Source organism: Thunnus maccoyii, chromosome 17, assembly GCF_910596095.1.
Source record: "Thunnus maccoyii chromosome 17, fThuMac1.1, whole genome shotgun sequence".
Lineage (NCBI taxonomy): Eukaryota > Metazoa > Chordata > Actinopteri > Scombriformes > Scombridae > Thunnus > Thunnus maccoyii.
The window spans coordinates 14,522,163-14,666,341 of record NC_056549.1 but is presented as its reverse complement, the minus strand read 5'-3'; the positions used below and the strand labels follow the sequence as shown (position 1 = coordinate 14,666,341).

The 144,179-nt window shown below is 39.1% G+C and overlaps 9 protein-coding genes and 3 long non-coding RNA genes across 17 annotated transcripts in view; 4 read left to right on the top strand and 8 right to left on the bottom strand.

Moving 5' to 3' along the window:
- LOC121882283 (cAMP-specific 3',5'-cyclic phosphodiesterase 7B-like) overlaps window positions 1-10,254 on the bottom strand; it is a 22,651-nt gene extending 12,397 nt beyond the window's left edge. Inside the window, exons 1-3 of one of the 6 annotated variants that reach the window (XM_042390411.1) lie at window positions 9,932-10,232; window positions 9,454-9,500; window positions 6,807-6,867 (exon numbers count right to left, since the gene is read on the bottom strand). In XM_042390411.1, the coding sequence (XP_042246345.1) occupies window positions 6,807-6,867; window positions 9,454-9,500; window positions 9,932-10,022 (199 nt within the window). In that variant the 5' untranslated portion in view covers window positions 10,023-10,232. Of the gene's footprint in view, window positions 1-1,579; window positions 2,356-6,806; window positions 6,868-7,213; window positions 8,247-9,453; window positions 9,501-9,931 lie in introns of those variants that run through there. The other 5 variants (XM_042390413.1, XM_042390412.1, XM_042390414.1 and 2 more) reach the window with 5 other exon arrangements.
- A 12,731-nt stretch (window positions 10,255-22,985) lies between these two features.
- LOC121882635 (transcription factor 7-like 1-B) lies at window positions 22,986-35,056 on the bottom strand. Its single transcript, XM_042391005.1, has 7 exons — window positions 35,000-35,056; window positions 34,507-34,568; window positions 34,300-34,371; window positions 33,870-34,002; window positions 24,075-24,182; window positions 23,904-23,952; window positions 22,986-23,242 (listed from the first exon to the last, which is right to left on the bottom strand). The coding sequence occupies exons 1-7, from the start codon at window positions 35,042-35,044 to the stop codon at window positions 23,073-23,075; spliced, it is 639 nt and encodes a 212-aa protein (XP_042246939.1). The 5' UTR covers window positions 35,045-35,056; the 3' UTR covers window positions 22,986-23,072.
- A 6,039-nt stretch (window positions 35,057-41,095) lies between these two features.
- On the bottom strand, window positions 41,096-43,331 carry LOC121882744 (lymphoid enhancer-binding factor 1-like). The gene is made up of 6 exons (XM_042391188.1): window positions 43,286-43,331; window positions 43,091-43,162; window positions 42,661-42,793; window positions 42,183-42,290; window positions 42,012-42,060; window positions 41,096-41,352 (listed from the first exon to the last, which is right to left on the bottom strand). The coding sequence occupies exons 1-6, from the start codon at window positions 43,288-43,290 to the stop codon at window positions 41,183-41,185; spliced, it is 537 nt and encodes a 178-aa protein (XP_042247122.1). The 5' UTR covers window positions 43,291-43,331; the 3' UTR covers window positions 41,096-41,182.
- Window positions 43,332-43,666: 335 nt separating this feature from the next.
- LOC121882709 lies at window positions 43,667-46,507 on the bottom strand. Its single transcript, XR_006092152.1, has 3 exons — window positions 46,370-46,507; window positions 44,684-45,132; window positions 43,667-43,867 (listed from the first exon to the last, which is right to left on the bottom strand). It is a non-coding gene; the product is annotated as an uncharacterized LOC121882709 (long non-coding RNA).
- Window positions 46,508-48,220: 1,713 nt separating this feature from the next.
- Window positions 48,221-52,684, bottom strand: mtfr2 (mitochondrial fission regulator 2). The gene is made up of 8 exons (XM_042390766.1): window positions 52,511-52,684; window positions 51,714-51,895; window positions 51,374-51,478; window positions 50,919-51,043; window positions 50,422-50,630; window positions 49,987-50,317; window positions 49,612-49,792; window positions 48,221-49,259 (listed from the first exon to the last, which is right to left on the bottom strand). Exons 2-8 carry the CDS (start codon window positions 51,783-51,785, stop codon window positions 49,215-49,217), a joined length of 1,068 nt encoding a protein of 355 aa, XP_042246700.1. The 5' UTR covers window positions 51,786-51,895; window positions 52,511-52,684; the 3' UTR covers window positions 48,221-49,214.
- Window positions 52,685-52,732: 48 nt separating this feature from the next.
- armc1l (armadillo repeat containing 1, like) lies at window positions 52,733-57,025 on the top strand. Its single transcript, XM_042390769.1, has 7 exons — window positions 52,733-52,836; window positions 54,046-54,224; window positions 55,332-55,423; window positions 55,697-55,880; window positions 55,996-56,112; window positions 56,235-56,309; window positions 56,437-57,025. Exons 2-7 carry the CDS (start codon window positions 54,072-54,074, stop codon window positions 56,629-56,631), a joined length of 816 nt encoding a protein of 271 aa, XP_042246703.1. The 5' UTR covers window positions 52,733-52,836; window positions 54,046-54,071; the 3' UTR covers window positions 56,632-57,025.
- Window positions 57,026-57,188: 163 nt separating this feature from the next.
- map7b (microtubule-associated protein 7b) lies at window positions 57,189-79,860 on the bottom strand. Its single transcript, XM_042390770.1, has 20 exons — window positions 79,021-79,860; window positions 70,848-71,018; window positions 70,601-70,678; window positions 69,791-69,954; window positions 68,196-68,313; window positions 67,604-67,705; window positions 67,029-67,139; window positions 66,349-66,444; window positions 64,868-64,987; window positions 63,343-63,515; window positions 62,159-62,298; window positions 61,581-61,825; window positions 61,325-61,475; window positions 61,046-61,205; window positions 60,844-60,948; window positions 60,706-60,756; window positions 60,574-60,607; window positions 60,306-60,426; window positions 59,875-60,083; window positions 57,189-59,319 (listed from the first exon to the last, which is right to left on the bottom strand). The coding sequence occupies exons 1-20, from the start codon at window positions 79,187-79,189 to the stop codon at window positions 59,309-59,311; spliced, it is 2,529 nt and encodes an 842-aa protein (XP_042246704.1). The 5' UTR covers window positions 79,190-79,860; the 3' UTR covers window positions 57,189-59,308.
- Window positions 79,861-85,472: 5,612 nt separating this feature from the next.
- On the top strand, window positions 85,473-94,266 carry LOC121882485. Its single transcript, XR_006092093.1, has 3 exons — window positions 85,473-86,245; window positions 88,885-88,984; window positions 89,204-94,266. It is a non-coding gene; the product is annotated as an uncharacterized LOC121882485 (long non-coding RNA).
- Window positions 94,267-96,062: 1,796 nt separating this feature from the next.
- Window positions 96,063-122,364, bottom strand: ppp1r14c (protein phosphatase 1, regulatory (inhibitor) subunit 14C). The gene is made up of 4 exons (XM_042390768.1): window positions 121,981-122,364; window positions 102,111-102,194; window positions 101,414-101,446; window positions 96,063-98,571 (listed from the first exon to the last, which is right to left on the bottom strand). The coding sequence occupies exons 1-4, from the start codon at window positions 122,212-122,214 to the stop codon at window positions 98,497-98,499; spliced, it is 426 nt and encodes a 141-aa protein (XP_042246702.1). The 5' UTR covers window positions 122,215-122,364; the 3' UTR covers window positions 96,063-98,496.
- Window positions 122,365-123,527: 1,163 nt separating this feature from the next.
- Window positions 123,528-127,606, top strand: iyd (iodotyrosine deiodinase). Its single transcript, XM_042390767.1, has 5 exons — window positions 123,528-123,875; window positions 125,104-125,304; window positions 125,707-125,866; window positions 126,055-126,211; window positions 126,406-127,606. The coding sequence occupies exons 1-5, from the start codon at window positions 123,683-123,685 to the stop codon at window positions 126,586-126,588; spliced, it is 894 nt and encodes a 297-aa protein (XP_042246701.1). The 5' UTR covers window positions 123,528-123,682; the 3' UTR covers window positions 126,589-127,606.
- On the bottom strand, window positions 123,826-130,658 carry LOC121882486. The gene is made up of 3 exons (XR_006092094.1): window positions 130,210-130,658; window positions 125,167-125,312; window positions 123,826-123,911 (listed from the first exon to the last, which is right to left on the bottom strand). It is a non-coding gene; the product is annotated as an uncharacterized LOC121882486 (long non-coding RNA).
- sec63 (SEC63 homolog, protein translocation regulator) lies at window positions 129,772-143,425 on the top strand. The gene is made up of 20 exons (XM_042390765.1): window positions 129,772-130,107; window positions 131,050-131,149; window positions 132,614-132,728; window positions 132,855-132,967; window positions 133,079-133,140; window positions 134,111-134,169; window positions 134,287-134,337; window positions 134,475-134,583; window positions 134,794-134,888; window positions 135,035-135,167; window positions 136,053-136,145; window positions 137,055-137,200; window positions 137,325-137,472; window positions 137,753-137,835; window positions 138,009-138,077; window positions 138,233-138,388; window positions 138,501-138,677; window positions 140,064-140,264; window positions 141,396-141,500; window positions 142,805-143,425. The coding sequence occupies exons 1-20, from the start codon at window positions 129,984-129,986 to the stop codon at window positions 142,940-142,942; spliced, it is 2,277 nt and encodes a 758-aa protein (XP_042246699.1). The 5' UTR covers window positions 129,772-129,983; the 3' UTR covers window positions 142,943-143,425.
- The last annotated feature ends 754 nt before the right edge of the window (window positions 143,426-144,179 follow it).

Sequence of the window (144,179 nt, the reverse complement as noted above, 5' to 3'; positions counted from 1 at the left end):
TTTAACATGCTGTATTTTACATGTTTGTTGTTGATCCAGAGAGCTCCACTACTCCACTGTTATATGACAAATGTCCAAATGTCAAGAAGGGGGACTGTGACATGCATACAAAAGATCAGAATTTGACAGTTTGATTTTAAGTGTAGATTTCTAGGTAAAATAACTACCTCTGAAACACTGTCAGTTGTACAATATCTAACTGAATCCATCTAAACCAATGAACCCTATAAAAAAATTTTGGTCTTCAGCCTTTCCAACTGCAAATGTCAGAATGACTCACTATCAACACAGACAAGTCATCTAACAGTGTCTCAACACTTTGTATACTGTGAAATCAAATATTGCGCAGATAGCCTTTCACCATCTGTAGAAAGTCATTAAATGAATGAGGTCATCACGATTCAAAAGGAAAGTCACAGGCGATGTGCAGCATACGTTCGTCCATTTCCACCTTGTGAGTCAGTACTTGCGCACAGGTAATTCCCCACAGCCTGAATCATCACTTCATCACAAGCAAGATTTACGTGTACATACTTCAATTTTTGTTATTACATGTTTACTGATTAATATGTTTTTCTGTAAAGAGGACAATATAAACTTTCTTTTTTTCTTAATCTTTATTCATGTATTATTTATCAATTTTGTCCATATGCTAATAGAGTCAAAGTCACAAAAGTTGCATTACTATGAAATCATAATCAAATTAAAACACTGTTAACATTTGACAGCTACAGTTCGTCTGTTACTTTGACTTTACCAACAAAATAATATTATATTAACATTATATCAGGTCAAAAACACCTCCCAGTGCAAATAATAAACAGGGTCATCATCCTATTCAATATCATTGTCATGTCACTGCTGTTCTAATTTCAAGTCAGCCTTTATCTTTTAAAGTAATTCACCCCAAACTGTCAACAAACAAGGTTACTTTGCGTCATCGCTGTTACGCTCCAGACAGACGGCCACAAGGTCAATTGATGGCATCACATCAGTGTCATCAGTACAGCTGCAGCTCAGCAGATGGTAACAAATCTTTCTTTAATGGACACTCTGGCTTTACAGCCCAAATCCCTCATTTCACTGTCTACTCTGTCTGGCTGTCTGCTCTGAACCTCGCCTCGACCCACGTCACTTACGAGCACAGACATACGGCCACAGGCGCGCTTGTCAAAGATAATCTGTCATTACACAAGCAACCACACACCCCCACTAACAGTTGTCAAAAATGGAAGCGCGCATCCAGGCGAGGAATCTAAATTCTCACATTAAAATGCCAAAATGGATCCAACAAGGTCAGACACCCTTATGTATAAAGTTGACCTGCCAGAAAACATGACTGCTAACATCATTACAAAGATAAATGCACAACAAATTATACACAGACCATTACACAGGTTAAATGTGAAGGAATGTACCCAATTTCCAAAACAAACAAAGTTCTAAAGTTTCATGAATAAATCATGGATGTGTTTTAATGATGCGCACACAAACAACATACATATGAAACATTAAAAATTCATCAGAAATCTGAATCCCACAAGCTTTATCATTCGTGTAACCATGTAATTTGTGTTACCTTCCAGATGTGCGCTCCTGTCCTCTGTGTCCTGCTTCACCTCCTCTACCTCCTCCTTCTCTGCTTCCACCCAAGCACTGGCCTGACTTCTCTCAGGCCCTTGGGGGCCTCCCCTGCGCGCCCTCCAGGCCGCCCTGAGCTGCCTAATGAGAGCCGGAAGCTCCAGGGCCAGCGACAGGCCACCACAGGTAACCGGCGGGGTCCTGAGTGGCCCCCAGACTGACGAGCTGGGAGCCTCATCTGGACAGACCCCAACGTCGACCCCAACACCAAGACCGGAATCCCGCAGCCTAAGATCTGGGCCCCAGAGCCCCTCCAGCACTGGCATTGTAACGCCACACAAAAACGGACTGATGACGGACAGGTGTAAGGAAAGGAAAGCTCAAAGTAAAGAGGGGGTAGAAATTAAGGAGGGGGAGAGAAAGAAGGATGATGATGGTGACAAAGAGCCCAGGAGATGAAAAGAGACAGCGACAGAAAGAGATAGTAACAAGTCTGGATGTAGGACAGAGGAATAAAGACTGCAGGGACAGACAGAATCAGCAGCAGGACAGAGAGGTTGAAAGCATACGGGTGCAGAATAATAAAACAGACAAAGCAAAAAATGAGGATGTGAAGCGGGGGAATGCCAGAAAAAAAAGAGGAGAGAATCTGTCTGTATCCCTCTCTCCCAGACTTGGCCACTCACAGTCTGCTCCCTCCTTCTGCCGCATTCTCTCTCCCACTACAGTCTTACTCGCGCCAACGTTGTTGTGGAGTCTTAAAGCCCCTCCTCTCCCCGCTCTCAGCTCGCTTACACACTCTCTCACCCTGCCTATATGCTGCTCACACGAACGAGAGACCAATAGGATTTGTGTGAACCACTGTGGAGCTCTGGGTTCACGGCCACGTCCTCTGTCTCATGGTCAGGTCAGTGGGGACAGGGACACAAACACAGGGTTACACTTTACCCGCAGGAATATCTACAACAAATAGTATTAATATTTGTGTCCATCAATAAGTCTAGCTGCATTTTTTATCTTCTTTCATTTGTTTACTTTAATTTAATCTGTCCATTATTTTTTAATTATTCAATTAATCGTTTCATGTCCAACAAAGAGTTCAAAACCCAAAGACGTCCCAGAAAAGCAGAAACCAGCAACTATTTGGCATTTTTAACAAGAAGTAATCAAATATCAAAATAGTGTCCAATCATTTTCTGGTGAATCAACTAATCACTTAATGGACTAATTGCTTCAGCACTAATTCTGCACACTATTTATTTCACCATTGAGCATACCGACTCTTTTACACAAACCCCTTGTTTCAAAATACACTGAAAATAACATAAGGTCTCCAACAAAACAGGACAATAAACTTATTCAGCTTGAAGGTAAAACGAAGTACATGAGTCACCCTTCATTAAGGCTTCACTGGCATAGAACCACTTCAGCAGGTTTATTCGATTTATTTGAATTCTCCTGTCCAGGCGACTAACCGGCCTTGGGTTTATGCACAAGTAGGATTTCTGATAAAGGCAAAAGAACAGGATTTGTTCAAAATGTTAAAGTGATGGAAGATGTTCAAAGTAATGTCAAAGGAAAACAGAGAATCATTAAACTCATAATGAGTAACTTTGTCCAGGACTCATCTAGATTAACCAGATTCATGCTTTCTGTCAATTCCATTTTACACTTCAAAGTCTGAATTTATCCTTTTCTTGTCTTTGTGTTCTGCATCTGAGTCTTGTAAGATGATTAACAGCCTGAACTGATCAATTTTAACTCCAATGAACTAAACAGGACTGCACATTCTTTTGGGACTGAAACCACTGTCTTCCTGTCATCATCCCTTGTAACATACACCCAAAGGCTGTTGGAAACGACACATTAACATGAATATAATGAAGTGAATGAACATTAATAAAACCTTTGTGTTCCCCTTTATATGCATGTAATCATGCAGGATGCAGCACTATAACCATTACATTTTTCCACTGAAATGTTCCTTTTAGAAACAGTCACATGCAGACAGAAGGACTGACACACACACACACACACACACACACACACACACACACACAGACAGGCACATAGCCTTGAACGTCTCATATCAGACGCAAGAAGCTGATTGCAAGAAATCATGAGACAAAGAGCGTTAAGATAGCAGAGTGATTCAGTGAAAATGCAACGTGGCTATGTACCCAATGTAATGCTGTGTTTTTTGTAGCTGTGACTGGCCACTGGTATTGTAGTGTAAAGTCTTGTGTGTTGATAAAATGTAGCATATCCCCTTCTTGGTACTCAACACAAAAAGTCTAAAATCCAGCACCAAGAATTTGATTTATTCAAATTTTTCCATAGTTCCTAAATCTATCAGCCATGAGAATGAGTGTGTCAGTGATAATGTCAAGGAAGCTATCATTTCTCATGTTGCCACTGGCCAAAAATCGAAACCCCCCGTGTTTCCTCAATTTAATGGTTTTAATGTGTAGCAGCAGCAGTAGGAAATGTTCTGTTTGCATATAGCTGGTGATTTTTCTTAATGTCAACAAATCTAATGTGCAGAGCCAAACCAAAAATGAACTCATCCTACTTATAAGTATTGTGTGTGTATCCAAAGATATAGCTTATTCCTCTGTGCCATAGATCTCTGTTGTTGTCCAAAAACTATTAAAAACATGTCAGTGAGTCACAACGCTGCACTGGGTGACAGGTTCCTTTTCTCCAAAGAGTTTGGGCTCAATAGTTTATTTAAAAACTGCTCAGTCTCCACAGAGTAGTTCCTTTTAAAGGCAGACACCACTGCACATGCATAGGAATGCAATTACGTTTATCAGGGCTTCGCTAGCTTTTTATGCTATAGATCACAACAAAAACAACACAAAGGTATTACATTGTACATCTCAGCACAACACTGGGGCTCATTGATATGTTTTTAATAGAATTTGGATAACAAAGGAGGTCTGTGGCACATAGGAATAAGATATATCAGACTTTGGATGCACACACAAGATGCACACACAGTACTTGCAAGTAAGAACAATTCATGTTGGTTTGGCTCTGCATATGAGATTTGTTGATAATAAGAAATATATAGAAAATCACCAACCTTTAATATACAGCTCTGATACAGTGTTAGGAAACTGTACAGTGAACAGTATGTCTGATATCAATGAGATATATTTACAAACTTACATAACACTGGCATGCATAGTTTCCTGTAAATCCCTTCTGCATAGTTAAGGCAATTTGAATCCAGCATGGGAATGGAGGCCCCTGCCACTAACAATGACTACTACTATGCTACTATATAGAGAACCAATTACTGAATGTAAATACATTAGACTTTTTTTTTTTTTTTTTTAAACTATTGCTGAAAAAACCAACCACAAACATTTCAAAAACAGGGTCTGATTTCATGAAAATCTTGAGGATTTTAACTTTAATAGATAGACAAGCTACATAAGAATAACTGGAAACAAAAAGAGCTCAGATATCTGTGTGGGAATGTGTGAAAAGAGGATATGTGACAGAAAGTAAGAAGCAGTGATAGTAGCACAGAATGAGAGAGAGAAAGATAGCAGAGAGATGGCGAGGTCAGTGGGAGTCTTGAAAAGTAAACACTTGGGAGTTGGGAGTCAGCCAGTGGACTGCTGGCTCCAAAAGATCCCCACTCTTCCTCTCACACACACACACACACACACACACACTCACTGAGATTTTTTTTTTTGCTCTGGTAATTTACACTCCGTCATACCTTTAAAAAAAAAAAAAAAAAAAAAAAAAAAAAATCATATGTTTAAGTTTGCTTCATACTTGTATTCAACTAAGCACTGTTTCAGGAAGCTTTTAAAGGGGACCTATTATGCTCATTTCCAGTTCTATATATTTAATCTGGGACTCCACTAGAGTAGCTTTGCATGATTCACAGCTCAAAAATCTCCTTATTTATATTATACTGGCCCTTTATGCAGCCCCTCAGTGCAGCCTCTGTCTCTTAACAGGCAGTCTTAGCTCCTGTCTCTTTAAGACCCCCCCTCCTGATGAGCCCACTCTGTTCTGACTGACCAGCTTTCTGAAAGTCTGCCAAGGGACAGCCGTATCAGAGTTACTGCTGATGCAAATCCAACATTTCCTGCTTTACTGCTTCATATACATTAAAAGCCTTTACATGACTAAATAATGGAGACTTATTATTGTGAAGAATTTACAGGAAGTGAAATGTGTTCCTCCACTGAATTAGCAGAGCTTCATTAGCAGTGCTAAAAACCGGTCGACACAAGAAGATATGGACATATCAGTTAGAAATAATGCAGGGCGGAATAGTACAAGCAGAAACAGCCACAGTGATGATAAGGTCTGATGAAGAGCTGCGGATGACCAGCACACCTCCAACAGGTAAACATCTCATTTTATTTTGCCCTGCTGTGTAATGGAAAAAACACTCACAGCATGCCAGCTTGACTTGAGTCATGACTACCCCCAAAACAATAGAACAACACCATAATGTTAGTCAAGTAGAGCAGTGAATTCGTGCACTGTGTAGAGCAGATGACCATATAAAGAAATCTGTCACAAGCTGACATCAGCTTGGGCTGAAAGTAGAAGAAAACGTTGGAAACCGAGCATTCAGGGCAATCTGAAGCCAGTGCTTTTTGCTCACAGGGATTACTTCTACATACGTTTACCTCATTATTTTACACTTTGGCCACCTTTAATATGAACATCTGACATTGTCACATGACTGAAAATAAGGAAAAACATAATAGATCCCCTTTAAACGACTTTGACATAAATATGGAAAAAAAAAACTGCCTGGGCTACATTTCAAAGTCTGAAACTTCAAGGTCTGAGACTGTAGTTATGAAAAACAGCTACATTTTACTGTCTCCAGTCCAAACGCTAAAAAAAAAAAAAGAAAAAAAGACTGGAGTTAAAGTTTATATTGTTAGAATTCAACATTCCCAGGCTTTTCTTTGAGAACTTGAGAGTCAGTTTGACTCCTGACTTCTGAGTTATGAAAGCTATTGAACACCACTGTCATTCAACTGACCGATGCAGAGTTTAAACAGAGATAGTAGAAACTTGCTTCTGTGTTTGACATAGATGTTACAGTAGGCCAAAGGTTAGTGATACACTGACGCACTCTAATCAAATATTAGGAAACTTTCTGCACCACCAATTTGCAGTTGACTACAAATATTAACCTTTTTCACTGAAGTATTCAGGTCAGTTAGCATTCTTACCCAGCATGCGAACTTGTGTGGCATTCTGCTCCGACCTTTTAAATGCAACTGCTCCACACCTCTGTGAGAGAAAGAGGGAGAGAGAGAGGCTAAGATTATTATTACAAACACCCAAAAATACACTATCAAAGAGCATCAATGAACATTGCTAATAAATAGAAACTGATCTGCTTCAATACTATAAATCTAAAGCTTTAACTTACATAAATTCAATATTTAAGTCAGAGTAATTCATTGCTTCATCTGCCAATTTAATATTTATTGTTTTACAGATGGAGCTTTTAGTTATTTCCTCAACTGTACAGTCTATAGCATTTGACAAATAATCATCCATCCATATATATATCATACTATATGTGTAAACAAAGCCTTGCATTTATTCCACTGCATGGAATAAATCCACTCACCAGTTAAAGTGATTTTTCATGACTTAAGTTTGCTCATCTCATCCTGTTCTGTTTGGTTCCACATCAAAAACTGAATCATGATTTTGGAATTGGATTAAACAGCATCTGTTTAAAGACTATTCATCATCTGAGTGAGTGACAGAGTGTAGGTGCATTAAGCGACAGTGGCATCTGCTGTTCCAGTAGCAACATGTCTGCGTGTTGGCCAACATCACTGAGAAAGTGGGTCAGACAGCACACTGGCATTAACTGGCAATGATTTGCACCATAATCACATGCTTCCACATGGTTGGTACCCATGGTCAGGAGTTGTAAGGCATCTTTTTTTAGCCATTTTCTCTCAAAGGTGTGTTTGTATGAAGTTAAGTAACATGTTTTTTTTCTTTTTTGCGGGTGGTTTTAATCAAATACTGGTAACAAACATAATAGACAAAATTCACTGATTTGTAGATTAAGTCAATATTATTTTAATGGTAAATCATCACTAAAAGCTAGTGAAACCAGTTAAGGACCATAGTAACTGTGAATTAATATCAAGCCTCAATTTATGAATCAGTGTGTTGGCTCCAAAGCAACTGTAAAGTAATGACAGTCAAACACTTTCCATCAACAGCTCAGTCATTTTTGGATCAACATCAACAATGCCTCATACCTCTTTTTTCATTTTATGTTAGCATTAGTTTTCAGATCACTCCAATCTTTTCCTGATAAATTTGGTTTACGGTAATCCAGTGATGTTCCCTGACCTCAGATCAGTTCCTGAGCCTAATTACAACCCAGTGCCCTGTGTTGCAATTCAGACAGACTCAGCTCTGTACATTTCCTAAATGAGGTCAGCTATTTATAATAGCTAGTAATGGCTAAAACAGTTATAATGGGTCAACATCTGCGGGCATAGTAGAGAAGCGTGAGAGTGGACTAAGTGCACTAAGTAGCGCTGGTTTAGAGGAACATGAAGGCAAAGACACACACATACACGTTTGAAAGAAACCAGGTATCCTAGCTGACCTAATAGATGTAAAGCAAACCATCTGTTATCTGTTACTGTTCAATGTTACCCCTCTGGAGAAAGATAGTCATAAAAGAGTACCTTGTCTAGGGGGATTTACATCTAAATCATCACACTGTTTACTGGCAGGCAGGAAACGGGTGGATGGAGACAAACCAGAGGCAATGACTGTTCACTCATCCAGCCCACAAGGTTATGGCATGTGTACAGGATGCTCTCTGTCAAATTTTTTCCTATGCTAACGTCATAATTCACCTCAACTGGACAGCTCTCTACTCAAAGTCTCTCTGTCTCTCTCACTTTGCGCTAGCTGCAGTCAAATTGTTAAGATATGAGCTGGGCAACAGATAGATTTGGAAATGGTTTTAAAAGTTTGTGATTTACAATATTTTTTACATATAAAATGCTGCTGTGCAGACATTGATGAATGCAGTGAGTAAATTTAATCAGAACAGCTGAAGGAAATGTGTGTGTAGCCAAAACAAGCGCAATGTTTGTATGGTCAACTTCTGCTGAATATAGTACATATAGTACACTGCAGCTGCACATTCTTGATGTGATACATACTGTATGTTCTGTGCAATAATATTTATTTATTTGCACACAAAAATACAAGAAATGTGCTAAGGAGAAGCGGGATGTTGGAGGGACTGTAAAAAGTCCCCTTTACCAAAGAAAAGATTAACAAATAAGACACAGAATAGCTTTTAGAGGGCAAAACAGCCTAAGGTGTGAAGAAAAACATGGCAGAATATCGTTTGTCAAGTAACAAGTCAGTGCTTATTTAAAATATTGATAGTAGACAATTAAGAGCAAGTACTGCGAACAGTAGACAATAAGCAAGTGATGAGGACTGAGTATCTCCATGGCAACTGCGCAAACTCTATCCACTGCGGAAAACCATGAGATGTGTTTGAGAGCTCCGAAAAAGCAAATCTTGTGTTAATAATTTTTTGTTCTGTCTACTGTTTCGGAAGTCAATAACTAACTTCAACATTCAAATGTTGATGTCAAAATTTGTTTTACACAGGACAGTTTATCTACACTTAATTTATCTACAAATAATAACAATAACAAACTGTTCAACCAAGTTTTTGAACAACACTTTACATTGAAATCCTGTGGAGACAGTACATATCAATATATCTGCATTCATCTCAACACATACTGTATACTACAGCATTTAGCCAAACACAAACTGTGATGTATCATATCTTCCTCCACTGCACACCTGCCTCCTATCGTCATGTGCCTCATCTAGGCTGCAGTTTGACTTTTCTGTAAAACATCATTGAATAGGTGTGACACAATGCAAGAATACATAAGGCCTGCTGTAGCCTATCAGCTTATAGAATGAATTAGTCGTCTTCACTAAAAAAAAACTGTTCACTTTGCATAAATATCTAAGGTCTAACTTACTACTTACAGACAAAATATTTTTAAAACCCCTGTAAGAATAGCCTACAATATCAAAAATATAGGAATTCATCACCGTCACATAGCACACCCAAGGTAGACTACGACACAATGATTATAAACTGACTTTTAAGCACCAAATACACTGTAAGTTCTGACAGAAACATTATATTCAAAGTTATTTTTCATTAGAGCCACCAGGCCTTAACAAAAACAACTGTGTGTGTACGAGCCTGTGTGTCTGTTCGGGAAGCTGCCGGCAGGTAAAGCTGTAAAAGTCACGGTCTACATACCTCGACCATTAAACAGGACATTTAACCATCGTGGCAGCTCGAGGACAACAAGTGAATGCGACGGAAGCAGGCGCGTGCGGAGTGTTTTCATATCACGGGAAGCGCGCGACTGAACCGCATACAGCAGGACGAAAAGGTGACTGCGCCCAGGCTGACACCTGTTCAAAAAAAAACCTAACTCTCAACCTAACTCTCTCTTTCTATTTCATCCTTCTCCCGCGACTGTGTCTGACCTTAGTCGCCCTATGAGGACAGTGTCAGCTTTTTAAAGGGCAAGGTGAAGTTGCCGTTTCCCACTCTCCGCGCCTGTCCGCGTGCCGGATGTGAGCAGCTGAGAGCGGAGAGGGGAGGGGCTGATTGTAGCATCACAGAGGCGGGAGTTGTAAAGAGTGGACCAATCAGGACCCGGATAGGATCTGCGATTTGACTATGTTGAGTACAATTGTTGATCCTCAATTAAAATCGAGATTAAATGTTAAATGATTTTTAAACCCTTTTAGATGACATCCCCAGTCATATTGTGCACCTGTTTAACAATATATGCCAAAAAAAAAAAAAAAAAAATCCATTTCTTTGTATTCTTATATCAAAAGCCAATCATGTTTTCTTCCTGTAAAACAACATATGATGTGTATTTATGTAGACTTGAACCAACCAATTTCAACCAATATCATCTTCAACTTTTAGGCACAGAGCTAAGATTCATTATGACACCCACTTTTCAAATCAAATTCCTCCCAACGTTATGTCCCGCCAGTCTATCCTGTTTCACTCGGAGATATGTCACGATACGCAGGTTACATACTCTTGTAATGTTTCATCTAGACATCAAACACACAGTATGCAATGCTGCAATCCATTGTACTTGGGGGGAAAACGGCCTCTGACACAGAGAAGTGCAAGGAAACAGTCATTCAAGTCAGAATTCCAAGTCTGAAACTCAGGCAAGATCCATCTAGCCCGAGTTCTTCGATAGACACACCCTTGGTGTCACAGCAATATGGCGGCACACACAGTGAGCAGTAATTAGAATTACCTTTCCATCATTTTTTACTTTATGTAGTGTTTGAGTTGTGAAACGTGCTGTAGCAACTTTGTAGTTGCCATTGCCATTCAGTTGATTTGTACTTGATAGAAGTCTTTTTGAGCATGCAGTACCAGCCTACTCTTCGTTTGCTCCATGTTTTCCCCAGTAGATGCACTGGGAGGCATTTTTTTGGGAATACCAACTTCAAACTTGCAATGGATTGCAACATACTTTCTGCCACTAGTGTGGGATCATGGGATTTGTTGTCTTCATTGTTAAACAACCACCATTGCCAATGAAAATTGATCTGATGTGACTCATACAGAAGAAGAAAAGAAGAGAGGTGAAATCATGTTCACATAAGAGGTAATGTATCATTTCATTCTAATGAAATATCCGCAAGTAACGTTAGCTAACGTTCGCTTTACGGGAACAGCTTCAGTGACAGAACGTGCAGCAAACAGCAATGAATAATTGTGCTCTATCATGAGTGAGCAATACAAACAATAGTAAAAAAAATTGAGTGGGTAGTGAGCTAGTTCGTCGAGTTCCTTCCTCACTCTCTGATTCATCATCTGGTCTTTCCCGTGTTTCCCTCAAAGTTATAGCAAGTAGAGGGGGTAAAGGGGATATGACACCAGTGACATGAGGCGACCAAATGAAACGGACCGTTACCTTGATTAAAATTATAGATTTCTCTGGGTTTGAACATTGTTGGACATATTTTGGATAATGTAAATACACAATTCAATAAAATATACAACGTAGATCTAGTCATTTTTAGACATTTTAATGGGCCCACTACTTATGTATAAAGTCATCTGTAACTGGTGGCAACATGGGACAGATTGGTTAGGGCTAGTGAAATCCCTCAGTTGGCATATCTGGACTTCATATACATACATAAGTAGTAGAAGTCCAGATATGTTAACTGAGTGATTTCGGTGTGTGTCACACCTTGCATATTAGGGGAGTCAGATTTTGGTAGATATAAAAACTAACACAACAAAATATGACTCCCCCTCAGTCTCTCCCCTGTTGCTACTAGTGACAAATAGGATCCAAATACGTCAGCAAAGAGATTTTGCTTGTGAGTGGACTTGAATTTTGTGTAGCGAAACTTGTGAAATGAAACTGAGTGAAACTCGCTCAACCACCACTACTCTCTCTCTCTCTCTCTCTCTCTCTTTCTCTGGTCTTTTTTAAAATGAGTCAGGACTTTACTTTTAACGTCATCAAAAGAAGGGAGATGTCCTCCCCTCTTCCTTGTCATTTTGTCCTCCCACATGGCAGGGTTTTACAGCTCTTATCAGTCTGATCACCAGCTGTGATTGGTCACCCTCGCAGCCTAAATGCACTAACTCATTTCAAATGAATGGGAGGTGTGTGCAGAGTTGGGTGATAACAGTTTGTAGAGTCTGCAGTCAATTAAATAAACACAAATTATGCTAACCTGGAAACACTTTGTAGTGTTGTTGTGATGAGGGAGACATAAAAATAATAAAAAGAAGACAGAGATACATTCTGGGTCCTCAAAACTCTGTGTATATGTGTATTATGAACATGATTGATAAGTGCACAAAGTTTGGTAACTCCTATCCACTTTATTATTCTGAATAGTTAATAGTTAAGTAACAATAAGTATAGTCTACATAACATAAGAAAGAAAAAAACTCTTAGGTTCTGAACAGGTTGTACTATAGCAGAATTACTGCGTAAAAATGGATGGACAAATTTAATTCAAATCATGCTCTGTTTCATTCCCACTGTTTAGACAATATCAGATTGCAGTATGAAAATCTGAATCCTTCAAGAAGCAGAAAACCTAATGAGTGAAATTGTTTCCTCACAGAGTTACTGTTGTAGTATCACTAAGTATCCCTGAAAAGAATCACATGAAATTGAGCAAATAAATGACTTATAAACGCTTTTCAAGACTTTACAGATCTTACAAAGTTAATGTCATTCAGAAACCTCATGACAACAGGCTGATAGTATTGCTGTGTGTGTTAGTGTGCATTTTTTGTGCAAAAAAAGTAAATTTTACCATAACTTGTATTTGGAGGATTTACAGTAATATTCTAATCTTTGGGTTATCTGCAAGTATGAGGTGTCATTTATCGTAAATGTGAATGTCCTACAATATGAATGTCCTTTATATTTTGACTGCTCAGAGTAAAACATTGCAGCAGGATGTGGCTGACAGCAAGCTGCAAACTTGCTTTTTATGTTGCTTTATACATCCTGTTATATGTTTACTGAAGGACAAACTGTGAGGTTTGTAGTCCTGATAAGGGCGAGGTGTCTGCACATACCAGAGAGTTAACTTTTATACTTTACACAAACTTTTAAATCTATAATATACACCTAACCTGACCTCTGCAGTCCTAACCATCTGCACTTTCATGCACTGTTACACACAGAATTTGTTTGTCATCAGCAGGAAATTCTCTAATGTGATAACCTAATAGGGCTAAGATATAAAATTATTACATTTACTCATAAGTTGATTTAATCCATTTTCCATTATTTAATCAGATAAGTCTTATTGAGATGAGATTAAAATCTCCTTTTAAAGAGACCTGGCTTTAGAAGTTGACTTTTTTTTTCTGATAGACAGGTTTAAAAAAACCTCACCTTGTGTAACACACCACAAATACAGGCTTGGAGTTCATTTTATAGAAACTTATTGCAACTTAAATGGACAATAGAACAGTCACATAGATTGTTTTGGAAGGTACAAACAATTGACCTCTTGTATGCATGATTGCAGGATATATGGTTGACTGCAGCTCACACGTATTTAGGCGGTTTCCTCTGAGAACTGAAACAGACCAACGTACTACGCTGTCACATACAAAGGGGAAAATACCAAACTCAAAAGATTTCATTTCTTCGCCACAGCCAAAGAGTTACCATCTTATTGGGCTGTGAAACAATCTTAGTATGATTCAGACAGACATCTCCAGTAGACATTTAGTAGACAAGACATTTCTAATCCAATCAGTGAGGATGGACTTTACTTCTCTCATTTGAGATCGTAATCCAACGCTGATGAACAGAGGGAAAGTAATCCACAAGTTTGTCAAGAAAAGAGGTATGTTTTTTTAAGGTTTTGAGGGTCATGAAGAAAAGGGTCAAGAAGAATTTTTTTGTACTTCATTTAGGAACACATGTTGAATCAGGTGTCATCAGCGTATAAGGAATATGTAGTTGGACACATGCTTTAAAGTTAGTTGTTCTTGTGGTTTTTAGGGAGAGAGATTTTAATTTATAGTGTGTGTAATGTAAGAAATTTTTTTTTGATACATCTGTGATGACCAATGATAAATTTCAAATTTGTTTATAAGAGAAATTAATCAGAAATTCTTGCCCTCTGTGATAAAAACAAAAAAAGTCTGACAAACAAAAAAAACTGTTATTAGAAATGACGTAACCTGAGCAAAGGGTTTCAGGTTATTATTTTGCACCATTGTAGTACATTAATTAATACAATATTACATATGATACGTAAAACACTCGTGGTCTGACGTAACCACGTTTTTGAGAAAAAAAAATGGCGTCTCTCATTGATGACAAAGAAACTCGTGTAAGTTTAACAATTAAGAGTGAAATGAGCAAACTTGTACAGGTGTTTGTGTAGTATGTTGGAGTACTGCAGTTTTTGGAAGTTATTGTTTATATATTAGTGTGAATTGAATTGAGTTGAGCATGCTTGTTTGATGTGAACATTAGCATTGTTAGCATGTAGATTAATGTAAGCACACCGTGGTTAGTATTGTATTAGAATAGGCATTATATGATACATTTCAGTTCCCTAACACATTTTTTATAATATTGCAGATTTCCATAGAGTGTGTTGATGATCGTGATGGAAGAAACAGTGTTGTCGTCTATGACGATAAAACATTCCCCATTTCTCTCCGACAGGTGAGGTTTCAACCAGCTAGTTCAAAGTGCACATTCAAAATAAAACTAAGAATCTGGTCTCATACAACGGATACATTTTCATGTAGTTTGTATTGTGTGTTTTTGTTCCTTGCTTGACCAGGATGCCATACAGGGAACTGCTTCTGGAGATGGGCGAGGCCCTCAAAGGTTAATGTTAGTTTATGGTCATTTGCACTACGCTTTGCATTTGTAATATTTGAGTGTGTTACTTTATTGACTGTCTGGTCATCTGTTAATGCTACAAATTTACCTGATTTGTCTTTATGTTTAAATGCTGTACTAGTTCTGTGAGAGTTTTCCAACGTCCCCATTATGAAGTTGTGGACACTAACATACAGCAGGGTCCTCCAGAGACATCTGGGGATTCACATGCCAGGTAAAAACTTTAATTCAAATTTTGTTGATAGACATGATTCACAAATGTTTTTTCCTTAAAAGTAGGGCAAAGGAGTCGGTGCCGCTGTTTGTCTTCTGAATGCTGTTTTTAAAATCTTTCCATTCATGAATGTATTTGTTTATTTGATATTATAACCTTTATTTAATCAGAAAAGCATCAGTGGAATGTATTTAAGTTGGTGAGATATGTTGATTAGATTTTTATTGTTGGTGTTGTAAACATTTGCATGTATTTGTTATTGTGTTATTTATCTGCTGTGTTTATGTTTTCATAAGGCTATATTCAACTGTTTGTACAGTATTGGTTAGGTGTTAGATAAGTAATTCTATACTTTTCTATTACATTTCTTACAGTCTTGAGGAGCAGGTGGATGAAGAGGAATAACTGAAAACAACTATAGCAGTCAAGAATCAACATTCATTCACATAACACTAAAGGAAAACATGTATTAATTGGTGCTTGACAACTAAGTACTAAACTACAATTATTCGAATACTCAAGGCTAAGTACACGCAATATAAAAAATGAGATGCCTGCAAGCTAGTTCACGTAGCCCAATAATATTTTTAAAATGAGTTAAGAGCTGTCTTTTCTAATTTGAATAAAACACTATCAAACCTCATTCAAAGTCTCCTTCAGTGGTGTTACAAGTACACACATTTCAGATATGCAGAGTGTTAGTTTTGCAGCATAATTCCCCCTGGGTGTTGCTTTGTTTTGGGGGATAATTTTTTACATCAATTAGATCTAAAGCCACACTCTTTGCCAAACTAAGCTCATACATGTATTGTTAGTCATCTCTCTTGCTTCAATAATGATTGAAGCATGTCTTCTCCAACCTTTGAATTTGGGATTATATTATTTACTGTATAGCGTTGTGCTGAGTTTAGATTCTTCCATCTTATTTCATTAGATAGCATTTCCCCTCATGGTCAAAGGTGCTTAGCAGAGGAATGGCCACACAGTGTCTGGTGCCTAGGCCCACACATAGCATATTTTTCCTATTGGCTGGTGCTGGGCTCTGAATGTATATCTTAGTAATAGTTATTATCATCGCTTCCCACTCCCTGCTGTGTGAGATCAATGTTTCCTTATGGGGAGTGACAAGGTCAGAGTCTAGACACCAAACACAAATGCTGTACATATTTTACATTGAAATAATAATCTACACCACGTGAGTTGGCTGACTGTACTTAATTTGTTATTAATTAATGTGCAATGAGTCACTTTAGTCTTTAATATGTTAATGTTATATGTGTTATATGTGAGCCTCATATATTTGTGGTATTTTTTTTAATTTTGAGGCACATATTCTTATGTACCTCACCTGTAACTCCACTGACTACACTGTGACGTGGTGGTTTGGAAAGAAATTTTACACATTTTGCAAAACCCCAGAGAATGTCTCTCACATTAAAGAGTATTTCTGAGGAAACCTTGTAATGTTTCTTTCATCTTTTCTTCCTGCTGTGCCTGTGTTTGACAAAACTCTTCCACTTGACATTTTAATATATTAATTTACATATATTTTTTTATTTTACTTCTAATTAAGTTCAGATGAAGTCATTTTCCATGAGATGTTTGACAGATTTTGACTACACTCTCATCATATTGTTTCATCTTTTACATATTTATTTGATCTACTGATTTGTGCTTATGGAGAGGAGGGCAGCTAAGGCTCTGCGATGCAGGGAAGGGGCTCAAGCTGCTCCATCATCAGTTACACCAGTTCTGCAATAATGAAAATATGGTTGAACTCCATTGTCTGTTAGACTAGTGTTGTGGACTCTGTGTTTGGAGGCGGCTGCATCAGGACTGTCTGTGTAAGAGGAACCTCTATCAAATCTGTCCGTAATGGGCTCCATCTTCACTGTCTACACTGGAGTGACGTCTTCAGGTTTAGATGCAGATGCTGCAAGACAAAGGAAAGAAAAAATTAAAAAAAAAAACCTAATCAGTCCACTAAGACTTTATAAAAGAAGATGATTCGCCTTAAACCTACACGGAACAATACTTTTGATACTAACTTTGACAGGTTCTGATCTCTGTTGTAAAAGCACACAATTCAGTCTTTAGTGGAGGATAACATCTTCTGAGTTGAGGAGTATTTTCTTGATTAATTGCTTAATCTTTTCTGTTATAAAATATGATAAACAAGAAAAAAAATGCCATTTAAATTTCCCAAAAGAGCACATATTGTTGTGAAACTGTGAGAAAAAGAAGTATTTAGAATAAAGTTTATTTAGAATAGCTATGTAAGCAGAATAATGCATCCTTGTCTGTGCTGTGTTGTACATTAAAACTAATCAAAAGACACTGATTATAATAATATTCATGCTGGCATCTTGGTAGAGACATACACATAACAGACACCTGCAATTAAAATACATCTGGTGACCTCTGCCACAGATCAAAACCGGCCAGAGCTCATCCAGAGACATTTGATAATAGAAAGAGTGTGTTTGAAAATACTAACAGAAGCTCAATAGCTGTGTGCTCTTGTGTGTGTTTATGTTTATGTGTGTGTCACCTACAGCATGCCAACAGGACACAGGCTCTGGCCTACAGGGAGCTTCACCACTGGCACATTGTTATACTAGAAACAAACACACACAGGACAGATTATTAGTTTATTATTAGAGTTGTTTATTTTCCTAACAAATTCACACATCTAAGCTTCAAGACTACACTGCTTAACGTTTTATTTAAATAGTTTCAAAATGTGTCATCTTTCTTTTGTAGTTTTGTACTGGAACTGCAGGATAAAAATAAATGTTTGTTCTGTACAGTTGTTCCAGCATTGATATTCTCCCACAGCAAGGTTAATAAACCTGCTGTCTTCTTCATCGTGTCTACAACCAAACAGTGAGGATGATTCTGAGTGTTTGTGGTTAACCAGGTTCTTACTGGGTGTGCAGGAGCAACAGGGTAACGTATGGGTGCGGCTGCCACTGGGGCATCATGCACAGGACATTGATTTGGCAGGTACTGTAAAGACAGAGGGAGGGTTACCCAAACATATAGACGGTTGACAAATTAAAGGAAAAACTGGTAAAGGTCTGAATGCTTGACCCCTACAGTGAGGGGATCTGGTGGCTCTGTTATGCTGTGGGGGGCATTTTGCTGGCATGGTTTGGGTCCACTTGTCTCCTTGAAGGGAAGAGTTACTGCAAATCAACACAAAATTGTTTTGAGTGATCACCTATGATGAAACATTTCTATCCTAATGGAAGTGGTCTCTTCCAGGATGACAATGCTCCAATTCACAGGGCACAAGGGGTCACTGAATGGTTTGATGAGTATGAAAATGTTGTGAATCATATGCTATGACCTTCAGTCATCAGATCTCAACCCAACTGAACATCTATGAGAGATTTTGGACTGATGTGTTCGACAGCGCTCTCCACCACCATCATCAAAACAACAAATGAGGGAATATGTTTTTGAAGAATGGGGATCTCTCAATGGCCAGTATGAATACGAGGAATGATTACAGCGAGAAAAAACTATTTCAGTGTTCATTTAGGCACCTTTTTGGGATTATTGTTTTAAGACAGACTTGAAAAATTTGGACCTATCCTTTAAGTAAAGGATTTGAATACCTCTTCCTTCTTGAGTTGAAGAATTATGTTGTATTGACATCTAACAGACAAGCAAGTATCTCAATTAGCCTTAATGTTGAGTGATTGAACTGTTATATTAACTGCATTTGAAAGCATCACATTCTAACCAAAAAGCTATTTGAGTACTTACCTACTGACAGTTCAGTCAGCAAATTATCTTTGTATTCTGCATTCTTTCAACTCGCCAGCAGTCTCTTTTGATTTATTACCTCAGTAAACACTTTCCTAATGAGTTTATGGTCTCAATCACTAGTTTCAAGTCTTCTTCAATACAACATGATGTTCATTTTGTAAATTATGGCCCCATTTAGAGAAAAATAGATGATAAAGCAGGATATGCTTTAGGGGGTGGCTACCTTGTGATTGACAAGTTGCACACAGGGGTGCGTGAGGTGCTGTGGTTGGACCCTGGGGAGCTCCTCCCCAGCTCCATGCTCTCATCCAAAAATGGTCATTTCTCATCACTTCTGGCTCCAAAAAACCAAGATGGTGACGGTCAAAATGCCAAAGTCAAGGCTTTAAAACAGGAGTCTATAAACCAATGGGTGATGTCATGTTGGCTCCTATCCACTTTATTATTCTGAATAGTTAATAGCTTGTGGGAGTCAATGTGCAAAACTCATTCACATCTTTCTTGTCCAGGTGCTGAGTCCAAAACACTGTAAATGTGATTTCTGCCTCCCAAGGACTTGTAACACTGTTGATCACTCCCTTTAAGATTTCTGTTTTATTACATTAGAAAAAAAACACAGAATAGAAAAATAGAACAGAATAGAATACAGTAAAGATAACACTACTGGAGAACACTGAAGCTTTCACTGCAGTTTTAATATGGATTATGAACAGCACACCATTATTACTTTATTTCTTTTGCTTTCTCTGTCTATTACTTTCTCAAGTCACATTTATCATTTTCCACAGTCTGGAAAATAAACCATATATGCTTCTATGCACATATTAAAACCCACAAATTTAAGTGTGAAGAACAAAAGCCAACCAGTCTGCATTACAGAGAAAAAAACAGAAAACGTCTTTGTCTTTTGAAATTCTTTTTAAAGAATTTGTAAAATAGGCTTATTAAAAATAGTTCAGATGAAACAATATGAAAACAGTGTGTTGTGTGGCAATGCTGACACATGATGGCATAGAAGTTCAAGGTACTGTAAGTATGTATCACATGAATAGTATTCCATTTTCTTGAATGAGAGCTTTTTTCTAAATGCTGTACCTGCTTTTGTTTTTTTCTGTTTACATGTGTTTTTTAATGTTACTTATTTTTCAATTCTTTACAGATCTTACAAAATTAACGTCATTCAGAAACCTCATGACAACTGGCTGTGTGTGTTATTGTGCATTATTTGTGCACAAAAACTAAATTTTACCCTAACTTGTATTTCAAGGATTTACAGTAATATTCAAACCTTTGGTTTATCTGCAAGTATGACTTGTCATTTTGTGTGCATGTGAATGTCCTTTATATTTTGAGTGCTGAGTATAAATAGTTAGCAGGATGTGGGTGACATAAGTGTTGACTTTGTCAGAAGCCCCTCAAGAGTGCTCCGTCCCCTCTGCTGAGAGTCTAGCTCCGCCCGGGGGGGTGGGGGGGGGGTGGTTATAAAAGTCAGAACTATAAGTCAAGTTCATTTCTTCTTGGGCTGTGAAAAGACATTTTTAATCCAACCAATGAGGATGGACGTTACTTCTCTCAGTTAAGATGGTAATCTCAAAACTGATGAACAGAGGGAAAGTAATCCACAAGGATCTCAAGAAAAGAGGTATGTTTTTTTTTTTAGTTTTTTTATGTTTTGTTTTGGTGTTTTTTAGGGTTTTGAGGGTAATGAAGAACAATTTGTACTTCATTTGGGAACACACGTTGGGTCAGGTGTCATCAGCATATATGGAGTATGTAGTTGGACACTATATAACGTTGGTTATTCTGGTGATTTTTAAGAGAGAGATTTTAATTTGTAGTGGGTGTAATTTTAAAAATATTTTAATAAATCAATGATGATCAGTGATAAATTTAGATTTTGTTTATAAGAGAAATTAATTAGAAATTCTTGCCTTCTGTGATAAAAACAAAAAAGTCTGACAAACAAAAAACTTATGAGAAACGATGTAGGCTGAGCAAAGGCTTTCAAGTTATTATATATTTTTTGTTATATTTTCGTATTTTGCATATGATACTATAACACGTAACCATGCTTGTGTGACATATGCGTAAGAAGGAAACAAAATGGCTGACATTGCGTTGCATGTAAGTTTAAACATCATGGTTAGTAGGATATTGGAATAAGCATTATATGATACATTTCAATTCACTAATACATTTTTGATAATATTGCAGATTTCCATAGAGTGTGTTGATGATCGTGATGGAAGAAACGGTGTTGTTGTCTATGACGATAAAACATTCCCCATTTCTCTCCAACAAGTGAGATTTTCAACCAATTTAAGAGTGAAATGAGCAAACTTGTACAGGTGTTTGTGTAGTATGTTGGAGTACTGCAGTTTTTGGAAGTTATTGTTTATATATTAATGTGAATTGAATTGAGTTGAGCATGCTTGTTTGATGTTAACATTAGCATTGTTAGCATGTAGATTAATGTAAGCACACCGTGGTTAGTATTGTGTTAGAATAGGCATTATATGATACATTTCAGTTCCCTAACACATTTTTGATAATATTGCAGATTTCCATAGAGTGTGTTGATGATCGTGATGGAAGAAACGATGTTGTTGTCTATGACGATAAAACATTCCCCATTTCTCTCCAACAAGTGAGGTTTCAACCAGCTAGCTTAAAGTGCACATTCAAAATAAAACTAAGAATCTGGTCTCATACAACGGATACATTTTCATGTAGTTTGTATTGTGTGTTTTTGTTCCTTGCTTGACCAGGATGCCACACAGGGAACTGCTTCTGGAGATGGACGAGGCCCTCAAAGGTTAATATTATCTTATGGTCATTTGCACTATGCTTTGCATGTGTAATATTTGAATGTGTTACTTTATTGACTGTCTGGTCATCTGTTAATGCTACAAATTTACCTGATTTGTCTTTATGTTTAAATGCTGTACTAGTTCTGTGAGAGTTTTCCAACGTCCCCGTTATGAAGTTGAGGACACTAACATGGAGCCGGGTCCTCCAGAGACTGCTGAAGAATCACACGCCAGGTAGAAAAAATAATTTAAATTTTGTTGATAGACATAATTCACAAAAGTTTTTTTTCCTTAAAAGGAGGACAAAGGAGTTGGTGCCACTGTTTCTGTCTTCTGAATGCTGTGTGTAAAATCTTTCCACAAACCAAGCCAGAAAAAGTCAGCCTACTATGACCTAAAGAATATATATCAAGAATTAAAGAATTTATGTCTCAGCAGGATTTGGAAAAACTTGTCCATGCATTTATCTTCAGTAGACTTGACTACTGTAATGTCCTCACAGGTCTCCCTAAAAAATCGATCAGACAACTGCAGCTGATTCAGAATGCTACTGCTCGAGTCCTCACCAAGACCAAAGTGGATCACATCACTCCAGTTCTCACATCTTTACACTGGCTTACTGTCTGTCAAAGAATTGATGGTTTATAAAGCACTGAATGGTTTATAAAGCACTGAATGGTTTAGGGCCAAAATACATTTCTGATCTGCTGCTACGTTATGAACCATCCATTCTGTCATATGTAAGCGTCTTATATTTGTGATGTTGTTTTCTAATTTTGACACATATTCTTTTGTACATCACCTGTGACCCCACTGACTAAAGACTCTTACACAGACTCAAATGGTTTGAATGGAAATTTTACATTTTTTGATAAACCCCTGAGAATGTTACTCACATTAAAGAGTATTTCTGAGGAAACCTTGTAATGTTTCTTTCGTTTTCTTTCTTCATGCTGTGCCTGTGTTTGACAAAACTGTTCCACTTGACTTTTTAAAAATAATTTGAATAATTTACATATATTTTTATTGTGCTTCTAATTAATTCCAGATGAAGTCGTTTTCCATGAGATAGATAGACAGATTTCGACTACACTCTCAGCATATTGTTTCATTTTTTACATATTTATTTGATGTACTGATGTGTGTTCATGGAGAGGAGGGCAGCTGAGGCTCTGCAGTGCAGTGCAAGCTGCTCCATCATCAGTGACACCAGTTCTGCGATTTTGTGCTTGGAGGCAGCTGCATCAGGACGGTGTAAGAGGAGCCTCTATTAAATCTGTCTGTGATGGTCTCCATCTTCACTGTCTGCACTGGAGTCACACATAACTTCCTTGCTTGGTGAGTGACGTCTTCAGGTTTAGACGCAGACGCTATAAAAGAAGATGATTCCACTTAAACCTGCACTGAATAATACTTGTGATAACACACAATTCAGTCTTACGTTGAGTTTAACATTTTCTGAGTTGATGATTATTTTCTGGATTAATTGATTAATTTTTTCTGTCATAAAATGTCATTAAAAAAGCAAAAAATCCTGTTAGAATTTCCCCAAACCTAAGTTAACATATTCAAAAGTGTTGTTTTATTCAACTAAAAGTCCAAAATCCCAAAATATTAAGTTTAGTTTCATGACAAACACTTTTGTTCTGACAAAAAAAAATCATTTTTACTGGAAAAATTACTGAAATGATTATTCAATTGCTGATTTATTTCCTGATGAACGACTAATCAATTGTTTCAACTCTAGTTTACATTGTGGTTACATTCTTTGATCATTTGTGATGACCATGACTTTATGTTAAAAGTCTAAGTGATCTACTTTTCCCTCCATTGTCTGATGCATTATTGTAAACGTTAATAGAATTCAAACGTGTTTACTTTGACTAGAGTCTTTAAAGATAATGTGTGAAATCTTTGTATTTTGACTATCTGTGATCTAACCTGGTCAAATATGACCATGTGTCACATGTCATCTAGTTTCATCACATTTCCCCTGAAAACACACTGTGATCCACAGAAATATTGCCTTACCTTCAGTCCTGATGGGAGCTTTGCTCCTCTTCCTCTTTCTCTTTTTGCCCTACACAAAAACAAACACATCAGACTTTTCACTGAAGTCAGCTTCTGAAAACAAGAATCTTTGACTGTGTTTCATCAGCTCTGGTGCAGTGATGTAAACATACGTGAGAAGAGGTTACATACATAGTTGTCATTTGATGACCAGTAGGGGTATTTCTGGGCATGGAGCTGCCGCTCTTTGTTGGCTTGATGGAAATACTTGGCCTTTTCCTTCTCTGACAGTGACTTCCACTGTGGACAGACGACAAAACACTGTCAGCACACACACTTTCACACAACTACAGTATGGCTAGTGTACAAGCACAAACAAAGACATAAAACATGTTAACAGATGCATTAATATGCACACAGATTCAGAATGTAAACTCCACAGTGTATTTGTGTCATTAAATGAAGAAAACTCTCTATTTGAAATGATTATTTCATTTGTTCTCTGGTTATGTGACAATGAAATGGAAATAATTAGCTTTGAAGAAAAGAACAAAAAGTGTTTTCTTAGACTCTGCTCAATAAAGTATGACAACAGAAAACTACCTTTTACCAAACTGTGATGAAGTTTGTGTAACATGGAGTGTCTCAAACATACAGAGCACACACACTTACCCTCTTTCCCAGGATAATATTCACTTGTGCACTCTCTTTAATGTTCAACTCGGCCACAAAATTTGGCATCTGCTCCTTCATGTACAGCATGAAGGCATTTGGCGCCTTCTTTACATATGGTATTGTTGTGAAACTGTGAGAAAAAAAAAGTATTTAGAATGAAACAATGATGTAAGCAGAATAATGCATCCTTGTCTGTGCTGTATTGTATATTAAAACTAATTAAGACACTAATTATAATAATATTCATGCTGGCATCTTGGTAGACACATACAGTAACAGACACCTGCAATCAAAATATAGGTGATTGTGATTCAGTTAAGAGTCTGGTTTATTTATGGTCTTCCATCTGGTGACCTCTGCCACAGATCATGAGCCAGTCACAAATAAGAAAAGTACATTTTGACCAAAACTGGCCAGAGCTCACTTACTGTAACATGGAGCTGTTCAGTGCAGGAGGAGCGGAGTCAGATGGAGCAACCTCGTACACTGTCTCTCCATTCCTACATAGATAAAGAGACACAAAGATACATTTGATAATAGAAAGAGTGTGTTTGAAGATACTCACAGAAGCTCAATAGCTGTGTGCTCTTGTGTGTGTGTGTTTGTGTTTATGTGTGTGTCACTCACAGCATGCCAGCAGGACACAGGCTCTGGCCTACAGGGAGCCTCACCACTGGTGCATTACTAGAAACACAAACAAGACAGATTAGCTGCAATGGTGTGATTTGTCCACCAGGCGTCAGAGTTTTCAATCTCTTTTAGTTACAATAACTGCTTCAATAACCTGCAGTAACATCTGTGGAATGAAAACATCTGAAGAATCTATGACACACAGGTAGATAATCATAATACACCAGAGTCCGAGAATACAGCTTTGCTGGAACATAGTTGTTGTTTTTTTTTTAACAAATACATGTATCTAAGCTACATCCGCTGCTTCAAATTTTGTTTAAATAGTTTCAAAATGTGTCATTTTTCTATTGGAGTTTGAACTGGAACTGCAGGAGAAATAGATGTTTGTTCTGTACAGTTGTTCCAGCATTGATATCACTCTCCTACAGCAAGGTTAATAAACCTGCTGTCTTCTTCAACGTGTCTACAACCAAACAGTGAAGATGATTCAGAGTGTTTGTGGTTAATCAGGGTCTTACTGGGTGTGCAGAAGCAACAGGGTAACGTATGGGTGCGGCTACCATTGTGGCGTCATGCACAGGAAACTGATTTGGCAGGTACTGTAAGGACAGAGGGAGGGTTACTTAAACATAATACACACATTCAAAATGTCATTTCAAAGACCAACACTCATATTCCATGTATGTAAACACCCGATATTTACTTTAACCGACACACAACCCATTTTCAAGCATAATACCGTGTTTGTGATGTAGTAGACTGTCCAATACAAATCATAATGAGCGCCACAGGAACATATATAGTTTGGGGAGATTCTGCTTGCTTTCTAACATCCTCTTTCTTTATTCTAATCTCCAAATTCAAAAATTTCCGTTCTTTATTCAAATTCTCCAAATATTTGTGTGGTAATGAGGAGACTGTAATATTAAAATACATTAAAGCTGTACTTTGGGGCTTGATGGGAAAGTATGAAACATCAGCTATCCAAATAAGTCAAATCAAGTGAATATCTTTCAAAGTTTGGTGTCTTTTTGTTACTATCCTTCCACCCCGGCTCAACAGGGAAGCACAAAGTGGGAATTTTATTCTGAACAGGCAAACTTTTAAAGATATTCACTTGATTTAACTAATGTGCCTCATATTAGCTTCAGATAAACTTTTAAAGTCATTTTTTCACAAAATGAGAACAGTGGATTTTGTCTCCCATTAAATTGAAAGTGCATTATGAAGGGATCTTTAATGGCCAGTATGAACAGAGGGAATGATTACAACAAGAAAAAACTATTTCTGTGTTCACTTGGGCACCTTTTTGGGATTATTGTTTTAAGACAGACTTAAAAAGTTGTGAACCTGTCCTTCAAGTAAAGGATTTGAATACGTCAAGTGTACCTTGAGTGTTACTGTATTCAACCTTTACCTGAGCTTAGTTTCTTTTGAGTAGAAGTTGAAGACTGTGTTGTATTGACAACTAACAGACAACAGGGAGATATTTAACTAATGATAGCTGTGTGTTTAGAGTAATGTCAATTAGCCTTAATGTCGAGTGATTTAACTGTTATATTTAACTGCATTTGTACTTTATTTGTACAGCACCTTTCATGCAAAAAAGAAATGCAGCTCAAAGTACTTTACAGCAAAAGAAATTACATGCAACAAGTGCTTCACATAAAGAAAGACATAAATGGAATAAAATGAACATAAAACATGTAAATGTACATAAGAAAACTGGGAAGAATAAAATATTTTGATATGAGATAAAATAATGTGAAAATAAAACACATAATAAAATTTAATAAATAGAAGTAAAATAAAATGAAAACAAAGTTAAAACATACAATATATAGAATGTATAAAATCAATTAAAAGTCAACATTTTAAAAGAAGTGCAGTAGTGCATAAGTGCAAAGCAGAAGGAGACAAAAGCTATTTAAAGTCTAAGGTGAAGAGATAAGTTTTTAGCTCTCTTTTAAAAATCTGTAGTATGTTCCATAGTTTTGGGGCGTAATCGACAAAGGCTGCATCCCCAATTTTCTTTTGTCTGTTGCTGAGAATCTCAAATAAACCAGCAGCTGATGATTGCAGTGTTCTTGAAGGTAGATAGTTAACAAGGGAGTTTGCAATGTAGCTTGGTACTAGCCCATTAAGGGCTTTTTATGTAAGGAGGAGGACCTTAAAGTCCATTCTAAATGTTATAGGAGGCCAGTACAGAGCAGCTAAAACTGGACTAATGTGTTTTCTCATCCAGGTTCTGATTAATAGTCGAGCTGCAGAGTTTTGAAAGAGCTGAAGTCTCTCAGCGTTTTTTTTCCGGAAGGCCAGTAAAAAGTGCATTACAGTAATCAAGTCGGTTTAAGTGAAGGCATGAATCAGTTTTTCTGCATCTTTTTGATTTATGAATAGTCGTACTTTAGCTATGTTTCTAAGGTAGAAAAATGATGTTTTCATCACCTTGTTGATATGGGACCTGAAGCTTAGATCTGAATCTAAGATAACACCAAGATTTATAACCTCAAATTTAATACAAGGAGTTTATTTTCCCAGATTATTATACAGCATTTCTCTTTTTGTTTTGGGGTCAACTAGTAGGATTTCAGTTTTGCAGACTATCTTTGTGTTCTCTTTGTGGACTTTTCCAGTTTTCCTTGGTGATCACAAGTTGTTCACACGTTGTAGCTAGTAGTAAAAAATACAACTGGCTCTTCTGGTGAAATAAACTATGAAAGTACAGCGGAAACCGCTAATAGTGATCACAATTACAGTGATCAACTGCTTATATGGATCAAAAAGCCCGGGACAGAATCATTCCTATACAAATGCTGTTTAAATAATTTGTTTATAGTAATCAATAGTCCGCTTACAGTGTTCATTTGGGGTCTTTTCATATATGAAAACATACGGAAAAAACATTTTCCGGTAATGCTATTTTCTTTTCACCTTACTCCCACAGTACCCGTATGATGTGATTTTAGCGGCTGCGGCACCATTATCAGGCGTTGCAGCGCACCTCCATAGGGTTGTGTGGAGGTGCGGGGTGAGGGTGTTTATTTGTAACCACAGTGAAACAATCAGAAAATAAGGTTTTATTCCTCTCATTCACCGGCTTTCTCGCTACCACTGCTCGCTCTCCTCATCCAATTTCTAGCTCACTTGACCACTGCTTCTCTCTCTCTCTCTCTCTCTCTCTCTCTCGCCTTTTTGAAGAGTCAGGAAGCCGTCAGCAAAGCTTAACTTTACTTTTAACGTTATCAAACAAGGAGAAATGTCCTCCCCTCTTCCTAGTAATGTTGTTGTCCTCCCTCATGGCAGGGTTACACAGCGTTACAGGTTGCGTTTCTTTAAAAGTTGTTTCTGGTTCAACTTTCTCGCTGCGGCCCCCACCCCGCAGCACTAAACACACAACGCACAACTGCCAGCTGCTGCCAGCTGGTGACCTGAGGGTGATGACGCGTGCACATTGAAATCATGACGGGAAAAAGAAAAAAAGAAAGAAAAAAGAATTTTAAAAAAATTTCTTTTTCTTTCTCAAGTCACATGTTATATTTTCCACTGTGTGGGAAAAGAAACATACATGCTTATGTGCACATTTTAAAACCCACAAATGTAACCATAAAGAACAAAAACCAACCAGTCAGCATTTCAGAGAAAAAAACAAAAAACTTCTTTGCCTTTTGAAATTCCTTTTAAATAATTTCAATTCAATTTCAATTCAATTCAGATTTTATTAAGGACACAACTCATTGGGGGTCCATAGCAAAATAAAATACAAAGTGTAAAACAAAACAAAAAAGAATAAGTTAATTAACATTTTTTTGTAGAATAAGTTCATTGAAAATAGTTCAGATGAAACAATATGAAAACAGTTTGTTAATTGGCAATGCTGACACGTGATGGCATAGAAGTTCAAGTTACTGTAAGTATGTATCACATGAATAGTATTCCATTTTCTTGAATGAGAGCTTTTTTTCTAAATGCTGTACTTGTGCTGTCAAATTTGTGGCAATGTTTTTTTCATTTGCTTTTGTTTTTTCTGTTTACATGTGTTTTTAACATTACTTATTTTTCAAGACTTTACAGATCTTTCAAAGTTAACGTCATTCAGGTACCTCATGACAACTGGCTGATAGTATTGCTGTGTGTGTTATTGGGCATTATTTGTGCACAAAAACTAAATTTTACCCTCACTTGTATTTCGAGGAATTACAGTACAAGATTCAAATTCTTGGTTTATCTGTAAATATGACGTCATTTTGGGTGAATGTGAATGTCCTTTATATTTTGCGTGCACAGTGTAAAATGTAACAGCAGGAGGTGGGTGACGTATGTGTTACCTTGTTCATCAGTTGAAGGACAAACTGTGGGGCTTGTAGTCCTGATAAGGGCAAGGTGTCTGCACATACCAGAGAGTTAAATGTTATACTTGAATTTTATATATTATATCATTTAAAATAATAATAAAATCAATTTAAACATGACACACAGTCAAGTATGAAAGTATTAAGGTTAAGTAAGTTAAACTTGTGTGAAACTTGTGTGAAAACTCAAACTGAAAGTGTGACAGAGCCTAACTTGACCTTTGTGGTTCTGAACATCTGCACTGTCATGCACTGTTACATACAGAATTAGTTTGTCATCAGCAGGAAAGTCTATAGAATTACTACATTTATTCAGAGGTTAATTACATCCATTTTCAATTATTTAACCAGATAAGTCTTGTTGAGATTAAAATTTTTCAAGAGAGATCTGGCCATAGAAGTTGACTTTTTCCTGACAGACAGGTTTTGAAAAATCTGACCCTGTGTAATGCACCAAAAATACAGGCTTGGAGTTGCACCATTATGATTCACTTGTGCTAAGGGAGCATTCCACCACGTATGCTTGAAGATTTGTGGTTGGCTGCATCTCACTTACTGTATGTGTAGCGCATGTTTCCCATGAGAACTAAGACATACAAAGGGGAGAATCATAAGCAGACCGACTGTGGGGACAGAGGGGGTGGCCACCACAGGGCCCACACTCAGTGGGAGCCCCGCTAGTGAGCCTGCTGTTTTTATTTCACATTTGGAAATAGGCCTTGTAGTATTGTAGACTGCTGTGTCTGTTTTATGTTTGAGGTATTACTATGTTTTATGTTTAAGTTCATTTGTGTTTATGGATAGGAATAGATAGGATATATCAGCTATTTTACAGTTGTAAATTTTAAAATGACTTTATCAGAAGCCCCTGAAGAGTGCTCCGTCCCCTCTGTGCTGAGAGTCTAGCTCCCTGAGCAAAGGGTTCAGGTTATTATTTTGCACAGTTGTACATTAATTAATACAATATTGCGTATGATACGTAAAACACTGACGTAACCACGCTTGTGTGACGTATTATATGCAGGAGAAGGAAACAAAATGACTGACATAGTGTCACATGTAAGTTTAAACATCATGGTTTGTAGGATATTGGAATAGGCATTATATGATACATTTCAATTCGCTAATACATTTTTGATGATATGCAGATTTCCATTGATTGTTTTGACGATCGTGATGGAAGAAACGGTGTTGTTGTCTATGACGATAAAACATTCCCCATTTCTCTCCAACAAGTGAGGTTTCAACCAGCTAGTTTAAAGTGCACATTCAAAATAAAACTAAGAATCTGGTCTCATACCACGGATACATTTTCATGTAGTTTGTATTGTGTGTTTTTGCTCCTTGCTTGACCAGGATGCCATACAGGAGATTGCTTCTGGAGATGGACGAGGCCCTCAAAGGTTAATGTTATCTTATGGTCATTTGCACTACGCTTTGCATGTGTAATATTTGAATTTGTTACTTTATTGACTGTCTGGTCATCTGTTAATGCTACAAATTTACCTGATTTGTCTTTATGTTTAAATGCTGTACTAGTTCTGTGAGAGTTTTCCAATGTCCTTGTTATGAAGTTGAGGACACTAACATGGAGCCGGGTCCTCCAGAGACTGCTGAGGAATCACACGCCAGGCAAAAAAAATAATTTAAATTTTGTTGATAGACATAATTTACAAAAGTTTTTTTCCTTAAAAGGAGGACAAAGGAGTTGGTGCCACTGTTTCTGTCTTCTGAATGCTGTTTGTAAAATCTCTCCACAAACCAAGCCAGGAATCTTGGTTTAGTCATGGACTCAGACCTGGATTTCAACAGCCACATTGAGACAATTACAAAGTCAGCCTACTATCACCTAAAGATAGCTACTGCTATCTACTATCACCTAAAGAATATATCAAGAGTTAAAAGACTTATGTCTCAGCAGGATTTGGAAAAAAAACTTGTGCATGCATTTATCTTCAGTAGACTTGACCACTGCAATGGTGTCTTCACAGGTCTCCCTAAAAAAAACGATCAGACAGCTGCAGCTGATTCAGAATGCTACTGCTTGAGTCCTCACTAAGACAAAGAAAGTGGATCATATCACTCCAGTTCTCAGATCTTTACACAGGCTTCCTGTCTGTCAAAGAATTGATTTTAAAATACTGCCGTTGATTTATAAAGCACTGAATGTTTTAGGGTCAAAATACACTTCTGATCTGCTGTTACGTTATGAACCATCCAGATATTCTGTCCTGATGCCTTTGATGCTCTATGTAAAGCACTTTGAATTGCCTTGTTGTTGAAATTTGCTTTACAAATAAACTTGCCTTGCCTATCAATTGTGAATTAAGTCCTGTGGTGACTGGGCCAATTTCTTGCCTCATCTGGCACATGCTTTATGTTGCTTTCAGTGTTACAAGTACTCACATTTCAGATATGTAGAGAATTGGTTTTGCAGCATAATTCCCCTGGGTGTGGCTTTGTTTCGGGGGGTAATCTTTACATCAATCAGATCTAAAGCCACACTGTTTATCAATCTAAGCTCATGCATGTATTGTTAGTTATGTATCTTGCTTCAATAATGATTGAAGCATGTCTGCTCCGAGCTTTGAATTTGGGATTTTATTATTTACTGTATAGCTGAGTGTCTCAGCTGTTTGCTGCATGTCAGGTGGATTGCTGGGTTTAGATTCTTCCATCTTATTTCATTTGATGGCATATCCCCCTCATGATCTGAGGTGGTTAGCAGGGGAATGGTGCCTAGGCCCACACATAGCAGATTTTTCATAAAAGGCTGGGGCTGGGTTTTTTATCTGTTTTCATTTAACTATACCTTCCAGACTACGAAACTAAGTGTTTTAGCATCTTTCATTTACTTACATGAAACGGTTAGCACTAGCATTGCTATGCTACACTTTTGAGCTACTTATCCACTCCGTGATTAATGCAGATTTGGATGGTGTACCCAAGTCTGCTAGTTAGCTTAACACAGTAACTTTCAAACCATATCAGGCTAATTTGAATTCTCATTCTAGCTAAAAGCAAAGAAAGGTGCACTGCATGGTTTTCTCATGGGGGAGACAAGAGTAAGTATTATGAAGTCATCTTGGTCAGATAGCCAAATCAATTATCTTTCTCTTAAATATGATTGGGCAGGTATTTATTACGTAATAAATTCTCTAGTTTAGCCCCGCCTAACTGCAACCCAGTAACAAGGGAAGGGAGAGAGACTTTCTAAAGAATTACATAGGCTATGTCAAAGGCTATGTGCTCATAGTTTTTAGGTGTTTACCATTTGCACATTAGATCCCAAATTACATGATTAATAGCCAATCATGGATTTGCCTTTCCAAGGGCTTTAAGTTTATTTTCATGACAAACACTTTTGTCGACTAATCAATTGTTTCAACTCTAGTTTACATTGTGGTTACATTCTTTGATCATTTGTGATGACCATGACTTCATGTTAAAAGTCTAAGTGATCTACTTTTCCCTCCATTGTCTGATGCATTATTGTAAACGTTAATAGAATTCAAACGTGTTTACTTTGACAAGAGTCTTTTAAGATAATGTGTGAAATCTTTGTATTTTGACTATCTGTGATCTAACCTGGTCAAATATGACCATGTGTCACATGTCATCTAGTTTCATCACATTTCCCCTGAAAACACACTGTGATCCACAGAAATATTGCCTTACCTTCAGTCCTGATGGGAGCTTTGCTCCTCTTCCTCTTTCTCTTTTTGCCCTACACAAAAACAAACACATCAGACTTTTCACTGAAGTCAGCTTCTGAAAACAAGAATCTTTGACTGTGTTTCATCAGCTCTGGTGCAGTGATGTAAACATACGTGAGAAGAGGTTACATACATAGTTGTCATTTGATGACCAGTAGGGGTATTTCTGGGCATGGAGCAGCCGCTCTTTGTTGGCTTGATGGAAATACTTGGCCTTTTCCTTCTCTGACAGCGACTTCCACTGTGGACAGACGACAACACACTGTCAGCACACACACTTTCACACAACTATAGTGTGGCTAGTGTACAAGCACAAACAAAGACATAAAACATGTTAACAGATGCATTAATATGCACACAGATTCAGAATGTAAACTCAACAGTGTATTTGTGTCATTAAATGATGAAAACTCTATTTGAATTGATTATTTAATTTGTTCTCTGGTTATGTGACAATGAAATGGAAATAATTAGCTTTGAAGAAAAGAACAAAAAGTGTTTTCTTAGACTCTGCTCAATAAAGTATGACAACAGAAAACTACCTTTTACCAAACTGTGATGAAGTTTGTGTAACATGGAGTGTCTCAAACATACAGAGCACACACACTTACCCTCTTTCCCAGGATAATATTCACTTGTGCACTCTCTTTAATGTTCAACTCGGCCACAACATTTGGCCTCTGCTCCTTCATGTACAGCATGAAGGCATTTGGCGGCTTCTTTACATATGGTATTGTTGTGAATCTGTGAGAAAAAAAAGTATTTAGAATGAAACAATGATGTAAGCAGAATAATGCATCCTTGTCTGTGCTGTATTGTACATTAAAACTAATTAAGACACTGATTATAATAATATTCATGCTGGCATCTTGGTAGACACATACAGTAACAGACACCTGCAATCAAAATATAGGTGATTGTGATTCAGTTAAGAGTCTGGTTTATTTATGGTCTTCCATCTGATGACCTCTGCCACAGATCATGAGCCAGTCACAAATAAGAAAAGTACATTTTGACCAAAACTGGCCAGAGCTCACTTACTGTAACATGGAGCTGTTCAGTGCAGGAGGAGCGGAGTCAGATGGAGCAACCTCGTACACTGTCTCTCCATTCCTACATAGATAAAGAGACACAAAGATACATTTGATAATAGAAAGAGTGTGTTTGAAGATACTCACAGAAGCTCAATAGCTGTGTGCTCTTGTGTGTGTGTGTGTGTGTGTTTGTGTTTATGTGTGTGTCACTTACAGCATGCCAGCAGGACACAGGCTCTGGCTTACAGGGAGCTTCACCACTGGTGCGTTGTTATACTAACAAACACAGGGACAGATTAGCTGTAATGATGTGATTTGTCCACCAGGTGTCAGAGTTTTCAATCTCTTTCAGTTACAATAACTGCTTCAATAACCTGCAGTAACATCTGTGGAGAGAAAACATCTGGACAATCTATGACACACAGGTAGATAATCATAATACACCAGAGTCCGAAAATACAGCTTTGCTGGAACATAGTTTATTTTCCTAACAAATGCATGCATCTAAGTTGCAAGACTACACTGCTTCAACTTTTATTTAATTTTATTTGTAAGTGCAGGACAAATAGGTGGTTGTTCTGTACAGTTGTTCCAGCATTGATATCACTCTCCCACAGCAAGGTTAATAAACCTGCTGTCTTCTTCAACGTGTCTACAACCAAACAGTGAGGATGATTCAGAGTGTTTGTGGTTAATCAGGGTCTTACTGGGTGTGCAGGAGCAGCAGGGTAATGTACAGGTGCTGCTGCCATTGTGGCGTCATGCACAGGAAACTGATTTGGCAGGTACTGTAAGGACAGAGGGAGGGTTACTTAAACATAATACACACATTCAAAATGTCATTTCAAAGACCAACGCTCATATTCCATGTATGTAAACACCCGATATTTACTTTAACCGACACACAACCCATTTTCAAGCATAATGCCGTGTTTCTGATGTAGTAGACTGTCCAATACAAATCATAATGAGCGCCACAGGAACATATATAGTTTGGGGAGATTCTGCTTGCTTTCTAACATCCTCTTTCTTTATTCTAATCTCCAAATTGCAAAATTTCCGTTCTTTATTCAAATTCTCCAAATATTTGTGTGGTAATGAGGAGACTGTAATATTAAAATACATTAAAGCTGTACTTTGGGGATTGATGGGAAAGTATGAAACGTCAGCAATCCAAATTAGTCAAATCAAGTGGATATCTTTCAAAGGTCAAGTGTTTTTGGTGTCTTTTTGTTACTATCCTTCCACCCCGGCTCAACAGGGAAGCACAAAGTGGGAATTTTATACTAAACAGACAAACTTAGATATTCACTTGATTTAACTAATGTGCCTCATATTAGCTTCAGATAAACTTTTAATTCATTTTTTCACAAAACGAGGACAGTGGATTTTGTCTCCCATTAAATTGAAAGTGCATTATGAAGGGATCTTTAATGGCCAGTATGAACAGAGGGAATGATTACAACAAGAAAAAACTATTTCTGTGTTCACTTGGGCACCTTTTTGGGATTATTGTTTTAAGACAGACTTAAAAAGTTGTGAACCTGTCCTTCAAGTAAAGGATTTGAATACGTCGAGTGTACCTTGAGTGTTACTGTATTCAACCTTTACCTAAGCTTAGTTTCTTTTGAGTAGAAGTTGAAGACTGTGTTGTATTGACAACTAACAATAGACAATAGAGAGATATTTAACTAATGATAGCTGTGTGTTTAGAGTAATGTCAATTAGCCTTAATGTTGAGTGATTTAACTGTTATATTTAACTGCATTTGTACTTTATTTGTACAGCACCTTTCATGCAAAAAAGAAATGCAGCTCAAAGGACTTTACAGCAAAAGAAATTACATGCACCTAGTGCTTCACATAAAGAAAGACATAAATGGAATAAAATGAACATAAAACATGTAAATGTACATAAGAAAACTAGGAAGAATAAAATATTTTGATATGAGATAAAATAATGTGAAAATAAAACACATAATAAAATTTAATAAATAGAAGTAAAATAAAATGAAAACAAAGTTAAAACATACAATATATAGAATGTATAAAATCAATTAAAAGTCAACATTTTAAAAGAAGTGCAGTAGTGCATAAGTGCAAAGCAGAAGGAGACAAAAGCTATTTAAAGTCTAAGGTGAAGAGATAAGTTTTTAGCTCTCTTTTAAAAATCTGTAGTATGTTCCATAGTTTTGGGGCGTAATCGACAAAGGCTGCATCCCCAATTTTCTTTTGTCTGTTGCTGAGAATCTCAAATAAACCAGCAGCTGATAATTGCAGTGTTCTTGAAGGTAGATAGTTAACAAGGGAGTTTGCAATGTAGCTTGGTACTAGCCCATTAAGGGCTTTTTATGTAAGGAGGAGGACCTTAAAGTCCATTCTAAATGTTATAGGAGGCCAGTACAGAGCAGCTAAAACTGGACTAATGTGTTTTCTCATCCAGGTTCTGATTAATAGTCGAGCTGCAGAGTTTTGAAAGAGCTGAAGTCTCTCAGCGTTTTTTTGCCGGAAGGCCAGTAAAAAGTGCATTACAGTAATCAAGTCGGTTTAAGTGAAGGCATGAATCAGTTTTTCTGCATCTTTTTGATTTATGAATAGTCGTACTTTAGCTATGTTTCTAAGGTGGAAAAATTATGTTTTCATCACCTCGTTGATATGGGACCTGAAGCTTAGATCTGAATCTAAGATAACACCAAGATTTATATCCTCAAATTTAATACAAGGAGTTTATTTTCCCAGATTATTATACAGCATTTCTCTTTTTGTTTTGGGGTCAACTAGTAGGATTTCAGTTTTGCAGACTATCTTTGTGTTCTCTTTGTGGACTTTTCCAGTTTTCCTTGGTGATCACACGTTGTAGCTAGTAGTAAAAAATACAACTGTCTCTTCTGGTGAAATAAACTATGAAAATACAGTAGAAACCGTTAATAGTGATCACAATTACAGTGATCAACTGCTTATATGGATCAAAAAGCCCGGGACAGAATCATTCCTATACAAATACTGTTTAAATAATTTGTTTTTAGTAATCAATAGTCCGCTTACAGTGTTCATTTGGGGTCTTTTCATATATGAAAACATACGGAAAAAACATTTTCCGGTAATTCTATTTTCTTTTCACCTTACTCCCACAGTACCCGTATGATGTGATTTTAGCGGCTGCGGCACCATTATCAGGCGTTGCAGCGCACCTCCATAGGGTTGTGTGGAGGTGCGGGGTGAGGGTGTTTATTTGTAACCACAGTGAAACAATCAGAAAATAAGGTTTTATTCCTCTCATTCACCGGCTTTCTCGCTACCACTGCTCGCTCTCCTCATCCAATTTCTAGCTCACTTGACCACTGCTTCTCTCTCTCTCTCTCTCTCTCTCTCTCTCTCTCTCTCTCTCTCTCTCTCGCCTTTTTGAAGAGTCAGGAAGCCGTCAGCAAAGCTTAACTTTACTTTTAACGTTATCAAACGAGGAGAAATGTCCTCCCCTCTTTTCTAGTAATGTTGTTGTCTTCCCTCATGGCAGGGTTACACAGCGTTACAGGTTGCGTTTCTTTAAAAGTTGTTTCTGGTTCAACTTTCTCGCTGCGGCCCCCACCCCGCAGCACTAAACACACAACTGCCAGCTGCTGCCAGCTGGTGACCTGAGGGTGATGACGCGTGCACATTGAAATCATGACGGGAAAAAGAAAAAAAGAAAGAAAAAAGAATTTTAAAAAAATTTCTTTTTCTTTCTCAAGTCACATGTTATATTTTCCACTGTGTGGGAAAAAAAACATACATGCTTGTGTGCACATTTTAAAACCCACAAATGTAACCATAAAGAACAAAAACCAACCAGTCAGCATTTCAGAGAAAAAAACAAAAAACTTCTTTGCCTTTTGAAATTCCTTTTAAATAATTTCAATTCAATTTCAATTCAATTCAGATTTTATGAAGGACACAACTCATTGGGGGTCCATAGCAAAATAAAATACAAAGTGTAAAACAAAACAAAAAAGAATAAGTTAATTAACATTTTTTTGTAGAATAAGTTCATTGAAAATAGTTCAGATGAAACAATATGAAGGCACCTGTCTACTTTGTATTTGAATAGGCTTTGTAATGATGTAGCCTGCTGTTTTTATTTAACATTTGGAAATAGGCCTTGTAGTATTGTAGAATGCTGTGTCTATTTTATGTTGGAGGTATTACTGTGTTTTATGTTTAAGTTCATTTGTGTTTATGGATAGGAATAGATAGGATATGTCAGCTATTTTACAGTTGTAAATTTTAAAATGACTTTATCAGAAGCCCCTGAAGAGTGCTCCGTCCCCTCTGCTGAGAGTCTAGCTCCGCCCGGGGGGGGGGGGGTGGGGGGGGGGGGGGGGGGGTATAAAAGTCTGAACTATAAAAGTCAAGTTCATTTCTTCTTGGGCTGTGAAAAGACATTTCTAATCCAACCAATGAGGATGGACGTTACTTCTCTCAGTTAAGATGGTAATCTCAAAATTGATGAACAGAGGGAAAGTAATCCACAAGGATCTCAAGAAAAGAGGTATGTTTTTTTTTTAGTTTTTTATGTTTTGTTTTGGTGTTTTTTAGGGTTTTGAGGGTAATGAAGAACAATTTGTACTTCATTTGGGAACACACATTGAGTCAAGTGTCATCAGCGTATATGAAGTACGTAGTTGGACACTATATAACGTTGGTTATTCTGGTGATTTTGAAGAGAGAGATTTTAATTTGTAATGGGTGTAATTTTAAAAATATTTGAATAAATCAATGATGATCAGTGATAAATTTTGATTTTGTTTATAAGAGAAATTAATTAGATATTCTTGCCTTCTGTGATAAAAACAAAAAAAGTCTGACAAACAAAAAACTGTTATGAGAAACGATGTAGGCTGAGCAAAGGGTTTCAGGTTATTATTTTGCACAGTTGTACATTAATTAATACAATATTGCGTATGATACGTAAAACACTGACGTAACCACGCTTGTGTGACGTATTGTATGCGGGAGAAGGAAGCAAAATGACTCACATGGCGTCGCATGTAAGTTTAAACATCATGGTTTGTAGGATATTGGAATAGGCATTATGTGATACATTTCAATTCACTAATACATTTTTGATGATATGCAGATTTCCATAGAGTGTGTTGATGATCGTGATGGAAGAAACGGTGTTGTTGTCTATGACGATAAAACATTCCCCATTTCTCTCCGACAAGTGAGGTTTTCAACCAATTTAAGAGTGAAATGAGCAAACTTGTACAGGTGTTTGTGTAGTATGTTGGAGTACTGCAGTTTTTGGAAGTTATTGTTTATATATTAGTGTGAATTGAATTGAGTTGAGCATGCTTGTTTGATGTTAACATTAGCATTGTTAGCATGTAGATTAATGTAAGCACACCGTGGTTAGTATTATATTAGAATAGGCATTATATGATACATTTCAGTTCCCTAACACGTTTTTGATAATATTGCAGATTTCCATAGAGTGTGTTGATGATCGTGATGGAAGAAACGGTGTTGTCGTCTATGACGATAAAACATTCCCCATTTCTCTCCAACAAGTGAGGTTTCAACCAGCTAGTTTGAAGTGCACATTCAAAATAAAACTAAGAATCTGGTCTCATACCACGGATACATTTTCATGTAGTTTGTATTGTGTGTTTTTGTTCCTTGCTTGACCAGGATGCCACACAAGGAACTGCTTCTGGAGATGGACGAGGCCCTCAAAGGTTAATATTATCTTATGGTCATTTGCACTACGCTTTGCATGTGTAATATTTGAATGTGTTACTTTATTGACTGTCTGGTCATCTGTTAATGCTACAAATTTACCTGATTTGTCTTTATGTTTAAATGCTGTACTAGTTCTGTGAGAGTTTTCCAACGTCCCCGTTATGAAGTTGAGGACACTAACATGGAGCCGGGTCCTCCAGAGACTGCTGAAGAATCACACGCCAGGTAGAAAAAATAATTTAAATTTTGTTGATAGACATAATTCACAAAAGTTTTTTTTCCTTAAAAGGAGGACAAAGGAGTTGGTGCCACTGTTTCTGTCTTCTGAATGCTGTGTGTAAAATCTTTCCACAAACTAAACCAGAAAAAAGTCAGCCTACTATCACCTAAAGAATATATATCAAGAATTAAAGAATTTATGTCTCAGCAGGATTTGGAAAAACTTGTCCATGCATTTATCTTCAATAGACTTGACTACTGTAATGTCCTCACAGGTCTCCCTAAAAAATCAATCAGACAGCTGCAGCTGATTCAGAATGCTACTGCTCGAGTCCTCACCAAGACCAAAGTGGATCACATCACTCCAGTTCTCACATCTTTACACTGGCTTACTGTCTGTCAAAGAATTGATGGTTTATAAAGCACTGAATGGTTTAGGGCCAAAATACATTTCTGATCTGCTGTTACGTTATGAACCATCCATACTGTCATATGTAAGCGTCTTATATTTGTGATGTTGTTTTCTAATTTTGACACATATTCTTTTGTACATCACCTGTGACCCCACTGACTAAAGACTCTTACACAGACTCAAATGGTTTGAATGGAAATTTTACATTTTTTGATAAACCCCTGAGAATGTTACTCACATTAAAGAGTATTTCTGAGGAAACCTTGTAATGTTTCTTTCTTTTTCTTTCTTCATGCTGTGCCTGTGTTTGACAAAACTGTTCCACTTGACTTTTTAAAAATAATTTGAATAATTTACATATATTTTTATTGTGCTTCTAATTAATTCCAGATGAAGTCGTTTTCCATGAGATAGATAGACAGATTTCGACTACACTCTCAGCATATTGTTTCATTTTTTACATATTTATTTGATGTACTGATGTGTGTTCATGGAGAGGAGGGCAGCTGAGGCTCTGCAGTGCAGTGCAAGCTGCTCCATCATCAGTGACACCAGTTCTGCGATTTTGTGCTTGGAGGCAGCTGCATCAGGACGGTGTAAGAGGAGCCTCTATTAAATCTGTCTGTGATGGGCTCCATCTTCACTGTCTGCACTGGAGTCACACATAACTTCCTTGCTTGGTGAGTGACGTCTTCAGGTTTAGATGCAGACGCTATAAAAGAAGATGATTCCACTTAAACCTGCACTGAATAATACTTTTGATAACACACAATTCAGTCTTACGTTGAGGGTAACATTTTCTGAGTTGATGATTATTTTCTGGATTAATTGATTAATTTTTTCTGTCATAAAATGTCATTAAAAAAGCAAAAAATCCTGTTAGAATTTCCCAAAGCTAAGTTAACATATTCAAAAGTGTTGTTTTATTCAACTAAAAGTCCAAAATCCCAAAATATTAAGTTTAGTTTCATGACAAACACTTTTGTTCTGACAAAAAAAAATCATTTTTACTGGAAAAATTATTGAAATGATTATTCAATTGCTGATTTATTTCCTGATGAACGACTAATCAATTGTTTCAACTCTAGTTTACATTGTGGTTACATTCTTGATCATTTGTGATGACCATGACTTCATGTTAAAAGTCTAAGTGATCTACTTTTCCCTCCATTGTCTGATGCATTATTGTAAACGTTAATAGAATTCAAACGTGTTTACTTTGACAAGAGTCTTTAAAGATAATGTGTGAAATCTTTGTATTTTGACTATCTGTGATCTAACCTGGTCAAATATGACCATGTGTCACATGTCATCTAGTTTCATCACATTTCCCCTGAAAATACACTGTGATCCACAGAAATATTGCCTTACCTTCAGTCCTGATGGGAGCTTTGCTCCTCTTCCTCTTTCTCTTTTTGCCCTACACAAAAACAAACACATCAGACTTTTCACTGAAGTCAGCTTCTGAAAACAAGAATCTTTGACTGTGTTTCATCAGCTCTGGTGCAGTGATGTAAACATACGTGAGAAGAGGTTACATACATAGTTGTCATTTGATGACCAGTAGGGGTATTTCTGGGCATGGAGCAGCCGCTCTTTGTTGGCTTGATGGAAATACTTGGCCTTTTCCTTCTCTGACAGCGACTTCCACTGTGGACAGACGACAAAACACTGTCAGCACACACACTTTCACACAACTATAGTGTGGCTAGTGTACAAGCACAAACAAAGACATAAAACATGTTAACAGATGCATAAATATGCACACAGATTCAGAATGTAAACTCCACAGTGTATTTGTGTCATTAAATGATGAAAACTCTATTTTAATTGATTATTTCATTTGTTCTCTGGTTATGTGACAATGAAATGGAAATAATTAGCTTTGAAGAAAAGAACAAAAAGTGTTTTCTTAGACTCTGATCAATAACGTTTGACAACAGAAAACTACCTTTCACCAAACTGTGATGAAGTTTGTGTAACATGGAGTGTCTCAAACATACAGAGCACACACACTTACCCTCTTTCCCAGGATAATATTCACTTGTGCACTCTCTTTAATGTTCAACTCGGCCACAACATTTGGCCTCTGCTCCTTCATGTACAGCATGAAGGCATTTGGCGGCTTCTTTACATATGGTATTGTTGTGAAACTGTGAGAAAAAAAAGTATTTAGAATGAAACAATGATGTAAGCAGAATAATGCATCCTTGTCTGTGCTGTATTGTACATTAAAACTAATTAAGACACTGATTATAATAATATTCATGCTGGCATCTTGGTAGACACATACAGTAACAGACACCTGCAATCAAAATATAGGTGATTGTGATTCAGTTAAGAGTCTGTTATATTTATGGTCTTCCATCTGGTGACCTCTGCCACAGATCATGAGCCAGTCACAAATAAGAAAAGTACATTTTGACCAAAACTGGCCAGAGCTCACTTACTGTAACATGGAGCTGTTCAGTGTAGGAGGAGTGGAGTCAGATGGAGCAACCTCGTACACTGTCTCTCCATTCCTACATAGATAAAGAGACACAAAGATACATTTGATAATAGAAAGAGTGTGTTTGAAGATACTCACAGAAGCTCAATAGCTGTGTGCTCTTGTGTGTGTTTCTGTTTATGTGTGTGTCACTTACAGCATGCCAGCAGGACACAGGCTCTGGCCTACAGGGAGCTTCACCACTGGTGCGTTGTTATACTAGAAACACAAACATTCAGAGGACAGATTAGCTGTAATGGTGTCATTTCTTCACCAGGTGTCAGAGTTTTCAATCTCTTTTAGTTACAATAACTGCTTCAATAACCTGCAGTAACATCTGTGGAAAGAAAACATCTGGACAATCTATGACACACAGGTAGATAATCATAATACACCAGAGTCCAAAAATACAGCTTTGCTGGAACATAGTTTATTTTCCTAACAAATGCATGCATCTAAGTTGCAAGACTACACTGCTTCAACTTTTATTTAATTTTATTTGTAAGTGCAGGACAAATAGATGGTTGTTCTGTACAGTTGTTCCAGCATTGATATCACTCTCCCACAGCAAGGTTAATAAACCTGCTGTCTTCTTCAACGTGTCTACAACCAAACAGTGAGGATGATTCAGAGTGTTTGTGGTTAATCAGGGTCTTACTGGGTGTGCAGGAGCAGCAGGAAAATGTACAGGTGATGCTGCCATTGGGGTGTAATGCACAGGAAACTGATTTGGCAGGTACTGTAAGGACAGAGGGAGGGTTACCCAAATATAATACACATATTCAAAATATCATTTCAAAGACCAACACTTATACTCCATGTATGTAAACACCCAATCTTTTCTTTAACTGACACATAACCCATTTCTTTTCCCTTTGAAGAAGCCCCCTTCCTACTCAGAAATATTTAAAAATGTAAAAAAAAAAAAAAAAAAAAAATGTATGCCTCACCCAACCTTGTAGAATCCCCGTCCTAATCTCAACATAAGGTCCCAAATATGAATTAACAAACATGGAAAAGCATCAAAAACATAATTGACCTGTTCTCCTGTCCTGAGGAGACAGGTCAGTTAGTTGATTCATTGATCAGCTATTCAAGAGAAAATCAATTGGGTGCTCTGTTAAAAATGTGTGCCATTCCAGCCCCGTACTTGTAGGGATGTCCTGATGGACGGGAGGGTTTGTAAGTTACTGAATTTAGTAATGAATAGTTGCCATTCAGAAAAAAACAAATCTATTTTTCGAATTTAATGAAAAAAATGATATGCTCCAAGCTTTTGAGAAGTGGGAGACCCGAGAGATTTCAAACAAATTCTACAACATGCCTTAAGTGAACCTCAGTCACATAACAGCTTCACTGCACTGAATATTTTTGAATTATGACTAATTGGCAGTTATTAAGCTTATTGATCAGCAGAGCCTTACAGTACTGTCATATTACTCATTACATCCAACAGCACATAGGATAACAGAGTGGGTTTAGATTAAACTAAGCTTCTACCACCATTGATAAAATTCTTATGATAGAGATCCCTAACTTATGCTTAGTATCTTACCTGTTCCAGGTTATGCATGTTGTTTTGATTATACAGTGGTGGTTCTTGGTAAATGATGGGAGCAGGCTGTTTAACATTCAGTCCAGGAGCAGCCATCAATGGACTCGGTTGCTGATAGCTGAGTGGAGCTGCTCCCAGGGGGATGCACTCACGATATCCTGCTATAAGACTCTCCGCTGGTTGAAAGTGGGTATCAGATCTTTGCCCAGGAGGCCGGGGAGGAGGAGGAAGAGGAAGAGGAGGAGGAGGAAGAAGCAGTACAGAGTTGAATGTGTCCCTCAACGTATCAGTTATCATATCCTGGAGAGTGGAAATCAACTCTCCCCGCTGCATCCCCTCGACAGCACTGTCAAAATCTGCACTGTTCATCCCGTTTGCAGAAGTTTTGTGGGCTGTTTCCCAGAACTCACCCACAAGAAGAATGACTCTTCCTGAAGGTTGCTGGGCTTCTGTGACACACATTAATAGGAAGCTGGTTTTGAGACACTTTTATAGGGAGTAACATCAGAGATAAAAGCACCAGGCGCAAACTAGATTCCTTCACATTTCAGAGGGAAATACTGTACATTTTATTTTACTACATTTATCTTACTGCTATTACTTTGCAGATAAAGATTTTATGCAGTTTATTTAATGCATGATCAGCTTATGAAATATGATGTATTGTTAAAGATTAAACTACCCAACAACATATAAAGTAAATTTTTCTGATAATATTTCTGCTCTTTAAGTAAAATGTTGAATTTGCTTGTAGTACTTTTACATTGTTGTAGTGTTACTTATACTTATAGGATGGGTTCAAAAGTTTTCAAGTCTGTCTTAAAACAAGAGTCAGATGCCCAAATGAAAATTGAAAGAGATTTTGCTTGCTGTAATCATTCCTCCTGCTAACACTGCTTACTGGAAGATCCCCTCTAAATGTGCTTTCAGTGTAAATGATGGAGGACAAAATCAACAGTCCTCCCTCTGTGCAAGAATGTATATAAAGTTATTTAGAATTAGTTTAAAGTTTATTTGAAGCTCATATGAAGCTTCAGCCATCGAATTAGTCAAATCACGTGGATATCTTTCAACATTCAAGTGTTTTCAAGTGTCTTTTTGTTACTATCTTCTCACTCCCGCTCAACAGGGAAACACAAAGTGGGAATTTTATACTAAACAGACAAACTTAGATATTCACTTGATTTAATTCATTTGCCTGTTATTATTTCAGATAAACTTTGCACAAAACAAGGACAGTGGATTTCGTCTCCCATCACTTATATTATAAGTGCATTAGGAAGGGATCTCTTGATGGCCAGTATGAACAGGAGGAATGATTACAGCAAGAAAAAACTATTTCATTGTTCATTTGGGCACCTTTTTGGGATTATTGTTTTAAGACAGACTTAAAAGATTGTGAACCCGTCCTTCAAGTAAAGGATTTGAATACATCTTCCACCACTGTGCCAGGGGGCCTTGAGTGTTACTGTATTCAACCTCTAGCTGAACTGAGTTTCTTTTTGAGTTCAAATTGAAGAATTGTATTGTATTGACAACTAACAGACATTAAAGGAAATATTCATCCAATGATAGCTGTGTATTTAGAGTCATCTCAATTAACCATAATGTTGCGTGTCTTATATGTTATATTTAACTGGATTTGAAAACATCACATTCCTGCCAAAAAGCTATTTGAGTACTTACCTACTGACAGTTCAGTTAGCAAACTATCTTTGTATTCTCTTTGTGCACTTTTCCAGTTTCCCTTGAATGATTTGGTGATCACAATAAGTTGGTGAAAATACAACTACCTCTCCTGGTGAAATAGACCAACTGCTTAGAAATCACTCCTCTAGTGTCCCATTCTGTTAGAATGTCATGATGTACATTATGACTTCATGAATGAATTTCAATATTCTATTCCCTCTCCTATTTTGTCATATTATTGTCTATTTTCAATACATCTTCATCAATATGCAGTTTATACAGTTTATTTTTAACCATTACAATTATCAATGCCCTTATGCCTTCTCTGCCCACTGGAATACTCCTTATTTCAGTCCTATGCACTTGTAGAAGTGGCCCTCCCTGGTCAGAAAATGAAGAAAATTAGAGTGTTTACCCATATAGCAATGTAGAGTGTGTTAAAATGATGAAAAGTGACAATTATGATTTGTGCGGTTTTTCAAGGAAAAGGGAAAAACAAATACATTTTTAAATACATTTTTGCACAAAAGGGAGATTGTAGATTTTGTCCCCAATTGCTTACATTGAAAGTGCATTATAAAGGGATCTCTTAATGGCCAGAATGAACAGGAGGAATGATTACAGCAAGAAAACCATGTGTCAATGTTCATTTGGGCACCTGACTGTTGTTTTAGGACAAACTTAAAAAAAAAAAGTGAACTCATCCTTTAACATTACAGACATGAATTAACAAATTAATTAATTATTTTCATCCAGATCTACAGTAGATACAGATGAAAGAATTCTTAACATTTTCTATTATTCAGAAACACATGAAGAATTTTGTCAGGTTTGTGCTCTGAGTATTAACTATTTTTTCTGCATTTTAGTCTGGTCACTCAGACCTGTAAATGCATTTTTTTGTGTTGAGGAAAATCTATGTCCTATATTCAGTGCTGTTACACTGTAGAAATACACAGCTGAAAGTATTGACAAATACAGAAGCATACAGTGAAGTAAACTTTTATAGATATGTCAGACTCTAATGTGAGTAAATATAAAAAACACAGATGAAAACCACAAACACACAGATCGGTATTTTTGCTCAGTGCTATTGGGTGTGGATTGATTTATTGACACTAACCTTTTGTGAATAGTGAAAAATGTGCAGATGAAAAATATGCACAAACATGCTGTTATCATAGAGTTGTCAGAAAGAATATCAGACACAAAGACATCCATCACAATACATTCCCGTCAATAGCATTTAATTAACAGGTTAAGAGCAGACATGCAACAACGGCAAAGATGGCTACATAAACTGTTGATGAGAAGACAGTTTTCTTATAAAAATGTGACACCTCAAAGTATGGTCCAAAATTGATTCATAGACAACAAAAGACTCCTCACCAAACATGAAAACATGTGACTACATGTACTGTATGTTAAATTCACCTCACATGTAATACAGTATTAAAGTGTCTCATAGGGTGTGGATTAAAGCAGAAATCTGTAACTAATTTCTATTAAAATATAAGTCTTTTTCAACATCATGGTTGAACAATGTTGGAGACTAAAATGAACACATTTACTGTGGTTGTACATGCTTTCTATGACAACATGAATTGTCCAAATTGGAGCGCTCACATTTGTAGTTTCACACAACTGTAAAAAAAAAAAAAAAAAGAAGTGACCATTACCTACTATCTTGCTGGTCATTTATGTTTGTTTAATGTTGGTGTTGGTCATACCTGGATAGCCTAAATTCAAGAACCAATACTGTAACATTGTACTGCCTGTATAAGACGGCAATTTTCAAAAAAATTACAAACTGAAATTTTAAGAAACATGAAAACAAGGACAAGAAAAAATGATCAGTGCACTTTAATAAAATCAAACAACTTGAAGCAGCAGTTGCATAGAATAGAGCTACATGAATCTCAATCCCCCTGTTATTCATTTCACTTGGCCGAGGTAAGAATTAAGGCCTCACAAAGTGATTAGAGGTTTTAAGAAACATTAAGGCAGGTGTGTTACATGCTACAGTGCATTCACAAATTAGGTGAGCGCTCACACTTTTCTTTTTATTAAATGATTTGCAACAGTCCACTACACATGGACATACCGGGCTCTGCCTTCCTCAGCAGGAAAGTATATTGACCTCAACTCCACGCATCAATTATTTTGCATCATGTTGGAAGTCATGATTGTTTCAAATGACCCGTGCTGAAGATATTTGATAATTGAGGTCAATATAATCACTGATACCACAAACCTGGATTACACACAGTGCACTATTGGCAATCATTTAATAAAAATGTAAGATTTGTGAGTGTGTGCCTAATATGACAGGTCTTTTGCTCCTGGCTAGTGGCACCCACAAGGATTTCAAGAGATTGAATATAGAAGAAACGAGTAGAGCCAGTACCTGCCTTTGCTCTGCATAAGCTACAGTTCATACCTGCTTAAATATATTATCACATTATTTCCTTTAAAAAAAAGGAGCTCTGCACATAAAAATATCATTATCAATAACACTGAAAACAGTAAGACTCCACTGTACAAAAACAAAATGACTGTACCAAAACCCTTGGTTATATCAATCTCTGTAACAAAAATATACATTCAAAGCTCCCAACAAAGAAATGCATAACAGACACAAACACTTTGTTCATTGTGAGACAAACACTCGTACAAGAACCAAAGAACAGACAAACGATAATGGTGATGAAAAGTAAAAAAAGAAAGTCAGTAGCTGCAGCAGTAATCCGTTTGTGAGGCACATCTGTGGCAGCTGTGATTGGTGGATGGGATGTCCTGACTTTTGACCTTTTGGGGTCAGAAGTTACCATTTTACAGGATTTTACAGGTGGATGCGTCCCTGGCTGCGTCTGGTGTGCTGAGGAATCTGGAACAGAAGCGTCAAATTAGCAGCACTGCAGACAACTTCAATGTTGCAAGCTCTGTTTTTTCAACAAGATAAACAAGATACAGGAGTGGGAAAAAAAAACACCTTGCAATGTAGACAACTATCTGGTCCTATTGTTCATCTCTTAGCTGCCTTATTTCACCTTGAATACTCATTTGGATAAAAAAGTGACTGCAATTAATTTGTCTTTGTTTTCTGACCCTAAGTTCAAGTGTAAAGTCAACACTAACAGCTTTCTTCAGTTGCACCATCTGTACTTACACTATAACTTAAAATCCAACTGAAATCATATATATAGTAATGCCTTGTTGCAGTCAAAAATAATACATACCTTTGGCATTTCTGGACTGCCAAATGGTGAGAGATCTAGTGAATTCTCTTTGTCAGAGGAATTGTTGTGGCGATGATGGGCGAATTTTCTCTTTAGTGCTTCAGCAATAAGAGCTGCTGGGTCATTAAGCAATGCTGCACCTTTACTGCGTCTCCTCCTGACTGGTGTGCCCCCAGGTGATCTAGGAAGAAAGTGAAAGGAAATGCAGTATTATTAGTAAGTAACAGTTGTTGTGCAAAGGTAACAGCAGAAAATAACACAAATGTACAGAGAAAAGTTCTGAGCTCATATTTAAGAGAACATTCTGATGTCAAATATAATATAAAAATATATAAACGAAATTCAAACCCATATTCTGTCAATCCTAACGCCTACCTCTCCACAGAGCGCAATTTAACTTGATTTAAGTCCTTGAGAACATCCAGCATCGAGGGGATCCCTTTAACTCCCGAACCCCCACCGGAGCCTGAGCCCTGGGGCTTGAGCTGACCCTTGTCAAGGTCTTTCTCATTCCTCCTGCGCTGTTGGATCAGCTCTAATACAGATAAAGTCTCAGTGGTGGAGCTAGGGCAGGGAGGAGGAGGAGGAGGAGGAGGTGGGGGCGGTGGAGGTGGAGGAGCAGCACAGCGAGGCGTGGAGGTCAGAGCTGGCGATGCGGCAGGCGACATCAGTGGCGTTCCTGCAGCGTTCTGGGACTCTGTCAGACCTATAAAGTGTTGAAAGAGGAAAAAAATAGGATGTCACCTTTACTTGTTTTGTGAAAAGAAGTTGAGACAAAGTAAAAATAACGTGTCACGCTCATCCTTGTACCTGAGGCTGGACCGACAGTAACAATCATTGCTATCTGAGCTCGTAGTTTGAGCAGCTCGCTCTCCAGCGCTGTGATTTTCTTCAGGGCGTCTGGATTGGCTGATTGTCTTACAGACCTGTCTCCTCCCTGGGCTTGACGCAGTGCTGGTCCTGGGTATCTCACCACATCCCGATTTACAGTCCTTCGCTTCTCTGGAGGTAAATGGTTCCTACAGAGACCATACATTAGTTTTCTATGTATTTTACACTTTTGGACAAAAGTCCCAATTACTAGAGAAAAAGACCTACTGGTTAATGTGCATTGTGTTTTAATAGCATCACTAACATCTTGTATTTTCACACCTATACCAGCCAATACAAATATTTGTTTTTGTAGCTGTAGAATACGAATATTGGTGACCCAGCCAAGAAATAATCTGGCATGTTTATTTCATTGTAAACTTGTACTGGAAAAAAATGACTGATTATGTTTATATTATGTCCATTTGTATTCTTACCTGGTCTTGGCAAAGCTGTCCCCCTCATCCTCAAACACCCACAGAACATCAGCGAATGAGGGGATGGCAGGCGTATCCACAGTAATGTCGACGTATCCATGGGGCCTACAGGTGAGCAGAGGGATCTGACGACAGAACGTGGACATAAGGGCATACAAGTTATAAATAATAATAATGACATTAATCTCTGATAAGATAAAACTTAAATATCCTGGATGGAACATATTATTCCAAGCACCTAATGACATGATTAAATGTAATTAAATAAGGTTACATCCTTTCTTTAAGCTATTATAAGCAAGTGTTTACACAAGTTACACAAGAGTTGAATTTGGAAGACAAAAATAATGATGTCATGATGACAAACAAATCCAGCATATTCATTTATCTGTTTGCAGCTGCATGATTCTTACTGTTAATCTTCAGTCTGTTAGAAAACACTACTTGTAAAGTACCTGAAAGTGAACACGTGGTGTCGGTGTCAGTGGGAGATTTGTCCCAATCATCCGCACGATGCTGCGATACTGACCGCACAGCTGACTGTCCCACACTGGAACCAGCTGCAAGCAAGACCACACATAAAAAAAAACACAACTGAAGATGATGTCATAGACTAATACTCGTTTCCCACAACACCACAGCCCTCCATCTTTTGGAAACTGTCATCCTTACAAATTCACTCGGTCAGTGAAATTTTATAACAGTGACCTTATTGATGATTTCTCTTGGCACTCCTGGATATTCACGGATCTCAGTTTGTGAATCTGTGTAACAGATGTGTATTTGTGCACTCACCATGTCTGGAGGCACCCCGAAATACTCCAGCACGATGCGCAGCACATCCAGAACATCCTCTAGTAAAGACATTTGAAGGGCTTTACCGGGTACCAGCTGACAACCGCAAAGCTCGTCTTTCTGATGACTGACTTGGTGAGAGGCCAACACAGAAAGAATGCCCTAAGTCACCTACATTACACCTGGAAGAAACAAACAAAAACAGAGCATACAACATTTAAGCTATAAATAATATGATGATATGATAATATGATTGATATGATTTTACAGATTAAGTTCAGTTTATTCATCATGAGGAGTACTATTCAGGCAGTGAAAACAGTTTTATAATTTCCTCTTTGTCTCTGTAGGAGCTTTCTGAAGTTTGAAAAAAGTAACCCTGATGATGTCACCAGGTAGCACCCATTTCCCTGGGACATTTTCAGGGCTAAAAAGACAAATTCAAATAAAACTAAGCTGGATGTTATATTACAAAAGAAAATTCTACGAGCCTCTGGAGTTTGTCACTGATCCAACTCTTCAAGTGTCACCAGGAGGCATCACAAACTGAGGTAAGGTATGTTGTCTCCATCTGTACTGTTAGATTCTGACTCTGCTGCAAAATCGTATTGTTTCAGGATTACAGAGGATTTGTAGTGGTTTTGAACCTAAAAACCTGAGTATACCTCTGGTCATGGCAGTGCAGGAAGCCGCATTGGCACTGCAGTGTGTCTCTAAGCTGCATGGCTCATCAAAACTCAAATGAGCGTCGCCAGGAAACATATGGAGATAAAGTAGAAATATGTGTGTGCACTTACCTGGGACACGTTTTCTTGTTAAAACGTGAATAGGTAGCAATATTAATCCACAATCACCATCATTGCAACCACAAATATAAGCGATAACTGCAAATAAACACCAACAATGAGCTTCCCTCCAGTCTCAGCTCACGCGTCCAGGCAGCAAGTGTAGTGTGAAGTCAAATAAAGCTGCACCAGCAAAACCTCCTCTGATTGGCTGTGTGCACAGCAGCCAATAGGATCGGGCGATCGTGCAGCGTCACCAACGGCCAGTCAACCAATTGCGTGTTACGAAACTTTTAGCACCAATTTTGTATTTGTCCACGAGCTGCTTCCCCTCCAGGGTAAGAAAACATCATGAAAATGATTATTATTATACATTTATCGCACCTTCAGAGCACTTATGTCAACGTTATTTAGAGTATTTACCGCTTTATGTTCAAACGGTGCAACAAAACAAACGTAAACGTCTTTTCTTTTAAAAAGTTGGCTAGCTTCTGAACGTGTCAAAAGTAGTTAGCTTCTTTAGCTAGCCACAACGTCAACGCTCGCGCTGCGACCCGACAGGCTTGAATTTGGTATGTTGATGTTGTTGGGAGCTTTAAAACAAACACTAGTTATCTTAACGTCACCTAAAAGTGTCCAGTTATAGAAGAATAGCAGTTCAACGCGCTCACAACAACGACACTGAAGTTAGCTTCTGATTCGGGGCTAAGGGAAACTTAAATAAGGATATTTAGTGGCTAATTATCTGTTTTTTCACCACTTATACTTATGAAAAGGAGTTAGACATCGAAGCAAAAAGCCTTCACGCTGTTTAAACCCACTTTCAGATTTGTAAAACCTTTGTTTTGTTTATGAAAACTGGAAAAAAAAAAGGTTCGATTTCACTGATATTTCTCCATCCAGACCACATTGGACCAGGTCTAGATAAAAAAAACACTCCACTTAAACCCGTCAAATCTACATTCCCAAGGAGACAAAAGAGACTCATTAAAACACAGTTTCAGATTTGTGAAACCTTTATTCTGTTTGTGAAAACACACAAAAAAGGGCGATTTCACTGCTTTTTTCCTATTCAGATCACATTAGACCAGGTACAGATCAAAAACCACTAGCCTATACCTACACTTGTCAAATCTGGACTACATTATCATTATTATTATTATTATTATTATTATTATTGTTGTTAAGATTTGACATGTCTAAGTAAAGTGGTTTTTGATCTATCTGGACCTGGTCTCATGTGGTCTGGATGGGGAAATATCTGTGAAATTGCCCTTTATTCAGTTAAGCAAAATAAAGGTTTCTCAAATCTGAAAATAGGTTTAGCATTAAGGCTTTTTCTATGATGTCTAACACCTTACCATAAGTGTAAGTGGTGAAAAAATGGGGAACCAGCAGCTAAATATCCTTTGTTTCCCTAATTCCCCTTAACCCTGAATCAGAAGCCAACTTCAGCGTCGTCTCAGAACACACATTTTGTCCACAATGACTTTAATGTTAAAAATGGTTAAACTAGCAAACACTAACTAAATAACTGCCACTTGTAGTTTCAGGTCTGGTAAGGTTAGTGAAGATGATGGACGCACTGTCGGTGGTGAGTCAGCTGCGGGACCTCGCCTCTGAGCCGCAGAACCGAGACGTGATAGTCCAGGATGAAGGTTGCCTACCAGGGCTGGTTCTTTTCCTGGACCACAAGGACCCAGAGGTGCTGTTTGCAACTCTGCAGGTGAGTTAAAGAGTTTCTGGACTGGTGCGGTGGTGAACTGAATAGTGAGTAGCTATTAATGACCATGCCATGTTTAGCATGTTAATCAATTTACTACAAATACACTATAACATTAGTGTGAAATGAACTTGCAGAGACTTTAAACACTGTTGTGATGTGTAATCCTAGTTTTCTTCCTTATTTTTTATAGTTTAACAATAGTCATTAAAATTAAAATAGAATACACTGTAGCTACTTATTCATCATGTCTGATATATGTTTGTAGTATTTGTTTTGCTATTTGGTTAAATGTTGTGTTTTATTATATGCAAACAGTGTAAGCCTTGGGATGCTAGACACATTTCATATAAATGATCTGATTTTAAAGTGAAATCAATTCAAAAATAATAAAAAACACAAAACTATATTAGATCAGAATCAAATATACATACGAATGCTGCAAATAAAACATTTAATGTTGTAGTTTACTGCTATACAGTTGCTTTTGTAAATACCTGCCAACATATACACACATAACAATATCTGTGATAGTGATCATTTTCTTTACTTTTGACAAAAAATATGTTGTCATGGAAATGTGGAAGGAATCTTGAGTTATTTAGAAACTTTTGGGTCTTATATTAAAGTTGCTGGGAATCTCCAACATTCAAGACTTGAGAGAGTGCTGCTGAACAGCCATGTTTTTATTCCAAAAAGAATCAAAGTAACAATAACATCAATAATGTAACTGTGATTGATAACATACCTGTACATCAAGCAGGTTTCAGATCTCTGCAAATTGATTTACACAACTTACTGAAATAAATATAAAGCAGTTGCTAAATAAAGGTAATGAAAACATGTTTTTAAAAAAATACTTACTGGCATTTCATGCTTTGGAAAATAGTACATTATTGCAAACTATACACAGTGTGCAGTAAATGGGTGAAAGCATGCAAAACACTGTGCTTCTTTAATAACAGAGAGTTGAGAAAATAATGATAGTTTATAAGTTAGGGTCTATTATTACATACAATGTGTTTTACCTATTATTTAATAGGTAAGAACAAGCTGAGATGCTTGATGTAATGTGTATATAATCCCTTTTCTGTCTTCCTTTATCCTCAGACCCTGCGCTACTTGGCTGAGTTGCCCCCCAACATCCCCATCATGAACAATGAACTGGGTATGATGGTGAGCTTGGAGAGTCTAATGGCGAGGTGAAGATATATTTTCACATTATCTTGGTGGTTCTTACAAGTTGATGTGCATGTGTTTTCCTGAACTGGTGTTTTTATGTGGTTGTACATGAAATTTAATCATTCTTGCAACTGTCTACTGCATAAATCCCATGTCTGTGTTTTTGTAGTACAGGTTTAATATTTTATGATGAAGTAGTATTTTAACTTCATAGTTATACATTTATTGTTTTGTAAAATGTGATGTTCAGTCACTCCAAAACACAGGATTAAATGAAGTATTTTTCCATACAGGGAGGGCGTGTCTGTTGATATCACAGCCTTGGCGCAGGAGGTGTATGACATTCTGTGTGCACCTGCTAATCCTGTACGCCGCACACCTGAGACCCAGAGGAGAAAGAAATCACAGTTCTTTATTAACTCGTCCAACAAGAAGGCCAAGTCTGTCACTCTGCACATCCAGGGGCTGGACAGTTCTGTGAGTAGGCTGACTGATACACACACACACCTATGCATGATTTTATTATTGCCAACAATTGTAAAATTGCTGTTATTGCCAGTAAGGTAATTTGTGCAATCTTTCTTTTATTCAGGACCAGCGAGGCTTGTGTGAGGAGGCTCTTCTGAAGGTCAAGGGAGTGATCAGCTTCACTTTCCAGATGGCCTCCAAGAGATGCACCGTCCGCATTCGTTCAGATCTACCCACTGAGGTAAATGCACAAAGAAAAACCTGAACTATCAGTGTCTGCTCGGGAAACAACTGGTTTGTAGAAAAGTTATGTTGTATTTAATTGTCAAAGTCACTGAGATACACGTCTGTCCATTTTTGCAGAGTCTGGCATCGGCCATCGCTGCCACCAAGGTGTTGTCAGCCCAACAGGTGGTGAAGAATGAGGCAGGAGAAGAGGTGGGTAGTGGACTTGGAGCACACATTTTGACTTGACTCTTGACTGAAAACAGGAAAATAACTCAAGAAATGTGGAGAGAGTTCACACTGAATTCTAACTTCTCTTCTCTCAAACTGTTTTCTTCAGGTTTTTATCCCTCTTAGCTCATCTGGAGTAGAGGTGCAGCAAAACACAGCTATACCAGACTACCTCCCAGAGGAAGAGGAAAACCAAGAGAGTGAGGTTGACCGCGCAATTTCCCGCACCACAGCCAAGGATGATTCTAACGGAAGCTGGCTCAGTTCTGCCGCCAGTTTCCTCACCAAGACCTTCTACTGGTGAAACTGGTGAAACTGGAGCTCTGTTATTCCCTGCGACGCCAAGTGGTGCTAAAAGACTCCTCCCTACTGCTGTGTATGTTACTGGAGTGGACATTACTGGCTGGTAGCTCACCAGTCACGGTCAGAATTTCACCAGCTTGTCATCAATTTCTGTGAATAATTACAAATTATCAACATGTGCAAAAGCACTTCTGAGTTTGAGATTTCAATGTATTCTACTTTGATCAGAACTGGAGGCCACACACTTGAAAAACATATTCTTGACCTGTGTAATGCTGTTTTGCATCCACTATTATTATGAAATGTATATATTTCCTTCAAATCAGTTTCCTTTCCAACTTCTCAAACTGTCAATTTTCTCCCTACATGTAAAAAGATTTTTAAGTTTCTCCTCTCCTCTATAGTATGTCTGTATTTCTGTTCTGTTTGTTGGAAGTGTTCGTTCTAAAAAAAAATGTACAAAATATTTATTGTGCATTGTGTTTTTATGGGTTGTTTCTCCACTATTTGGAAACAAAAAGGAGGAAATCATTGCAAGACCAAACAATAGATAGGTAATCAATTCAAAACATTTTATTTACTTGCCAAACAGTACAGCTGGTATATTTGTACAAAGATTTCAGTTTGACAGTGGTTCAAACAGCTCATCCTACAGCCCTTTTTCCTGTGAAGTAAAGGGCTTGTTTAGTTTTCAAAGCTTTGTGGTCAGTCTTAGTAAAATATATCAACTTTTATACATAATTTATAGGATATCTATGTATAATGTACTTTACAAGTAATAATGCTTCAGTTAAAGCAATTTATTTGCAAGCTAAGTCAAGTTATCGTGTTGATAACAGCATGCTATGTATTACTGGCAAAAACCAGTACTACATATCCAAGACATGGATAATCTTTCTTAAGTTTCCTTCCATTTTGGTGGTACTGCAAGATATGAACAAAAAGGAAATGAAGTGCAAAAGTTTGAGAGCCAAATGCTGGACAGCAGCATAATTGGGCGTTGTGGGAGAATGAGTGAGGTCACATGAGGGGGTAACGGTCAGGTTCCTGTGTTTTCCTGTAATCCCCCTCTTTTGTCTTAATGAAAAGCTGTATGAAGGACAGTTTGACATTATAGCTCTTACATGATGACATAACTGACAACATTTAATCATGAGCGTTCATACATGAACATAAATAAAGAAAAGGAAGCCACTGGAGAATTTGGGCACCTGGCCAGAATGTCAACGCTCATGCTGGGAATATATATTCTCATTTCAGTAAGAATGAATACAGACAAATCCTGGCATCACCTCACTTTTCTTTCTATGACGTGGTAAGGCAAAGGAACATCACAATTAGCAGCATTTATTCTTAAATCCTTAATCAAAAAAAAAAAAAGATCAAATGAATCAGGATATATTTTAAATTTAACATCACCAGTAAATTATTTTAATTCATTTCGTACTTTCTTGGCCAAAACAAAAGGTCAACCTCCAAACACAAGGTAGCTATGCTACGGCGAGGTCCTCCGACACACTGCTCACAGGCTCAGTGAGAAAGTGTGATGGGATGCAGCTTCGACAGGGTTAAACGTAAATGGTAAACAAGTGAATAAGAAAGGGCAGGACCTCAAGTCAAAGTAAAGATTTTTTTTTTTTTCACAATTTGAACAGAAATTGGGAACAGAATGAAGACAAAATAAAGAATCACATTTTTATCTGTACAGCAATTAAATAAAACTAAACAAATAATCAGTAGTTTACACCCTAATTCTCAGTTTTCTGAGAGAACAGTATTTTCATTTGGTCATTAATTAACTTAAACATCATAACTCCAACCCGCTGCCTCACCCCAATAACAACCTCTAGCTTTAAACACTGTAGACTCAGCAAAAAATATATTACATCACATGAAACTTTCCAATGTCAATACAACTTCATGGACTGATATCATTCATATACCCCATCTATTCTGCAACATTTCAATAGAAAATGTTGAAACATTAGAATTATGAAGTTCCAGTCAAAAACCTATAATTCTAAGCTTGTTGTGCAAGTTCCAGTTATAACGTCACATTGCTGATTTTGTCAATCTGACTACCTTCTACAGCAAGAAAAAAAAAGAAACTATTCAAGTATCATGATTAAAGACTTTACAGCTGATCTCAGTTTACATTATTATTAGTCTCTCATTCATACTCACACAAACACACACACACACACACACACACACACACACACACACACACACACACACACACACACACACACACACACACACACACACAAGAGTCACAAGATGGAATAAGGTGTTCAATGCCCTCCTGTGATTTCAGGACATTCAATTGAGAATCGGGTAGTTGGGGTGCAGAGCAGAACAGCTGTACACAGAACATTATGACCAAGTGGTCAGAGACAGAGAGACGATCTGTTCCCCAGGGGAGTTCACTGAGGGGAAAGTAACTTCTCTCTGAGGATGCTAGAGGGAGATCTTTGGAGACGCCATCTTTGGGAAATGGCTTACGGTGCTCATCTGTCAGCAGGGGGACGCAGGAGGGTGAGAAAGTAAAACCTCTGGAAGGGTGTCTATGATGCTGTGAGTCCTTCCTTTGTCCAACAGCTCTGTGTTTCACCTCTCTCTGACCATGTCTCTCTTCCTGGTGCTCTGTGTATGGATCATTTCGTCCTAACAGGGCATCAGGCAACATCTAAAGATCAAGGGCATAAATTAAACAGAGAAGGATATCAGTTTCAGTGCTGAGCAGTAGTACAGTAGTAACCGAAATCTGTTAGAGCTAAAGCTAGTTAGTCCTGATTATTACCCTGAGATGATTTGACTACCAGCAAATGTTTATGATGTGTACATAATATTGAACACTGTCTAGTATTTTAAGTTACTCTGGCATCTGCCAAAAGTCATAAATGTAAATTAAGCCAACTGCCTGTTTCAGCTGACAATGAGGGTGCAGTGTGTTGAGAGGTAAGAAGAAGAAGAAAGGAAGGATAGAGAGCAAAAAGAGACATGAGGATGAAATTAAAGTAAAGCTTCACACTATGAGAAAACAGGCAATGTGTGATTAACTTAATATAAATGTTGTTTAGTCGTACGTTTGTGTAGCAGTACCGACTTTATTACATCAGATCTAGTCTGCAAGATGATCAAACCAAGAGCTAACTGTCAATAACGTGAGGAAAGAACAGGGTGTAAGAAGACAAATAAAAGAGGGGTTCAGGGGCAAAGCAGAAAGAAGATGTTTGTTGACCTGGTCCCTGCTGGGCTGATATATCTTCTACTCCGCTCAGAGGCTTTAGGAGACCGTTCTCCCTAAAGGCTACGACAGGAACTCTCTCCTCCTCTTCCTCCTCCTCCTGCTGCTGCTGCTGCTGCTGCTGCTGCTGCTCTTGTCCTTCAGGTGGAGACAACCTGGAATCTGAAGGCAGTACAATCACCTCTTCAAACTCCCCGTTTTCACTGAGAAATGAGGAGACACAGGTGGAACAGAGGATTGGAGGATGACGGTGTCGAAAAAATGAATAATAAAGAACATTAAACAAATGAGAATACAGTCAAAATCTAATGAAAAAGAATGCAATGAAGTCACAGAAACAGGATTATACCACTGTGTTTTGTATTATGTTCCCCTCTTTTTGTATGAACTAATATATTTGCTGTGCTTCTAGTCTACAGCTCTACCTCTGGTCAGGATGGCTCAGTGCTGCGGTGCTGGGGTTTGGGTTGGGGTCAGGTTGGCGACCGTTGCTATGGTGTGTCGGTGAAACAGTCACTGCAGATGGACCAGGAGAGGCAGGGGCCACTGATGATGAGAGGACAACCAACACAGCCATCAGAGACAGCGACAGTTCCAACAATTACAGATTATTTATATTTATATATTTATAAAGGTACAACAGCAGGATAACACAGAAGTCATAATTCTTTCATTTATGGTGAGTGAAGTTACCCGCATTGTCCCCGTTCCTATTAGGATTCACTTTCTAGAGATGGGACAGAAGAAAAAGAGAATGACAGATTATCCACACTTAGCCAGATATTGTATTTGTCAGATTTGTGCCACATTTCCTGTGATCTTTACCTTGTCTGCTGTGTCTGAACGTCTTGTCCTTTTCATGATCTCCTCCAAACGCTTGTAATCAGAAAAAAAAGAGCTTTTAGATGTACTGCAGATCAGAAATTACTATGAATTTTACTCATGTGCGTGAAGATGTGTCACCTTCTTTCTCTCCAGGCGTTCAGCCTCCTCTTTCTGGAAGTGTTTCTCTCTCTCCTGCCTCAGTCTCTCCGCCTCCTCTTTCTGACGAGACTCTTCCTCCTCTTTCTGATACGCACAGAATTTTATTTTTAAGATTTATGAAGACTTCTTGTGTGGCTCTTTAGTTCATAATGTGTGAGTTCATATGTACGCTTTATCTGACCTGTTTCTGGAGTCTCTCTGCCTCCTCTCTCTCTTTCTCCTCCTCCGCCTTTCTCTCCTCCTCTTCCTTCCTTCTCCTCTCCTCCGCCTGGCGCTGGGCCTCCTCCTCTCTCTTTGCTCGTTCCTCAGCCTTACGGCGAGCCATCTCCTCCTTGGCTAGTCTGTAGAGACGCGCACACATATTGCAGTGAAAACAAAGCAGATACACGCACCTTCAGTATTACCCAGCTGCTTGCACACTCTCTAGATTGCACACGTATTCACACACAGCACAGCATACCTCGCCCGCTCCTCTTGTTGCCTGCGCTCCTCTTCCTCCCTTTCCCTCTGCTCGCGGGCCAGGCGACGATTCTCAGCCAGGATGCGACTCGCCTCCTCTGGATCTGTGGTGCCGGCTGAAGGCTTGTGGGCTGAAGGACTGCTTACACCCTCTAAAAAGGTATGAAAATAGAACTTTATGTGTTTCTGAATGCAACGTGGCAATCCAGACTACATGATAATGAAGGTGTGAAAGGAGGTGGAGTATAGTAACTGACCGCTGGTTGCTGTTGGTGTTGCTGGTGTCTCCTCAGTACTGGTCTTGTTCTGGCCAAGCGGCTGAGGTCGAGGCTGTAGAGGACTTAGAACCTGTTCTTCCTCCTCCCCTTGGGATGCGGTGGGTGTAGAGGAGTGGGGGCTCTCGGGTGTGATCTTGAGAGGACGAAGGTTTCCGGGGTCCTCTGCTCCAGGAGACTTAAGCAGCTTGGGGGTCGGAGGGCGCCCTGCTGTCTTCTGTGGAGGCCTGTGTGCAGGGGAAAAGCAACATTTGGCCAAAATAACATTAAATGTGTTTCTGTTACTAGTTTTAGGCACTTTGAACATTTTCATGGAGTTTGGTTTAGTGATCATTTGGGATTATCAGTCTTCTTATCATACGACTCACTGAAAATTATGTTTCATTCAAGAGATTTTAAAAAGAATGGATGGGAAATAACAGTTCTCACAGTAATACCTGCTCAAAACCTCACAAAAAAGTTACACCCTCTTCTTATTTTCAATCATCCCTTACTCCAAACTGTCACATATCTGCTTATGCTTCTTTTTTTGCCAGTTATCACGGGCACGATTCTCCTACCTGCCAGGAGAGGGCGTTGTTACTTTGCTGGTCTTTTTGCCTAAAGAAGAGGAGGACTTGCTTGAGGGCAAAGTCAGAATGGGAGCCAATGGGAGTGACAGGTTGCTCCATGACTTCCTCACATAGTCACGGTTCTTTTGCTGTCGGTCCAGGAGAGGGAAACAGAGATTAAAAAAAATTATTATTCAGAATGGAAAGGAATTGTTTACACTTTATCAGGACTCAAGTGAACCAATGTTCTCTTTTAGCAGCAGCAACATGTCACCAAAATAGTTCTTCACAAAAACAAAGTAATCAGGTGGTACAAATGGTGCACAGAACCAGGCGCCCTACTGACAAACAGCAGAAGATGATTAGTAACAGGATTAGACTCAGACAGCCGTCCCCTGGCCCTGCATAACCTCTGGCACTAACCATACCAAGCTGTGACACCAACATAAAAAAAACTTAGTTCCCAAAGTTACCAAAATTTAAAATCAACCAATTAACAAGCAGTTTATCATATTTTTGTAGATGTGAATACACTTTAATATTCATAGATGACAACCTGAAGATCATAACAGCACACAGGTGGCATAACTGGTGTATCACTAGTATTCTGCATTGCGCCTGAATTAAACATGTGCTTTTTGTCCATGTATGATATAAACATGTGTCTGTGGGTCAGTGTGCGGGATATACAGTGCAAAAGATGCCCTCCATCTAAGACCTTAATGGTATAAGCTGTGACATACTGTCACAGAAGACAGATGGACAGAGGGTATAGTGTGTGTGTGTGTTTGTGTGTGTGTTTGTGTGTGTGTGTGTGTCTGTTATGAAGATCAGAGCTAGACAGATATTAGATAGATTGTGTCTGACTGATCGGGGACATCATCAACATGAAAAAAGAGGAGAAAGAGGAGCAAAAAAGTAGTGAATTATTTCTGTGCTTGAGCATAATAAAACACCCAAAAAGCCTGCACAACAAGTGAGTATATGTACAGCCAGTATAACTACAAAATACTATAGCAAATACCAGTAGATTCAAGGGAAATTTAGGGTTTTCTCCATCACATGAACAAATAAGCAACTTGTTAGTGTCACAGCTTAGATTTCAGACTGTATTGTAGTTGTCTTGTGTACAGTACTAGGAACAAAATCCTCTAGATGTACTGTACAGTCACACGCAGCTTGACATGACCTACCGGTTTTGTTCCAGTGGTCCTCCTGCGGGCAACGGTTGAGGAAGAGGAGGCCGTCTCCCTGCTGAGGCTCCTCTCCTGGCTGCGACAGTGAGGGAGCGGCTGGGCCTGCAGGGCCTTGAATGACATGGAGCCCATGGGGTGGCAGGAAACTGATCGAGGACACACAGGCATGGCTACGGTGATGCACGAGGTGGGAGTATGGAGTGTTTTGAGGAAGGTTATGGATCAGGGCAGTGTGAGGATTTGTGGGACAGCGGTAAGGGTTTGATAAACGAGAGCATGGAGTAAAAGAACGGGAAGGAATTTGAATGAATTAATAAATAGAAGATGTGGGTTTGGGAAGACCAGCATAGGAAGGAGAGGAATCAAAAGAAAAAGTTTGGAAACAGAGAAGAAGAGAAAGATGGCATTAATGCTAGTGATTGGAAGCTGCAACCATCATCCATCTTGGACAGTTAATGTTATGCTTTTAATAGAAGAATTTAGTAAAGCTGATTCATCAAGGTAGGGATTAAAAGGATGAAAAACTAACAACTTTGGTTTGACAAACCATTCCCTGCTGTAAAAAGTCCCAGTGTTGTAAGCATTTCTACTTTGTCAGACTCATTTGTCATCCAGTCAGAATAAACTACTCACTACAGACACATTAGACCTGTCACCACACAGAGGAAGTGTGCATGCAGCAAAATACACAAAAAACACATGCAAGACGTGCAACTACACACACACTGTGTTGAATGTAAAGATGCGCACAGGTTAGAAGAAAGCAAAGAAAGAAGACAGATTAAAACAAACTAGCAAAGGAAACAGGCAGAAATACACCAGATTTACAGGGCAACAACAAGATGCTGTAAATTGTCAGGAAAAGTGCTCAGAATGCATTTATTTGGGCTTGGGCTTGATTGGTTTGTCAAAACAAGTGATGTGAGAGGGCGTCAGAGCTTCAAAGGTTTGGAATCGGCAACTATTTAATAATAAAATAATCATTTTCAATAATTATTTAAGCAAAAATGCCTTATGTGACTTTATACAGGTTTGTTTTTTCAATTATGTGATAAACAATTGAGAAAAAAAATGTTATTTGCAGCCGTAGTTTTTAGTAAAACAGTATCTTTGAATATTTCAGCACCGCACATCACAACACACACAAACACATACATCATCTAAACCACTGTCACCATGGTAACAAAAGAGGCAGACAAGGCAAGGTATCAGTAGGGAAATACTTCCTGAATGGCGTACTTAGATGTGTGTGTGTGTGTGTGTGTGTGTGTGTGTGTGTGTGTGTGTGAGCTTTGAGTGCCTGATACAGGCTGGTGAGGGAAGTTTCAGACAGTGTAATGCTTTAAGTCTGGCCAAATCTGATTAACATCCGAAACCATTCTGGTCAAGAGACCAAAATATAAACAGCACAAACACTTCAAGCACCGTGAGCTGTGATTCACGGTTTTGTATGTCTGCATAAACTTCCTCCGTTCCACTCAGTCTGCTGACCCTAAGAAGCACGAGGGGTCTTCCATGTTACCTGTTTGCTCTCCAGACAGACTCATGGCACTGCGGCTACGGGCCAGGTAGGAGTGTGTTGGCTGCTGCAGACGGTTCACCACATTGCTCTCCCATGGCGTCAGAGGAAGACGGCGCAGGCCTGAAAACACACATGTAATATTTCATAACAAGTAAAACTATTAACCACCTGCTGATTAGCCTAAGCAAATCAGTTGAAGCAGATTATAAATGATGCATAATTACGGTCTCTGATACCATACCACCCTCGTACTACACGGTAGTGCAGGCGAGAGCTAAAGTAAACTCGTAACCATGCACAGGCTGCGATGTTACACCTACTCCTGCATGCACTGGGCTGTTAATTATCAGAGGAAGCAAACAAACCAAAAGCAAACACAAAGAGGAAAGCATTCGAATAAAAAGTGCACAACAAAGACGAGTATTGCATCAATATTTTACAGTTAGAACTTACAATTTCATTTAGCAGACGCATTTTAAGAAAATGGTCTGTACTGATGTGTACTCAATGTTTGTATCCAACTGAAGTAATTAAGAAATGAATGTCCTAAAAGCTTGTGTGTAAGCAAGTCAGAATATTTTGCCATGCAGTTCCTGGTACCTGCCCTGGAATATTGCCGTATTGCACATAATGAGTAGCTTATTAACCACAGATGCCACAATTAATTAATCTTCATGAAAACCTGATTTGCCACTTGAAAAAGACAAAAGGACAGTTAATGAGGACGACATGCAGCATTGCTCGCTCAGATAATGAAGCAGAGTGCAAGGTTGCAGGTTTCAGGGTGAGGGGGGAAAAGATACAACTGGGCTGGAAACTGTACAAAGGAATCTGAATCTCTAACCTATGACGCCTATTATTCAAGCGACGCATGGTTTCAGAGTTCATCATACACTAACATGCAGTGTCATGTTTGCATTTTATGTCTATAATTATGTGTGTCCACCTGTTAAAATGTGGGTGTTGATTTTTTTTTTTTAGCTGGGATAAAAACAGCATACAGTGTTCCCACAAAAACAAAAAGATTATCCTACAGAGGATTAGAGAAAGGGGTCACGCAAGAGGAGGGGGGGAATCTTGATCCCTCTGATGAAACACATACAAAGTACAAACCCATGCATATATACAGTACATTTTGTTAAATGAATATAGATATTGGATTTGATAATTATATTGTAAATGCCATTTGAAATCACATCATTCTGTATACTGGGACTTCTAAATCAAAGCTTAGTCAAGTCTTCCGGGTTCAAAGTGACATTTATTCATTTACAGGCAGAAAAAAAATGCATGTAGACGGAGAATAATTTTACAACTACACATATCCCTATGAACGGAGCATCCATGTTTTCTTCGTTTCACTCATGCAGGGTAATCACAATTTATATCATTTTGGAATTTCTCAACAGTTTCCAGCCCATGATCTTTTTGCTCTGCCACATAGTGTGTAACCAAACTGCAAAAACCTTCCCAGAAAACACCTGTGTTTTTGTGGTGGGTGGTCTTTCCCAGGTGTAGGCGGGGTTTGGACTGAGCTTTGTTAATGACAGGGGAGGAGGCTGTTCTCGTCTGTAAGCCTGTTAGCAACATATGAACATCAAAGAACACATGACTAATTCTTAAATTTACACTTTAAAAAAAAAATAAAAATCATACTTGAAGCTGCCCTGTGGAGTTTTCTTTTGAACAAACACATTTATGTTTTGTCCTTTTATTGCATTTCATTCCCCGTGAAACATCTGCAAGACCAATTTTAAAACATTTTAAATCCAAGCTGTCTTCTTCTTCGCTGCCTGTGTTACCACATTGCTGCACTTCTTTGTAAGTCACTACCATTAAATGTCAGCGTAACAGTGTGAAACTTCCTACAGGAAAGGATGTCACGTCATCTGCATGCTGAACACAATACAAGCGGGGACCCACTTGTAAAAACATTGCTCCATAGCACCATTAGTGGTCAAAAACTCCACAGGGCACCTTTAATTTGTAGAGCTATAATTTGAGTGTAATCCCATTTAGTAAATAAAAAGGACACAACAATGAAAGTTTAAGAAATTAGAAATTCAGCTTACAACCAACATAACGCCAAAGGCAGACCATCACAGGTGGATAACTGTAATGCACAATAATAGTGTTTGCGTGTAACGTTCATTTTAATTACCTCGGTCTGGTGAGTGTAGGAGTGTGGCAGAGGAGGAGGAGAGGCGCTTGGTAATTACGGGGTCTGTGTGTTTGGATAAATTCATCGTGGACACTGACCGCCTGTCAGCATCTACAAACAGGCAGCATAATAAAAGAAAATTAATGGTGTATTACTTCATAGAGGGCAGACAAAGAAAGAAAGGCTGAAGAAGAAGAAGAAGAAGAAAGAGTTGGAGTCAGGATTTTCTCTTTGAAGGGTTACTCTATTCTATTTTGTTAAGTCAGGTTAGATATGAAAAACTACCAGCATGGTGCTAAAAGGGAAAAATATTAGACAATGAATTAGTGCTAAATGGGTCTTATGTCACCTACCAATGAAGCTGAAAAAGGTTTGACTGATCCTGTGTCTTGGGATATAAGTTCAAGTCACAAACTGGATTGCTACATGCACATCAAAAAAAAAAACACTAATCATGCCATTCACGTTGGCCTACATTTACACTAATGGCAGTGTGCTAAAACATTTACAGTACAGTTGCTAAAGCCAGCGTTCTAACGCTAGCCGGCTAACTGATACAGTGCTATAATATTCACATTGGGAGGTCATTCCGTATCTGCGGTAGAGACTGAAAGCACTCTGCATGTGCTCCAGTCCAGCAAGGTCGAGTGGATAGAGGAAAGCCGACTCGACAAAACCTGGACCAGGAGGGGGAAAGGACAATGGCAGAGAAACAAAGAGCAGAGAGGAGGTAGAGGGAGAGCGAGGTTAAGAGAGAGAGAGGGAGAGAAAGTGAGTCAGAGAGAGGTTGAGTTTGAGAAGAAGAGGGAGAGAGAGAGAGAGAGAGAGAGGCAGAGCAGGGTGTGAGTCAGCAGTAACAACAGAGGGCAGCGGATCTGAATAGTTCAAATATAAGCATGGCAGAACAATACTGACACGCAGAGGCAGGCAGACATATTTACACAAGACAGACACTCTGACATCAGAGATATCAAAAGTGTTCAGTAAACCTGAAAGCACTGAGACAATCTGACAACAGGAAAAGTGGCTAAAACAGTAAAAGTGAGGAAAAAAAATGTCCAACCACTTCACATAAGGGCAAATATATGTGTGTCTCAACAAATTGTAATGACTGCGGGCAAGTGCTGTGAGTTTGTGGAGTTATTGTTGTGTGATGCATGAAAGTACCGGCTGGTGTGCTGGGAGTGTTTGTGTGCAGTGCCCCGCCCCAAGACCAGCGGTTGGGCTTCTGTCTGGCTCCCTGGCTCCTCTCCAAAGTGCGACGGATCACCGCTTCATGACGAGCCTTCGGTCACAAACACAACAATTACAATATCATCATCAGCATTAAAAAAAAAAAAACAACGCCCCCACATGCAAATACTGCTGCAACACTGGAAGACTTTCTTTGCTCTGAATGGATGCAGCGGTGTGTTATATTAAGTCTATAGATACGTAGTGTGTTTTGGGCACACCAGTTGTGTAAGTGCTTGGCAAATAAAAACAAAATTGTGATCATGAAACATACTTAAAACTAAAATGAAAGCAAAACCACTCTGAGTATCTGAAACTGGTCCTAAGAATGTGTAGGACAAAGCCATAACTTGTTGCGGTCCATTGGAGGATCAGTTTCCTGAAATATTCTTAGAATGCACAATAAAAACTGGTCTGGTGGCCCCAACGTCACCAGTTCAGTTCCGACCAGGGACCTTTGTTGAATGTCACGCTACTGTCTCTCTCTCTCTCTCTCTCTCTCTTCCTGCTTTTCATGTCTGTATCTCTACTGTCACAACTAAATAAAAGCAAAATGACAAAAAATGAAGTGAAAAACTCTGATTGGTCATATTCCCCATTTTTTTTAAAATGTTTTTTTAGCATTTAAATGTTTTTTTAGCATTTAGCATTTTCCCTACATGTGATAGCAGAGATACAGGACATTGCAATTATATATTGTATGCTTTAGACCACTTGGCAACATGAGCCCCCCCTTTTTAAGATTTTTTACTGTGTGCCATTAAGATACAGCATACTGTATAAGATACAGTATACTATAGTCATGTGCTGCCTTAGAACGGTGTTTTGGGTCTCAAACTCATCACTATCACCACATTCATTAAATCAATGAACTAATTAGAGCCTGAAATCCAATTCACTTTAAAACGATTTATTAACTACTGAACAAGGAACTTATAGATGATTGAACAGTTTCTTTAGACTAAAGAAACCCCCACTTCAAAACTTTCTCAAAAAGTTATTTTTTGTTTCCACAAGATGTTACAGTTTCAAGAGTTGACTTCATTTTGTGTTTTGGTGGCAGTTTTGAGAGTCATTGTTCTATTAAGGAGACCATGAGGCTTAAGGACAAGTACTGTGTGTTTTGAGGCTCGTTTGCTTGACTGACAGGGGCCTCAGCCTATCAAATTCAGCCTCATGCTCTTCTCACCTCAGCTCCAACCAGGCCTTTTAGCCATTAACCGGATTTGGATTTTATAGTCTCAAAAACTGCTAAGCTGCAAAACATCCCTTCAGAAACCTACAGGTGACATCACAGCAGAGACCATGTCAAGGTTTTTCTACAATTTAAGGTAAATACAAAGTTGGTGAGTACAAATGGGGAAATATGTGTGCAGATAGGAGTTGATAGTGGAGTTCCATTCTCCAACTAACTAAACATGTTCATCAGGAAAGATGATGAGAAGTGTGGCTGCAGGCGATTGTGTGCGTTTATGTGAAAATTAAAAAGCTTGGAATGCACAGGTGCGATATGATGTGTCGTTTGTTACCTTGTCATCTTCCAGCTTCTGCCGTCGTTTCTCCTCCACGGCAGCTCGTCTCTTGTCCTCCTTTATCCTCTGTTCCTCCAGCCTTCTCTTCCTCTCCTCCAGGTGCTTCTCATAGTGCTGCCTGGCTCGCTCCTGGCGCTCCTGCCACTGGACCTCCTTGACAGCTGAGGCATGGTTGCACACACACATAAACACACACACAGTTAATAAGGGCTTGATATATGTGTGTTGGTGTTTTTGCATGTGCTCACATGCTAAATCATACAAGTGTACATAATCATAAGCACAAACACACATGCTACATGGACACACACAGGCTTATAGCAGCAGTGTGATGGGTCAGCTGTAGATCATGTGACTAGGCTTTAGCTCTCAACACAAAGCAAATCCCTCAGCCCGAATCAGCAAGGGCTAGTGGTATGACCACTGTGCAATACTCTGAAAAATACAAACACACACTTCAGAAATAAAAAACATACAAACACTAACAGGCCACAGTTTCTAAAAGCCCATATGTTGTATGTCACTCACACACTCATCCAAAAACACATTCAAAACAACAGCCTCCCTAAACCCTGGACCATGGCCTAACCTATTATGTAACATGGGTGCCATGGCAACAGGGGTGCCTGGCTTTTGCCTAGACTTTATGTAACAACCAGAGGAACGGGTAGTTCACCACAGCTACCGACCAACTTCAGTCATGTTTCGGGATGGACAAAAAAAGAATGAGTGGGATGCATTTTAAGACCTCCACACATTAACACACACACACACACACACACATACATACAGTTAAAGAATACACACCATTCTGTTTCTCACGCTCCTCTCGGCGCTCACGGGCCAACCTCTGTCTCTCGTCAATCTTGTTGAAGAGCAGTGAATCTGCAGCACAAACACAACAGTTAAGTGGCATTAAAAACTCTGCAACTGTGTTAAAAGACTGATGGAGACAAAACTCTGGGATATTTTATTTTAAAGAAACCAGTATTGTGTCTCCCTATGACTGTTGCGGCATGAGATTCATTTATCTTTGTATTTCAGTGTGTCTTGCCTGTTTTGGTGGCAGCATTGTTACTGGGGCTGTTGCTGGTGGTTGTTCGAGTCGGAGTTGGGGTGGGTGTAGGGGTCAGGGTGGGAGTGTAAGTCTGTCCGGAGCCCGAGGAGCCAGGGCGGGCGGCTGAAGATGCTCCGCCATCCTCCGATTTATACTGGGAGTAAGACGCTGGGAAAAAGAAGGCAAACGAGTGTCAATGACAAAATACTTTGCAAGACAGAGACAGGAAATGGCGTAAAAGAGAGACAGAATAAAAAAGAGAGAGAGGCAGAGGGAATTGTACATTAGAAGATCCATCAATAACAAAGCTTCAATGACTTCTAAATCAAAAAAAAAAAAAAAAAAAAAATCAGCAAAATGATCCGCAGTGATAAAAGTTTTACAACCAAATAAAACTCAAATCGATTCAGCTGCATTTCCAGTTTCTATCCTCCGTGAGGAAGTTCAAGGAGAGCTACTGCAATGTGTCCATAACACACCACTGCAAAATATATTAAGATAAATGCAACTCACCACACAAACACGTCATGTTAGTCTGAAATGTATCATAAATTCACTTCCAGACCTGCCTCATTTTCCTACCATGTACCTACACACCCACAATACAATAGCCAGCCTCTTTACCAACACAGTGACACAAAGTAAATCAATACAATAGAGCTACACAATGAAAGTCAGTGGTGTATTGTAGTCACGCAACACAATGCACTACTAATATAAACTATATAATACCACTTCAAGTTAGGGCTTATGTCTAATTTCTAATATGAAGATAGGATTCCTTTTGATACTATTTAGCTCCATCTCTCCAATAGAGAACACTCAGATACATAACTCATATGTATAAATAACTACTATTTGAATGTGACAGAAGTTGTGTATTATCTATCAGGCCTTGTTGCCAGAGTGTTACTAGTGTCCTATCACCTTTAGCACTAAAATGCTTTGTGTTTAATTGTACTTTTATTGGAAGAATAGAGAGTTTAATAATGTATTCTACACTCTTGTTTAGGCTATTCCCCGCTTTTCTTTTATATACACAATATAAATATATATGAAAATACACATTTATGTATTGTAATTAGGTTATAAAGGGTTGTACTACTATGTATTTGTGACCTGTACCTGTGAGGTGCTGGGAGCAACTAACACTGAAGGTTCATTTGGTTGTGATCAAACACAAAGTAATGTAAGATGTAAATATAGAACGACTGTGCATGCGTCATATTTACTATATGAATTCAAGCATGAGTGAGAAAAACAGTATCTGATTGAGGGATGAAGAGGGGAATGACACACCGAATATGAACAAAACTACCCTCATCCTGACAGTGCTGCCTCTGATCTGCTTCTTGTAGCCTGACAGGAAGCAAAAATTGTATTGTGCAGGCTGTGTGTTCACCATATTCTCAATAGTCACCAGTGTGTTGCAGTGTTTCCAGCCTGCTGTGAGCTAAGCTATTGATTAATGGCACTATCAGGCTCAGGGTGACTCAGCACTTTCATGTCAGCCTCCTGGACACAGACACAGAGCTTAATATCGGGCTTTATGAAGAAACAGATGAGCCTCCATGTCCTCCATGTTTAAAAAAATGACAACATGCACTCAAGCTTTGGGTTGGAACACTGGCACGATTAGTAGAGGACACCAAGGACAAAGCTTTAATCACACCTCTTTACCAATACAGCAACACACTTAAGCTGAAAAAACATACCATATATGGAGGCAGGTGTGGAAAATAAACATTAATTGTGTATGAGAGTGTGGTGAGGAGTGAGAGAGAGGCAAGTCTCCAGAGACCAATCTGTCCCAGAAAGTTGAAGACCAAATTAAATCAGTCCTCCTGACACACTATATCGTATGAACTTTACCTGAAATAGCACAAGCCACTCCCTATTCTACATGTGTCTCTCTTGCACTCTTTACAACAAGGTTTCTTTATCTCTTCCTCTCAACGACATGTTAGCTCAGTTGGGTAATTAATGATGCCAACAGAGGAGCGGAGCAAAGTACATGTTTCATATTCACTTCCACGAGTGGACCCTTTTACACATTAATAAACAAGCTAAAGTGCACTTCGCATTCAAAACTTCAAATGCAACATCTTATTTTTGTATTATTTAGACTAGTCTGTGTGATATTTATGGCATTAAGTTGATTAATACGGCAACTGTGATCTGTGTCTGTGTTTTTCTGTGAAGCTCTTTGCTCATTTACTAAACCACAGAACAGTTTTTTGAATTTACTTGACCTTTGCACCTATGCAGCCGACAAAAGCACAACAAAGGCATGACGGTTTTCACTTTTGATGACATTTTTACACTTCAGGGTTTGTGAGGTGGCGTTTTGCTGAAAATGTCAATGCTGTCTCCACCCTCGCATTGAGATGTCTGAATTGAAGGAAATGCAGGACAAAGACATGAGGTCATAGCTGCAAAGGTATTGCATGTCAGAGTCTATGGGACATCTATAGAGGTGAGTGCACAAATATTAACAGGTCTACGCTGCCTCAGGTGAACCACCCTTGGAACCGGTTTCATAATGGCAATTGTTAAAGCAGGAAAAGTTGGGTCAGGTTACAATAATGTCTAGTCAATGTATTCCTTCACCTCCTCGGACAAAAGATTAGCTCATTGAGAGAAGAGGATAATGTGCTGCAGCCAAATATTGATCTGGAAATTTGTGAATGGCTTTAGGCTAAAGCACTACAACAATGTAAATGAGATTAGACGAAGATCTATAAATTGTATTGAAGCACTTTCCACAAGAGGTCATATGATTATAAGTTTGCACCAAAAAGACAAAATAAGGAGCTCTTTCCGTCTGTACAGCTAAACATCTAGTGAGTGATGTAGTGGACACTCTGTCATGCTGAGTGGGACTACACGGTGAGCCAGTAGTGACAGGCTAAGGGCAAAAGCACTTTTCTCAATTTGACAGCTCAACTGGGGCACTTTACTAAAGGAACTGGGAATGCTCTGAACCACACAAACAAGAAACAATTCCCTTCCTCAAAAAAGTCTGGCACAGAAACACAAAGACGCAGAAGAGGAAGGGAGACAAATAGAGACTGTCAAGAGGAAGAAACAACTTGTTCCATTCACAGCAATTTATGACACATAACACTATTATGCTCAGAACAGCTAGTTACACGTAGCATGCATTGAAAATTAGTGATTAATCAATATATATTCACTTCCACAGAAACTCGCCATGACTGATTCTTGTGATATTATGACGCATGAAGAAAGATGAAGTGTAAATATGAAGATAAAAAATTAAATGAGGTACATGAATTTGGAGCATAAATACAGTACAGTACATGTGCAAATAGTGCGGCCCATATTCACATTAACAATACTTCAGCAACACTGAGCTCACATGTAGAGATAATGCATTATAAATGTTGTCATTTGAACAAGAGCCAGATGTCCCTGAATTAGATTATTTGCGCACACAATACAAATTATATCTCATGTTATATTATAATTCATGGATGTTGAAAGATGCCATGTCAACAATGTGTGTGTGTGTGTGTGTGTGATACAACACTGCCAATTAGACTAAATTAAGCAAACCATGATGATGACGGATAGCCTGCTGCATGACCCTGAAACATGAGGAGCTCACTGTGACTGACTATCCTAAAGAAAGTCAGTGGGTATTCCCGGGCTCCATCTTGGCCTCACATAGCCAAGTTTCCCAGACAGGGTTTACCAAATGAATAGAAAGCAATGAACTAATGAACTGGGGTCATTGTGCATATAGAGGAGGTGAACTGAGGTCAAAGGGCACCCTGTGGCTCGAGTTGCAGATGACAGTGTGTGCAGATCAGGGCAGCAAAGGGTTTTACATTAGCTAAAATAGCATTACTTTCCAAATGGAATTAAATAAAGCCTTATAAAAGAGAGGAGATTGTGAAAAGTCTACAGAGATGAATGATTTGGATATAGACTGACCTAGAAGTTGCAATTATTGAAACTCTTTTAGTGCCCAACCATCTTTACCATTCCCAAAGCCCCAAATCCTGCATTCAAAAGGGGAATCAATTAGTGTCTACACAAACATTGTAGTTATGTAGTGGGGAGCAATAACCTTTGGATCCATGTGTTCAAACTTCACATCTACACTTTTCATTTTCATGTCAAGCTTCAACTCTTATACTTGGAAAAAGGGTTGCTAACCGAACTTTTCCACATTTTCACTCCCTCCCTCTCCTTCAGGAATACAAACTCCATATTCCAAATGAAATAATTTCTTTGTATAGACAAAATGGCAGGTTTAAGACCTAGAGACACAGGATCTTCATTGTCCAACTGAACTTTGCAAAGATTTCACGCATGGCCTGGTGGCCTTTTGGTTGGGGTGCCGACCATGAACCGTGACGTCCCCAGTTCAAGTCCAGCCGAGGATCTTTGTTGCGTGTTGTTCGCCATCTCTCTCTCCCTTCATTTCCTGTCATCCCTCTGTTGATTCGCTAATAAAGGCATAAAACGACGCTCCCAAAAAACATAATTGTTCACTGCCTCCCTATACGCCATTGCCTGCAATGAATCAACACAGTGATGTGGTGGACTTAATTTCTGGTGCAGTTGTTTCCTCCCACTTCACCTCACAGCCTCGTCCATCTGTTGCAGAGGTCATTAAACAAACAAACCTCAAATGACTTCGTATATTTGGCTCAGCGCACTAGACGGCAGTTTAACCGCCTTTGCAAACCAATAGTCAGTTTTATTTTGAGTTTAGTGCTATATTATGATTTGCCACACATACAGTGCAATACTATTTATATCTTATTTATAACAATTATCCAAAAAATGTGGGAAACTACACCATATTAAAAGTCAGATTCACAAGCACACAGGGTGCAACAGTACTTAAGTATCACAAATGTTCCATTTCTGAGTAAGAAACTAGACATAGGCAGATTTTATAGTGTAGTCCTCAAGTATTAGGACAGTTGTCTGTGTTTTTCATATTTTGGCTCTACTCCAGCAAACCGGATTTCAAATGAAACAATGGCTGTGAGGTTTAAGTGTTGACTTTCAGCTGTCAGGTTTGGGAAGTGCAACAATCATGTTGTGTGAACTGTAAATAAACTTGAATTTAAGGTAAAAGCCTGCAATTTAATGTCATATTCATGCTTTCATTTTAAATCCAATGTGCTGGAGTACAAAGCCATAATAGCTATAAATACTTACAGACTACATTATCCTTGTGTTCATTCATCACTCTGCAACCTGTGTCGATTTATCAGTGAAACATGCAGAAGTTGCGTTGACAAAGTCTTTACCTGGATTTGGGTTCATGATTCCAGGGGTGTGATCCCAGGATGGGACCTGCTGAACCCCTGGCTCGTGTTCCACTCTGACTAGTCAGATTGGAGTGCCAGAATCAACGTTCCTACTTCCTGAACACATCCTACATAGCGAAAGATAAGCTCAAATCCAAAGTCCATGGTGCGGTGAGGGGGACGAAGGAAAAAGCAAAAAAAGAGATGTAAAACAAGTAACTGAAAAAGAACTCGCACAAAACTCAACCAACTATTCCCAGAGTAAAGGGAGAGAGCAGGAAGAGAGAGAGAGGTCAGCTTTGGTCGATATCACTGTTGTTGAGAGCCGACTGTGTGTGAGACAGGTTGTGGCGGCTCTCCAACCCCCATCCTTTTGTCCGTGTGTCCGTGTGTGTGTGTGTGTGTGTATATTTGCGTGTAAAAGAGACAGAGAGTGAGACATAGGGAGAGTGTGACTGTTTAATCTGCCCCTCCCTCCCCAAGTGCTGGTGTGTCTAAGTGTGTGTGTGCATGTGCGCGTGCACGCTCCCCACCCCCAATCTATCTGCATTCATTGGCGGTCAGATTAAACGGTCAGAGTTAGCGATTAATGCTGTGCTGTCCGGGCCAGTGGGTAGCAAGCAAGCACGCTGTGTGGCTCCTGCCTCCCCTGTAGCCTGAGAGGATTAGCTGCTGCTAATGCTAAGCTAAACTCTAAGCTCCAGCCAACAGAGAGGTAAGGGGGCAGGGGTGGGAGTCTTCCTTTCCAGCCCCAAGACAGCCATTCAGGCCTGGATAACAGGTGCCAGAGGAGTGGGTGCTACTTTACAGAGCACTTCACATCATTTATTGCACACTACAGGTAGAGGCTGCAGCTCAGACGATTGGAGGAATATCTACAGTCATTCTATCACCAATTATGGTTTTTGACAATATTTGGACATAACAGCCACAAATAACAGAAATTGCATCCAGTTTTGCAGGATCTCAATCTCTCCTAGTAGATGTTTCTAAGAAGTCTGAATGTTTCATAAAAAACACTGATTAGAAACTTTTGGTCATTGGTATTTGTTCAGAGCTTACATTTAAAATGTTATGAGGCATCAACTGAGTCGATCTATTATGTCGATCAAAACTCCATCCAACTGCTGAAAATGAAACCATTCTTTTACACCTCTACCATGCATAATAGCCACACTGGTGTACATCTTAGCATCTTTGAAACAAGGGTAGCATCAAAGCATGATTGTAAGTTTAAGATAAAGACAAGTGTTGAACAACCCGGCAGTCACCTGATACCTTGAGATAATGCTTGCTGCAGGAGCTCACAATCATCTCTTCGTGTCATCCTTTTTCTGTCTACTCTCCTCTATTATTAATGATTTAAGTGAGCCGCACATGAGGGCTTCCTCCCATGAGGACACTGGAAAACCTGAAAGAGAATCATGTCTGACACTACAAGGAAATGCAATTATTTAGAAATCAGACCAACTTCTTGTCTTGTTCTTTCTATATTATATAGCGGGTTCAGACATACATGATTTAGTTGTATGGAGTCAGGTTAGCTTTGTGAGACTTAAACTGAGTGAATATGGGTGAAAATCATAAAAACCTAGTTTTTACATTATAATATTTTATCAATCTCAACTAAGTCAAAGATGAAAACGTCCTCAATCAATCCGTTATACAAGTAAAATCTTATATCACTAGAATCAAGTGAAAAGGGTGAAACAAGGATGAAAGGACATTAAAACTTATCCAAGCTGACTTAACGTTACTGTTTTATTACTCTGTTTACAGAACGGCAGATTCAGGAAGAACATAAAAAGCCAAACCAGGCCTTTGACTTTCAAATTCACAAGCAATACTACACTACCCATAAAACATTACCCAAACCTTTTTCTACTTTTTGTAGTTCTCTACCAAGACTTCCGTATCTAATCTGAAGTCAGACAAACGGGTTGCTGAAACCAACTGCCCCTCACAAAGGACGCACTATCTTTTATCAACGTAAAATTAAAAGGTATGAAATGAATGACTTAATAACTAAACTAAATAATAACTAAACAAACACTAACTTAAATATTTCACGCAGTTTAGTTCCGCAAGAGACGAACAGCTGAAGTGAAAGTTAATCATTTGTTGCACATTTATATCTGCTGTTACTGCAGACACATGCTGTCCTGTTTACTGATGCATTACAACCACATGCACGTGTGAAGTGGACTGCACCTTCACTCTCATCTGCTGCCCTTGTGTCGTTGACCCGATCTTGCCTTGTCAGCTGGTTTCTGCACACATACACACAAACTCTGCCTTTCTCATCAGACCTGTCAGCCACCTGTCTCCGGCTGGCTGAGCTTGATGGGTTAAGGGGACTTTTCATCCGCAAGAGCAAGAGTACAAACATACTGTGCAATAAAAACAAGCAAAGAAATATACACACAATCACATGCACACCCTGATAGCACAGCAGGCTCTGCTAGACCTCACTAACAGAGCAGAGAAAATTGAACAAAAGACTTCTTCACTATCACATTTCCAGTCATTTGTATCATCGTACTAACAAATAAACACACACTTTTGTCTTGAATGCTTCACCACTTTAGGTTTTTTTTCTACTGCTGTGAGTCTCTAGACTCATCTCTCTGCCCCAGTAGCCTCTTTGTCCCAGATGTTAATGCCCTCACTCGATTTCCTTTCCTATCTCTCTTCCTCTTACTCTCTCTCACACTCACACACACACACACACACACACACACACACACACACACACACACACGCACAGTACTCAATAGTTTAAATGTAGCTTAACGGTACCAGAGCATGCAAATTCATAATGCCATTCGCCCCACACTTTACATTCCTCCTTTTTCCTCTATCCTTTTCCTCCATACCTCTTTTCTTCCTCCTGCAAGCATCTCTCCGTCTCTGTCCCTCCTCTTCCTCAGTGATGGTGAAGAGTGCGGGGATGGCTGAACGGCTGCCTCCCTTCCTCAGCCTCCTTTTGCCCCGCGAGCACTCGCCCCCACCTCCTCCTTGTCCTCGTCCCTTACTGTCTGGCATCTCCTGCCCTGTTGCTAACCCTCGAGCCCCTGGCTAACTAACCCAACCCTGCCCATCCCACCCTACAGTGGTGGGTGGGGAGGGCAGGTCAGTGGCGGATACCAGAGGATGGATGGACAGGGTCACCCCTAAAAGCTCCCTTCTCAGTGAAGATGTCGATAGCTAAAAGCTAATGCTAACAGCAATTTCTTCTGGCTGCACATTGCTGCTCTGTGTCTGAAACAGCAGAAAGAGAGAGAGGAAGGAGAGGAGGAGGACAGGGCAAGAAGAGCAGGACAGACACAGGAAATCAAACGTGGAAGATGACAGAAAAGGACAAGGAAGATGAGTTAACAGGTAGAGAAGATGAGTAGAGAATAAAGTAGAGAGATGGTGAAGGAGTCTGTGAAAAGAGACACAAACAGAGCTGCTCACTGTGCTATGTCCATACTGGCTGTGATGGCAGTGCCAGGCATAGAGAGAGAAAGAGTGTGAGACAGTCTTGCTGCGGATGAGCTCTTGTAGTCTGGCTTAGAAAAGAAGACTTAATCCACAAGACTGGCTTGGTTGAGAGCTAGATGGATTGCACATCTCTTGATTCCCTCACTCCTCAAGGGATGCTGCGGCTGCAGTCACTACTGTTACTGCAACCTCCCCTTTCCCTTCCTCCACTTTCTCTTGCTAGGTCTGTCCTGTACAGTAAATGCAAACTTGTCAGAAGAATCACATCACACAGGCGCTGACTGCACAGTGCACACACTTGGGCCCCAAAATAGAAGGGTAACAGAGGGCAGCAGGGTTGTTAAAATATTCAGTATGAATCCAGCGGTGGAAGGTGAGCTGGTACCGGTAAAGAGTTTCCCTGACAACAGCAGCACATGGACCAATGAGGCAGGAGGGTGGAGAGCAGATGACAGGCGCGCTTTAATGTAATGTGTACACACACACACACACACAGCTAACCATGCACGCCTATGCACCATAGACTGTAGATAAAGATGGACGACATGAAAGCTCATCAAAAGTGAAGCCAAAATATCTTGATCACCCACTGGTGGCTGGTTGCAGTATAGGTCATAAGTCCCGCCCCCTCCATGTTAGCGGATGGGACACGAGCCAAACTAAAAAATCAAAGTACAGGTCAATAATTTTTAGTTCTTATCATGGTGATGTATGTTCAAGTGCTCATTTTTCTGATAAGTTTGTTTTTAATTAGCTATTTGATGATATAAAAAGGGGGTGTGACATCAGCTGCCCTCAAATCTCCGTCAGATGTGGCAAACAAGCCGAGTGACCCAGTAGTTTCTGAAGGAAGACGCTAATGTGCGTTTTCATTTGTGATTCACTACCAGCTGTAGCTGCTAGTTACTGACTGGTTTTGGCTGGTTTACGCCCATCCTGGATTCACTCAGCTCTCGGTGGCGGGATGGCTGTCAGTCAGTTTGTGAAGCCGTCATCCCGCACTCCTGACTCTACTGGGCAGACTCTGGTTGCAAATGACATCACACAAGCAAGATGGCAGCTCCCGAAAACGCAGTATTTTGGCTTCACTTTTGCATAGCAGTAGAAAGTGAAAAGGCATTGTCCATCTATTACAGTCTATGCCATGCACACACCTAACCAAACAACGCAGTATTGGAGCTGCCTCACTGGAAAGGGTGTGTTCATACAGCACATGGTATATGGCCTCACCCCGTTTTCTACCTAAACAGCCCTCAGCTGTCTGACATAACATGGCTGTACAGTCGTTATGAAAATATTTTCATTAATGTCTGGCTGGCTCTTTACAGGAACAGACTGAGACCAACAGTAACAAGTATGCAGCACAGTCAATATTTATATGTGAGCAGTACGTTTCACTGCAGTAACTGACCCTGAGTTGAGCTTCACTATCATTTCATACAATAACACTGCATGTGCAAACACAACATGTATTGGATATGAAAGAGTGAATAATAAAGGTATAGAGAGAGGATGTGCAGGTGTCATGGATGGTAGAAATAAAGAAATAAAGGGGCAACAAAGTAATTACGGTTATTGGAGGTCTGTCCAATTACAGTGCAAACACAAGTCCAAAGAACCATTTATAGTGGCATGTGCTTGCGCAAACATATCTCACATCTACTAAAGCAAATACATGTAGATTAAACAACCAGCATGACAGCTGTAAATGCCACCAAGATGCTGTGGTTCAACACAGTGAGGTGACATAATGATATAAGACAAAACCACTGATAGACATCTTGGTTCAAACACATTACAGGTGCTTGTACTTGACCTTACATTTTTGTCAACCTTTTCAAAGCAAATAGCCTAATATAGAGTATTACAGCAGAGTTTAATATGAACACACCCAGTTCACAGTTTTCTTAAAATATTTATTATGTAAAGGAATTCAGGATAAGATTTGCTGCGTCATCTCATTAGGGAGCACATGCTGCACAAACAGACATATTCATGAAAGAGCAATCTGATCTTTGTCCCTGCAGGATAGAGTAAAGCTGTAATCCTACACTCAGACTTTAACCGGATAGGCCAGGTTACACACCCTTCTCACACCTATTGAATGTGTGTATGAGAGGCACATAGACACAGGAACAGATGACATATTGTGACCAATACAAATGAATTTTAAAAAAAAAAAGCATATTACCAAAGATGCCTTCCCCTTGTTTCAAGATAAAGATGCTCCTTCGAATAAATTACCAAGTTAACAAGTTAGAAAATATTATAATCACATCTACTCCTGCTCACTCATTTAAAAAATCCCAAATCTATGAATATGCAAATATTTTTCACACAAGATGTTCCCTTCTTCACTGTAAAGTCAATTCTCAGTGTATGTGCACTGGAGGCTTTAAGTTTCCACATCAGACTTGTGTAAGTAGCGTACTGGACCATAATTGGCTCAAAAGTAAGTGTGATGTCACAAATAACTTATAGGTTCACACTCTAAACTAACCCCTTCAGCAGATTCATGTGAAAACAGCCTTCTAGTGTCAAACTCTGTACAAACATCATTCTGCACAGTGAAGCTAAAACATCAAACTGAAGTAAACAACAAGCAAACCATTTTTTTTGCGTGGAGGAGGACTTTAAGTTTAATTCTATAAATAAATAGAACTTGTACAGGACAATTGTCTTTCAATAAATTTTAAAAATGAACCACTAGACTTTTCTAGGTGCTTAGAACACAATAATATGATTTATCACCAAAGCTGCACCACTCCACTGAGACCAGGACATAACATCATCATGGTGGTACAGTAGGTGAGGAAGGCTGTGCTTCTCGCCAGTCAGAGCATGTGTGGACTGTACTACAATGACTACTTTTTGGACAGGTGCAACAAAGAGCCTCAGGACTGAGTATAATAATCCCAAGACCTTGCACAAATCTGTAGAAGAAAAGAAAGAAAGAAACGAAATATAGGGCCTAGCTGTAGGCCAAATATATCAGCTGGATGACACAAAATAAGTGTGTAAAAGGTGTCCATAATACAAAGAAAGATCAACTACTGAAATGGAGAAGAAGAGATGAAAACCTGAGAAAAACTGCCACACATTCACCCCTTTCAACAAGCCCTGAGGTGTCTGGCAGTAGCAACTGGTTACAATTTTATATGTCAGCTGATACAGAAAGAGATATCAAAACTGGTTTTGCCCTTGAGTCAGAAAAGACAGCTGGCAAAGCACTTTTATGCAGGCACATTGTGGGACACCTATTGGATGTCAAATGGCAGTAGATTTTGGAGAGTATCCGATAATCCCGTAGGATACAGAGATCAAAACGTTAAATCCAGACTCACTGTTGTGATCAGAGGTGCAGTGGATTCTGTATCTTGTAGAGCTCACCACGGCACGGGGATATGAGATACAGTTAATAATGCACATGGAAGAAGAAGTTGTTTATGAATTCTGAGCTAGTGGCAGAATTGGAAAGCTTGAATGCACAACGCTATAGAAAATGGATACTGAGAGTTTGCAGCAGGATCATATTAAATTTACTTCTAGGTGGAAGAGGGCATTCATGGGGAAAACAGAGAGGATAATAATGGTGAGGACAGAAAGAAAACTGACTGGGTGACAAAGCTTCTATGGTATTGGTTGTGGACCAAACTCTGCAAAATAAAAGATGAAGATAAAGGAGTGTGATAAACTTAGGGAACACAGGTGCAAATAACAAAATGAATGATGGCTGAGTTTTATTCATCTGCTTCAGTTTCAGGGTTCTGGCATTGTGCATATTGGCTCACTCAGTCACACTCTCATGGCTTACTGGGACAATTAAACAGAACAAAGCCATCATTAACGATGTTAGTAACACCTGTGCTTTTCCTATTTTAACTAGTCAACATGTCTGCAGTGAAAAATGTTCTTTTCTCTCTGACTGGGGCTCCTGTGTGGAGCATTCTGTGTGTTAGAAATGGCTCTTTTCACTCCATGAACTATAAGGCCTATCTAAAAAAAAAAAAAAAAATCACTCACTGACACTGAAACATATTCTGAACATATGTCCTTACCTTCCATGTCAAACTTTGAGCCTGTGTGTCTTTGCATAGTTCAACCCCTGCAGCAAAGCTTTCCAGATTAGACTAGCCAAACATATCAAACTACAGCACATTTATAACCAGCACATTTCCAAAGAGAAAACATGTGAGCTAGCTGGTAACAGCTGCTGCTAACTGTTGCTGTAAACTACATTAGATTTTAAAGCTTAATTCATGAAACCTTTGACTATTAAATGTCACTATTTGCCACCACCACCAATCATTTCCATTTAAAAAAAACAAATATGTGGAAAAACTATATGTACACTGGAACAAACATGAATGAACAGCCAGTAGTTTATAGCAGTGATCTGTAAATGCCTGTATGATCAAACCACAGCAAAAATGACTCTAGTTTGTGAGTTTTGGCATCATCCAGCAGAGGACACCCAAAATCCTTATAAACTTTTGAAGTGTTTTTACCACACTCCACTATGCAGATGGATATAATATACTTTTTTTAATCACCAGAGTTATGCTAAGCTAAGTAACTCAATACTTAAGCCTTTTTCACAGCAGACATTTTGACTTGTCATAACAGGACCTGTGATTAACGATGGCTGAGTTCCATTCAAGTGTCCAAGGAAACAGGGTCATGAATTTGGAAACGCTAAATGGGATTCAGCCATTGTTTTTGTGCTATGACGTGTCAAGATGTCTGCAGTGAAAAAGGTGTGTTATAGGAATAAAAGTGCTGTTGAAGTGTTCTGACTACATCACAATCATGTACTTCACAGCAGGTATTTTACCTTTAAAAGCTGATGAAAAGTACTTATTATGGAGTTGAAAAAGTGGAATTGGCATACCAGTTATAACATGCCTGTTTTCCTCGATTTTGGCGACACCATTGGTGATAAGTGGTCAATGCTTCCATGCTTAGGCTACTGCAAATTATTAGACAGCAGTTCCCACACACCCAGACATACTATAGTATATGATTTTTGTTATTCTTAAGCACTTGACAATGTATCAATTAATTGAGACAAGAAATATATTTTACTTACGGGTCAATCAAAGTTAGCCTACATGCCATTTAGCTAAACAAAGTATTGTGTGATGGTACAACTAGTCATTTTGAGTCCCAACTGGGGCTGCAACTAACAATTATTTTCATTATCAATTGATCTGTCAATTATTTCAGTTGTTTGGTCTATAAAATGTCTGAAAATTATGAAAAATGCCAATCACTGTTTCCCAAAGTCCAAGCTGACGTCTTCAAATGTCTTCTTGTGTCCTGAGCAACCCAAAGATATTCAGTTGACTATCATAGAATACAGAAGAAACAAGAAGATATTCACATTTGAGAAGATGGAATCAGAAAATTTGAGCATTTTTTCTTAAAAAATGGCTCCAAATGATTAATTGATTATTTGAACAGTTGGCAGTTGATTTAATAGTTGACAACTAATCGATTAATCAACTAATCGTTGCGACTCTAGTCCTAACGGTACTTTATAAATGACAGTAACAGCTATAAATTATGGCTGGGTGATGTGGACAAAATCAAATATCACAATATTTTTGACCAAATACCTTGATATCAATATTGCGACAATATTGTAGGGATGACTATTGGTGCTTTCACAAAATATTTACACTATGAGATTTTTGATAAACAATCATCAGTAATATGGATATAATGACTAAGTGGGTAAAGGCAAATAATAGAACAGCTAGATCAGTCTGGCAAGTTCAGAAAATTGCATCACTTTACTGTAATGCAGTTAACGCCAGTAAAAGACAACACTCATGCCATGTTATGATTTCTAATATCTAAGATGATATCTAGTCTTATATCAAGATACCAATATAATATTGATATATTGCCCAGCCCTGCTATAAATTAACAGTATGTGTCACAGGTGTGCAGTTATCCGGTATTTAACAACAGTTTGGGATATTAGCCAGCCAAATATAAGTGTGAACTGTGGTAAAAAGCTGTTTAAGAACTGCTAAAAGTCACAGGGTGCAGTTGTAGCCTGAAGACACATTATAAAGCTCGCTGTCCATTTCCAGTAATTCACCTGTCAGTCAAACTGAGGGGGCATTTTAACGACAGCAACAGGTGTCTGCCGCCAGAGCCAAAAGAGCAGAAACTGTCTATCAACTGCGGCGACGAAGGTAAAACTGAACATATTTGAGTAGTTTAAACAACAAGTCGTGTTTAATAAACGCAAAGCAACCGGTTGGGTGAGTTAATCCCACTCCCGTGACCCGGCGGCTCGGAATACTTGAGTCTCTCTTTAATTCAGCGTCACCGTTCAAACACCGACGAAATACACTAAAGTCCCTCCGCTAACCGGCACCTCGTGATTTAGTTTAACAGTTCGTCCATTTCAAGACAAAAAAGTTGGTCAAAGTAAAGTTTTCATGTCTGCAAGAACTCACCTTGGGACTCGGGAGGAGATGCGTCGCTGCCATCCTGGTCCGCCATTTCTCCTGACGTCAGCTGAGAGGGATCAACGGCAGGCAGCCGGAGCGACCTGCTGGAAAGATCCCGAGACACTACCGGGCACCCTCCTACGGACAGGTGGGGGACGACACATGTAAACATCAGTTTAGCAGCATGAATGAAACTGATAATATGTCGTTATACTAATTAGGTTATTCAGAGACAGAAGAAAATTGTCTTGGATCAAGGGAACTGCTGCACATTACAGTAAAAAACACATTAAAAAAGGACACACGTGCAAAGATTAGTCTGGGATAAAACAACCGAGCAAATTAGCCACAAAGCCAGAGGTGTAGTGGAGGGTATACACAGGAAAAACAGAATATACCTACCTCTTTTTCTGATGATTTACAGTATACCCACCTATTAGCCATAAGCCGTTCACTGTGTTAAAACTTGCAGAGATTTGAAGTCATGCTTCTCAGAACATACACATCTTAGTATATAAATTAAAAACAACAACACATCTCACTTTCCATGCTTTGCAAGCAAGATTGCTGGAGCCTTCAGTTATCTTAGAGCCTCCTGCTGTTCTGTCTGTCCTCCAGAAGTTGCCCATTAATAAGTTTAACTGACAGAGAGGATGCATGAATGTTTGTTATGGTTGCCCTTACACAAAGGGAGCCTGTACTTCCTTCCAGAGCTCATTAAAACATACTCAGAGTTCCCAACACATGGGAAGGGTCAGATAAAATCCTATTGGCCTGTTGAATAGTGGGCTGCACAAAATGTCTTGGGGCGTGAGTGGTGTGGGCATTCCCATAACCTTCCCTGCCATTTTAACCAGGTTTAATGTTTGAGCTTTACACTTGAGGGTTAGGTTTCTAAACCGGCTGGTAAGACCATAACGTAAGATGGACTCTATGGTAGCTCTATAAAAAATTAACATAATATTCCTGCAGACACCAAAAACTCAAGAGTCTCTGAAGGAAATGGAGGCACTGATGGATTCTTGCACAGATAATTGCCACGTGTGTGAGTGCCAGTTAATCTCACTTGTTCTCAATCAGTCTCACATTTGCTTCAGCTTGGAAAAACAAATAGGTTTTGGTTAATCTTTGTCTGAATAAGGATATTTTAGTGCGTGGAAAAGATATACTCTTGAAGTTTGAGATAGGACAGGGTATACAAGTGAAACTACATGGTCTCAAGTCTATAAAGTGTTATGCTGACATCTACTGGTAATTAGGCAACAACAGAAGTCCTTGCTATGAACCCAGTGTCTGTAAAAATTCAATAAAACTCTTTTTATGTGTAATAATATAAAAAAGAAGATCAATTTTTTAAAATTTTAATCTTTATTTAATCAGGCAGTCTCATGGAGATTAAGAACAATTTTCAAGAAAGACCTGAGAACAAGAAACATTCATAAGACAAGAACACAATCAGCAAACAGCAACAACAGAACTACATATCAACAAAGAATTAATAAAAACGGTTATAAAAATCATAAAAACACGAGATAATAAAGCTTTAAAATCTCCAAGAGGAATGAAAGACTCTAGTTTGAGGGCAGTTTGCACTTCAAATTACTGTTACACTAAATCAAACACACAATGATGCAGTACAACTAAATGTATGACACCAACATATAACACATTATAGTGAATCACAAAAATAATTCACCAAATCAATTAAACAAAACAGTAATCCATCAGTTTCACGCCTGGATAACACAAACTTAGAGGGACAAACACAACATTGTTTTCTAAGAATGACCTTTTGAAGTCCCATTGTCCATCAAATCCATTGTCAAAGTCTTGGAGGATTGATAATGTCAAAGGAAATTAGTTTTGCCTGCAAATTCTAACATCAATTTCATGCTAACTGGAGATCAAAAATATTCCTCTGATGTCTCATACAACTTACAAAAGATGATAAAAGCTGAAAAGGTGTTTTTAAACAAAAATGTCTTGATGGCTCTTGGATGGAAAAAAATGGCACTATCACTTTTTTGTGCATATGTATATTTTGAGATGTTTTTCACCATAGGATAGAACACAATTTCAACTAATTATTTAAAAGCAGTCGTCCATAACCTCCTCACACATAACCTTGGTGCCGAGGCCAGAGGGGACTACAGTCAGGTTTACTTGCAGGTAAGTGATGAAGAAAATTAACATTTTGCAGTGTCAGTTTTTGACCAACAGAGGGAGCCCTCTTCCTACATTAAAAATCTGTAACTCATCAAAACTATGGGGGTTCACTGCCTTTTTCATTAGGCTTTCATTGGTATCAATAAGATATGTTGAACACCACCAGATTAAGAAAATCTTAAAACTATTAAATTAATGAGGTATTGAATATTTAATGCATGTATAACTAACAGTAGCTTTGATTTACTCATTCGTCACATTTTACCATAGATATATTAATTTACCAAAACCTAGTTTTGTCCACAAATGTCAATAAAAATAGATTGCATTTAAATGTAACAGGCATTTTTCTGAAATCAAATGTCAAAGCTAATTATATTTCTGATATTCCCCATCTCATTGAGTGTTTCACCTCACAGTTACCCTTCAACAAAGAAGCATTTCAATTTGACAAAATGAGACGTGATTCAGAAATAAAAAAGAACAGTGTTACTTCAACTAACCCAGTAATATTTGAGGAGGATTTGCTGTTCCTGGCTGAATGTATGCTAATCTCTGCTCATATCATTGCTATTTGCCAGACTGTGCAGACTTACCCCCCCCCCCCCCCTTAACCCCCAGTAAAATGGCTACAGATTGGCGCAGGGAGAACTGCAACCATAGCAACCAGCTGTTTGGCAATTCCACTGATGGAGGAGGTGGAGGGAGGAGATATTGGCCTGTAGGTATATACTCACATACTGACAAAGAGAAAGACAAACGCACACACACACTTCTGAGTGCCTCTGTGGTGTCTGACAGGGAGATGAGAGGATGGAAAAACTGGTGATTGCAAACAGCGGCTTTTACTTATTCAGCTCTATTTGGCAACAGTCTCCTTGTATGAGGTCTTACTTAAAAGGTTTAACCCAAGCCCCTCATTTCCCTGCTTGTTTTTCAGACAAACCCCTCCAGACAAAGCCACCTTCTGCTCCTCTTCTTTTTGTTTTTGTGGCTAATGTCTGTTCTGTTTTTTTATTGTTGTATGTTGTTTGTGTCAGAAGCCAAGAAGGTTAAACATGAGGTACAGAGTTAAAGTCAGTAGGTGGTGATTAAGCTTGGGGAGACCTTCAGGGTCAGATGTGTTATGTGTTCACATGTGCAGGATGAAAGCCTCTCCAAACTGTCTGTAATTGGTTCCCATGGGATTGGGATCTTGGGATTCTCCCCTCACAGAAACAGCGCTTTGATGGCTCATCAATAAATCCACATCATGAAAATATACACACTGCATTGCATGCATAGACAGTATATATATGTGTACAGTATATCGTTGCTGCCCTGAAGTGAGGAAAGACACAGAATGATTGTGTGTGTCTGCTTGACCTAAATGTGTACAAGATTTGAAGGGAATTGATGTCACACATTTCCACTTTGGGATGCTGATCCTCCGTTGATTAACGCTCAGGGCTCTTCATGAAAGACCACAATCAAGTAAGGATGGGGGCGTGCTTCTGGGGAATAAGCAGATCGAGGAACTGATTGATTTTGAGGACAAGCTGCCTCTTTGCTCTTCACTGGTTCATTTGGATTAATTTGTGTGCATTGCACGGCCCTGCAGAAATCAGGGTGGGGGTCATATAAGTTTTCAGATTAAGCAGGCAGGTTTAACAAGCAGGATAAACAATCCAAGGAGAAAGTGTATCTTTTTATATGTAGAGGGCTCTGGTACTAAAGCCCCTTAAATCTTGGTTTCAAATCTTAAGTCTTTCTATATGATATTAAATATCCATGAGCAACAAAAATGACCAACAACGTTTCAGTTTGGGGAAAAAAACATCCATAGGTATATTTATTATGAGTTTAACAGTCAAAACCTCATCATATTTGATTGCTGGTGGCCTGGCAACATAAACAAACAGTCAGATTCAGTTTTTTTTGTTGTTGTTTATTTTTTTAAAGCTAAATCCTGATTGGTGCATGCATGTATCTCACCTTTTTCCAACTCAGCCACTCACTTCAAACCTATGAGCACAGACAAAAACACAAAATTCTTAATATGAAATAATCAAAACGGAACATTTTGTGCTCATCTAGGGCCACATCGCTCATAGTGAGAAGCTGGATGAGAAAATAGTCTTGTAGAGCCTTTAAAGTTTTTGAAAAGGGCACTATTCTTTAACTAAAGCTTTAACTAAGGTAAATCACCAAAATCGTTGTTGAGACTACCACCACTGAAAATTTCATTTAAAAAAAATCAGATCAAATCAAATTAGTTTTGATACATCGTCATGTTGAGGTTTCTTGGGTGTATAAACTTTCCTATTTGTATTTATAACTGTACGAGACCATTGAAGCATGCTCTACCTGTAATTGCAATATTTGTGGGAGCAGTTGAAGGCAGCAGAGCAGCTAATAATGTGTTGTAGAACACAGAGTGTAGAAAATCTAGGAGATAATTAAGTAAACAATGCATAGGCTGCAAAAATTAGTTTGCAACGGGCTTGTAGAGACATGCTGCTATACTGACGATAGTAACACGTTGCCACCTACAAAAGACTCATCTCATCAACAGAAAATGCAAGTAAACAGATGTCAGTGCAGTGTCAATATCACTTTAGCGATGGATATTCACAGCTTATCTGCAAATTTTCACACAACTTACAACCTTAATAATTTTCTTGAATACAGATACATTAACATGACGCCCGCAGATGCTCCCATGAAGATAAAATAACATGTACTCTGGCATTAATAATGAAGCACACTGCCATGCAGAATAACTGTTAATGTTATCTAGCAATCCGCATAATGTAACAGTGCTTTCACAGCAGAGATGAAGGCAGATGATTAACTACAGCAGGGACCCAGAGAGGTTAATTGTTACTGCCATGATTGCACCACACTGTACAGCATATATTTATATAATCTGGACTTGTTTTTCACTCCTGTCTCTTTATCTTATCACTTTTCCTTTAAGACTGACTCCGTCTGCCTCGACCTCTGTCTCTCTCACTACTTTTGTCTCTGTCGCACTGTCTCTTTATCCTCTTATTACCTTTTAAGCAGCAGACAGCACCATCTCTCCCTAGCAACACGTCATTCATGTCATTGATTTGACAACTGAGACCGGTTTCTTCAGCCTCACTGATGTCATTCATTAAAAAAACACAGAAGCGATTCGGAGGATTCATGCTCCTTTTATTGGTCATTGTTTTATTATAAGAAGATGTAGGTCAGTCTTTTTAAAAAAAACAACAACGTATTCTTCAAGTACAGATTAAATATTAACTATAGTTTGCAAATCTAAACCCTTTCTCTCCTGTTGTACAATGCTGTTGTTCATGTCGGATGTTGTTTGTTCACTTGTAAGAGACTAACCATGTAGTCTGTGTTGTTTTGGTAGCATAATGTTAATAACCTCTTTAATTATCTCTGTCTCTGCATAATTCACTAGAAACAGATGGCATAATGGAGAATGATCTGAACTCACTCCCTGCAGAAAGACAGATCCCCCACCAGGAACTCCCCCCATGTCGTCTAAATAGACTTGCCTTGCCTTCGGCACACACTTACAAAAACATTACACCCACACAACAAGACATTGTACACTGTATCTAGGTATGGTATTCTTTACAGCTGACCTATCTCATCCCTCTGAGTATGCACATAATGGGCCAATCACAACAAGGAAAACAAACCTCAAAAACAAAGTAGTTCGTACACAAACAGGCCAGCAGACATATGGCTATGTGACCCAAGTAAATAGTGCTATTAATTCTAAATCCCTGCAATTAATCCCTCGGGTGGTCACAGTGGTATTGTCTGCACCGTGCTCATAACAGCAGTGTTTACTGTCTGATATCCAGGCATTTATTGTGTTGGGTGAACATACGGCCTGCTGAACTACAAGGCATTAAATACACGAGATTTAGATGGACTCTATACTCATCCCCACTGATGTTGTCTAGTACTTTTCTATTCTAATGATGTGGGATAATACAAAAAACAGTAAATAAGAACTAATAGTGTCTATATAATCATGTTTGACTTCTTAAGAATCTTGTAGATACATTATTAATGTAAAACTATCTAGTGTATAATAACTAAACAAAGGGGATGGAAAGTAGGGCTCTTGTTCAATCCTGAAACTGCATAGTGAATTATGCATCATAATATTTCATAAGTTAATTAGTACAATACAATGGCTACCATATTACTTTGTTCACTCAATCATCTACCATGAGTAATCACACAGCAGTTAACTAAAATAAATGATAGTATAAAGGATTTGATTCTTACTGAAACTGCTTCAGATGGCTGCATAAAGGCAATCCCGACATCTTCAGTCAGATCTATTGTGTATATTTGCCTCCAGCGGTAGTAGTAGTAGTAATGGTAGTAACTGTAGAAATGGTCAGGGTTGGCAACAAAGTCTGTAAACTTGTACACGCCTACATCTTTTTCTGCATGAAGTGCATGAGTTGTAACATTTATGTCTGGAGTGCTGGAAAATTGAATGGGCTCAGTGTAGTGAAATTAACAAGATTTCCCACGAGATGCACTGCAGGTTTTGCTCCACACACACACACGCACACACACACATACACACACACACACACGCAAGCTGTGTAAGTGGAACACGTGCATGTGTGTTATATAGTATTTATAAAGTGAAGAATGAAGGTTGTTTCCAGGGATTTAGATGTACTTGAAGTTGGAAAAGGATAAAATATTTAGTAAAACTCTTGCTGGTTACACAAAATTACTTAATTTGGGTAACCTTACTTTTTATTATTATTATTGTTTCTAGTAATGTTCCTGTCTAGTGCAGGTCTAGTGTGCAGAGTAAACACAGCCCTGTATCATGGAGGTGACAGAAGAAAACATCACCCCCCCTTTCTCTTTCTCTCTCTGTCTTGGTAATAAGTGATGCTGTATGGCTGAATTGCCTGTCATGTGAACGAATGAGCGGGCTCCAGCAGCGTGACATGTCGCCTCAGTAATTTATCTGATGCTGCGGTTAGGTTCCACAGCAGTGGAGACAAGATGAGATCTACTGTATCTTCCAGTTGTAGGGAACAGGGGAGACGCTGCTGGTGTTGCCCCCCATCTCTAATCTCTCTCTTTACCTCCCCAGTCATATGTAGTGTCTGTCTGTCTTTTTCTATTTTCAATATGATCTCCCTCTCTCTCTATGTCTTGGCATGATGAATCCCTGTATCCACAAGGGAGAGGGGTAGAAGTAGTAGAAGAGAGTAGGAGGGCGGAGAGGAATATATAGGATCAAGAAGGAGAATGGGAAAATGAAGAGGGGGATGGGAAGACATAAAATTTACAGTAGAGTTTGCAGGGCTATTTCACATAAGTAGATATGCTGTATTGCTTGAAAATTTGCAGTGGCTTCAACAGTATAAACATAAATTTGATATTAGCTCATAAAAATGGCTCCCCCTCACACTTGCCAATCTCCTTTTCATTTCAAAAATCCTTCCTTCTGTCAAACTTCTATTCACATCGGTTCTGATTTTCCGAAACATGACCGACAGTGACTTGAGGACTCTGCTGGTGTGAGATTTGCTGGTGTGCAGCCAGCTGACTGGCACGCTGGCGGGGGGAAGCTCCCGTCCTTAACTATTCTCCTCACATTCACCTTGCAGTCCCAATTATTCAAGGCAGCGTGCACGAGCGCTCCCTGCCAGCCAGCCCCAGCTGTGAAAAGTGGGTCATGGAATTTAAAGGCGCACACAGCATTTGTTGCACTGCACAGTCGCTGGCACCGCTTTGGCTTTCTGTTCCTCACCAACGCGCAGCAGCAGTAGATGTACAACTCTGTGTCCTGCAGTGAAATCTACAACTACAACAAATCCACAACTGCTACTGCGCATTTAACAGAGCAAATTAAATCAAGGCTCAATAAAGGAGGAGTAGTTGGTGCTGTATTTTTAGATCCGCCTAAAGCATTTGATACAGTCAATCTTGATTTTCTAACATCAAGACTCTAAATTTAACTTCTCATCTAGAGCACTGGCATGGATGTCTTCCTATTTATCTAATAGGATGCAATGTGTTAAAGTTTGTTACATACTTTCCAGTAACATGAAGTGCACAATGGGTGTTCCACAAGGTTCAGTGTTAGGTCCCCGATTATTTAGCCTATATATTAATATATATGTCCCTCAACAGTGTTATGATGTAGAGCTGCAAATATTTGCAGATGACACTGTTGTATACACGCATGCAAAAACAGCTGAATTAGCAGCTGCCAAGCTAACATGTGCAAGCTAACATGCATTGGAAAGGATCACACATTGGCTTGATCAATCATGTCAGAGTCTAAATGTAAACAAGACAAAAGGTATGTTTTTTAAAACTTTTAAAATTTAACTTTAAGAAACATGTTTAAAAAAAAAGGTTAACATCATAAAGTACAACTTAGCGAATCTTAGATATATTAGAAACTGGCTCTCTCTGGACGTAGCCAAGATATTTATGCATCATGTGATTCTTTCCCATATGTGTTATTGCATAACATGTTGGGAGCAGGCTGGAGAAACAGCCATAAAATCTCTTGAGTCCTTGACTTGACTCTGGACAAAAAGCTAATGCATTTCCATCACTGTAGGGTACTGGAGAAACACAACTTACTGAGCTTTGAGAATTTTAGATTTTTTTTTTCAAATTTGTGCCGGGTTTATAAAATTTTAAGTGGTTTGTCCCATTCTCCACCACATGACTTTGTGTGAGCTGCAGCTCTATAAGCACTTTCACTTTCCAACTTAAAAAGTCTGTTAAAAGCCGCTCAGCTCCTCACTCACTGATTTTGATATTCTATCTTACGGTCCTCATGACTTACTTTTATTTGACAAGCATACATTTGTGATGTGCTATTGTGTGTAGTTTTGAAATGTGTGTCTGATGTGTTCTTTTTTGTATAACTTTTGTATGTTGTTCTTACTCTGTACTGTTTGTTATTGTGTTGTTTCTTTACTCTGACCTGCCAAGGGACTGCAGATCAAATTAGCTTGAAGTTATAATCTGGTACAGTGCATCAAATGGTGACATTTATGTTCGAGCTGTACACTGTCAATTTATAAAAAATTTTTTAAAAAGGCTGTTTGGGAATGTGTGTGAGTAAATCAGAAGACATTCATTATCATGTTGCCTCTGTGGGAATGAAAGCTGCGGCACCCTCACCAAATGTCTGTCTCCTCTTAAACTGGCCTGTATTCGTCCACATGACTTCCCTTTAGCAATAAAATTATATGAGCTTTGGTTTGCAGTGAGGTTGACATGTTCCCTCACAGATCAAGATCATGTAACTTTACGTTTCATTGTGATTATTCTTTCTTAGCATTCTCATAATGACCATTTATAGTCTTTGCTTTCCCAGAGACAGATGAACACTTTCTACCTAGCAACAATGTACAGTAGGCCAGTAGGCTGGTCCATATGGGGCTAGACATGCCGCAGAGAAGGGCTACTCATGCGCACAATGAGCAATAATGTCATACCGTGATAAGCTCTTTACAGAATCAGACAGCGCACAGGACTGTCCTACTAAACTACTGCAACACAGTGTGGCACTGAGAAGGAACACATTGGCAATCATGATGCTCTAATATACCCACTGTGCTGACACACAACACATCTGAATAATGGCACATACCTTATTTAGCCACTGTAAAGATACAAACACTTATCTCCTCCATTGTTTCAATAAAGCACATATGAAAAAATACACAGGGAGGACATCTTTTTAAACAGTACAGAGTCATTCTGCATTTTTATTATCAGCAAAAACAAACCACACACCACATTACATTTTAAAAACAAGAACGCTTATTGTGGATGTACAGAAAAACAAAACTGCAGCTGAAAAACTGAATATTTTAGTCTTAATAAAAGGTATAAAAAGGAAAGTGTTTATTTCATGAAATAAAAACCTTTGGGCCAACAAAATGTTCCCCCTCCACATGCCACTTTAAAAATACATGCAAACGTAAAGCTCTCTAGTATGGACACTTTCAAAATACTCTCCACATGAAATCCCATAAATTATAAAATATCAACCTATTGCCCCTGAACTGTTTCTTGACAGAGAAAATCCTACGGAGTACCTCGACATGAAGCCTGAATGCATCTCAGTTGCCTATAATGGCTTCCTCCTGAACTTTTCCTTCCAGTCCACTGATCCAGAAAACACATGATCTTTTTTCAACAAATCAAATGTGTGGTGACACCCATCCAACCCAGTTTAGTTTGAGGAAAGGAGATGCAAAGAGGACGCCACTTCAGACTGTTTGCATTCCATCAACAATGATGGACACATTTCTCATGGACACATTTCTCTGGCATCGATCGACAGTGAAAACGCCTTTATACAACCTGGGAAGAACATCAAAAACAGCACCATTTTTTTTTTTTTTAATTTCCTGGATTCTCTCCAACGTGACAGCCACGTTGTTTCAACACAAAAGTTCTACAAAGTCATACATGGTAGCTAAGTCAAAAAAGTATTTTTTGCTTGATTATAAGTTCATAATATCTATACTCTTTATCAATGTTTTTCTCTGTTGTTTAGCATGCAAGACGGGTGCTTTGCAAGTGTTATGTTAAAATCAAACATTGCCCTGCTTTTGTCTTTGGCAGCTGAGGGTTTATCACATGGCAGGTTTAGGTCCTGCTCCATTCCGGCTGGTTCACAAATGAATGCTCGGAAATGAAACTGGGCCCAACCTCATAACAGAGTCATGATTGTACCACAGCTTACAGGTTTTTGAGTGTGTTGGTGCGCAACAATAAATAACTAAATCCACCTCTTAAACCTGGGATTCTGCAATTACAATATATATTTTCTGCAACCTGGAAAAGTTAGACTTTTAAACAGCTTAAAGTTCTGCACCAACCTGAAGATGCTTAAAAAACTTAAACAATCTCTGTGGAAATGCCATGTCACACTAATGCCTCCATGACGTATGACATTTAGGATGTAATACTCCCAGTTTTGGCACACCTTCCCTTACAGGACCTGACAGGTTTAAGTGTCGAAGTTTCAAGTGGTCCTCAGGTTATGACTCAATCTTATTTGCCTTTAGGTTGTCAGTAGTTAAGGTTCAGTGCTGAGAAATAGGTGGACTGATCCTGAATGTCCTTAAAGGCAACATCAACCACTATTAGAGAGGCAAGTTAGCAGAGTTAAGTGAACCAGGGTGTGAGAAACAACTGCAATGTTTGGGCTTTGTGCTTGAATCTAAACCACCAACTGATATGTATTCTGGTGAAATAGCTGGAGGAACAGCAATGAACAACATGATAAGTGAAAGGCTGCCAATCATACAGGTTTTGTAGTCTCATACAGAGAACTACAACACCCATCATGCCTTGCTGTAGTGAAAAGTGTTCTAGAACGGTGGGTAAATGGCAAAAAATCTTCACTCTATTTTAGCCTGTTTTGCTAAAAATGTCCCTACTCTTTCCAGAGTTTACACATCACAAAAGGACAGAACTGATGTATTAACACGCTCTGTGCTTTGAAATTAACTTAAAATAAAACTACAGAGCTCCTTTACTGTACATATGCAAGCGCTGACAGAGTAAGGATAATGAGGTTGACTTGAAAGCAGGACAAAAACAAAAACCGTTGAGGACCACATTTCAATCACATGAACAATAAATGGCAACGTACAGTACTTTAAAAAAAAAGTAACAGCAAAACACTTCAGTAAAAAAGAAAATAAAAATCATGAAGCACTGTGTTTACATAGTGCTACAGCTAATTTCACACCTACTGCAGTACAAACATGTTTTTACCACCTCCCTTTTTTGAGATTTATTGGTGTTTTAGTCTGTATGGCTGTTGGGATTATAGCATCGGCTTGAAAAGTTTTAATATGGCTCTGAAATGTGGAATTAGGTGGTTTTCATGTTAATGCAGTTCTGGCACGTTCAAGGGTTTGACCTTATTGTGTCTGTATGCTATTTAAACATATCGGCTGTGTCGTGATTTTGCTTGCGTACCTTTCAACAATCAAATATTATAATACACCTTGTTATTCTATGTGAGTGTGAAATAGATGACTAGTGTTATATGCATGGATTTTATGGTGCATGTTTGCAGGTTGCAGAATAGTTACTAATGCTCTTATGTCTTGATAAGTTATTCCGTGTGATGAAAGTCCATGTTGAGTGGGTTAACTTGGTGGAGCTGGGATGACGTAGTTTATGGTTGATTGATGGTTGGCAAGGCAGCCATTATAGGCCCTTCTTGGTTGGTGCACTGAGTTTTCTCATTCCCCTTATCCTGCCCAGCAACTCACGGACAAAGTCCTATAAGGAGGAGAGAAAAAAATAGTTAGACAGCCCATACAGGGAAAACATATTTTATGTCTTTAATTATTTAAAAGGTTATCAAAAAAAGAAGGCTTTGCACACCAAAAACTGGTCTCTGTTCTAATCAGGCTTGCATTTTTCAGTGCTTCTTAAGTTAAGCTGCTTTCCTTCATCTATGTTGTCTGTACCCATAGTACAGATTATGAAATACTCCCACAAAAGAAGACCACAATTTAAATATTTAGATGTCTGCAATCAAGCCTAAATTTCTGTTTGATTTAGCATAGTACAGCAGCCAGAAGTGTCCTGCTGTTGTTTGTGCAATTGCTTGATTGGGATGTTATTGCCAGGATATCCTACATAACTGTAGAACAAAATAACATAAGTAATTGGCAAAAGATTAAGTTTTAAAAGAATTGTTCAACATTTTGGGAAATACACATATTCTTGCTGAGAGTTAGATGAGATTGATACCACTCTGGTATCACACTGTCTGCCCATTAAATTTGAAGATTCCAGGAAGTCACTGCGCCCAACCAAGAAATAGTCTGCCACAAAACCCCTCGTAAAACTGCAACTTGCTGTTTTTACACTTCAATTTTTGTATGGATTAAGCAAACAAGATAAAAGGTGGGAATTAATGAGGTGCTGGTAGGCAGATTTTGTTACGTTTGGACAAAGCCAGGCTAGCTGTTTCCAGTCCTCATGCTAAGCTAGGCTAACTGGCTGCTGGTTGTAGCTTCATATTTAGCGTACAGGCATGAGAATGGTATCTATCTTCGTGTCAAGAGAGTGAATGTGTATTTTAGAGCTGAGATTAACAATTATTTTCATTATCTATCAATCTGTCGATTATCTTCTTGATTAATCGATTAGTTGTTTGATGTTTAAAATGTCAGAAGATGGTGAAAATAACAGTTTCCAAGAACACAAGATGCAACCTCAAATATCTTGTTCTGTCCCGACCAAAACCCAAAGATACTCAGTTTGGTGTCATAGACGACTAAAGAAACCAGAAAATATTCATATTTAAGAAGGTGGAATGGCATTTTAGTATTTTTTCTTTAAAAAAAGACTCAAAATGATCAATTGATTATCAATAGTTGGCGATTAACATTCTGTCGATTGACTAATCGATTAATCGACTAATGGCATGACATGTAATGCAACATTACAAAATGTGATTGTTGGCTTTTCATTCGCTGTGATTGACAATCCACTGAATTATATGCTTCAGAGTTTATTCCAGTGCCACAGGGAATTGTGTGGGACAGAAGGAGCTCAGGATGATGAGCAAAGCTGACTTAAAAATATCTTAACTTGTACTTAATGCATAAAAAAAAACAATCTATTAAAGGGACTAAAAACCAACACTGAGCTACAAGCATAAAATACCAAATATGATGATATTACTATTTAAACACGCAGAAGAAATACAAGTTATTGTATTATGAGGAAAAACAAGTCAGTAAAGAAGGAGGACAAAGAGATTCTTTATCTTGGATTTAAGAAAGAGATTGTAGAGAGATCCACGACTGAGGAGAATATGCTGGAATATAATCACCCTCATTATTCCAGGGGTGACACTGCTCATGACCTAATTACTGACATCTATGCCTCCCCCTCCTCTCTCTCCTTCTTGCAGCCTTTATATATCCCTCTGCATCCCTCTCTTCCCATCTCTCTTACTTTTTTCCCTTTATCTCCTGTTCTGTCATTTCCCCAGCGTACTGTACCTTTTTCTCAGTGTACTAATTCTTTATTTCATCCTTCCTCCATCTCTGTCCCTGTCCCTCTTACTCTTCCTTAGTCACATTCACCTTCTCCCTTCATCATCTCTGTCTTTGACCAGTTTATCCTCAGCTGATGCCTCCCTTCTTTGTGGGATTGTGTTCAAAATGGCATCTGTGCTTCTCCATTCTCAGGGGATTACGATGTGTTTGTGTGTGTGTGTTTGTGTGTGTATATGTGTGTGTAGGTGTTACACGTATCAGCGGCTGTCAACCTGGCTGGACTTTACTCTAGCTCGAGCTACCAGTGACCTTGTAGTGGTTGTCATGGGCTGACCTAATGCCACACACTTAAACACACACGCACGGGTGACAGATGGGGAGTCCAGGCTGGACAGACTGGACAAGATTGCCACCCATAGAGGTAATGTGATTGGTCTGTACTACCTTTAATCACCAAAATGGCTTAACCCCACCTCAGCTGAACCCAAATATTTAACACCTCTTTGCACACATACACAAACACACCTACTGAACATACTCAGGTCTCTTCTCTTAACAAGTAAACAGATTTAGCGTATTTTGTTAACAGTGTCAAACAGTGTCCTTGTGTGTGTGTGTGTGTGTGTGTGTCTGTGTGTCCTCTGGTCCTTTTGGCTCTTGTGTTGTATTGAGGTCAGGAAAACAGTGACGTGTGTTTGTGTGTTTGCTACTTTCAGGGACGAATTTCAAACTTAAGACCAGTTAATTGGCATGTCCATTTGGGGACAAAAGTCATATCTACAACTGGTAAAAAATTGATTTTTGGGTCAGTGGTGAAGGTTAGGGTTTGGGTAAGTCTCCAGGAAATGAATGTAAGTCTATGTAATGTCCCCAATAGTGACCTAGTTGTGTGTGTGTGTGTGTGTGTGTGTGTCATCAGACATTAATTAACTGCAGACATACACATCTGGGCCATGATGCTTCAACATACAACGGGCTATACTCTGCAAATCGAACAGCGCATGTGAGGATCAATATGTCCATTTACTCACAAGCTGCTAGGTCATTGATATCGAGCATTTTACTGTATGTACACAATAGATGAAAGACACACTAAAAATACTCACCTCTGTTGGTTTGTAGCAGTCTATTAATGATTCCTGTGTTAGAGAAAGGAAAACAGGGAGAGTTGTTTGAGGGATTAGTCATGTTCACATCTTAAAAACACTACAGCTACTGGACTTATATTTTTTATTCAGTAGTTAATGTAAAATTCTTGATTCCTGGGTCTGTTTTGGAGGTTGTTGGTGTATGATTTTAATTCATGTGGATAACTGTCCATATGCAAATGACATATTGTCACTTTCAAGTATAGCTAAAATCGAACTAAATGTCTATAGGTTTTGGTGTCAGCAGGCAAAATCCAATAACCTGAGTAAGCAGCGATGCCAATTTCTGCATTGAAAGGAGACTCAGCAACCAGCATTGTGTCATTTTGTCTAGATAGTTAGTCTAGCCCTTAATACATTAATATTGCTTTCTTTACTTATGCATATAGACCCCCAGAAGATAAAAGTCTTGTATGTTGTGTGGTTGAGGTTGCCTTAAGTCATTCTGGAAAATGATGATATCACTGACTTAAGTATGTAGATGGAGGGAAGTCCGACAAATTGTAATCAATTATAAAATGAGTCTTGGTTTCACAGAGAATTACAGATTAGTGATATAAAGCACAACTCTTTCATCTCACCTTTAAATCTATAATAATCCATGTACAGTACAATACAGCGGGCTTAAAATAAACACATAGTCACAGGGGTATACCTGCAATTTGCTGGCTCTCTCGTCGTCACTGTTGACTTCCAGCAGGTCGTCGATGTCTATCTCCACCTCCGGCATCTCCTCCTCCTGGAACACAAAGACATTCTTGGTTAGCAGCTGGCTGTGACAGAGGCATGTCAGGAAAACAAGGACATGCAAACCAGCAAGACCAGAGGAGCTCAACAGGAAATTAAAATGAAAAACTCATCTAAGAGAACATAATTTGTAGTGGAATCATCATTACTGTCATGTTGTAACATCCTTTTTTTCAGACACCAACCAGAACCAACCCCAACTACACAATTGTCTCACTTTCACATTCTCTTCAACTTCATTTCACCTCTCAGCACGAATCCAAGTCTGTATTCAAAACACAGTTTCCACGTCTCTGCTCTTCAAACTCGAAGTCAGAATATACAGTATATTTGCCTATGAGGAACAGACATCATATGGAAATGTCATTGCCATGCCACGCTGCCGGGGCTGGGCCGCTTAGTGGCTCGGTGGTTAGAGGCTGTATTCTGCTCAACGCCACTTCAAAGGTCCTGTGTTCCCCTGCTTCATTTTATTTCACCACAAGGCTTGTGCAGAGGACGCATGCAAGGAGGACCAACCCTTCCCTCCCAGCGACCACATGATGTATCTTCTAACTCTCCCTTCTAGAAATTAAAGCCAAAGTAACCACATACAAGTGAGCTTACTTGTCCAAAAGCTGAACTGCTCACTAACAACGTACTGGATGATTACAGCAAAATGGACTCTACTGCTGCTATACCATCCCAGTATCTCTAGAGAATTATATCAATATTGGATGATTCCATACCATATTATTTATGTCCAGTGCCCTTGCAGGAAGAAGTGTGCCCTTTATATAGCGAGGTGGAAAGTAAGGTTGTTGAGGTCACCTTCTCCTAACATCCATGCAGGAAACCGCAGTTCACATCCCATCTCAGACCTTTATTAATCATAACCACAATCTTTTCCCTAATCTTTCCATAGCTGCCATGTGTAGATAAAAAACTTGGGACCCAGGGTTGGCTATGGATTGGCATCTCGGTTTACTTAATTTCAAATTCAATATCCTCTATAGACTAACCTCTAACATTTACCATCAGCACAGTCAGGTTCTATGATTGAACCATGTCCAAGCTCCATTAAACAACTTTTGCTTTGCGATATTCAGTCACTTTCAGTACATTGTTTTGGCAATTTGGTTGAATCACAATGGCTGTCACTAATGGCTCATAGCAAACGATGGTCAGCTGTTTCCAAGAGATAAATTCACACAAGCTGACGGTACGCTAACTGTCAAGAACCAAAAAGCCAAAATGACTGGCTGATGATAGGCCAAATGTTTAATGCTGTCAGTTTGTTTGAAAATTTCTCCTTAGTGACCAAAAATGGCTTCATTCAGCTTTAAATTAGTTCGAATTTTCTTGTATATTACTTGTCAACTATCTAAAATAGACAGTCTTCAATAAAACTCTGTAGTGTCACATATATGAAGGCTAATGGCATTTATGTATGACCTATTTCAGATTTAGCACTCACGATTGTTCTTAAATAACAATACCTATTGTAGAACATGACAATAACATAGTTCCTTTTACTCAGGATGCAAAAATACTGAAACTGTTTCCAGTTTTAAATCATGCCGTGTGCGTGTTTATGTGTGTGTTTGAGTCTCCCAATGGACTCCTGTATGCTTTAGCCGAGAGCGTGCACTGGTATTCAGACATGGGAACAGCGGGGATGGAAGGACGATTTGATTTTAGCTCTCAGCATTAAAGCTCAGTCACTGTGATTTCACTTTTTGTGTGGGCAGGTTGATGTGCACAGAATGGAATTAGCTCCCAATTATACCTTTGAAATTACAATACCAAATGTAAAGTATGTTGCAAATGGCAAATGTAGTACATTATGTGCTCAATGTTTGACAGCATGAATACACATTAATTACTTTACTGAGTGCAACTGGAGGTTTTTATATTAATCATTAACTGTGAAGATGAATACAAAACAGCAAGAATGTGCATGTTTCACTGAAGCAATAAACAAGGACAGTTTTGATTCCTCATCATCTGAAAACATCAAATTTATTGTTTACAGTCAAAAATTCCACTTGACATCAGTGACACTCATACCTTTCTTTGACATATCTCATCTGTAAGTGCTCACACACACTTGACACTCCTACACACACACGGCCCCATCTTCATCCTTATTCCTGAGCCGTTAAGAGGCATTAACACAACCAGCATTTTAAGCATCTCAGTCTCTCCACAGACAGGCGTCCCCTTTGACCTCTCTCATGGAAATATTGCTCTGCTTCTTAGTGAAAGGGTCTCGCTTTGAAATACCCCTCGTTAAGGAAACAGAAAGAAAGGCAGACGGGCGAGGGAATGTAGTGGAACATATCAAAGGTTGTCATTTATTAGTATAGGAGTGTGTGCGCAATGGAACTCGAGGACTGGGGTTATATTCAAATGCAAACATCAAAGGAGAGATGAGCTAATTCAAACAGAAGAGAGGAGGGATAAATGGACATATAGACAGAGAGAAAATGATAAACAGCATGCTGTAACCATTTAAAACTCTCATACTAGTAGACTGTTTTATTTTCACGTCAATATGGTCCTTTATAGGGCCCTAAAAAGCCAAAAACCAAACTACAGTGACTGCACTTCGACTAGGCTAGCTGGTGAGATAGTCTTAGCTAAAGCTAATTTACCAACTTTTTCTTACAAGTTTCATGTAATTGAAAAATCAATTTTGGTGCTCCAACATTTTAGTAATTGAGTTTGCTATACCACATAAATAAAGCACTAGCAAAATCTAATCATAATGAAGAAAAAAAGCAACACCAGGCAGTTAGCTAAAAGGTAACCTGACTTAACAGTTGCTACCCTCTCTACATTGCCTCTGACTCTAGTGGAATTCATTTGATGTGTTTAAGCTAACGCTAAGGCACAAATTAAATGTATTATATTATAGAATCATTGAATAATAGCTCATTAGTTGAAATGGACAAAACAACGATTGAACAAGAACACATTTCGTTTGTAGATACCTTATTTTCCCTGCTCCCTAATCATAGAATGCATGTAGTTTATTAGGCGACATTTTATTAGGTTTTATGTAAAGATAGTTTGACTAACTTCAAACTTCAAACCCTTTTGTCTTAACTTGTAGTTCCTGCTTTCTGCATTTGAGAAAATTCCACACCTCTTGGGTAGCTAGTTAAAAAAAACAAAAAATACTTTATGGTCAAGCAATAAATGCCTCAATACAATTGGCATACACTAGTTGGTTGAGCAAGTTTCATGCCCTTAGGACAGATGAAACCCATTAAAAGATCCAAACCAGAATTTCAAGAACGAATCATGAAGACAGCTGCACCTTCCTGAAAGGTCAACTGTTTACAAGTGACAGCAGCTATCTGCAAGTTGTGAGATGTGAGCAGAATACAGAGATCGTGGCCCCGGTTATGACAGCCAAAAACAAGAAATGAGATGTTTAAAAAAAAAAAAAAAAGACTGAATGGTTGCATACAGTGGTCTGCTGCATGCAGAGTTAAGCTGTACCCTAATAATAGAGATGAATAAGTGAATTAGAATGAGTAGCAGAGAAGTGAAGGCCTGTCAGTAGAGTGAATTTAACACACTGACCTACTTCTGAAGGGGGTTGAGGGGAAAGGACAATGCTATCTATCTATCTATCTATCTATCTATCTATCTATCTATCTATCATCTATCTATCTATCGTAAGGTAGTTATTACTCAGTCTGGTTGCCTATGCGTTTGTTTGTGTGTTTGTCCCTGACTCTTCCACTTGTCATCAGGCAGATCACCCTCTGTCACAATAATTGGTGATGACTAGGGCAAGCATGGCATGTGTGTGGAGCATGACTACAAGCTATTGCAGACGACGTGAAAATCTTCACACACACACACACACACACACATAAGTTTGCGCTGCTGTCTTTGTAGGACATTGTATTGACTTAACCATAACCAATTCATGCCTAACCCTAACCTTAACCTAACCTGAATTCACACTTTATCCCTAATGTTAATTAGGACCTCAGAAATTACGCTTTGCCTCATTAGGACCAGGCTTTGGTCCCCATAAGGACTACTGGTCCTGACAAGGTCGTTAAATTAATACCGGAAAAAGTCCCAAAGAGGTAACAAAAATGCACACGTACACACACACACACACACAGAGAAATGCTCACCATGCTTTGTGTCTCAGTGGTGCTTGTGAGAAAGCACCTAAGTGTGTTAAATATACTGCATGCAAGGACAAGAATGGAAACACACTTACGCTCACACAATCATCATCCAGATAAACTGAAGTTGTTGTTGTCCTACTGGTGATCTAGAGCCTAAAATAGTTGATGTCACACCCACTACCCTGGGGAAAATTATTTTCCAGCTTGCCAGCAGTGGAGGGTGACAAAATGACAGCGCACAGTGCTGATTTTGTAGGACAGTAGATAGAGGCACAGGATGAAAACATTCACACAAATTATACAGAGGCTCATCCTGAATAGACATATTTTTATATGAGATATATGTAAGTATATGAACTCAAGCAGAGCAAACAACACCAACAGAAACCAGACAGAAATAAAGAAACAGCCTTATTATGCCTGGCAGCATTCAGGTGTGCAAAAAAACTACAAGGAGACAGCTACATACAAATGCTACCTGTGTTTGTAAGTATATTACATTCACACAAAACGCAACAAAAATATATATATGTATATACTTAAAAATTCCAGCATGCAGATTAAAAAATCACTAATTTTTTGAGTGTGGTGTTGAGCGACACTTTTGGCCCACAATGACAGAAATTATGAGGCTATACACAGGTAGAAAAAAGTGAAAAATGTGTGGTGTGATGGCAACCAGTTCAAAAAACAAGAAATTAAGAAACAAATTATTCGTGCTTGATGTTAGAGCAGTTTTCTAAGATGAAATTTGGATCTATCTGTGCATGCCTTGTAATAATTTGCATCATCTTAGAAAAAACTGCGATTTCTTGTGTACTATAGTACATTGGTGTGGTCTACAATTGTACGGAATTGAGACACAGTAAGAATTTTTGTGTGTCCGTGTGTATTTGAGAAATATAGAGGCAGTATTTGTTGCAGATTGAGGCAAATTTGTGCATATGCAGAAGAAAGATGTAGTGATAAAAACAGGCAAAGAGAGTTAGTGTGCATCTAAAGTGTAAAGGATAGTGTGTGTGATTGAAAGATAACAAGGAACAAAGTGTTTATGTAATGAAGGCAACTTTGTGTAGACTATGTGTCAGAGCCAGCAAGCAAAAGAGAGTCTAAAAGAGAAACGGAGAGTGAGAAAGCCAGCCAGTGTGTTTGCTGTGTGCAGATAAAGTGTGTGCATGTGTGTCAGACTTGTTTTCACCGACAGCTAAGCAGCCGGCAGCGTTTTCAGTCTGGTTTGACTGTGATGAGGTGAATCAAAGCTAATGTAAGCGGCCTGACCCCGTGACTCACCACAAACTCTATTCAGACTCTATTCAAACACTCAACATGAACAAAGAGTCAAACTCCTTGTCACCAGGAATCACTTCACTCAGCCAAGTGATTCATGATTATTCCTATTCATAGCCTACTTATATGAACTTGAACTACCAGTTGTACTGAACAGTGGCAAAGACTTTCGGAAGAGATAATTGCTAAAGGATTTTTTTTACCCCACAAACGGGTAGCTCCTGGTCTGAAAAGTGAGGCCAATGCAGAAGTACCTTAAACCTGGATTCTTTCCAGCAGGGGTTGACTCCAGTGGTTGCAAAATAAGTCTGACTGTATGGAAGACTATGAGAAAATGACCCCACTTGATGTATTACCTCAGTCAACAGTTTCCTAATGAGTTTACGGTCTAAATCACTAATCTTCTTCAATACAGCATGATGTTCATTTTGTAAATTGTGGTCCCATTTAGAGTAAAATAGACGATAAAATAGCATGTCTTTAGGATGAGGCTACCTTGTGATTGACAAGTTGTTACCACGGTGACAACACTAACTATGTAACGTAACCATGTTGATACCCCAAATTCACAGCTTATAGGCATAGCTGCCACTATTTCACAGTGTGTTTTCAGTTCATTTTGGTTGCCTAAAATAGTCTTATTCAGCGTTTGGTTGTACTAAAAGACCCTCTATGGAGTCAGCTGTTCAGTTTTTCCAGTAAGTACATTTTGTTTTCATGGTTTTAAGCCAGTTTTTTGCTAACAAAAATTAGCATTAGCATTATCACAGTTGACCATGGATTGTAAATGCACCATGCTAACCAGTGTTATCCAAGCTAGAAGTGAGCACTAGGGTCAGATCCACCCTTGCATCCAAATCCGGTCACTCCTGGCTCCAAAAATCAAATATGCCAACAGTCAAATCCAAGATGGCGATGGTCAAACTCAAGATGGCGACGGTCAAATCGCCAAACTCGAGGCTTCAAAACGGCAGTCCAAAAACCAGTGGGTGACGTCACGGTAACTACGTCCATATTTTTTTACAGTCTATGTATAGAATGATAATTATGTTAGGTAAAAGTTTATTATATTATATATTATATTATCTAAAAAAAAGCTTTATTTCAGGTATACCACAGCAGCTCACATTCTACTGTTCAGATAATGGCTGGGTTGCTAGTGGTTAATTCAGGCTACAAATAATACTACAGTTGTTTCACCCTGGAAATACAGTTTGAGAAAGTGAAATATTCAATGGAAGGCAGATAAAAAGTTATATTGTAAACTTTTGCACTGACTTTTGTTCTTTGTGGCTATAGAGAGCCGAGGTGCTGTTAGGCTGTTCACTGGCTGACACAAAGCTTTCTCTCATTTAGCATTTCTTTCACCTGCCTTCTTGTAAAAGTTAAACATGTTCCTTGGCTTTACTGTTCATATTCTAATATAAATGGTACACAACGGTATTTGCTATTAAAATCTGAAATGTTTGTTATTGTAACACAGTTAAACATTTATGATTTTTTTAGCATACAAAAAACTACAATTCCCATGAAGATTTACAAGCCAGGTACTTGCATCATAGTAACTTGATGTCATTCATATGTATAATATCCACAAACACTTTCTTTGAATGTCACTTTTTTTTAATAGCTGTGACGTCTGCTGTGTAAAAATGTCTAGCCATGACCCTTTGACTCACCCATGTACACGCTGCTTCTACCACGGATTTCTAGGACTTATGGGACAGGGTGTTTTTTAAATTGTTGAGGTAGTTCAATAGAAATACTGGTAACACATTACTTTACAGGTCTCTTTCGGAGTCACAGGTATTTAATGATTAATTTTTAGGACATTTGACAGAAAGTGTGGTGCAATTTGGTATACATTATAGGAAAAAACAGAAAAAAGTGTTAGGGTGGTTTAGTTGTTAAGTGCCCACTCATTATATACCCACTCATTATATTGGGCTTCATATGTAGCTGTTAATTTGCATTGATTCTAATATATAATAATATATATATTATAAATTTGACTCGATATATTAGCATATTAGGAAGTTTCTTATAGAGTTTTAAAGAAACAATCTAAAATGCTAATATGTAGTTTGACACACAAATCTACATACTGAAAACTACGTAATTTCTCTAATTTTTGCAAATTAACAACTTCGTATGAGCCCAAATATAATGAGTTTGTACGTACAAACTAAACCAATTTAACAAAAATCAATTTCCAGGAAATAACTATAAAGTTATAGAACCTGTAAAATAGACTGTTACCAAAATGTTTAATAAACAACATTTGATTTGAATGCCATCTAACTAGACGTTTGGAGTGAATCGTGATGTCATTTTGAGTAAGTTTATGTTCCAGGGCTTATTTGCATTATTACAAATGTCAATGTTAATCGGAATTAGGTTTTCTTACTTGGGGTTCAACTCGAGAAGTAAGAAAACCTCATTCAATATAAACATCACCAGCTCAACAGAGGTTAGTACATGGGCGAGTTGAGTGGCCACGGCTAGTTTAGACATGTTTTGGATGGAATGGTGTAGACGGTTTTTAGACAGCAAAGACTACAACTTTATAATTTAAAAAAAAAAAATCACAAGAGTGTAACTTACAATGGCATAAGTACCTATACTGCCATGCTGTTAAAAATAGGTTTTAACTTCTAATAGCAAGCGCTGCAGTGGATGCTGATTTGTCTTATTAAACCTCAGGAACACTGTTCATTTTTCAGAAAGACAGATGAAAGAAATTGTAAACGAGAGACTGAATTTGGTGAGAAGCTTGTGGAAGTATGAAATATGAAGAGACTGTACACTGAAATGAAAAATCATTCTATTGATTATTCTAGCCTTAAAGCATCAACTGCAGCCCAGGCAGTTGAGTAAGTAGGGTACTGGCAAAAAAGATTTTGTCTGGAGGATCATGGCTGCTGTCAGGTACAAATGCTGGAAATGGAGGCTTAGAAATCAATACCGCTGTCTATCAGTTGTAATTTTTCCTCTGGTCATTTTTGGAGAATGTGTGTGTTATAGAGAGAGAGAGAGCTAAACAGTGTAGTTATGTTCCAGTGGTGCACAGATTACAGGAACATTCAGTCTCTGTCCGTAATGCTATATTGAAGCACAGTCTCAGTAATACACACAAAATGTTGCCGACAGTGACAGATCCCCCACAAAGCATAGATAAAATTGAGCATAGACACACACACACACACACACACACACACACACACACACACACACACACACACACACACACACACACTGTATATAATCTGATTTGGTTTCAAAGAGAAGATACCTGGTGAATCAGATAATAACACCCACTCCTCTCTAATTGCAACTCTGCATGCAAGTGATAAAAAAATATAGGAGTGAATTGGCAGAGAGGACAGGAAGGAAGTAATGAGAGTTCTAATAGTAAGAGGATATGTAAATGTTCTAGCAGATGATACTGTAAACAAGGAAAAGTCATTAAAGAGACAAACACAAAAGAGGAAAAATAAAAGAAATAGGATATATTTTATGAGATGTAGGCTTATACAATGAAATAATGGGATGTTTGCTAAACTAGAGGTGGATATGACAGTAACAAAAAGGTAAATAGGCTGCATAAAGGAAGTGAATAGAAAATAATAAGAGGTATGTACAAGAGCAGTGATTAGAATACCTATGTGGAGGAAGTAAGATACAGGGAGATGGGGAGCGCACAGATAAGTGGGTCACAGTGATGATGAGGCATGAGAGGAAGGAAGAGGAGGATTGTGCAACAGAGAAAAACCTCATAGCTCAGCTTTCTTCCTCTCGCTGCACTGCCATGCTGTGTCACATCAAAGCGAGTAGGAGCTCGAGGTGGGGTGAACTCATCTTTAGAGACCGAAAGAGATGAGGGGAAGAGAGAAACTACTGCACAAAAACGAATATAGGGTGAGGATGGGGCGAGAAAAGCAGCTGAGAAGCCGAGAGGATCAAGGTGAACTAGAGGACAAAGAGTACATGAGAGAAGGAAGTCAAATGATCAAATAGAGACAGAAATGGCTGGGGTTCCCATGAAGTTTAGTAAAGTATGGTTAGGCATGGAAGTGGAATGGTAGGAAGGAGTGTTTATACCACCTCTCTCCTTTCCATCCCTCCCTCCTCCCTCCCCAATCTCCGAGCACCTCCCTCTTGCCCCTCCAGCAATGCAGTTTAGTGAAACCATACAGAACAGATGATGTGACTTCACTGGATAAAGTTAGCTGCTGCAGCAAAAGCTCTTTCCCACGCTGATTCAGCTGTACTCCAGAGGACATTGTATATCAGAGAAAAAGAGGGTTGGAAAGAGGAATTGATCCTCAAAGGAGAATTTCATTTAAAAATAACTGCATGCTGAGTTATTTCGAAGCTCTTTGTGATGTAAATGTCTTAATCATTCATACACTCCTCATTGTGATAGTTGCTTCTTTGTGATGTGCTTGTGGCAGGGCAGGAAGCCCAAATGTCATTGACATTCACAACTAATGTCTAACCATACTGTCACAGTCTGTCATAGGTAAATAAGACCCAAAATACAAAAACTCCTAGTCTTGAGGCTCTTCACCCTTTATCTTGATAATAGAGGTCACCTTTCCTGGGGTAAAGACATGGTCTCAGATTGCAGATCATCTTGGACACTGCTGGAAACTGCTTCAGAATAAAGTGACAATCAGGACCTAATATAACTAGAATGATGGCATCATCTGCAAACAGTAGAAATGCTACAATACTGTCACTAAACTGGAGACTCTCCCACCCTTCAGATCTTGCATCTTGTAAATAGTAGAAGTATCACAAGACAAGCGTGCCACACCCATGTGTTTTTTAATTGCAGTTTTTCTTCACAATATGCTGATCTGGACTCTCTTAGCAGCATCTCATATCCAATATGTCCTCCTAATTAAAAGAAAAAATATGTTGTTCACCGGTGCCAGCTTATCATTGGCCAGAACAGTAGCTCCACTGATTTCTCAGTAGTCTTAATTTTGTCTGTTACTCTGCACCATAGTTTGTAACTACCTCTGCAACGATGCATATGGGAGTTTTCTGATCTGATGACATCATTTATCAGTGACTTACAAAAACCTTTACAGAAATAAAAGCATTTCATGATCTGACACTGCTATTGTTGAGGTTTGGTTACATTTAGAAACCATAGTAATTTGGTTAGGATTAAGGGATGATCATGGTTTGTGTTAAAATGACTATTTAAATAAGGGCAGAGAATGATTATGGTCATGGTTAAAAGGAACCAACATTGACTGTTGGAAAAGGGAAACAAACACCAGTCTCCCATTTCTCTTATGGCTATATAACAACATCACACTATTTCCTCCTTTACTCCTGTCAGACAACAATCATAATTCCTATGGCCACTAGAGGTATTTGTCACTTGAACTTAAAAATATGTTATTTTAGGGTATTTACTGAAACAACTTATGCTGTCTTTCTCTTATATTCTCATATTCACATTGAACAATTCTTCTCAGAGTCTGTAGGATATAACAGCTTACAGGAGCAACTGCAACAGCACATCCTCATTCTGTTAAAATCCTGATTTAAAGCTCAGAGTAAGTATTGTTGTGGATTCAACCATGAAAATGCTGGCATCTGTCTTGTGACTCTATTTCACAGTTTTGTGGTTCAGGGGTGCATTATTCATTTTACTGTATTTACCAGGCAGACAGTTCCTCCCTGAGGCTAATGTATTGACAGCTGGGGCCCATGTGGACCTTTGCCCTCAGAGCAAAGCAACGCTTCCAGCCAAACTGGACTGAAACAATCAATAGCACCAAGGTCACTTGTAGTCAGCCAGCCTAACAACTAGTGAATCAAGACATTAGTGGATTTATTTAAATTCAGAGGCAATTAGAAACACCTTTGTTGTGAAGACGTACAGTAGACGTACACAGATGTCTACCAAGAATAATCTATTTTTTTTACCCATTTAAGTTTCCTTAATCATAGGATCCATTACTGCCAAATGTGCACAGCCATTCAGTATGCAAAAGTAGACATGCAGGTTAATTACACACCCACATGAACACACCCGACTAACTTTGAAAATCAAAACAATAATCTGCTCTCTCTCCCTCACTCTCCTTCTCTCTCAGACACGTGTGAATGACGACAGTGTTTTGCATCTTTTTCGCGGTGCCAACCATAGAGAGTGAGTCAGTGTTTGTACACAGCCAGTTTATAAACTGTCGGCCTGCTGACAATGAAACCAGTGATTAACCGGATCATCTTGGGATGGGAGGAGATGTCATAGGAAGACAAGAAGATCAGTGTGCGAGTGTAAAAAGTCAACATCTCTTCCTTTCACTGTTTCAATGCCTCGCCATTTCTGCGACTCTGGTTGCGCATGACGGAGTTGGTTCTCCCCTTTTACCATTAAGCTTTGCAGCTGAAAGCCCATATGACACAAGTTTGAAGACTACACTAATTTGGTGAATAAAAATGAAAATTTGGAACACAAATGTAAACAGCTGGCAACAAATTAAAACTAACAAAATGGAAAGCATGCTACGCAACTGACTGCCAATTTAACTTGCCGTTTTAAGACCATTTCCTTGTACCACTGTCTCTTAGGATGTAAGGGCTATAATTCAAGTTAATAACCTGCAGATGTTTTGTTCTTTTGCTATCTTCTTCTCTTTTTTTGTTCTACCCATCTTTTATTTTCTCTTCTATGCGTCAGGCAGATAGGATGTGTCTCCCCGGGGTTGACAAAAACATTTAAAACCACCAGGACAGTATTACATTATCACAGCTAAGCCCCTAAATGCAGCATACAGGGTTAATTGAGTGGGATACCACAAAGGATGGGGAGGAAAGGGAACAGGCGGTTGACAGCGAGAACAAAAAATAAGACTGAAACCTGCTTGAACCATTTAATTTCAACATTTTATCATCATTGATTTTGTTTTCTGAGGATTACTTTCTTTCCATATTCCAATTTGATTGCTGGTCTGTCACAATTTAATTGGATTTTGCTGATTTTTGGGCTAATTATACATTTCTGTGGTGACATTCTTGTGGAGGTTAACACATTATTAATGTAGCAATTAAACCTTTTCGGTCACACAAGCACATGTGATTAACAGTGTCAACTACCGTTAAAATGGCTAATCTGCAAGTATGCGAAAGCAAGCAGAATAATTGCTGGAGGGAAAAATCACAGAGGAAGAGAGGCGGAGGAGGATGAGAATCAGGTAGGTGGGTGTCCCGATGGATCAACAGTCTGCAAGAGAGGAGGAAAAGTGTAGAGATGACAAAAAGAGGAACAAATGCATTGTCACCTTTGCCCTTGCTTTTGCTTTTTGAGATAGATATCTGATACCTTTCTGCTGCATGTGTGTGCTTATAACTGTTTCAACAGCTGGTGGCCATTTGCTTGCTAAAAGGCCTCCTTGTCAACACCTCTGATTTGTGTAGCAGCAGATGCGTGTGTCTGCAGGTGCTATATGAAACATGTCAACACGTGCTTGTACACACAAACACATCTATTCTTGTCTGAGCAATTGAATTGGTGGATGGATGAATGTCTTCCTTTTTGAGAGCAGAAAACAAACACGATAATGACCTTCCCCACCAGATCCATAACCACATCAGGGTCACTCACTAAAACAAACACCCAATTGACTGGCTAAATCTCCCAATGGGTGGATCTGTCATAATCGAGTTTATAAGGCTTGCATGTATTTCTCTATCTCTTTCTCTCTTTTAGTCCCGCATTTTCTCACATATTCTCTCACTACACTATTACAGTCTTTACAGTTTCCTCTTTTTGTACAATTCTGCAGATTTCAAAACTCATTAGGTTGGTGTAACATGGACCCAAAGCTGTAACTGAGAGCAACCATTTTCATACTAATGAGGTAATCAAGCTTAGCCCACTTCCTGTCATCAGTCAGAGTGAGACATGTTCAATTGATCACTGAGGTGAATCACACCCCTCAACTGTCAGCAGTGATGGATGCACATTAGAAAAGATAATGAAGACACTCTACACATACCTACAGCATAACAGTAACCTGGATTGTAAAATAACATCTACTTTGTAAGTTCAGTGTATCCAGTAACCTTAATGGTAACATAATGCCCCTTTGACTCTGTTTATCCTGGGCTCATAAGGTCCAGCATGCTATTCCAAAACCTATTGAACGCTGCTAATGACTTGGCTTCAATTGCACTGTTTACTCCTCCTCTGCTACCACAGGAGGTTCACATGATACACTGTCATTCTCCTTCCCAGCAAGAACAACATGAAAGGCGAGCAAGGGGAAATGTTATTGACAAGGTCACAGGAGAAGCAGGGGGAGAAAGAGGAGGAAGAGGAGGAGGAGGAGGTATACAAGAGAAAATAATGAATAATGAGAGAATGAGATGACAGAAGATGTTCATTTTTTCCACCTAGAAGTCAGTGTTGATGATATGGGGGATAGAAAAACAGCACTCCACAACACACACACACACGAATAGAGCTGCATTATCAATTAATCTACCAATTGTTTTCTAGATTAATCGGTTAATCGTTTGTTCTACAAAACATCTGAAAACAATGAAAAATATCTGTAACAGTTTCCTAAAATCCAAGGTGGCATCCTCAAATTGCCTGGTTTGTTAGAGCAACAGTCCAAAACCCAAAGATATTCAATTTACTATCACATAAGACCAAGAAAAGCAGCAAATCCTAACAAATGACTGGCTAGAACTGGGGAATGTTTGACATTTTTGCTTTAAAAATTGTTGAAACAATTAATAGATTATTAAAACAGATGCCAGTTACTTTTCTGTCGATCGACTGATGGTTGCGGCTCTACGCGCAAACATCACCTTGAGACAGGCCCTTCTACACAAAACAGTGTGGAAGTCAAACAACCCCCCACTGTGATGATGGTTATCCAGAGAGAAAGAGAGCAGCAGACAACAGGAGTGAGCATTATCCATGATTATCTATGAAAAGATGCTCCATCTCCTACTTCCCCTTGCTCCATTTGGTCCAAATATGTACTATTGACCTGTTTGTGTGTGTGCTTGTCTTTCAATGGAGTACACGCACTCATGCTCATCCATTAATGGAAAGTACCCCCCACCGCTCGGCACCCCATATCTGCCATAGAACAGTGGAATATCTTCAAACCCAAAAAAAGCATGTACAGCCTCATACAAACATCCACACACTCCCATAGACACAGACATAAACACACACACACACACGGCCTGAAGGCAGAGTGCTGTATGCCGGCAGTGTCTGTGCTTGTACTCATGAATACGCTTCATTGAGTGGGGCTCTATTGACGCTGAGCCATTAAAAGTAGGACATCACGGAGTTTCTCTCCCCTTATTCTGCAGCATGCACCCCGACAACACGGTAACTGCAGAGTATGTGAGCCTACAACAGATTTACCAGCCTATCAATCTCTCTCACTCACTCACACACACACACACACACACACACACACACACACACACACACACACACAGTAAAGGCCTGGGCTGTCCCTATCTTTTCATAAACAGCCATCATTGATTGTGTTGAAGAGCTCTCAGACAGACAGACAGATTCATCACTATGCTGATACATTCTGCCTTTTTCTATCACCTAGACTTGACTTCATCGTTAAAGTACACTCCAGTCCAGTCCAGACTAGTTGCTCACAGTTGGCTCCTGAGAGAGAGAGACAAAGAGAGAGAGAGAGAGTGGGTGGGGTGGTGAAAAAGGTGTGTAAAGGAAGGAGAAATGAGAATTATGCTGCAGCTGATTTTACATTCAAGTAATCCCATATGAAGAGTTGAATTTGAAAGTTTTGAATGTAAAATGGACAATTTGATCTTCTAAAAAGACAGAAAGTTGACAAGACATCCTTTCAAAATGAGGACCAGAAGCATAAAAGATTTTACTTTCCTTGTGGATTTCAACTTCAATGTGAAATCAAGAATAGAGCTGAAACAATTAGTGGATAAATCAATTAGTCAACAGGAAATTAATCAGGGACTATTTTGATAATTAATTCATTATTTAAGTATTTTTCAATTTGATTACATCACCTTGGGAATTAGACCCAAACTAATTACAGATGAATTGAGTAAATAATCACCAGCTTAATCAATAGTGAAAATAATTGTATGTTGCAGAACTAATCAAGATATCAGTGATGCCTTGTAGAATTTGTTTTTATTTATTTATTATTACTTTAAGTTTTAATAGGTGGATAGAAGCAGCAATGGCTTTGTCTGGCACCAACACAGCAGAAAACAACAAGTAGTGAAGAAGATACTGTAGTCCTCACCTTCACTGCATTAAAAGAGCAGTGCTGGGAGCACTTGGGTACCTTGGCTTTATCTCGTTGTTTCTCACTCTCTTTAAGTCACCCCTCCTCTCTGCTTTCCTCTTTTTCTGCTCTTTCTCCGCTCTGTCCTTTGAACAGCGAAATGAACGGAGGCAACATCTCCCAAGAGAGCAGAGGGGAATCCATCTCTGACAAAACTCACCTTCTGCTATCCTATAGGCCTAGTCCAGAGTGAGAGAACCAGAAACCAATGTTGGACCAAACCATTTTAACGAAAGGCAAAGAGAAAAAAATAGTGTTGCAATAAAGATTTGTGATTTCTTTTAATAATAAAATGTCTTGTTTGTTTTGAGGTTAAAGAAATAGTTTGACATTTTGGGACTGGGAATATGTGCTAATTCATTTTCTTGACAAGAATTAGATGAGAAGAGCGATACCACTGTCATCTCAGTCAGGAGATAGTTAGCTTAGCTTAGCATAAAGACTGGAAAAAGGGGAAACAGTTTGCCCACAATTGCCTTCCAACACCTCTAAAACTCACTAATTAGCTTTTTATATCTCATTGGTTTAATCTGTACATAAAAATGAAGTTTCTAAGAAATATTGCAGCATTTACCTTTGTTGTTGTCGTTTTTGCACATTGGTTTTTGTATGGATGAAATAAACAATTACTGAGCATTAGGGGTTCTGGTGCAGAGCCTATGAATAGAGCCAGGCTAACTGTTTTTCCCTGTTTTCAGGCTCTATGCAAAGCTAAGGTTACCATCTCCTGGCTCCAGCTTTATATTTAGTATGAGTCTTTTAATCTAACTCTTGGCAAGAACGCTAACAAGCTTATTTCCCATAATGTTGAACTTTAAGTAGATGATTTCTGTGTAGGGAATAAGATTTTGAGTAACGCATTAGCTGATGGCGATGCGTTACACTAAAATGGTAACATATCAGATACAGCATTACTATGGTAATCACTGCATGGTGTCATGTAATGCATGTATTTTTTTTGAACAGCCCATTGTTGCCAATGTACTTTTGATGGCAATGTTGTCTTTATTGCAAGTTTTCTCACTTTAACTATGAAAAAATAGTTTTTCCTATCTGTTGACCTGAGAATCCTTCAATTCTTTTCTTGTTCTGGGTTTTTAAACCTACACACTTGAGACATTTGTTCTGGACACAAGAAAATATAACAGAAATTCACACAATGAAATCCAATTTTGTCTGCGTTAACCCCTTTTTTCACTGAATTACTGTCAACATCAGCACACAACCACCCCCCACACAAACACACACGTCTCTGATGATGATGTTCTCTAGTATCAGGTTTTCTTATGAAACCGATCCAGAGGCTGACCTTTAAGCCAGACCAGCACCACCAAATCAGCAGTCTCTCACTCTCTCTTCACACAGAGTCAAACACATACACACAAAGATACACACCTCTTTCTAACTCATATGTCTGAACATGGAGGTGTTAACAGGCATGATGGCAGTGTGACTTCCTGTTTACAGCCATGTGACCAAACACCATCAGTATTGTCCACCTGCTCAAACACTGTCATCGCCTATCTATTCATGGATGAGCAGTGTTATGCAGGGAACATAAGCCTTAACAATGCACCAAAGTGACAACGTGTCAGAATAATGATATACTGGTTTCATTACCTGCTGTCCTCTAAAAAGGCTGAAATCCTGCCACCTTCCATGTCTTTCTACCACACTGTGCTTATTCCAGCAGCCAGTATGGTATCAGACTGGAAACAATGCAAAAGAGCCAGGGGATTTTAATGTGATATTATCCCATTTGCTGTGTGAAAGACATAATATGAGGAGGTATCATTCTGCTGGGAATATCTATACTGAAATCTGGGCTGCAGAGTCCCCATCATTAAATTGAAGTCAAGACAAAAGGGACGTTTGCAGAAAAGAGAGTTCAGTTTTATTTAACACTAATCTACGAAAAGATTGATAGTGAAACTATAAATAGAAATGATTTCTGGTCATCTAAAAATCACAAAAGGGAATGCATCCTGTGATTTACAACAGATGGGTTTTTGACTATTCATCCAAATATCCATTTGCACTACGCAAATCACAGGTGAAGCCTCACAGTAAAACATCCACTGGAAGAGAAAGGCAAATGCTGCATGACTGAGACAAGCCTGCCTGAAATCAACACTTGGCCGGTGTACTGCAGCCCTCATCGAAACATCAAATAGATCAGTCGATCCGTGTGGAGGCATCATACGACTTGTAGATCAAGCACACCTGCTGACGACAGACTGACATGCAGCCAAGAGCTCAGCTGGCTTTGAAATGTAAACTCAAGACGGGTTATACAGCCCCTTTTCAACTTGACTGAGAACCACAGCAGGACTATAAAGTGAAGGAGGAGGCTTGCAAACAAGGTTGACAGTCATGGAAAAAAAACAAACAAACACACCAACTACGCATTAGATGGCTCTAAAAAGATTCACTTTTGGTAATGTTTTAATAGATGGAAGCAGTTTTGGACTATGTGGAAGCACTGTGCACATGTGCAGGCACTCGCAGTTTGAACAGTCTATTTGCCTTCAGTATGGGGGAAAATATTTGCATTGCAATGCTCTGTCAGCAGTGAGACAACATGAGACACACGATAATGCTTTAATGTTGATATTCAGCGTCATGTTGAGATCTGTGCATTTGTTTCCCTTCTGCAAATGTGCATACACTGCAATCAATGTTTTATTATAGTCAGAGATGTTGCATAAATGGATAACCCCATGCACACTAACTATTTGTACCTCCAGGCACACACACACACACACACACACACACATATATATATCTATATAAAACACATCCCCACTGTGTAGTCTGGCAGGTTCATGTGCATGCATGTGTGAATGCACGCTCGCACTGCCTGTCTCATCTCTGATTGGCTGAGTTGACAGACATACTGTATGTGTGTAATGTGCATGTGTGCATATGTGTGTTCGTGCAGACCCTCTACTGTAAGGAAAGGGGTCAGCGTCAGAAAAGGCGATTGGCTGGTGAGGAGAGTCACAGCATCAGCACATCCTTAACCCACTGCCCTTCTTTCCTCTTCTCCATCCCCTCCCCCCACTCGGCTCTGGCAGCATACTGTGTGTGGCAGCGGGCACACACACACACACACACACACACACACACTCACAGACACACACACCTCCTATAGGATCTCTCGCTTAGACCCGCACGCACACAGACCCCCATGGCGCTCCCCCTCCTCTTTCAATGTTAAAAAATGCGACTTGTAGACGTGAGAGCGCAAAATAATTAGGCTGTCAATACAGTCTGGCAACAGATCCTCCCACGAAAGGTGAAAAGGGCTTAAAAGGTCAGAAATTTGCCACAGAGAGGCGACGCAGGAATTCATTCCAACACACAGCGTGATAACTGAACTGGCTATCATGAGCTCTTGTGTGTTAACATGCCGTTTGATCTCAAGGACCACTCGATTTAGAACTGTCAGGTATAGCGAATAAAAAGAAAAAAAACGTTTCAGAATGCTGTGTTTCGATCAAATTAAATACAATCGGGATATGGCACATTCCGCGGCGATTGGTGCGTAAAAGGCGCAACCGTGCGGTTTCTCTCGCACTAACCTTCTCCCCTTGTTGACCCAGTCATCCTCCTCTCCCCGTCTACGGCAGAGAGAAGGGGAGAGGAGACAGTCGAAGAAGTCTTCGGCAGTTCAGCAAACAGCCAAATTATTAAACCACACAGCTTTAAGGCAACGCAGAGAGGCTCCGGCTATCCTCGCCTCAGCCATGAGCCTGTCTGCAGCAGATTGGCTGTCACTGTTGCAGAGGACAAAGAGACACCGACACTGGATGTGGGGGTCCAGCACGGTAAATGTGGGTGCATTATCCTGACGCCTTTGCGATGACTTTAGAGCATCTGAAATCCCAGATTCGTAGAGCTCAGCTGTAGCTGCTTCACATGACGAAACAGTGGGGGAATCACCTGCCATTAGATAAGATTTTGAAGGTGCACTAACCGTGTGCGAGTTAAGATTTATTCCACTCACCTCACAGTCATACAATTCGCTGAGCTGCTCAATGATCCACTCCTCCAGCACGAGTCTTTTCCGCAGCTCTTTCCTGTCGTACTTGACCGTCACTTTGCCCTGTTTCTTCTGTACCGGGTCGTCCCCGGTGATGGGGCCGGACCCCACGCAGCCCACCCCGGGCGCTGCCTGGAAGAAGACGCGGCTGCCGGCGGTTGGCAGGGGAGCACTAGTCTCGGTGCTGGCGGCCGACATTGCGGGATGTGAGGGTCTTGTATTGAAAGAAATATGTGAATGAGTGGGGACTGTGGTGCTGAGAGGGGACTGCGAGCTGCTCAGCAGACGGGAGAATGGTGAGGAGCTTTTAAACAGCTGCTATTTAAAGCGCAGCGCCGTAGACAGCCGAGTAGGCGGAGCGAACACTGCAAGAAATGAGCATCTTTGGCGTTTCTCGTGTTAAAAATGGGAAAATCTCTTTTCACCACCACCAGATGGTATTAAATCACTTATTTCAACACTAATTTACACGGGCAGCAACGACTGAAAAAATAGAAAAATGGTAGAAACGACCATTCCATAATAGCTAAAGAAAGAATGATTTTAATTGAAAACACTTGAAAGATGTCACTAGCAGGTTTCAAGGTTTAGAAATAGGCAATATATATTTCTTAGGTGAGATAGGTAGTTAAATTACTTGTGGGGATTTTTTGCAGTGTGCCAGCCAAATTCCCTCAATGGTGCTTGCCTGTGCGCCAGCGCGCACTAGATGCTGGAAAGCTTCAACAGAGGGTCTTTCCCAATCCTAGCCACGCTCTTCTGCCACCTGGTGTCATTATTTTTTATTGAACTTAATAGCCTACATCAACTGAGCATTTATGTCCTCTTGTGTGATGCATAGATAACAAAGACGCCTGAAACTGGATCACCAACGTGTTTTAAGATGCTGAGCACAATTCTGAATCCAAACATTTCAGACATGCATGGGAAGGGTCTGTTGCGCCATCTGGTGGTCATATGCATGAATCATTTTTCAATTACATGAGAAACTAATCAGCATACAGTAAGCCTAATCATGTGGATTATTATCCTGTGAGGTAATGATGCCATTTGATATAGCCTTTCTGATCGCCCTACATTCATGTTGAATAATCCAAGGTAAATGATGTATCCAAAAGTTCCACTTTGCACACCTGATCCTACATGGGTCACATTACTCAGTTTCTGCAAAGGTAATAGCCAAATAAGTGGAGAATGTCATGTACAGTAAGTATACAGCAAATCTCTATAGAGTAAAATTTAATCTGACCGAATGAATGTGAACCTTAGACTCATGTAACAACTGAGGGCTCCCTGGAATAAGTGAAATATTAATTTTATTCTGTATTATGCCACTTTGTAACACTGACTATAGCTCTTTTATGTTGGTCATACTCTGATTTCCTTATAACCAGCCTATGATATGTAGGCTATCATGTCATAATCAGACCTTCTCTTTTCATCTAATGCCCATTAAACACCAGTGCAATAATAACAGAGCAGCAGCAAGTCATATTGGGTCTAGGCTTTATTTTTCAGCTGCAATCTGATGGGACATTTCTCATAAATGTAGCTCTGACTCAGCTTTTAGACCTAACCGAGATAACAGTAGAAGTGTTTCATAACATCGAGTGTGCGGCGGAGGCACATAAACACATCAAGTGCTCTTCACTCCACTCCGGCCGTCATGGCTCTTCTGTCAGTCCTCACGCCTGTTCTGGCAGCGGTGTTGTGCATGGTGATGGGCTTTATGTTTGTGAAATCACGGCAAACGGAGACCACCTCCCAGGGCAAAACTAAGGGGGGCTCGAAGGCGGGCTTTAGACCGTGGGTGGACCAGGATTTACAGGACGACACAGAAATCCCCTCAAAAGAAGCCGGTAAGAGCTGAACAGAAACTTTGTCCCCTTTTCTGCCTGAGTAAAAAAAAGAAGGCCTGTCGCACATTAACCTGTAGACCAACACCACCATCTCAACACAATATAGGCTAAACAGATGTGGACAGATGTAAAAACAATCTACACGCGCGTTTCTGTCATTAGTAACTTTTAGATGCAGTTGTAAAATCAAGGTTATCACTCATGTACATCTCAACAGGCTATCACTAGTCAGAAAACATGCGACTCATGTGTCTGTGACTGTACTTTGTAGCCTATATAAATATTTTACATACCCTGGGCTACAGGTGTTTGGATGAGTTCGTTTGGAACGATGAATTCCTAGATCGCTAGGAATAATTCACAGCTGGATTAATAAATAATGATAGATGGCCTGTTGGCTATGGACGGGATAGAGTTACAGAGTGATAGTCCCAGCCTGTTCTGTTTAGTGGTATACTTTACCTTTCCATTACAAAAATACATGCAATCTAGATATATTTAGCAACAGACAGCAGTCCTAGTCTTATATTTGTTTTATGAGACTACATCCAATAAAGTTTAAGTTGCAACAGACTGGGCTTGTAAACCTGGTATTTATTAATTTTGCTGATTAAATCAGTATCAATAGGGAAAATGAACCCTTATATTTCATATCTTTGTCTATATCTTTACACATTTGAGTCCAGTTTTGTTTTTTTCATACCACAGTCTGTGCCTGAATCATCACCACGTTACAGTGTGTATGGTATATGTGCATATTAGTTGAAAAATGAATCTACTAATCCATGGACAGATAATGGATCAGCAACAATTTTGATAACTGAATAATAATTTTAGTTGTTTATCAAGGAAAAATGCCAAATGTGATGTGATGCTGCTATTTTTGTTTTCTATCATTTCAATTTGGATATCTCTGGGTTTTGGTTGGTCAGACAACACAAGACATGTGACTGGCATTTTTCACATTTTTTCATTTTTATAGACTAAATCACTAATCAAAAAAGTAATGGACAGATTAATAATAATGAAATTAATGAAAATAACTGTTGGTTGCTGCCCTAATGTACATGTAACCTTAGCTTATCATGTTTTGAATGATTAAAGATGACTTTAACAATAACAAAGCTAAGAATATTGATTTTACAGATTCCCCTATTTACACTAGAGCATCTCTCTCTAATATCAGAAGCTGCTCACTGGCTCTGCTTGTTGTCTGTCATCATTTTAGAAGATAATGAATGGGCAGACAACACTGAAGAGGAGGAGGACCTTCCACATGTGCCCTACTCACCACCATGTTACCCCGAGGAGAAGATGCTGCAGAGATCTCAGGAGTTTTACACTCTGATGAACCAGCGGAGGTCTGTCCGATTCATCAGCCCAGAGCCGGTCCCACGAGAAGTCATCGATAACGTCATCCACACTGCAGGCATGAAGCTAAATCAGATACAGAGCAAAATCAAATAGACTTAGATAAGTGCCAGTGATACCTGAGAAACATACAGTTTTTTTTTCAAATCTTCCAGCTATCTTTGACAATCTGGGGTTAAAGGAAAGCTTAAAATTGAAGGTGACATGAGTAGAAATGTGAGCAAGTATCCAGCTTTAAATCATATTCATCTCAAAACTGAACCTCTCACTTTTATGTAGACTAAAAGAAAAAGAACAAGGTTAAATCTATGTTTAAAGATGCAAATTTAAAGAGGACAAATGACCACTGAACAAATGAGCCACAGTTAATTTGGTTTAGAGTTGGATGCAGCTATGTAATCTGTTAATCTTTTCTCTGTTTTCCGTGTGCTGGTCCTTCTGTCATCTTCCCTCTGGACAGGTACGGCCCCTAGCGGAGCGCACACGGAGCCCTGGACGTTTATCGTGGTGTCAGACCCAGAGACAAAGCACCAGGTCAGACTGATAGTGGAGGAAGAGGAGGAGGTCAACTACCGTCAGAGGATGGGAGACAAGTGGGTCCATGATTTGGCCAAATTAAGGTGAGGACATACTATGCAGTACTTCTGAGTAACATAACATAACATAACAATAATATTCAATCCTCAACCCGTAATCCTGAATGTTAGCCTACCAAGGCAATGATTATTAGTCATTAAGGACAAAACCTAATTGCATTTTCTAATTTCACACATCTCTCCCCTCTCTCACAACCTCTTTTCTCCTGTAGGACGAACTGGATTAAGGAGTACTTGGATGAAGCTCCATACCTGATCCTCATCTTCAAACAGACCTATGGGATTCTACCAAACGGCAAGAAAAAGACACACTACTACAATGAAATCAGTGTCTCCATATCCTGTGGGATCCTGTTGGCTGCATTACAGGTAAAGTCACACCCCCTGAAATAAAGACAAGTCAAATATTTATGTCATTATTGATATTTTACCAAGAGGGCATCTATGCTAAAAGTGTGTGAGGCACAGCCTCAAACTAAATAAACTTTTGTGTTTGTGCTATGAAAGAAATATGGCTGATGAGGAAACCGAATTTCTGCTTTTTCCGTCCATTTGCTTTTCAGAACGTGGGCCTTGTTACCGTTACCTCGACACCCCTTAACTGCGGCCCCCAGCTCAGGCTGCTCCTCAAACGACCAGCCAATGAGAAGCTGCTGATGCTACTTCCTGTGGGTTACCCTGCTTCTGACGCCACTGTGCCTGACTTGAATCGCAAGCCTCTGGATGATATTATGGTGCACATGTGAGAGAGTCAATCTGCAGGGAAAATAAACTGCAAAAATCCAAAATGATCTTGTTTGCCTAGCTGAGAATGCAATGAAACATAGAACTAGTATATCTAAGAAATGCTTTTTGTGCAATCAAAAGTGGAGCCTTCATTATAAACCCTTGACTAACAACATGGCTCAACTGTCAAACATCTGCAGACAGTTGAGGGATGGGAAAATAAGAAGAATCCTAAAGAGTTTCCTTATGTAGTACTACCTCTTATTCCTTGCTAACACCAAACAAATATAATAAATGTAATTCTTTTTATTCAATTTATTCAATTTTATAATGATAGCATACAGTATTTTACAGTCAGTTTTTGTAGTTCCCTTCATAAACTTAGCACACCATAAAGTTTACAAACACAGAGGTGTATTAACCTTTTACATGGGTTGTGATCTCATTGAGCATTATATGATGGGCCAGTGGTAGCCTACAAACATTAAATCAATCAAATAAGCACAATGTGCAGGCATTTAAAGGTGAACAGCATTGACTTTTTAAAAAAGTCCCTTACCAAACAAACTGAGATCCAGATGTTTTCCAGCACTGCTGCTGAGAGTAAAATACAGTCCGTTTTGAATTGTTTGCTTTAGTAACGCTTGTGTAATCTGTTTTGAGTAATAACCGTGCTTGCTGAATTGTTGCAAAATGTAATGTCCTTGTCCTAGTCTGACCAATGTTAGATTTTTTAGGCTGATACCGATATCAGTGTTAAAAATCTAATGACAGCAGATCGACTCTCTCTCTTTTTTTTTTTTAAATAATTGTGACCAAGATATGTACTGAGTGAGATATTTTAAAGTTGAAAAATAAACTTGTCTGTGCTCTCTGCTGGGCAAACTATGTAACAGTGTCACTGTTTCTACATTACTTTCGACATATTTCGTACTGCTATTTCTTGTGATTTACAGGCTGACATACATAGATATCTGTCTGATTTTTCGGTGAAGTTTTACCTTACAGAAAGTTAAATAATAATAAATTGCCTACATGGGAATAGCTACTTCTAGGAATCAGTGACTACCCACACAGGTCTTGTGAGGAGTACCTTTCTGTTGTATTCTTGAGAAAATATTGCTCTGGCACGTTTCTTTTTAGTAATCATGCTGGAATTTGTGTGCTCTCTACAGCTGTTGGCCCCTAGCCCCAGTCTGTGCCTCTCATGTATCATCATTAACATGTGAATGTGAAGATAATACATGTGAGGCACAAACATAGGGCAAGTTGGCAGAGACCAAAAGATGTAGAACTTTCTTTCCAACAGAACCATATAATTATTCAACTTAAACTAACACATGAAAATCCCCAAATTATTTGTATCTATCATCATGTAGGTTTTGTCAAACAACACACTCAGTTGGCTGCTTTAAACATGTTCAAAAGCTATTCACATTCAGCTCCTGTCCTACCATCATGCAACAGAAGTTAGGTTAGCTAAATCAGTTTCATCTTTTAAATCCCTTCTAAAAACACTTACAGTATATAACAAAACTGACTATACCCCTGTGCAATATCCCTAGAATGTTAAATGATTGTAGTATTTTTAGGGAGAAGTGTAAGGAATTTGGTCTTATTTATAATTAAAAACAAGCAGGTTAGATAGACTACATTGAAAATACAGGCCTCAAAGTACAACCTCAGTGCAACAAAAGTGAATACACCTGAGTATTTTAAAGAGGAAGGTGGAGCAACAGAACAACTCCAAAAAAGAGCAGCTGAAAAGAATTATCTGTGAAGAATGGCAGAACATCTCTCCACAGATTTGTGCAAGACTGCATGCCCAGGAGGATTGAATCTGTCATCAGAAACAAAGACAGGCATATAAAATATTTAAAAAACAAAAGAATGGAGTCTCACTAATGAAGGGTGTACTGACTTTTGTTTTAGTTCATTCTTAAATATGGACTTTTCATGATAGTTTAATTAGCCAGACATTTTGTTTTTGAAATTAATTGGCCTAATTTTTCTTTGGTTTGTGCCTAAAAACAAATAGAATTGTATTAAATCGACAGGATTTGTAATTACTTTACATTTTAGTGATATTGACCATGAGAATACTCAGTCTCGTTATATACTGTGTATAGACAGGCCTTTATGTCAATCACTCCTTATGCACGGCCATTCAGGAGTTTGGGGCCACTGAGGGGTCTTTGTGTGTAATTGTTTGTTTGTTTGTTTTTGGATCTTCTTATCTCTTTTATAGAATTTTATTCCTATTTTTTTTATTAATAATATTATTGCTTTATTATTATTGTTTTTATCATTTTTCTATTATTTAGTTCTATTATTTATTTAGTTGTGGTAATACATAAACATAAACATAACTGTCTCCTTGGGTTTTATTGTATGTAAACATTGTTTTAAGAAAAGTGCTATACAAATAAAGTGTATTATTATTTTTATTATTATTATATTATATAGTGCAACCTGTGGGGGTCAGTAACAAACTGACTGACAAACTGCAGTCTTGAACCAGCCACCAAAGAAGAAGAAGAACCCCTTGTCGCTGCCAAGCCAAGCCCCCAGGAACAGCGCCGGGCTGTGAAGCCAATTTCACTTTTCAAGTTATCTTTATACATCCATGAGCCAAGCGGCAAACTCCGGGGCTGAAAAATTAAGCCAATGCGGGAGTGCCAAAAACCTGCATTATATCTAATGGCTATCAGGGGGTGACTCATCACGGGCCATAATTTACAAAATGAACATCATGCTGTATTGAAGAAGACTTGAAACAAGCGATTGAGATCATAAACTCATTAGGAAACTGTTTACTGAGGTAATAAATCAAGTTAGAAGTAGGGTTATTTTCTCATAGACTTCAATACAATTAGAATTCTCTTTGCAGCCAGTGGAGTCGCCCCCTGATGGCCATTAGATAGAATGCAGGTTTTTGGCACTCCCTCAGTGGCTTCATTTTTCAGCTAGATTGCCGCCATGGACGTACAATAAGAGCCGGATAGGGCGCCGCCGCATTTTCCCCATAGACCACCACTGTAAAAGAGACGTCTGTAAAACTGTTGACAGGACACCTCGAACTGCAAACAACATCAATTATGACTCTTTGATCCATGGAGGTTTTATATTTGTAAAACTTTCCTCGAACCGAGAAAAGCGATTTAAAAATCGTGACCTGTGGTTTGTCCAAGTGGTTTTGCCGTACCTAGCTGTCCAAGATGGCGGAGCGGTTCGCGCAAGCGCGACTCAACAACCCCGACAACCCCTATTGCGCAGGCGTTATACTACGTATACCCAGAGCTGTCTTGCTAGAGCTGTATGCTAGCTGGCTAGCTAACTGACAAGTCGCACACATTGGGCCAGAAGGGGGAAGCGCGGCGGTGGAGAAGAAGGGCGACCCAAGCGCCGCTACGAAATGGCCGGGCAACAGTTTCAGTACGATGACAGCGGCAATACCTTTTTCTATTTCCTAACGTCCTTCGTCGGACTTATTGTGATCCCAGCCACATATTACCTCTGGCCCCGGGATCAGAATGCTGGTAAGGCCCGATGTCTGCCTCGGTGCTGCTAACTTGGCTAACTAACTAACTAACATCAGCTAGTGAACTATTCAGACAGTATCTTGGGTGGTAAACGCTCACCAGTTGGCCGTCTATTAATCTGGCTTGCTTGCTACCAGATGTAGAGGCTGTCCAACCCAACCGAACGTTACATTGACTTGTAAATGTAAGCTAGCAGACGTTGCAGAGATGATGTTCACATTTCTTTGACTAGTCAGAGCTTTAGTTTACTCGCCAGCTTTACTATTTAACAAGCCACTGGCTATCCATCTGTCTTAACTTCTCATATCCAGCCAGACTACTTCAGTGGATAAACATAAATCTCAAGTGCTGGGTAGTTAAGCTAAAGCGTCAACAGTAAATGCCAGCGTCACTCTTGCAGGTCCTCCAGCTTGCCTTTGTGCCTTCTTTGTACCTTATCCTGATCAGTCCTTATCTTAGTACAAGTTTGTCAACAATAGCGAATATCTAACATGGGTTATGCAACATATGCTGGCACACTTTAATCAGCTGGTGTGCTTGGAGTAGCTTTAATGACAGGTCACCATAAACTGCAGCAAACAATGTGCAGCTTAATGTCTTGATAAAAGATTAAAACAAATTTGAGTGGAATTTGGTTTTATGAGCTAACAGCATGACATTGACTAAATGTTGCCTTGTTCTTGCTGCATTATAATACATTGATAAAACTTTTTATCACTGTTCTAGCTGAGTGAAATAAACACATGCATCTCTACCTGCTTGGCCAACATATCCACAACAATATGCTCTCAGAAAAAATATCACCCTCTGCTGATTTAGATTATCTTCAAACACCAGTAATCCTTCTCAAATAACAGTGGCATTAATAGTATTGATTGTGACTGATTTTAATAGTGCTAATGTGTCAATAATCCCTCTCTCTGTCCGTCCTCTCCCCAGAACAACTGCGTCTGAAAAGCCTGCGGAGGGTACATGGCAGGTGTCTGTGGTACCGGCTCAGGCTGATGAAGTCACAGCAGAGCATTGTCCCAACACTAAAGTAAGTCCAATGAGTTGGTTTGAGGTTTACTAAAATAAACATGATGTATACAAATCCACAGTCTAGTTGGAGGACGTTCAGGTAGTGATTGCAGGTGATCTGATGGCCTACTACGCCTCCCTTTCCAAGAAATTCTTCCACAGCAGCTGGTATTATCTCAACCTGAGATGATGATACTCCTGAATTATTCACTCTTTGTAGTTATTTATGGAGCTATGATATGTGTTACACCTGATTCAAGTGCAGTTTCAGCTGGATTACGTCTATATAAATATCTTGAATGGCCACGACTTGTAATATAATAACAGGTTTCAACTCTTTGTTCCTCGGCTCTTTTCTCCCTTGCCAAATATCACATCATTCACACATTTGGGTGTGACTTGCCTGAGCTGTTTGCATTGAGAAAGCTCTGTTATCCTACCATCACAGGAGCTGTTCCTGATAGCTTTCTGCTTCCCTGTGTGTTTTCAGCTGGGCAGGGACAGTCTCACTGTGGTGTGAAGATGAGGCATAGGCCGTGCTCTCTGTAGTGTGTGCAGACTCCAGCTTGCATGCGTGTGTGGAAGTGATTGTTTTGGTTGATTTTTGTCAGTTCATGTTGTTTTCATGGATGTAAACACTCCGTTGCACTCTGTTTAACATTTCTGTTAACATGACGCTGTTTTCTCAGGGTTGTTTATTCACTCTGTCTGTGTGGTTAATGGAAAGATGGGTGCTCAAGTGCTCTTCAGTGCCTCACTCTGCCTATCTTGTCACAGCATTTCTATCTGAGTGTCGTCTTGTTGTTTCATCAGCCGTTTGTCTTCATACTCCCACTCTCCACTCATGCTCTGTCACCAGACCTACATCCTGTTTTTACTGTCCAAATTCATAAATTCTTTATTTTTCATCTGTTGTGATTCAAGCTGTTTACAGCATAAAATGTGTTTATTAAGTTGAATAAATAAGAATGACTAGCCCCAGCTCGTCTCTCAGAATCGCAGTATCCGTTTCCTCCTCACAACTGTATCATAACGATGGTATTTATTATAGGAATCCATCATGTATTTTTCTGGTTGAGCTACTCTGGCAACTCAGGCTAGTGTGGGGTTGTCATGGCAACAGATGCTGCAGAGCAGGCCATAAGGGTTTTGCTATTGTCATGGAAACAAGTTCAACTTCCATGCATAAATACCAAACAACAACAATGTTAGAACCTCTCTTGCCCTTCTGCTTGTATGCAGCAGATTCAGATGAGCTTGCTGTAGAAATTAATATTATTAAAAATACTGAAAGTTAGTTTGCATTGCTGGATTGGTTTTTCAGAAACTAATAATAATAATAATAATAATAATAATAATGATGTTGATAATAATGAAGACTACAAGGCACAGTGTAAAAATAAAATGGGCCTGTTGTTTTCTTCAGGTAAGAGAGATGTTCGTGGGTGACATTTGTTTCCTGTTTGTGTGTTGACATTTTCAGGAAAGCAGCCTTGTTATTTGGATGGGCTGTGTTCCTGCTGCTAGCCTACAAGGTGTCCAAGCTTGACAGAGAGTACCAGGAGTATAATCCTTATGAAGTCCTCAACTTGGACCCGGTAAACACACAAAACATACAGACTGCTGTAGTCTCATAAGTTTGATTCAATTATATCTATTGCTTAAATTATGTATGTATAAGTGGTATGTTAAGATGTTACTGTAATTACATTTCTTGTCTCCAGGGTGCATCACTGTCAGAAATCAAGAAGCAATACCGTGTACTGTCACTCAAATACCACCCTGACAAAGGTGGTGATGAGGCCACATTCATGAGAATTGCCAAAGCCTATGCTGCGTAAGTGTCTGTCAGGTTTTTAGATGAAGAAGTAATTAAAGTAATAAGCTGCTGCACCCCAGTATTTGGCTTGATTGATTCATTTACCATTTCACTCGTCTTTTTCCACAGTCTGACCAATGAACAGTCTCGGCTGAACTGGGAAGTGTATGGCAACCCAGATGGTCCAGGAGGTGAGTTAAGCCACTCTCAGTCTTGTCTCTCAGTTTTTATGTGTTGACACACCTTTTGTGCTTGACTCAAGGACTGCTGCAATAACTGCAATCGTGCACTATAGGCAAGCCAACCGCTCTGGAAGGCAAGCAGCTTGGGGTTAGCTGACCAGGGGTCGGTGCTGATGCTCGGTAGTTAAAAACATGTCTGTGTGAATATTTTGTCTCAGTTATGTGCTTAAACTCTCCCGGGTCACCACATGTGAGGTAAACTAGTTTTAAACAAATCATAAAATCTAAAGGCACATCCAGCCAGACTCCATTCATAAATCCCAAGTTTAAGGGGACTTGGCTGTAACCAGTGTTGTCTCTTGCCACAACATGATTTAAAGTGTTTTCCATGTTCATTAGGTACTGCTGCTCCATTTGGTTGACACATAATCAGACTAACACACCTTGATTTTTATTTAAAAAAAAAGAAAGAAAAAAAAAGGCACTAATACCGCATAAACCACATACCGCAATGTTGAGCCAGCCTGAATCACCGAAGGGGAAATTCCTTCACTGCAACAGCCTTACTTGACACTGGTGAGTCAGAGTCTTGTAGTCATGAATGGAAGATAAATTGAAACATCAGCAGCCAATTCATTCCAATGACGGCTGCTCTCTCATTGTATAAGCAGGTGTCATTGGTGCCCACTAGCACCAAAAATAATGCGTTTATCCAGATTTTGGTGGCTCCTTAAAGTCTATCATCTATCTATGGTTTAAATTCTGACAGTTGAAATTACCATTTTTAACATTTTCATAGTTTGATTTGTGTTACTTTTTTAATGAATATATTTGGAATTACATCTTTCTTGGTCCTATGGCATTAGGTGACCTGTAATTCTGATTTTTTTTTTTTTTTTCCACAACACCGAGGTTGCCGCAGAGCTTACCTGTGTTGTTTGCCATTTTGATCCATTGCTTCTTATGTCTCCCTTTCTAGCAACCAGCTTTGGTATTGCCCTGCCTGCCTGGATTGTTGACCAGAAGAACTCAATGCTGGTATATATTGATTCATTGTCAATGAAGTTTCAATTCATTAACCTGTCTTGATTTAATTGAACTGTGTTGCATTTGACTAGCAGAGAGATCTGAACATTTTTGTTTCCTTTTTTGTAGGTGCTGTTGGTATATGGACTAGCCTTTATGGTCATCCTCCCTGTTGTTGTGGTGAGTCCTCACCATTGAAACCAGATTCTGTGCAAAAGAATGTATTAAATAGCTGACCTCTGTACCTCTTACACCCTGTGTGTCTCATTTTTCTCTCTATTTCTATCCACTTGTTTGTTTTTCTCTCTGTGTCTTAGGGCACGTGGTGGTACCGCTCTATCCGCTACAGTGGAGACCAGATCCTCATCAACACTACACAGCTCTTCATGCATTTTATGTATAAAACGCCCAACATGAACATGAAACGTGAGTTTCACTTCCCAGACCACAGTGCCTCTGAATGTATAATGTACAAGACTGGACCAGATGTAAACTAGATAAATGTATTTATCAATGTATGTTTATGATTAATATAAATGTATTAATCTACCAATGTGACCATTTTCAGCCATACCAACATCAAATATGGTGATTCTCTTTCACTAATTCTAATGGCCGATTGATTCTGTCCTCCAGGGTTAGCCATGGTGTTGACAGCAGCGTTTGAGTTTGACCCTCGCAGCAATAAAGAAGCCACCATACGGCCAACAGACAACATTGAAGTGCCACAGGTAATGGCAGCCTCATTGGAGAGGAATTTGCAAATGTGGATGTGTAGGTCTGCATCTGTGTGTCAGGAAAATAGAGACTGTCAAGAAATTGAAGGGGATTTTCTTTTTTAATAGAAGGGCAACAACCTCTCCTGTCTCTCTTGCAGTTGATCCGTGAGTTGGGGAATATCAATGTGAAGAAGAAGGAGCCTCCATTCTGCTACCCATACAGTTTGAAGGCCAGGGTCTTGGTGCTGTCTCACCTTGCACGTATGGAGGTATCGGAGGAGTTAGAGGAAGGTAGGACGGTCTTATAATATGGAATTTTAAGAACTGGTATTGTAGTCTTTGGAAATGTCATGAAAATCTTTTTTTTTACTAGCTGATCAGGTATCACATGTTCTATTCTAAAAGCTACTCCAAGAATGAAAAGTTTTCCCAAAAAATCTGATTTTGTCATTATCTGCTCAATTTTGTATGTTAACATAATACACATTAAGTTAGCTAGCATAGCACCTTGTCAGCCTTCTCCAAAGAAACACAAATGGTTCTTTCAAAAATGAATGCAGTGACGCAAAACTAAACAGTTGCACAAGGTGCTTAGCAACACAGCTGCACACATCTTGTAAAGTCACAAGATTTCATTATGAATATACAACCCTATCCTATTTGTAAATTTACACTCCTACACGTAAGTACATACTCAACTAGCATGAGGTATTGGGAGCACTTGAGAACATGTTTTTCTCAAGCTGTGTGGAAACTGTAAAAAAATCATGTGTTTGACCACTTTTTAAGGTTGCTGATTGGGAGCTGCACTAATGAACACACAGTGCATGATATGAACACATAAACTTCACCAGTGTTTTGACTTACATGAGCATCCTCAACCATCTTCAGTTGTGTTGGAAAAACGCTACCAAACCGTCCTTGCACACTGGAGAAAAACAACAACTGGGGCCTTTTGGCTCTATATTGTTGTGAAATGTAAAGCGTTGCATGTTATCCAGACAGTGGAGAGGCTTAATGAGTCACAATGAAGTGTCTTTTGAAGTGAATATTCAGCCATTATCTCTACAATAATCGTATTTTTGGAAGTACTTTCAGCGAAAATATTCTCTGTAAGAAACGTGAGAAGGGTCATAACATGTTATTCAAAACATGTGTGGTGTGTTTCTGTTCCAGATCAGAGATTTGTGGTGAGGAAGAGCCCAGCTCTCCTTCAGGAGATGATCAACGTGGGCTGTCAGCTTACCATGATGGCCAACAGCCGAGGCGGTAAACACTCCACAAACATATACATAGTTGTGTTTTATGTCTTATTCATTGTGTGCAGATGTATCAGTTTCCATAAAATTGTGACATGCAGGGGAAGTTGTTGTTGTGGGAACTCTTCAGATGGGCCAATAAGTCTTCAGGTCACCCACAACTTAGCAATAAACTCAAAACTTATAAGAGAAAGACTCAAAGAAATACACTTGAAGCTGATAGAGTTCAGTGTGAATAGGTTTATTGTGCATAAAGAGCAATACAAAGCAAACCGAGGTCTTGATCCTGGGATAAAGAACCTAATGCAAAATCATAAAACACTATATTATATACCTCTCATAACCCCTCCTAATGTGGAGCTTTTTTTATAGACTCCACCTTGTTTGACCTTGACACTTTGGTAATAATCCAAGCATGATTCATCTCAGAAACAATGGTGTCTCAGACTTTTCTAAGATGTATCAATTGCACCTGGCCTAGAAATAATACTGTCTCAGCATCTTTCACATTTCTCACAATACAAAATGGGCCTAGCGGCCTTCAACCATCGCACACAGAGAACCAGAATGTGACATGACTGATCATCCACCTTCTCAACTTCCCTGGGAACCGTCTCTTATTGACGTAAATGTTATCTTTGCATATTCACTGGCACATCCCAAGTTGCAACTGTCTCTTATTGATGTAAATGTTATCTTTGTACATTTACTAGCATGACCGTTTGTTGGGGACATCTGTCTCCACCAAACTGTGCATCTATAAAACTACAAAAAACACCTTTTGCTCTTTGTATTCTGCCACTTCAGGACATCTGTTCCTGTTTTTTGTTGGGAAATGATTTTCTTTGAACTTCTTGAGTCAAAATCATGATGCCTGTAGTTTTCATGAATGTGTGCTCACTGACATGATTCTGCCCAGGTTTCCATGCTCCTCGACTCGTAACCATTGAGAATTGTATGAAGCTGACCCAGATGATAGTGCAGGGCCTGCAGGAGTCCAAGTCACCACTACTGCAGCTGCCCCACTTTGAAGAGGAGCATCTCCGCTACTGCATCTCTAAGAAGGTACCTGCCGAGTGCCTGTGTATGCACACAAATGTGATATTGTGTGAACAATTCAGATAGGAAAAAAAAATTACGTGCAGGTGGTTATTTTGTTCTCTCACTGTCCTCCTCCTCTCTTCTTTAGTACAAAGTTCGGAGCCTGCAGGACCTGGTGAGCCTCAAAGACTCAGACAGACGCAGCATGCTGCGTTTCTTGGGGGAGGAGAAGTACGATGAGGTCATGGCTGTGCTGAGCAGCTTCCCTCACATCACCATGGATACCAAACTGCAGGGTCAGTCCTGAAAAATACAGGCATTCAAAATTTGTTTGGCCACCAACTGCCTTTAATATGTTTGCAGCCTAAAAAAAAAAACTCCACATGCAGTCAGCCAAATGGATGCCCTTCATATGTCAGTGCATGCAGATTGAAAAAATGTGCCAGTAAACTTAGCAGATGATGGCTTATCTTCTAATCAGTTAGTTTTAAAACATTTACACAAATGTGTTGAGGAACTGTATAGATCTGTGACCTGTCATTTAAAGACCCTGCATTTCTCTCCCTGTGTTTGCAGTCCTTGATGATGAAGACAGCAATAACATCACTGCAGGCTCTATCGTCACAGTTACTGTCACCTTAACCAGAAAAAAAATGGCGGTAAGGAATAATTGCATTTGGTGAGACATAACTAGACATGACAGTGAGTTACTAGAAAGCAGCTTTTGCGAACGTTGCTGCCTTGGATGACCACTAGAGTGTACTGTAGTGTTGTCTCAATGCAATTGTTGGAAAGCATGAATGAACTCTATTGGTGTGCTGTGTGTGTGTAGGAGGTGTTCGAAAAAGAGCAGGAGTCCACACCGTGTCCAGGAGACGAGGCTGCCAACACAGAGGAAGCAGTAAGGAGAACACACACACACAGAACATGTTAACTTAGAGCCATTTATAAAACATTTAACTCAGCTTTGTTCAGATTTTGCCTTGATAAAAAGTTTAACGGTTGAAGAAATCTTGTAGTGTCCACTTAACCTTTTTTTGTTCTTTCTATCTGAAGCAAGCAGACTCAAGTAAAGCCAAAACTAAAGTGTGGCAGAACAAGAGTAAAGGGGCTAAGAAGACAGCCAAGTCCAAGAAGAAAAAATTAACCAAGAAGAAGGCCACTCCTGCACCTGCCAAAACCAAGCAGGCCAATGGCAACGTGGCAGGAAATGTGAGTCTCCAATCACAGCTGAGTTAAAGCTGCTTGATGATTTTCATAAAGAACTGGATTCATTTGTCATATAATTATAAACATTCTTAATATCATTTTTTTTATGTCACAGGAAGTCGTAGCAGCAGCCACAGCGGCAGCAGCAAAGGAGGAAGAGGACGAGGCCTCAGACAAAGGCAGCGAGTCAGACGAGGGCGAGGCCAACAAGGACTCTCCCAGCGAGAGAGATGAAGACAGTGACAAACAAAGCGACACAGAGGTGGATGAGATGGCTGGCGATGATGAGGAGGTCAGGGAAACTTCATATGGGTGCATATGTTACACACACGAATCACACTGGACTCAGGATGAACATATTATTTATAAAAAAAAGGGGGATCGTTTTATTCTGAAAGAATAAATGAAAAACAGTGATTTTGCTGGTCTTCAGTAGCTTTACTCTAGGTGTAACTGTTAACTGATCTGGCTTAGAACAATGTACGATATAGGGCAACAATCACAGTATTGTATAAAAATAACAAAAAGGTATTAAAACTCATTCATCTGCAATTCTTATGACTAGTATATTTTATAGAAAACAGTTTATGAGCCCAAACATTACAATAAATTAAATGGTATCACAAATTAAGCTCTTTTCTTAAAGTTTACTAACTACTAAAATCTCACATCCTGTGCTTAATACAATGTATCTTGACTATGTTTACACTGACGCTTGATTCTGCACTCCCACATACCATTAGCCCATATGTGAATGTGTACCGTTGCTATGGCAACAAGTGGCAGCTGACATTAGCGTTAGTTAGCTTAGCTTAATCGTCCGACAAACAATAACCCATAAAATTACAGTTCAACATATTTAAACAAAATCAACAACAGCTACCAACAGTTATATTCTTTACAACCTTAGCTAATGTGTTGTCACAGGTTAGATTGTCAAAATTAGAGTAATAACAGCTTTAATCCCTGAGGAACTACGCTAGTGTTAGTGACGGTTGGGTTGCATCCACTCGTATGCAGTTACCTTACGTTACAGTTCCCTCAAACAATATAACAAAGCACAATACAAACTATATAAACAAATTATCTATCAAGGGTAGACTACTGATAAAATCTGAGGGTGCTTAGGTGACATTTACCCACCTGTAATAATAAATGAAAAACAGTGATTTTGCTGGTCTTCAGTAGCTTGACTCTAGGTGTAAATGCCAACTGAAGAATACAGCACAAACCAACCGTTTATATACCCAGATTTGCTCTTGTGCCTGTACTCAAATCAGTTATGCATTAAATTGAATGGGGGGTATCTGTATGGTATCTGTAAAGATACAAAATCGATATCATATGTATAAAATAATGTCACAATTGAGCAGGCAGATACACATAAATACCCTGTATGTCACACATACATCAGTTTTAGGCTTTAGCAGTATGGTGAAAATATCATTCAGCGTCAGTCATGTTCAGAGGCCACAGTAATCACTGTGTTATTATATGTTGTGATAATGCTTTGACTGTCATGTGTTTTAGCCACAAATAATGACCAAAATATAAAATAACTCTTACAACCCTCCCACTGACAAGGCTAGAAAGTCTAACGAATGGAAAGGAAACACTACCCATACCTGTACCTAACCTGATCCTCCGACTCTCCACACACACACACACACACACACAGGAGTGGGAGGCATTGCAGCAAAGCATCCAGCGGCGAGAGCGGGCCCTGCTAGAGACCAAGTCAAAGGTGACGCACCCCGTCTACAGCCTCTACTTCCCTGAGGAGAAGCAGGAGTGGTGGTGGCTCTACATCGCTGACCGCCGAGATCAAACCCTTGTCTCCATGCCCTACCACGTCTGCACGCTAAAAGACACAGAAGAGGTGAGTTTGTTGATCACATTTTTTAAATAGAAATGTCAAAAATAGAATTAAAATAAACGGCTAAGAGCACAAGGTGACATCTTCAAATAACTCGTGTTGTATTGGTATTAAATTAACAATGATATTAAACCTAGAAAAGCAGCAAATCTTCACTTCTGAGACGCTGGAATCAGCATTTGTTTGGCATTTTCCTTACTAAATGATCAAACGATTATCTGAAATATTGTCAATTCATAAGACTTGATTGTTCTGTGTGTGGAATTAAATTAGTTTGCCGGTATCTTGTAATTTATACTATAATCCATCTGGAGAAGAAAGGTCTCATTAAGTTAAAGTGTTGCCTGTGCACCGTAGCCACTCATATCCTGTTGCTAGGCAACCTTTTGCACTTGTGTCATTATCCCCTCAGAGGAGTGTGTATATATATGTGTGTGTGTGTGTGTGTGTGTGTGTGTTTATATTGCCCAATTTGGACCTCTGATCCCGTTGTTCTAGAGCTACAATAAGGATCGACAGGGAAGTAAAAGCTTAATGAGGCCTGTGTAAGTCTGCAGGACCAGCTGTCCCCGCTGTGAGGGAATGTAATAGCAAGAGGTGATCATTTACTGTTGAGCAATCAATTAGTCTGTCACTTCAACAGTTCCTTTTGTTGTTCGTGTGTTGTGCGACCGCGTGTACGCTGCGTGTTTGACAGACATGTTTTTGGGGAGGGCAAGAAGGGCTGCTTTCACCAACAAGGCTGTAAATTGTCGCCGTGCTCACGGCTCACTCTCCACTCACACGCTGAATAATAATTTGCTTCATTGTGCCGATAATTAGATGTTTGCCATGTAATTGCGCGACATAGTAATCACAGCCCGAGGTAATGCTGGTCTAATATTTACAGTTGGACCCCATCATCATTTGGCGGTTCATTTGTGATTACCTACCGCACTGCGACTGTCTGCAGCTAGGTAATTGTGCGTCATCAGTAACAGCTGCCAACAACTACCGTTATATTTTTCTGTCTTTTACAGGTTTGCCTACTTTTACTGCTTCTGTTAGTGTTTTTATTTTTGATAGATAAAAGAAGGGGAACCTCGTTTGTGATTTTTTTTTTTTTTTTTTATAACTGTGTATTCTGTTCTCCAGGTGGAGCTGAAATTTCCAGCCCCCTCCAAAACAGGCAACTACCAATATTCTGTCATCCTCCGCTCTGATTCCTACCTGGGACTGGACCAGATCAAACCACTCAAGGTGAAGCGAAAACTGTGTGTGTGTGTGTGTGTGTGTGTGTGTGTGTGTGTGTGCTCATATGTGTGCGATGTCTGCTACTGGCCAAAGTGGTTTGCAGATTTTACTATCCACCATTTACTCATCCAAATCAGTGTACTGTAAATTGTCCTGGATATAATGGGTCTTTGCCTGCCAAAGCAACTGGAACAATAGATCCAGCAGACACAGCCAAAATGTAGCAGAAGCTTGTTGAACAATGGTGTTAATTACTGCCAAGGTGTTGAGAATAAAGGGGATTTGTTAATCTAGTAGCCAAACAAAAGCATAAGTAGTACTTGTACTGTCCTTGCTGAAGTGTTGGAACTTCAACTAGACAAGTAGTTGAGTATCAGGAGTGAAACTGAAAAAAATAACAAAAGCACAAAACACAATAATGTAATATTATCTATACAAAGATAAGTTGCTTTTACCAAATATTAATGAATCACAGATTAATTATCTTATTTCCAATCACCATCAATCACTACTAAATATAAACAAAATAAGTAACAAAGGATACTAAGAAATGGTAAACTCTAACACCAATATGGCTGACATTCAAATGATAAGGCAGGCAAAGGCAAAGTGATTAGGCCTCCACCCTGTGGTCCGCTTAGCATAAACACCCAATCAAAATATGCAAACATCAGTACAAACATCCCCACAATACTGCCTAATTTTATTATAGTGCAGCTGACATTGATTGTATTGCTATTTAACAGCATTTTAGCTTAAAATAAAGTATTTGTATTTGATTTGATTCTTTTTTTCCGAATTGCTCTTCGAGGTTTCGTTGTTTCATTTCTGAACTTAATTAATTCATTTCACTTCATTGTATTCAGCCAGAGTGTATATACAGACTCTCAGTTAGTCCCTTCTCTGCTGCAATCTCTATTTGCAGTTTAGAGTTTGATTCTATGTTGATTTTTAAATTCTAAACAAAGTCGCAGCTTTATTTGTAAAACAGGTCAAACAATGAATTCTGTCCGGCAATGAATCACTTGATCTTTAACGGCAGTAAATCATGGTTGTAATGATCTCTGCTAGTTGAATATTTCCAAGTGAATGACAGTGATTTTATGTTCAACTTAAAAGCAGTGCTACGTTACGTTTAGGGTTGTAAATTTCAACTTCTAGATGGCAGCAAAAGCAGGATTTTCAGCAAGTCTTTCATCACTCTTTAAAAGAAAAATTTGACCAGTTAAAACTCGGAGGCCTTAATATTTCTCTGCAGAGACTTTTAACAGTTTGCAACCATAATACGTTCTCGTGTGTATTTTCTCTAGCTGGAGGTCCACGAGGCCAAGGCCATGCTGGACAACCACCCGCAGTGGGACATCCCCGACACAGAGGAGGAGGACGAGGAGCAGGAGGACAGCGACGGCATCGAGGAGAGTGAAGACGACGACGAGGACAACGACTGAATGCCAACACACACACACACACACGCACACATACACACACACACACGCTCACCGCCCCCCCCATGGACAGGCCACCCACCCACTCCTGACCCCACAACAGCACTCAAGAGCAGCGAGCGAGGAGCGGCAAGGTTGCGCCTGCCACACACATAAACACACACACATACACACACACAAAGAATCACCGGGGACAGTTTATATATACAGAGCCCTGCTCCTCTTCCGCCATTTTACCTTTACAATGACATGAACTGTGACCCCGCCCCTCCATTTTCCCTTTTCTACAGAGACTTTCATTTTTCCGTCGCTTGCGGAAGAGAATTCTGTGAATACTTACCCAGGCCCATGTGTGTGTGTGCGTGTGTGCTTGCGTGTTAAGAATGTGTGTGTTTGCACTCCAGTGTGAGTGCATGACGTGTGTTTGTAACCTTGTAAGTCTTTGTACAGGTATGAAAGATTGACACACTGTGGCAGGAGGACCTATTATCTGGGCTCTTTTTCTTCTTTTTCTCAAAGGGAGAAGGGGGGGATGTATAACAGCTAATTCCGTTTGCAAAATTAACAAAAAAAAAACAAAACACATGACCTCCACACGGAAATCATGACATCGCTCTCGCTCCTAATTTTAACATCACTCAGCACCGATGTTTGCCACACCAATGATACTTTCTATTGTACACTTAAACTGCAGAAGTGTGAGCTTTAGCCCTATTTGTCTGGGATCCACAATCCGAGTCAACCAATGGGACGTTTGCTCCTTTCAGCGCACGTGGGAAAGGGGGGTGGGGGGGTGGGGGGGGGGGCACAGTTGAGTCTCATCAGTTTTTATTTTTCCAGCCAGTCACTTGTATGTCCTTGTACTCTCTCTGTTTGCTGAAGAGGACGATGATGATAGTAAATCCACAGATGGATACTGATCTCCAGTCGGTTCTGTCAATGATGCCTGTTTGATGCCCCTTCGATCCATGTCAAACTGTATTTTTCTGAAAGCTGTTGATTGAAAGCAGGTGGATCTTGAAATGAATCATGACCCCAAGTATAACGGTGGGGGGGGGGGAGGGGGGAATGACAAAACTTGCAGTGTTAAGATTTGTTTGAATTATTAGTACTCTTCTTGTCCATATACTACATAAACGTTGTGAGTTTTTCAGACTTTAAAGGGGCTCAGATATATATATAAATAGATAGATACAGTATAAACATACTTGTGGCTTTTCAGAAAAGTGACTTCCTTTCT

Coding starts and splice junctions, on each gene's coding strand:
- LOC121882635 (XM_042391005.1), bottom strand. CDS start 35,044: ATGGCAGCAGCACCTGTACATTACCCTGCTGCTCCTGCACACCCA. Junction 34,372..34,506: donor CTGTGTCCTGCTGGCATGCT/GTAAGTGACACA, acceptor TTATCTATGTAG/GAATGGAGAGACAGTGTACG. Junction 34,003..34,299: donor CTGAACAGCTCCATGTTACA/GTAAGTGAGCTC, acceptor TTTTTCTCACAG/ATTCACAACAATACCATATG.
- LOC121882744 (XM_042391188.1), bottom strand. Junction 42,291..42,660: donor ATATTATCCTGGGAAAGAGG/GTAAGTGTGTGT, acceptor GTCTGTCCACAG/TGGAAGTCGCTGTCAGAGAA. Junction 42,061..42,182: donor GGTCATCAAATGACAACTAT/GTATGTAACCTC, acceptor GTTTTTGTGTAG/GGCAAAAAGAGAAAGAGGAA.
- mtfr2 (XM_042390766.1), bottom strand. CDS start 51,785: ATGTCTTTACTAGAGGATGTTCTGGATGTGCTGCGCATCGTGCTGGAG. Junction 50,631..50,918: donor GACAGCTTTGCCAAGACCAG/GTAAGAATACAA, acceptor TGGTCTCTGTAG/GAACCATTTACCTCCAGAGA. Junction 49,260..49,611: donor GCAGTCCAGAAATGCCAAAG/GTATGTATTATT, acceptor CTTCTGTTCCAG/ATTCCTCAGCACACCAGACG.
- armc1l (XM_042390769.1), top strand. CDS start 54,072: ATGATGGACGCACTGTCGGTGGTGAGTCAGCTGCGGGACCTCGCCTCT. Junction 54,225..55,331: donor TGCTGTTTGCAACTCTGCAG/GTGAGTTAAAGA, acceptor CTTTATCCTCAG/ACCCTGCGCTACTTGGCTGA. Junction 55,424..55,696: donor TTGGAGAGTCTAATGGCGAG/GTGAAGATATAT, acceptor TTTTCCATACAG/GGAGGGCGTGTCTGTTGATA.
- map7b (XM_042390770.1), bottom strand. CDS start 79,189: ATGCCAGACAGTAAGGGACGAGGACAAGGAGGAGGTGGGGGCGAGTGC. Junction 69,955..70,600: donor GGAGCGTGAGAAACAGAATG/GTGTGTATTCTT, acceptor ACCATGCCTCAG/CTGTCAAGGAGGTCCAGTGG. Junction 60,608..60,705: donor GTTCAGACACAGCAGACAAG/GTAAAGATCACA, acceptor TCCCATCTCTAG/AAAGTGAATCCTAATAGGAA.
- ppp1r14c (XM_042390768.1), bottom strand. CDS start 122,214: ATGTCGGCCGCCAGCACCGAGACTAGTGCTCCCCTGCCAACCGCCGGC. Junction 101,447..102,110: donor AGAGAGCCAGCAAATTGCAG/GTATACCCCTGT, acceptor TCTCTAACACAG/GAATCATTAATAGACTGCTA. Junction 98,572..101,413: donor ACTGCTACAAACCAACAGAG/GTGAGTATTTTT, acceptor TCCTCCTTATAG/GACTTTGTCCGTGAGTTGCT.
- iyd (XM_042390767.1), top strand. CDS start 123,683: ATGGCTCTTCTGTCAGTCCTCACGCCTGTTCTGGCAGCGGTGTTGTGC. Junction 125,305..125,706: donor TAACGTCATCCACACTGCAG/GCATGAAGCTAA, acceptor CCCTCTGGACAG/GTACGGCCCCTAGCGGAGCG. Junction 125,867..126,054: donor CATGATTTGGCCAAATTAAG/GTGAGGACATAC, acceptor TTTCTCCTGTAG/GACGAACTGGATTAAGGAGT.
- sec63 (XM_042390765.1), top strand. CDS start 129,984: ATGGCCGGGCAACAGTTTCAGTACGATGACAGCGGCAATACCTTTTTC. Junction 137,473..137,752: donor CATGGATACCAAACTGCAGG/GTCAGTCCTGAA, acceptor CTGTGTTTGCAG/TCCTTGATGATGAAGACAGC. Junction 138,389..138,500: donor ATGGCAACGTGGCAGGAAAT/GTGAGTCTCCAA, acceptor TTTATGTCACAG/GAAGTCGTAGCAGCAGCCAC.